Below are 144,179 nucleotides of genomic sequence, written 5' to 3' on the forward strand. Positions count from 1 at the left end.
CTGCCACGGTTGTAGGCAGCATATTCTCATATTTTTAATCAAACACTAAAAGGACACATGTACTACATCTACAAGCACTACTGAAATAAACCTGAATGTCTTTCCAAAGTTGTCTACAGACAGAATATTTCATCGCAGTCAGTTTGGTGGATATCTTGGAGAAAACTCAAAGGGCAACAGCAAGGTATTATCAATCGTCCTGCTATTGGAGCTGACATTGGCAAGGTATTTTCAAAGTAATGAGGTGGATACGTCACATTCATTCAGAATCCACTGTGGTAGCCTAATGGAATATAATATGTTTTTTTTTTTTTTGCAGATTGTAGAAGCATGTCCAGGTATGACACAGTAAAAAGAGTAACTACAGTATGTGCAGCTGATCTAAGCCTCTTTATATTGATAAATGATATAGTGATTGTTCTTAGCCAAAGTTTCAATCTTAACTTTGAATTTAGTATTTAAATAAATATAATAAATGTAAAATAGATTAGGGAAACTTTCTAACTAATGAAACGGTACCTGGTGGGTAAACTTAGGAAGAGGAAAGTTCCCACCCACACCTCGACAAGATGACTGTTCCACCAAGCAGACAGAGGCTGAAACCTTGAGCAATAAGCCAGCAGAGTAGGTGAACAGCTACAGTGTGTGATTGCAGTGAAAAGCGGTGGAGCCCGAGGGTCTGCTCACAGACCAGGACCCAGACTTTCATAAAAAGTCTCAGTAAAATTGGTATAATTGAAAGTATGTCACTATTGCTGTGCTGATATTAAAGGTCAGCCTATGTAAGGCGCAACTCACTGAACCTTGGCTTTAAAATCCATACAGACCAATCGAATGCCACATTTCATGGGTATGTTCTCATTTTGAAGATAAATTAGTGCATGGACAATGTAACATATGTATAAACACACACATTTAACTCTGCTTTCTTGTTTGTTCACTAAATTTCCATCCGCATAAAGACTGGAGGTTCAGCAGAACACACTTGATTTCGCCTGTTAACAGTGATGGTGGCAACACATCAACTGATGCTTCACAAGATAATAGAATATTAGAAATTCAAATAGAAATGCTTATTTGCTTTTGTAGCAAATCATCACATTTCATATCTTTCATTTCAGCAGCTGGTGGTGGCTCCGGTGTCATCGCATGACCTCTGTGAAATAGGAGACTGAAGTAGTAGTTGTTGAAGTAGAAGCGGTGTCCAGTGTGCAACTTGAACATTATGCACCAGCATTAATATTTAGCATGTTTATAAATCATTGTACAGTAAAGATGCTGGAATGTCAAAAAACCTTTTACGGGTCCTGAACGTGAAATTCTCTTTAAGTAAACTTCTCACTTGCTTAAACGCCTCTGTAAAGACATTTTGGAACTATTTTGCAAAGCAAGGTCATGAAATTGTATGGGGGACATTTGATTAAACACGACAGAGCAAAGCGCAGCTGTAAGTTGAGGCTAATTCAAATTAGATTAGTCAGATGTTTGCTGTTACTGCTGTTACTGAACATATCCCTTTGGCAGGTAAAGCTTCCTGCCAACAAGAGCAATTTTGACTCCCGATGAAGTGAAATTCAGACATCAGTTCATGACTCTTGGCTCATAAATATGGGTGGGAGTTTAGAAATACGAAGGATGAAGGCGCTCGTCGTGTTGCTGATAGTGCTGGTGAGCCAACGGCAAAGTTCTTTGTTGTGAAGTTGGTGACAACAAACGCAGAAAATGATGAAATGCTGTATAACATCCTCCTTACTTAAACATACCGGGAATGTTGCCTGTTGATGTAGAAAGTCAGCATCCAATCTGAGGTAACTAACCACTCTGCTCTTTGTACACTTGTTGACTCAGGAGTGAGCCAATATCTCAGGGCTGAACGCTGCATCTCAAAGGGTAGATAAAATGCTCAATCCACATCACACACACACACACACACACACGCAAACGGTCTTAATGTGCTAGATGTGCATGGCATTAACTAACACGTAAATCTTACAGGCACAATCCATAACCGAAGTGAAATAGATTCTATATGATCTTCGACATTGGATCGGGTGTTGCAGGCTGGCAACAGCATGTCCTTGTTTACCGGCTCTCATGCAGCGATAAAGACATTTTCTTCAAAGTCGATCAGCTCCTTTACCAGCAGTGTCCTGCTGGCTGTGTGACTTTGAAGCCTCCTATGACTTGTTGCTGCCATAGAGCATAACTTGACATCACCACCATAATAAAATGGAACTGTGAAGACCCTCATAGCCTCTCCTCGTTTATATTCATGGATAGTTGTTTTTTTTCTATATTTCATTTGATTTAGCTCTACTCCATCATCTTGCTAGATGACGTGGCTCACAACCAACCTTTAGCTTCTCTATGGGATCCAGATCGCTCTATGCCCTCAACACTTTACATCTATACCAGGACCCCTTCATCCAGTCAGAGTGCTCTGACTAAGGTGAGTTCTAAGTGGTCGCTGTTATTTTTGCCTTTTTTCTTTTTTACATCCGTGATAATGCAAGATACTGGCCGACAAATTTCCACTAACCACTGTGGAGTGCATGCACTTACCTCTCACCACCATAAACAGGAAACATTTATCACCATGGATACTGTTCTTACTTTATGTACATTCACCCTTGTTAATGCATGATGTCCTCAAAACAGTTCCTCTGTGCTGGAAAATACAGGATTATTGATGCTTGCATCAAAAGAAGCATGCATATGGGTGTACGAAATCAACTTTAGATTTATAGCCTTTCATTTTTAATTTACTGGACGTATTCACATACTCACCCTTAACAAGTATGTAGGGGCCAAAGTGACATTAAGCCTCTCTGTGCCTCACCATTTGCTGGAAGCAGAAGTCAGTGTCCTGTATGAAGACTCTAGCAGACTATCATACAGGACATGTCATACAGGAGGAAGCAAGTTATGCTTCCTCTTAACCTACCCAGAGTTTGGGAAATCTCCTATCCCAGTGTTCAGGCAACCCCCCGAGGAACTGGAACTCATGCACTATGAGGGGGTAGAAAGAATTTATCTTTCAGTGTTTCTCAGCTGCCCTCTCTGCTTCAGTGTAAGTGCGCGGTCAACTCGCCTGGGATTTTTTTTTTTTTTTCAATCCCTCATACAGACAGACAAAAAAAAAGAGAAGAAAAATCCACAATCTGCTCCAAAATAACTGTCTGACTTTATTTTTGACTTTTCATTCAGTAAAATATTAAAAAAAAACATTTTAAATAATACAAGCTCTGAATTGGGCTTCTACGCCTGACAGCAGATAGTTTGGCCCATTCTTCTTGAGCAGCTTCTCCAGCTGTCTCAGGTTTGAAGAGTGCATTATAAAGACACACAAGATCAGATTTTCTTTTGTGTTGTTATTTTAGGCACATTATATTTGTTAATACTCTTGACCTAGATGAAGATCAGATCACATTTTATGACAAATTAATGCAGAAAACCATAAATTTCCAAGTGATTCACATACTTTTTCTTGCCACTGTATAATCGAGTCACTTTCACTTTTCATGGACGATCACATCAGCACTTATGGAGAGCCACTTCAGAATAGTCTAATGTTTAGTTCTTTGTTGCCATTGTTCGGTGCTTTTGTCTGTGTGTTTTGGGTTATTATCTTGTTGGGAGAGTAGTTAGTTCCAGATTTCTTCATAGTCTTGAGATTTCACTCTGCGCTACACAAATACAGCAAAGCAGCGCTAAAACATAACACAGTCACCTCTATACTTACATATTTCGCTGTAGGTGTGGTGATCTTTTCTTTGAAAGCCTAATTTTTCCTTTTGTGTGTGACGTGAAGCGACTTTTCAAAAAGCCCCAGTTTTGTCACATCTGTCCAAAGCACATCCTCCCAGAAGCATTGTGACTTGTCAGTGAGCATTTTTATTTTTCTCCGTTTTTTCTTTTAACACTTGAGTTGTCCATTCAGCCCTCTGTTGCTCAAAAAGTGACTGATGGTGCGATTAGGCAGTGATTTACACCTTGAACTCTGACTTTGGCTTGTATCTCTGTGGAACTGTTTTCTTTGTCTTACATTTGCACTATCCTCCTGTTCAGTCTTGTGTTGATTTTCCTCTTGCGTCCACGTCCAGTGAGGTTGGCTACGGCCTCATAGACCTTGAACCTCTCAATAATTGCAGTTGTGGTCACGGGGGCATGAGGCTGCTTTGGCATACTCCACAAGTCTTCACCTTTAACGTCTATAATTTTCTTCCTGATTTCTTCAGATAACTTTTACCTTTGTTTTCTTTGGTCCATGTTTAGTTTAGTGCACAGAATTATACCAAACAGCAGAGTACATTTAAATTGGCTCAATGACCGATTTAAAAGCTTGAGGACATATGTGATGCTAATTACAGGGGACACTTAGTTTGAAATATGACAGTAATGCATATATGGATATTCTTTTTAAGTGGTGCCATCAGGTTTGCATTGACTATACAGCAAAATAAATAATACAGAGTAGTCTTTACCTTCAAAGTCAGGGTGAGGCAGTAATAAATCTGTGTTCAGGTGTAATTAACCACCCAGAATTAGAATGATTAAATACATGAGCAGTTGTATTAAATTAAGTCTCAAAATCATACTGATTAAAGTTATACTCTCCTCTCCGCAACACTGAGACTATGTTCGTTGATGCCGCTGCAGGGCAATACTTTCACTCACACATGGACTCGCCTTTTCTGTCGAACTGTGACATTTATCCTTTGAATGCCAAAGACTCATGGGAAACGCTGTTCTTTAAAGACTGCAGTAAAACTAAATAGTGTATAAACAGCAATATTAGATACATAGAAACCTACTTAACATAGTTGTAGCTATAAAATCTCAGTTAACAGATGAACTTAAACAGTCTTCCCATGTTTTCTTCAAAACAAAGTCAAGTATTTTATATGAAGTCCACAAAACCACAGTTACATATCCAAGATCAGTGTGTGAGGAATCTCTTTAGTTTTCAAGCTGAGTGATTTGTGAAATAAATACATTTTAAGAACATGAGCTTTTTTTTTTTTCCTTTCCTGCAATCCTTGCTAAAACCTTTCTCAGCAGTTGAACACAAATAGAAGGGGTTGCAGTCGCTTTTGTTGGTGTTTACTATACTTACGGGATTTACTTGAATGTGGATAATTAGGCACATTTTTCATTGTTTGCCGAGACGCAGTCAAGGTCAGAGGTCCCTGCATGTGGAAAAACCTGCGCTCTCACAATGAGTACAGTTAAGACTTTCTCATCGGTCTATCCTGTTCCCTTGTTGTTTTATTTCCATGCCTCTATACCTCGGTCTCTCTTCTCCCTACCACTCTTGCAATATTACCAGCATTAAAATCTCAAGTGTTGCTTGTGTGTATGTCCAATATTTACACACAATGTTGACAAATTTATTTATTATTATCCCTCATATGTGTAGTCTAAACTTAGTGAGTCTATGTGTTGCACATTAAATAAATGAACCATAGTTTAAAAAGACAAACACCTGTGTATACTGTATACAGTAACATCTCACACAAAAACCAGCCAACCTGTAGCATAGAACAGGACAAGAGTATAAAATGACATTTCTAAAGTTGTAAAAGGGAAAACACTTTGGAACAATCAGGAGTCTTCCTGCAGTTGACCAGTCACGAATAGTTTTAGTCAGTAAGAACGTAACTGTAACTCCAGAGCTTCAGAAGTCCTCTACAGAAATAGGGGAAGCTGTGGAAAGAATGACCATCACAGATGCAATCCTGTGTGATTTTAAGGCATATGATGGCCCACTTAGACTTCACTTCAAAGGTCTAAAGGCATATGAAGAACTCTGAGACCACAAGAAGATTTCCTGGTCTGACGAGGGGAAAGAACTGCACTATCTCCAAAGTGAAGCATGCTAATGTTTCACACTAGAGATCTAAACCGTCTTCAGAGTGCACACGACCTGGGGCCATGGTTCACCTTTCAGCAAGACATCTGCGAAGGGGCCAAACGATAGCAGTTTACAGATGCTTACCTCCCATAACAATGGGACAAAATCACCAGATTCAAGTGTGCAAAGCTCAGAGACTTGTCCAAGAACATCCAAAGCTGTAATTGCAGCCAAATTAAAATAATTAAAATAATAGCAAGTGTGTCAGACCATGCTAGGACCACAATGTGATGATGCTCATGCCAACTGTGTTATGTTTAACAGTAATGCCAGACACTGTCTAGCACTTGGTCTGGCCCTTGAGTGAGTGTTGAGATTTAATGCAACACCAGTGGAAGATAAAGGTTCCTAGTACATAGCAGACCTCCATACTCTTCAGTTAACTCTTCATCTTTTATTTAAAGGTCCAGTTGTATGCAATACCGCATTTCATTTCTCTTTAACTCTCCCTTTTTTTTATTGTCTGTTTCCTCCAGTGAGGAAAGGGGGGTGACCAGTGATGCCAGGCCAGGGTTGTTTCTGTGGTAATGAGCTGTCAAGGAGATAAAGAAGGCTGTTCTTTTTTCTTTGCATATCTCTTCTGTCCAAATAGGGACTGTAGATGGGAGTGCTAGTCTGGCAGCAGCATCTGTGGAGAGCACGCCCTGGGGATTCTAGTGTCACAGATGCAGTTTAAGAACCATGTGAATGGAGTGGCTTTCCCTGACTGCAGGCTGTGGGACTGGCATGATTAGACCTTTAGATGTTGTCTGTTGAATGATAACTGGGTTCTCAGGTGCTCCGAAGGACCGGTCTAAAGGACTGATTTAATTTGCCAGCCTCTAATGACAAAAATAAATCCTCCAATCATTCTCTGCTCTTTTGGGTTTGCTGATATGTTTCCCTCTGATTGTGTAAGTACTAATTGTCTCTTTCATCATGCATTTCAGCTTGCCTCAAAGCAGCACACTTGCTCACCAGTAAATTGCACAGTTATTAAGGCTAGCTGAAGATGAAAATGAATTAGTTTATTCATGTCACGCTGCACCAGTGTCACACATGCACACTGCTTTTTACCGTTCCATTACAATGTTTCGAAGCCACAAATCTTACATTAAAATTTGAAAGTAAAGTAAAGTAAAATCATAAGAAACATTATATTACCTGCTTTATATCTGTACAGTAGAAAAAAAAAACAGACATGATGTTCTCAAAACTTTTGAGATAAGGCTTAACTGTATAATGTACAGTATAACAACATATGCCTGTGCTACTGGTTCCAGATAAACAGGTTAATCACAGTACACTTCATATAAATTTAACAATATGAAACAACAATATGTGGTTGAATTTCACAATTTTTAACAAGTTGTCCCTGGTAGGTCAGTACAGCTGTGTGACATTGTGTCTATGAATGAGTGAGTGAGAAGCAGTATAAAATTGTTTGGATCTCGTTCTAAATAACATGCACAATCTTTTTCACTGCACTTTTTACTGTTGCAGCTGCAGATTTAGGCAGATTGTGTGAAGTAACCTCTTAGTGGCATCATTAAATTAATCAGTCCTTATGCATTCACTACTTCAAACCGACATGTACACAAACAGGCAGAGAGTGAAATACTGATCTTATTTTGCTATTAATGTTGTTGTGCTGACTATATTCAGTATGGTGCACGTCATGCATAAGTCAGTGGATTCACGGGTTTATTTATACTTATCAGTGTTAAACACAAACAGACTTTCCATTTGGTTAGATTTTAAATTGTCATGGTGGGGCTGCAGTGTATGTTGTGACATTCAGGTTGTACTATTTACTTTTTACCAGTAGTTTATAGCTACAGGCATACTTGGTGTAGCCATGCATATGGATCATATGTTGGTAAATCAACCATTGCTATATGCATTTGTTGCTATGTGGAGGTGTTTTGCAGTTGCTGTGTTTTCTACTAGTTGATGTTTTGTAGCCTGCACTATTTAATAAATGAATATTCTTATTCTCCTGGCATCTGGGCATGAAGATAGTATCTTCACATATACCCGAGGCACTATCCAGGGCCTAAAATAAAAATGAGCTAACACTACATTGAATAAAACAGGGGGAAAAATATTTAACATCTGGGACTGTGATGATCAGTACTGACAGAAAATACAGAAGCGTGCCTGCTGCTCAGCTTGCAGTGTCATGGTGTAATGGAAACCAAATTAATTTCCCACCCGAGATTGCCATATCACTAGCCAGACAAGAATGATGTATTGCACTTGATATTCATTTTCCATCATCTTTGGCAATCTTTGCACTTTTTGGCAGACTAATAGAAGTCTTTTAAGAATAGGGACATCCATCTCGAATTCAAGATAACCACTTGTATTACATAATGATGTGACTGCAGGAATGTGTTTCCTTTTAGAAATAAATAAAGAAATAAATAAACTCAGAGTAGGTGTATGTGGATAAAATAATTTATATTTTATAGGTGCAACATAATAAGTCCTAAATTAATGAATTCAAACACACAGATTTGTGTTATGTTGGTTTGTCTGACTGAGGAACCTGAGCTTCCTATATAGCCATGTTTGGAATCCCCACTTCTGTTGTACAGCACATGATAAGGCACTCTGTGTATGTACAGTCAAGGATTAGGAGCATAACACAAAAAAAGATTCACATATAATAAGAAAAGAATGAAAAAAGGTGCATAATTATTCCTGTAAAATAGCATTAAAATGGCAAATTCTGTATCTAGAAGTAATTTTACACATTTTCAGATGATATATAAGATATTGTAAGTAGAGGTGATGTAAGGACAAAATAAACAGATGGTCTCCAAATGGCTATAACCTCAAGAGAGGCAGTGACAGACAGATCCCCACCAACAAGAGCACACAGCCTTACACTGTGCAAATACACAGAATGCATGCCCCAGTATGATACTCCCACTGGGGAGATATGTAAAGCCGTGCTCATAACAGCATTAAGCTTGATTGACAAACGCACATCATTCATTAACATTCTTTCTTCACTGTGCTCTATGATGCTGCTTGGTTCAGTATTTGTAAGAAGTTACGTAACAAAGGGAAATAAAGAGAGAGGATCGGCTTGAAGCTGAAATGTGTATGCAAAATTATAATGTACAGTACATTGGAAAGATAAATGTTCCTAATCATAATCTTGTATTTTGTGTTGTAAACTATATCATTAATTGTGTGATAGGCATGGAGAACAAGAAATTAACCCTGACATAGTTTAAGATGATGGTTCAGTGGAAAGGATGGCTCGTTTCTGTGAAAAGGTTTTTCTTTAGTTAGTTTTTACTGGGATCTTTACTTTGCATCTGCCACTTGATGAGACCAAGATGAAAAGAAAAGGCTGCAATGAGGAAACAAGAATGCAGTTAAGTCAATTGAGACATACCCATAATCAGCTTGAAAGGCCAATTGGCCTTAAAGCCTGATCCTCTATCAAAGTGTGGCCACACAAAACAGTCAGTGTGTGGCCTTGGTGAGAATTAAGCGTGTTGCGTTTGTGTGCGCTTGAAGTGGCGCTTCAAGTGATGGTTTGAGGGGTGTATTCTCTTCCTGGCAGTCTGGTGAGCCAGTCACCAGACTGCAGCTGTACTTAGCAACTGGCAGGTGTGAATGTGACTCTGTGTAAGTGTGAAACAGGACAGTTTTGGAAAACTGCATGCATATTCAGTTGGCATTACTGAAACGACACTTTCACCGGGTTATGACGCCTCTATGTGCTTCACCTGGTGCTGCTTGAGTAGCAAAGTTTCTGTAAATTTGGTGATTTTTGTATAACAGAGAGCATCTTTCTTTGTCCTCCTCCTCCTCCTCCTGCTCTCCAGAGACCTCAGAAGGGACGTGTGAGCGTGACCTACTTCTTCTGTCATTGTGCTTGTTCAAACCCAGAACCTGAAATACAGCAATCGCCAAATTGTCAAATGTTGTTTTCAAACAATCTGGGTTGTAACAGGCAATCTAGATTTAGCATCCACATTTTTATTGGGTGTCAGTAAAGTTCAAAAATCATATTCTTAGGATTTCAAGATTCAAAATTTACAAATCTATGGTAAATTATAGCATTATACAGGGTGGCTGTGGAAAGCTAATTCTGTGTTTTGATGGCAGGGCTCATCACTTTAAACAGAAATCTTGCATAGGCCTTTAGTTTGCCTAGAATCTGGTCATTGCAAAGACATAATCATGAAACTTCCCAGTGACTCTTGGTGCATCTGATGTTTTGTTTTGCCACTAATAGATGATTCAGGTTTTCCTTCAATTTATCACCCATCTGTATGTTTTGAGCCATGCATTTGCAGCAGTGTATGCTGGGCTTCATGGGTAAGCATGGTGACTTGCTGAACCATCCTCAATTTATCAGCTACAGGGACTTAATAATGTGGTTATAAGTCTATATGAGAATGGAAAGTGACTAAAGGTCGATTGCATCACTCCAGACAGCTCTTAGTGACTGTGTATTAACGTTTGCTTTATGGCTGGGAACCACAGAGAGCACAAACAGATTCTGCTTATCTGATCTGATTGTTTGCTGTTGTGTGTATGAATTGTTCCACAGCACTGACACAAATTACTTACAGGCTTGTTAGCTGGCACCGCAGCTGTTACGCTCACCTCCCCTCCAAACATAGTGGGATGCTTATAGCTTCAACAGAAATGCAGGCTATTATCTGCTGTTATGTTATCAGACATCCACTGCCATGCTTGTAGGGCTAACACCTCGAAGCGCATCGGTGCTGTTGGCTGAATAGTGAGTTTAACTGGAAGTGATAAGGAAACTGTTGTACGTAGAGTTATATTTATATGTGTGTGTATGTGTCCAAGAAATGGCTCACACATTGTTTTTGTGTAGAAGCAAAGAAGCAAAAAAGGCCAAATATTATCTAGGGTCGTGGACAAAACGTGGACAAGATGAGGCCGCAAGAGGACAGTCAATGACAAATTGAAGAGACAGAAAATAAGAATGGTAACCAAAGATCCCAGGACATCTTCCAAATAGATTAGAGTTGAAATCAAAGGTCAAGGTACATCAGTATCAGATCACACTATCAGTCACTGTTTGAGCCAAAGTGGACTTAATGGAAAACAACCGAGGAGAAAAAATCGAGTAAAATCCATATTGAGAAACTCCAAAGCTTCTGGGAGAATGTCCTTTGGACAGATGAGACGAAACAGGAAATTCTTCAGCTCTATATTCACAGAACACAGAGAAAAGTACACTGTACTGTACCTACTGTGGGACATGGAGGAGGCTCCGTTATGTTCTGGGGCTGCTCTGCTGGCACAGGGTGTCTTAAATCTGTGCAGGGTACAATGACATGTCAAGACTATCAAGGCATTTTTGAGCAAAACTTGCTGCCCAGTGTCAGAACATTGGTCTTTGTCACAGGTCATGGTCTTCCAACAGGATAATGACCCAAAGTAGTAGTAAAGGTTTATTTATTGTTACCTTTGTATTTCAGTGCCCAATGTGTGAAATAACATGCACATATGGAGCAATAAGGGGCTTGCAGTGACTTCTTGCTTATTACTGGTTATTCAGCCCACTCACTAACTGCCTGCCAGCAGCTCCCACTGACAAACTGTAACTTTGCTTCTTTCATTTTGCTAAACATTTGTATTATTTGGCCAATTCCAACTCATAATTTGATTGACTTGCTATTCTCTAAGTTGCATAGTGTTTTTGCATGCATCCACTTCCATGAACAAACTGTTCTGATCCACTGAGAATTGGCAGAAGCGCTGCATTCTCCTGCTGATAGACTAGAACTACATGGGGGTGCTGAATTGCGTTTTGAAAGTGAGGTTTTGAAATGTGACTTATAAAAGATGTTTGTAAACACTAAGCTGAATACTGTTACATACACATACATATTTACAGCTTTGCAGTTTAATATGCGTGCTCTATTCATTGCTTGTTCCCCTGCTGTTGTTACAGTAACAAATTAAAGCCTCACAGAAAAATGTGACAAGGCAGTGTCAGAGACGTAATGTTTCTGTAACAATATGCATTCTGTTTCGTCCTAAAAAATAATTGACAAGTTTACTTTTCTGATTGTTAATTTATACTAAGACTGTTATTTGATAAATGTGACTACTGGAAACTATTACTTAAGGTTGTCTTTTAAACTAGAAATCAGATTAAATTGCTTCATTACCATCTGGTGTGTGGATTAAACGCATGTGTTGTAATTAGTTTATCAGCAGAGACAGCCAATAAGGAGGTATCACACACAGCCTTCTAACTCATTCATCAACTAGCAAATGATACACTTTCCGAACTGTATTTTTATTGACGTGTTTTTTGTACAGACATCTGAAACTTGCAAAGATAATTTCCCCAAATTAAACATAAATGTAAACATATCAAGGGAGAGTGATAGTCGTTCATGGAAATGTGTTCTTAACACCATTTTAAGGACTAAGAGCAAGCAGATAATTCCATAAACATGTCATCTGGGCAGAAATTTTACTCCAGATATGGGGTTAAAATTAACCCATTTATTTAGACATTTTCATTTAAGTTACAGTTTTCTACACACTTTCCTTATGTGTGCAGCTGAAGCAAGCTGATGCAGTCAGTTTCTGTTAAGTGTTTTATCTAGTACCGTGCCTGTTGACATAGCTGTTAGTACGTGTGAGGGGAAAGTGTAAAAAAATAAATAAATAAATAAATAAGAGCCACTTCCCTGTTAGGAGTTAAAAACAAAAATCTTAGAATTTTAGGTAGATGCAAAAAAGAAATTTAAAATTATTGACTTAAACAGGAGAATTAGTAGACATGTACCCCCATTTGTTATATTATCACAGACTAAAGACATAGGGATAAAATGTATGTAACCTAGGTTGAAAGTAATTACAACTGTTAATCAAATTCCACCTGTTTAAACTGTGTGTGTTTATTGAACAGCTATGGATATGGTTAACGGCAGTGAACACATTTGCTTCCTTTTTCCCTAAGCCTCCTCAATACAGTTGATAAATGCATGCAAAAGAAAATCACTGTTTTGGTAATAATATAAATGAACACTTTAAATAATCTACTAAGCCTCTCTAACTGCCCATGTGCTGTCTAGCCAGGCTTGAATAAGAAGCAGTTTAGTGAAAGGAAGTGAATTTTTAGGCATTTCACAGTGAATATTTTAATTAAATAAAACTACCTGAAAGGAAATATCATTTTAACATTTTAATTTATTGAGTTAAAACATGTTAGAGTAATAAAAACAGACAAACAAACACAAATAAACACCAACCAACTTCAACTTTTGAATGGGAACAAAATGAGCTGGTATTTGAGTTGAACTCTGTTCTTAATTCCAGCTCTGTTTAACTCAACACTCAACACACATTCATGTGGCCCAAAACTAATAAAACAAAAGGGATTAAAGACTGATTAGTCGAGCTGCTGGTCAAGAGCTCACACAAGGGACGACTTCCATGTTGATTTTCCTGTTGATTATGCGTGTGTGCTTGTCAGATTAGTGACATGCATACCAGATTATCAGTTCCCTTCTGATATGATTAATCTATCCAGTCCATCAACAGAACAAAAACTGAAGGGTGCACAAATAGCATTCCTGAAATAAAAAGGTCACTGTTCTTGAACCCTAAGAACAAGAGGTTACGTGGATACCTGTTGCGTCTTTGGAAAGATAAAGCACTAACAAATCTTCAGTTATTATAAGTGATATTGAACTAAACACAGAGGCACAAAGTTGGTTAAAAAGAAAAGCTTAGACCCATAGACAATATTATTCAATCTCTATAGTCGATGTTGTATTGACCCTCCTTTGACATTTATGACATCCAATAAACATTTCTGCCTCATAAGATTCTGACAGCTCTCGCTTTTTGTTTTTTTTAGACCATTCCTCATGTGCAACATGCAGCGTATTTGTTTCCTGCGCTGCCTCTGTTTTCTTTAAACACCAAAGACTTTCAATTGAATTCAAATCTGGATGCTGAGATGGCCACTCAAAGACATCAAGGACATTCCAGGAACTTGTACCAAGTTTTGGTTTACTGAGATCTGTGTCTGGGATCACTGTCAAAGCCCAGTGATAACCACGCTTTAGTTTGCACGTCAAGGGGCATCACATTATTCTTTGAAATGGCCCTGAATTTCAAAGGATTCATGTTACCAGCTAAGTTTACCAGTTCCTGGAGCAACATCCATACTAGATTTTGTGATGCCATTATTCTTGTCATGGTCCTTGCCCTTCTTATGGCAGACATGGGTCCAAACTGTTCCTATTATATCTAATGACACCATAAAACAGATTCCCAAAACTCAGCAGACCTATCCAAATGTCTACTACAAAGAGGACTATGAGCACGAAGTCCTTGCTTGTACTGTGTTTATAGTTTGTCCTGCACGTCTTTGGCAATAATACAAAGGGTATTCTTTTTTATTTTTTATTCCTTTTTTTTGTTTGTTTCCTATGTCTAATTCCCTTGGGAGAAATGTAGCTTTTATTTTCAGACCAGGAAGATTTGCTACTGTACCATGAGCTTTTACTCATAACCACTCTCTGCCAACGGTGTGTCTTTTCCTTGTGTGCAGTGTATTGGAAGTATTTTTCTAGCCATTCTCTTTTTGGGGTAGTGATATAATGCCTTTTCTTAGTTTTCGACCCAGCTCCTATGTCTTTTCCATGCTTTATGATCAACTTGGACATCTGCTTAAAGTGCATTTATATCTTTTTCTTTTCTTTTTCCTTTTTCTTTTGTTTTGTTTTTGGCTACTTAACACAACACTTACATTAACGCCTTTTTAAATTGATATGGTGAATGCTCTAACCTATTAACACATTCAGCAGACATTAGCATCCATTTGAAGTCTTTTCGTGTTCCACTGGGAGGTACCCAGGATTGACTCTCTTTATGCCTAGTTTGATCTTTACCAACTGCTGAAAAAAATGTTTTGCTATTTAGCCTCTAGATGTTCCACTTTAGCATACAATGTGTTGACATGTGTTGCGGTGACATCCTGCTGTGTCAGGAAATGACTTGAACCAAAACAGTAAAAAAGTTTCCCATTAAACCAAAACAATGATCTGAAAACATTAAAACATCTTTGTAGAGCTGAGCGGGACACCAGAGTGGGTAATGATTCTCTGTGGATTTGTCACTTAAAATGAGCCCTTTCAAATTATATATGTGGTTGTAATTTCATCCATTGTTCCAAACTGAATCTTGCATAGAGGAAAAAGCAATGCTGCACTCACATTTATAGTCTGCAAGATTAAATTCTCTAGTGCTTTGGACCACAACCATTATTACCCATCTGTATTCTTCCTTTCCACTTTGTGATTTTTCAGGTGGTTAAACTAAAGCTGATATATACAATTTTACCTCACAGTGGTTTCATTTTCCTTTTTCCACAAAACACGAAATAGAAAATCATAAGGTCAGTTAACTCCATTAGCCCTGTGCTGTTAATGTTTTCAATATGTTTAAGTTTAATAAGAAACAATAAGAAAAATACAATACAGTTTTGCTATCAGAACACGAGAACCTACATTATACATTTAAGTAGCAAAAACAGGTAAGTTAGTAGAGAATGTTAGGATGCACGCTGCACAACTCATGGTATATGGAAAACTTTGCTTCTTTGACCAAAGATGTTTAGATCCCGTAGTAACTCATCAATGTGTGCTTGTCTACATCATATAATAAATTGCTTTGCTGTCACTGAAAACTTTTGACATGAAAACAACATAAAGTTCCTCACAAATATTATGAATCCAGCTGAGATTTCCAAGTTGTCTGTGTCTCTGTCTGTTTGTTTTCATTACTATGTTTTTTAGCCCCCAAAAAGCTTATCACGAGTCTAGATCACTACAGGTAACTAGTGCATGAAAGTAAGTGAAGCTGATTTGAACCTGTGGACATTTAGGACAAATCATGTGTAATCTATGTGCTGTATAATCTATATGTTTGAGTTGCAAGTGAATTTCTTTCGCAGATTGGAGCAGGCTGTAGCATTTCTTCTCGGGTTATCTTCAAAGCTGCACATTGCACAGTCCAGTTTTGGCAGTTTGCGTCCTCCACATGCAAACTCTGCCTGAGAGGAGAGGAAAATCAATTGGATTTAACCTTGAAGTGTCACCCTATTACGCCCCAGATTTTACAGTAAATAACGTCAGACTCGGCACTCCTTCAGCTGTTTCTGTCAGCCTACTACAGACGGTCCGTAAGGCATGATCTTGTCAGCAAGGTGTGCATGTGTCCAGTTTAAATCTGTTTTAAAATGTGTTGTTAAGCACCATCTCATAATCTTAACTGCTCCGAATCTGATGAATAAGCTGCTGCTGATATTAGTTCATGTTTTTGCATCGCTAGTTTTAAGGCAGACTTCGCCTATTGTGGCATCGGGCAGTTCTGAGACAGGCTGAGTGATTGCCTAACAGCCAGTACAACCATTAGATTGTTATTGCTTACAGTGGCTATGTTAAGGGCATACGGTTATAAAGTTGGCAATAAAGAAGGGATGTAAGGAGTTGAGAAGATGGCAAAAGGAAGCACAGGATTAGGAGCATAGTAATGAACACAAAGAGAGCTGGAGGGCAGGAATAAATGAGAGGAGCGGAGAAACAAAAGGATAGGGCTGAGGAGAGACTTACAGGAGAAGAAGGCAGAGAAAAGATACGAGCTGAAGAATAAAACAGGAGGAAACAAAAGAGCGAAGCACGGAGGAATAAAAAAAGGGCAAATAAGCAGAATATTACAATGAGAGGAGAAAAATGGAGACAAAGTGTGGGTATAAAGAAGCAAAGCGTAAAAAAAGCTTTAAGCTTCTGGAGAAGGAGGGGGAAATGAATTATCAGTAGAAATGAATATCTTTAAGCATTTAAGATAGGGGATTATTCAGATTTATGAGTTTATTAGCTGAAATCTGTTGATCAAGTATTGCAGAATATACATTTTTCTCTTTGAAACGATGTTAGAAGATAAAAATGTCAGCTTGCGTCTTTTGTAGAAACCGGTGTTCATTTTATTTTTTAAATGTATGTCTTATATAGGCAACTGAAATATTGCTATTATTATTCTTCTGCATTTCTTCTCATACTGTGTGACCTCACATAACAGTGTTCTCTCACACCTTTGTCTTACTAACTGAATTTATCATGTAATTAAAAAACAAACTAATCCAAACCTGTGCAACTTTCTTGCTGCTCTTCCAGTAGGATTTCTTGGAGTTTCTAGAATTAGTGTCTAAAACAGGGTGGTGATGTATAAGCAATCCCACTCTTTAAAAGGCCGAAACATACTTTCTCAGTGTGTGAAATGTGTGAATCATGTGCTCTGTCTGAGTATATTTAGGGTCTGTAAGCACCCGTGAGGAACACTTGAGCCTGCAACAGTTGGACTGTTTTCATTCTCTTTTTCTGAACAAAAAAAAAAAAAGTGTCAAAAGCATTTGGACCAGTCCTGTGAGCTCAGCCATTTCCTTTTTCACTTTTCTGACAGTTGGTTTGGTTTGAAGCACGCAGCTGAAAATAGCTGACACAAGGAGGTGATTGAGTGCGACACAGCTCCTTCTGCAGACTAGAGGAACTAGCTTTGTCTTGAAGCGTCCTCAGATCATTTCAGGTTCAGCATTGGAAGTTGTAGGTGTGTTTATTACTGCGCATGCTGAAGTTGATTGAGATGTCACTTTGCATCAGTATCCATCACTGTTCATCAAATATCAAATTGTAAGTCATTTCTTCTTGTTGCTAATGTGAGTAGACTTAGATATTCACAGTGCGAACATCCTGCAAATAGAAAGCATCATTTTACCCATGATATCAGGTTTTATGAGCAGCTGGAACGCTAAAGTTCGCAGGCTACTCCAGTTTAACTCTGCTGGTCGGACGTTCTTAATTACGGATTGCTGAGGTCGCTGAAAGGAAGAAAAAATCACCCACTATTGTGTCTTCTCTAAAGCTGTAGGCATGTCTTTTGGTTGAATTAATGATTGGGCTCATGCATGAAACCGAATCAGGCTCACCCAAAGGGTGCACTGACCTGTCAGCTGGAATAATGATTGGAGTGTAGCACATCACTAATGAGAACTGTAAACAGTCAGTTGTTCCATACTATGGCCAGAAGACAGAACAAGATCCTACGGCCTGTTTAGACTGTAATACACTCTTACTGTGGTGAGAAACATCAGGTTAAGACGATTGCAAAAAAGCAATTTACAGTGAACTGCATGCAGCAGACAATTAACGGTGTTGTTTAGAAAATTTGAAAAACTCTACCACTATAATTTGTAATAGCTAATAACTATGCAAGAAAACAGTATTTGTGAAATTAATAAAGCGGGGAACTAAACAACAGGTACTGACACTGACACAATGACAACAAACACAAAGGGAAATATTGAAATGGCTTGAAGGATTAATCAAATAACAAAGATTGCTGGTTGGGAAATCATGTAATTAGAGCAGCGGGTAACCTCATTTTTTGAAACTGAACGTAAAAGTGGTTAGAATGGTCAATATGACCACCTCTAGAGAGTAGCAGAGACAGACTAACACAAGTTAAGAAAAAAGGAATAGGCACTGTTTGCAGTTTCCTAGTTTTCTGCATAAATTGGTCATAACACTTTTTCCTGGTCTTCAGCAAATTCATATATTACAAAACACAATATATCTAAGCTAATAAAACATGTGATCTTTCATATCTTTATTCACTTTAAAATGTTTTTTTATAATTAAAAAAAAAAATACTGTATTTTCAACAGCAATTTGATGATGGTGCTATATGCACTACACTGCTGTCCAGTTATATACATTTACTGTCATTTAACTGCAGTAATGCTGTTAAATGACAGATTTGCTGTTGAGACCTGCAATTATTTGGCAATGGTGCAAAAATTGATCAATATGCAAAAAAGAGACCAATCAGCAACCAAAGAAAATGTTAAAGATTGTCATTGTGTGATGTAACAACACTGTTGTATGTCATTTTAATAAAGTACGGTACTTGTGTTTTTTCAACAACAGTTCAGTGTGTGTTCTTATTTTGGAATACAGTTTGTACAGTAAATCTGACAGTAATAGCACTGTACAGCATCTGTAGATCTACTGTAAATGAAATCAAATTTACTGTACGATGATTTACAGATAGTTGCTGGCTAATGATGCCAGCATCGTGCTGTTGTTTTAACAAAAAATTTCTACCAGTGCTAGACACACTCATTAAACATGTAGAGTGATGGTGGAAACTGTAATGACTTTGTATTTGGCATTCAAGAAGCATAGAACCCAAGCAAACAAATTTCATGTCTTAACTCGTCCAAACTTCAGCATTTATCTCTGGGCCATAACTGAATTAGCTTTTTATGATCTCAAACACATAGCAGGAAGTCTCATGTCCAAAGCTCTTTGAACGGAGACTGTTTAAATTAGGCTACATGTTTAAGGAAAGAGACCTCACATGTCTGGTACACAACAGAGTGTAAAGGAAAGTATTTTCTGCTCTGATTTGAAATAATAGCTGAAGAGAAGACGAGGCAGATCTCGTGAGACCTGACACATGCATTCATTCTGCGCTAGGAATGCTTCATCTTAGATGGCAGAGTTTTGGTAAAACCTTTAAACTCATTTGACCGATCTATTGCTGTAACAGAGGAAACAAATTATGGCCTACTTAATGAGCGCTGGCTGCTTCAGTCACGTTGCGCCAGGCTGCAGCTGCTCGGAAACATTGAAAGTCAGGAAAAATAAGCAGGAGCCACCTGTGGGGAGCACAAAAGTAGAGGTGTGTGAAAAACAATTTGTTGCGTTGTTGCTCTCTTTGTCTTATGTTGTTGTGCTGAGCAGAAGAGTTCTGGTAAAGTCTTACGACTTGTCTTGTGAACCTGACTGGAGTCTCTCCTTGCATCTGTGCACCTGCGCTGCTGTACTTTATTTACACCTGCTTTCCCCCTGACGTAAGATGTCAGACACAATTTTCTCTGGTGCAGTACTCAGTCTGTGTCAATATATCAAGCGCAGCACGAATGAATTTCCGCCCTCCTCCTATATTGTGCCTTTTTAGAGAAATGACTTTAAAGTACATATTGTACGAGTCCAAACATGCAATTTTCTGTGTTGCCACCTTTCACTTCACTGAGCCTTTAGGACGTATAATACCACACACTCAAGTTGACTGTTCAGTCTCCAAATATGGGCAAGAAATCCTTTTCCGAGGGTATTATCAGCAATGATTAAACATTTGTTCTGTAAGGCGTGTGTTCTCTCTAACTATGAATATTTATAATTTATTAGAATATGAGTTCATTATAAAATGTTTAGGGGGTTTCCTTTCAGTTTGTTTTGCTAACTAGATAACACTTTTTGTTTTCCTGTATCTATTTTTACATTATTGTATGAATATATTGGCATTATTAAAGAGTCAGTATTGAAATAAAAGCAAGACTTTATCATAATAAAAGGGCCTATTTTAAATGGATTTTACTAGTAAACGGACAGGTCTTACAAAATTATATAGTAAATCCAGTTCGAGGGACATTCTGGGTTGTGTTAAATAGGTACACAGAGTGTGCGAGACTCTTAAAGAAAGGTTCTCATTTTATCAGACCTTATGAGACTGGTCCTGTTAGGCAAACCTTGCTGCTCTTTCATGCCTTGCTCATATCACCATAGCAACACACCAGCCCCTGCAGGCGTCTGCCAAATTGACAGTGTAAAACAGAGCGCACACATCCAGCCATTCATCCAACCCCCTCTCTTTCTTTAGCACAGATACATCAGTTATATAGTTAATTAGTTTATGCACACCTACCATACTTATAATTTATCAGCTTGTATGAAATGTCATATGCTAGCTACAAAATCAATGATTGCTTTGTTCTTTTTTTTTTCAAGGGTTAATTTGTTGGAATTCAAGAGAAGTAAATTGCAATAGGTGTTACTGACAAAAAGCCTTACAGGTTGAGATAGAATCGGGCGTAGGAGCAGGATCACAGTGTAGGAGGATTTAATAGACCCTTACCTGCAGGGTATAGAGGCATTTTCAACAATTGAGCTGTGATGTTGGTAAGCTGCTAGAAAGCTGGAGATGACACACATTGTGACAGTTCACCACTGTCTCTCCAGCCATGTACTTTGAGCACACAGCATGCATCAATAGATAAGCTTTTTAGCATTACAAATCTATTATTTTTGACATTTTGCATTTAGACGAAAGAGCAGAACCCAATGTGGCTAATTGACATGACTAACGTAGAAAATTGCATGCAAAAATACAGAATACATATCTGAAAATGTACTTTTGGATGGGATTCAATGAACACTAAATGATCAGCACAAGCTTGTTTGAAGGTATTTTTTTTCTCCCAGATCTCTAAACTGTGAACTGATAGCTTACAGTCTGCAAGTTCTTTTTAATAGACAATCCCAAAGGATATAAAGATTGCAGCAGATGCTCTGAGGCTATGTGTGATGTACTTGTCAGTCTCGGCTTGCTTTCGGTGCAGGAAATTTAAATCTTTACAATTAAAATATATTAGATTACAAATGATTTTACATCAGGGATACAATTGTAAATTAATTATATGGGATAAGTTAAAAACTGTTTTCTCAATCATTAATCTTCATGAAACAGTTAGCTAGTAAAAAAAACGGCTTAGGCTGGGCTTAGACTTCATGTTTATGCACTTTGTCACTCAACATTTTCAGTTTTGAGTGAACTAGGAGTAATCAGTAATCTATATGTTCAGGTCAATGATAGCAGAAGCCCAAATTTCAAGTTTCAAGCAAAGAAACAATTAAACTATAGTAAATGGTGTATACTACGTACATGTGTAAAAGAAATGGTCATAAGCAGTTGGTGGAGGTCCTGCTGTGGTAAAGATTGAAATGATTTATGCTCATTAACAGTCTCTAGCGCAGCCTAATTAGCATGTAATAGGACACCAAAGCTAGCACAGGAGGCTTGTTATTTAAGGATAAAGCTCATCTCTCATTTGAATGCATTTTTCATAAGCTGCTCTAATTAAGTTTCATTAGCATTATTAATTAAACATGAAAAGCTTCTCATTTCCTTTGTATCATGGCATCTACTTCAAAACAGCTCAGAGTGACAGTTCTCACGGCAGTGGCAATTTTTTTTTCTATTATATCTTATAACTCAAAATACGATGCTGTCCAAATATTGAATGCTTGAGAAGGAAAACCCCCTATAAAATGTCTTTCTAAGATGTCAGTGGCTGAATCTTTAAATCACATTTTCCAAAATGCGGCATAATATCTAAAATGACTACCTGTTCGAACCTCTTTCTCATTGTGACCCTGCGGAACAGGCTGACGCTTTAATACATCCTGGTACAAAGTATCACAATGGGTGGTTGAGGACTCCAGCAATGGATTACAAAAGCCTGCTGCTCACAGAACTGCTGATCTCTATCCCCTAGGTCCAAGAAGGATAGCTCTGAAAGTCACAATTAGTCATTCTCACTCAAAAGCTGAAGTACCATCATCCTTACCCTTTCAAAGGAAAGCCTCTCGAAACCATCTTAATTCTTTTTCTCTGTCGCTCGCAAATCATGTAGAGTTACAATTGTAGAGCCCATCTGGCAGACTGGTAAAAGCTGGCCTTGGTTTCAGCGAGCACACTTTCTTCTTTGCCACATTAACTATGACTCATTTCCACATGCAATTTATATGCAAACAAGTATTTTCAATTTGACCACCAATTTGTCAAAATCACATTAACAAATTATCACTAGTTGACTGTGAGCTGAAGGAAATCCTCTCTGGAAAGCCTATATTATAGCTTATCAATGGCACTGTTGTTATGATGTGATATGCAAATTGATTTGACAAGCATGTTAATATGCACAAAAAGAATTAATAAGTGACTCACTGCTGTATTGCTTTTCCTAATTATGGTCCAAAGTACTTAGGATAATTAAAAAAAAAACAATATTGCTGAAAGTGGAACTGAACTATCTCTGTGCAGTGCTTTCATTTATCCTGATCTTGGTCCTCTGTGTACTTGTATGCAAATTACTAATTAGTTGCTTTAGAACTACTATCAAACCTAACTCACTAATAATCTTGGAACTTTAGAAATGTATATTTTCTTTTCCTGAAAAAACTGATTCAAAATAGGTGAGGCCTCCATGATCAGACTTGTTTATCCAGCACACCTCACAAATGCTTAATCAAAATTTGGAAATTTGGAGTTCAAGGCAAAACTGTGAACTCTTGCTCAGACTCTTCCTGACCAATGTTTGCTCCTGCAGTGTGCATTATCCTACACAAAGATCCAGTGCTATAGGGGAGTGCTGCAGCCATGAAATGGTATACTTGGTCTGAAGCCATGTGGTACGTGTCGAGGTAACATCCACATGAATGCCAGGACCCAAGGTTTCCCAGCAGAACATTGCCTAAAGCATCACACTGCCTTTGTCTGCCTACTATCTTTTCGTACTGCATCTCATAGACACACCCAGCCATCCACATTCTGTAAAAGAAATTGTCATCCATCACACCAGGGCACTTTCATTGCTCCGTGGTCCAGTTTTGATGATTGCTTGCCCATCCTAGGCACTTTTAGTGGTGGACAGGGATCAGCACTCTGAATGGCTTCATGGTCTCATAGCTGTATGTGCTACATATTCTGATAGCTGATTGACAGAATACCCTACCTATGTCCCTGTCGCCATTTGACCGATAATCCTTCCTTGGACCACTTTTTACAGGTACTGACTGGGAAAACCCACAAGACCTGTCCTCTTAGTGATGCTTTGACCCAATCAAAGTTTCTCATATCCTTATGCGTTCCCTTTTTTCCTGCTTTCAACACATCAACATCAGGAATTCACTGTACCTTTGCTGCCTAATGCATCCCACCCCCTTCCATCAATGTTACTCACTTCACCTCACCTTCACCTTTGAATGTAATAGTCATTCTCTTTGTAGCTTGATTTTGGTCTTTACCAAATGTTGAGAGTGATAAGAATTCTCTTAGTTTGTAACTGACCGTTTTAACAATACAAGTAACCTGTAACATTAACGTTATACCAACATGACAGCAAAGTAAAGCTGCAATCTTCTAGTGAAGCACGACAGGTTGTCTCACTGAAAACGATGCAGACTAGGTGTTGTAACGGGATTAGAAAGATGACTTGTTTGTTGTTGTGTTGACAGCAATGCCACAAACACATGTAGCCTTTGCACAGCATTTGCATTGAGTCTGTGGAGGAAAATAATGAACAAGCAAGAACACAGCTAAAAACAAGGACGAATGAGCAAGAAAATAATTTCTTTTTTGGCTATGAACTTTTTTTATGCTGTTGAAATTACACAAACACCCAGAATATCAATTTTATGGCTCAGTATAATTCAGGAATTCATCAGAAGGAATGAATATTATTTTTATTAAATGTAAGCTGACAGGAACAATTAATGATGTGTGAAAACAAGTTCATCAGTCATTGTTCTAGTGCAATATCAGCTTGCAGAAAAGGCATTTATAATGATCACATGAAGATATTTTGTTCATTTTGGAAGTTGTTAAAATGCTGCTAGGTCATTCTGCATCTCTACTGTACTGTACTTCTTTCTTATCTTTATACATGCTTCCAGATTTTGGCTAAAGATTTTGACTTAGATTGTCTGAACTGAGTCTCTGTTGGAGTTAGTGATGTTGGGTTACTGATTACTCGTAACTGTTTAGCTATCTGACCTTTTAATGTGAGCAAGTATGTATCATGACAACCCCTGGACCCCCCTGGCCATTCTGTAGTCTAGAATAAAGACCAAAGGCAGTCCAGTCTTTTTTTCTTTCAGGCCCTCCGGCTTTGAGAACATTCAACCTGTTTAAATTGGTGGAGTCAGCTCGCCTTCGTTTCTTCATGGTACATGTATGAGAACTTTTTAATTCATCATCATTTATTCCTTCAGTAATTATGTTTTTGTTTAGTTTTCATTTTCTTTTTTTTTTGTGTTTATGTGTGTATGATACACATATGTAGTCCCTTTGCTATACAAAATCAACAATTACCAAATTACTCCTCACTTTAATTATAGCATTTACCGAATAACGTGGCTAAGGGTTTTTGTAAGGCTCAAACAAAGACATGCACTATTGTAATTAACTGGGAGAACAAATATTTAACAAACTCACCATTTAGGAAATAGTTATGACTTTGTAAAACTTATAATTAATTTGAAAGATGAAGTCCAACATGTGTACAGTTTATATATATATATATATATATATATATATATATATATATATATATATATATATATATATAACCCTTACTTAATAGTAGGCTGAGTAAGATCACTGGGTTCTTTGGAGAGAGACATCTATTATCTCAGTAGAACATTTACAAACACATAATTTCAACCATAATACATTTAATAAAAAAATAAAGTAAGGAGAACTATGTGACTGTAAAAGGAAGATAAAAAACAGACCTAAAGTCAAGCTGAAATGTGAACTCCACTGTGTTTAGAAACTTAAATCATACTGCAGCTGTTGCTTTTTGTCTAGTTTTCAGGGGCAATAAGTGTACGCATTTTAATTTGCACATGTTTGTGGAGACAGTGTAAGCACAGGCTTCTGGGAGGGCATTTCCCATGGTAGCAGTTGACTGACATCTGAGAGCCTACGTTGCTAAGAGACACACAGTGGAGCACCGCTGACTGGAGCACATCATATCGCAGTATGGACTGTGAACATTGATACAAGAAATTTTTCCCCTTTCTCTCACAAAACCAGCATTGCATCGGTTGTGTAACCATTCGAGATGTTTGTTTACAACATTCGACAACTGGGAGGACCCGCTGTGCTGTTCGGTTTGTATTACAGTCAGAAAATGGAAATGGTGTTAACTGTGTCTCTGTCTTTTATGGGCACTCTTTGTTTTGATGACGACAGATGATCATTCTGTCAAAAAGTCAACTCAAAAACAATAACCTCAGTTCTCTGTGCCTCGAGACTCAAATCACAGATTTGGACCAGCACAGGACTTAAATCACAGATGGAACAACATTTACAGTAGCAGCATTGACTCCCAAGCTGATTTCCTGCCTGTGTGGCTTTTGGAAATAAAGTAATATTTCAAAATATATTTACCACCAGCCCATATATTACACACTTTAATTTATAAGTACCAACAGCGTCACTCTGATTCTAAACAATTACACAGTACAGAACACAGTATGCTGTCCCTGCAGACAAGTTAATAAAGCTCCACTTATTTATATATTTTACAGTAATAACAATTTGACTTCATACAAGTAAAACAAACACCAAGGACGCATACTGATTTCTCATATCATTTACTTTTAATTTCACTTTGACATTAAAAAGATCAGTGCATTAAAGCGCTTTTGACGCGTTCATGATTCACTGTCCTTACCAGTGCTTTCAACAAGCTTGTGTAACCACTTAAGTCTTTTCATAGGCTACAGCACAGATTAGATGGGATTTTAAGTAGGTTTTACTGAAGCTTAGGTCAGCAAAAAAAAAAAAAACTCGTAGGACATTCCACAGAGCTGCACGCTGTAGTCTAAATAATGGTAAGCCTTTCCAAGTACTGTTCTAGTATGTAAGTATGCCTTTGTTGGGGTCATGCAAGGGCAAGGCTGACTAGTCTTAAAATGTGATGTAGAAAGGGGCAAAGAAATTATGGAGTGATATTAGTGCTTCAAACTTTGAAGCCACTGAAATCAGAGAAGTGTGTGTGATACAAACCCGCTCCGCGTTACTTCCCTTTAACATGAGCACATTATCTGCTTCAGTGCCAGCTCCACATCGGTATGTAAAACCTCAAATCAAAAAAAGCAAACTGACAAATTGACTTTGCTTGTTTACAGTATAACTTCAGTGCTGCAAATCATCTCTTAGTCTGAGGTTTTGGCTCTGGATGAAAATTCAGCTATTGTAGCATGTTGAGACCTTTAGAATTGCTGCTCAAGACTCTTCTTGCCATTCAAACGCAAGTATAAATGAGTGAATTCCTATGGTATTGTAGTTTTAATGAATAGTTAATATTTTATTTTTTTCTCCCGCATCATGTTGTCAAGTATTCCTGAAGGAAAAGCAGTACCCCAGTATGTAAAATCAAAGAAGTCCCAATGGTAAGTCTAATTAAAATTTGGAGGCCAGATGTTTTGCCTTCTCTCTTCTCCCTAAAGTATTCTATTGGCAGCCTCCTGCTTCTGTCTTTTGCAAGAAGCTATTTGGATGCACAATAAAGCAAGAAAAATGTCTTTCATTTCCAACCAGTGGATTTTCCTATATACTGTAGATATCATTTGCTCAGTGTTTTTTGATTCACAATGCCCTAAAAGATCACGAGGGTATACGCTGCCGAAGGGTTGATCTCATTTTCTTTTGTTTTATTAAGAGCGTTGGTCAACACAAGCGGAAACGCTGCATTTATGTCTTTTCTTTTGGATATCTGCCATATAGCCTCCTTTCGAAGAGAGGAAAACAATCATTTCATTCGATGTTATGACTATTAGTGACACAACGTAGCACACCAAGGCTTTTGTTCTTCAAGCTGAGGAATAGCTGCAGCTATTATGAGTCAACTTTTTGCAGTCATGAAGATTTTTATACCGCTCATCCCATTAGCGGTGAGGGAAAACACAGCAATACTACCTACTTATCAGCCTCCTATCAGTCTCCACGGTTCTCAGAGCTGCACACAAAATAGCTCCTTCTTCATACTGAACATTATCACAGTTATAGTTGTTTTCCATTAAAACTGGCCAGTCTAAAATTCTAATGATCTTTTCTACCACCTTTTTCTCCCATAGCCCTCTATCCTAGAAGTTGCATTCGTACACTAATGAATTGCTTTTCTTAATTATATTGGATACATGGTCACTGGCTGAATTATATTTCAAAGCCACATTTTTTTTTCTCATTTTTTTGAGTAAATTAATGAAGCACTGCATTTGTTAACAACACAGTCCCCAGAATGCCCTGGTGACAGTGGTTGGAGTGGGTGGCAATCAGACAAAGGACACATCTGAAGGCACTGTTAACTTCCTTCTATAATATTACAGATCACATTTTCTTAACCTTCCCCAAGTGCTGTGAAAATCATGAAAATCAGTAGTGTTATAAGACGATATTGCACTGCTAGATTGAATACTTTGGTACAAAACTAATACATTAGTGTGAACATTTTGCTGCTACATTCAGTATCAACATATATGCAACTTCAGAAGACACGATGTGGCACATAATTACTGTATGTTTTGTTGGTCTTTAGTAGTTCATAATTACAAATGCTAGTGAAGATGATTTCACTTCACTTTGTGGACTACTATTAATAAAGACTGTGGATTTGATGATAAATAACAACAAAGAACAGTGCAAACATATCTCTAAGAGTCTTAATAGGTCAAGATCGCTCGAAAATGTGAAATAAATGGGAATAAAAAACATAATGTTGCTTTTACCTGGCTACAGTGCCTTTAAATACATAAAGTATGTGTGGGTGAGCTTCAGCAATCATCAGATAATTTATTCTCATTCCTGCCAGTATCTGCGGTTAGCAAAGACGATTAGTGGTAGTTGCACTTATAAAGCTGTTTAAACAGTGAATGGGTCAACTTCTTTCATTGGTGGGTTGGTAGGCGAATTCTAAAGGCTGCTGTCCTTAAAGAAACACTTCATCTATTACTCTTTTGTGCATTGCTGCACGGTTCGTGTGACAGGCTGACAGACGGTGACTCACACACAGTCGCTGGCATGTTGTTATTATGCATCCAAATGAGAAAACATATTCTTTTTGTATTATTATTATCTAATGCGTTCATGACGTTGACTTCAATAATTTAAAAATGATAAAAACAGTGATTTCCTGTAGCTCTTGCTCAAATTTCTTTAGAGGCTTGAATCTGATGTTGAGTATTATTAAAGTCATGGAAATGACATCCCATTTTACCAGCAACTAATAATGAAAATAGCAGCACATTTAATTTGGAGGCATTTTATCTGGTCATTGGAGTGTTTCTCCTGGCAACCTGTATATTTCCTAGAATTAAGAAAGTTTCATATGGAATAATATATCAGCCTGCGTGAAAGTTTTACCCATGATTCAATTTTCACTTTTATATTAGATATGGTGCTGGGTCATGTCAAAATCTTGAATATTAAAATCATATCATTCATACCAGTGAGTCTAAAATGAAATGATTTTGCATCTGAAAATGAAGGAGGGTTGACTTTTAGACCCAGTTTTTTTCCTCTTATAGTTTTTTTAGTCATTTCATACATGTTGAATTTGAGTCCAACAACTAAACTATCAGACGTGAACAAAAACAAAATAATATGTGAAGTTAAGGGTAGAAAATAGCAAGCAGGCTTAATTATCTACTTTGTACTTCAATTTCTAATAAACACAAACACTGGTGAATCATGTCTTATAGCATTAGTCTTTGTTATGATGTAAGTAGCTACATTAATACTATTCTTAATCTAATTAGTCCATAAAGTACCACAGAATCAATACAGATGTGGCGTCTGCTGTCACAATATGTTGTATTATTACTGGTCTATTATTTTTATTTGTCTTTGAATCAAATCATCTTTTGTAGCCTCTGCAGATGTCACCCGGTGAGAATTTAGCCAAGCGGATGATGCTGGTACCTACATTAAAGGTCATACAGCAGCTAAGAGCTTAGAACTCTTTTATTTTCCTGCCATCAACTACAGAGTGAAGATCTTGAAACCTGCCCACTAGCAGCAGAGTGAGTCTGTAATCAGCTGAATGGTTTGGCACAGTACACAGTAAATTAAAAAAAATAATAATACAAGTTTGGAAAAATGAGAAAATAACTTGAGCCACAATTCAATTAGTCGAGCCTCTGATTCAGACTGCAGAACTAGATAAATGCCACCATTTGCTGAGCCATTTAAATCTATAGAATTTATTTATGACTTTGTACATAATTTAATCTTTTTAAAAAGCAAGACCAAAATGCTAAGTAGCTTAATTCGCTTTCTCTCTCTTTCTTTCACACACACACACACACACACACACACACACACACACACTCTGTCTTCTCCCCGTTTCTTTAGATGGTGGAGGGTTAGCAGCTGTGCTGTGCAGCAAATAACTGCAGGAGTGTTTAAAGCCCACTGTTTCACCATCAGAAATGTTATTGTTGCTGCTATTGCATGCCTAACTGTCGGGATCATGTGGATTTAATCCAAACCCAGTGGCAAACAAACAATGAGCAAAGGAAAAGCGAATGCAAACTATAGTAGCTCCTGGCATGGTTAAACACAATGCAACCTTCCCATCCCTACGGTATAAGAAGAAATACTGATGCAAAGCACTGTTGCACAGACCCTGGAATAAAGGCACTGAACAGGATAAGTAAGCATGAGTATAACACAGAGAGACATGTTTATGTGACAGTAACAGGATTACTCACCCCTACAGTGCAGTATACTCATCGCGCACACTAATATTAATTTGAAAAAAATGTGTTCCCGTTGCACGGTTAAAGTCCAGCTCTGTGAAGATGAGGCAACGCTTCCTGAAGCACCTGGTATCCCCATATTCAGACTTTTCATTTTGTACAGTAATGCAGATCCTCCCACCTCTTAATACTGTGTGCTTGGTAGGGAGCCCATTCTGTTAATTAACCAGACCACATGGGGCCAAACGGAAGTCCAAATGCTCTTGTTTTGATTTAAGTTTGCTGTATACGGTATTCTCCCAGAGCACGAGAGCTAGAAGCAGCAGCCGTATGTGAAATTCAGAGGAATCGCACCTATATGTTACATGAAATGTATAATGGAGAGTTGGGAGTCAGACCTCACACAGAATGAACAAGTGCTGGTGTTCGTATGGCCTTAACAGATGACCTTAGCGCCCCCTTGTCTCTCTAATCACAATGGCTCTCGTTCTCCTTTTTCCAGTCATCACAGCCTGCTGTACGGCTGTCAGGAGTCATGTAGATGATGTTGTACATGAGCCGCTGACAGCTTTATAAACACACTTCTTTTTTGATCAGATGCGAGCACGCCATTAGGAAATCAGTTATCTATTTCAGTCATTAGCTGGTCTCAGCCTTCAGAGAATGATGGATCTTCTTTTTTTTTCTTTTGCTTTATTTTTTTTTATTTTCTGTCAGGCACTCAATCACAGTTGTTTTAATTGAGAGTGAAAATATCTCAATCACCAGGTGGAGTTTTGAGGAGATGCTGTATTTACTGATAATACATGTTTAGTTTTTAATTGAAGTGTATCTTACACATGCAAACAAATGAAATGCAAGCGCACAAGAGTGACTGTTTCTTCAGAAGTGATGCCACCTTTAAAGAGAACTCCACTTTGTTTTGTATGGTTGTAAGGGTGTGACTTGTAGACATCTATCGTTTTAATCGGTTTACAAAGCGAACCTTGTTTTGCACTAATTACACTATTTAATAATTCTTACTTCCCACTCTCCTCACCCAGTGTGCTTTAAAGGTGTGTAATGAATCAGTGACCACATTTAAAACATATTATACAGTAATTTCATTAAAGCATTTGCTCAGATGAGGAAAAAAAAAAAAGATGTTTGGATTGGGCCATGCACAATTACATAATTAGGAAGCTGCATCCAAAGTGCACCAGAAGCAAAGAAGAAATTAATTGTGCAAGAAATGTACTGAAATTAGCTAAGGTACAGGAGAGGGTTTTTACGACTGAGCTGTCGTTTCCTCTGATGAAATCTCAATAAGTGCTTAGAAATGTTTGTGGCAGGTTCATTTAGGATTTAAAATCTGAAGGAATGAAGATGTGCGCTGCTTTGAATTCAACACTTATTCCCTTCATTTCTACATGATGCTTAATTAGATTTCATCCTTTTAACGTTGTAAAAATGCATTTGTAATTATTTATTTATCACCTTAGCCAATTACTTCAATGTTTTCAGTTAAACCAATAGAACATGTATCTAATATTTCTGGTTCAGCTATACATCTATTATGCTTAGCTCACTATGTTAAACACTTGCGTTCTTGTATTGACCTAAAACACCATATTTTTAGGATTTATTTAGCACACTCTCATCCAGAACATGCAGTGTTAAAGAAAGAGTTGAAACTTTTTGAAGCCGCTCTTAATGCAACGTCGAGGTGCTTATATGCATATGCTTGGTCGCTACGACTGCCTGTTATCAGCAGCCTCCTAGGCCACAGTTTAACAGCTCGGCAAGGAATTACTGTCAGGAGAGCAGAAAAAGGGAAGTCTGTCTAAAATACGTGGTAATTTTGAAAGGCATGAACTTGATTTAGTCTCTGTCTGTGCCATATAGAGCAGGCTGCAATGGAACTGTGTGTTCTTACACCTGTCAATCATAGCCAGCAGCTTTTTAAAGTAATTTATGCTATCCCAGTGAGTTTTGGGTACCCGAGATTCACCTGTTGATTGGTTGTCCTCCTTTGGACCGCTTTTGGTAGCCACTGTACTGACCAGTAGACGTTAGTGTTGACAGATACAGCTGTTTAGGATGCCGTGCTCTGATTCATAACAGTACTGAAGTTTTAGAATTAGATTTAATTTGTACAGATTGACGATTGACTGAAGGGCTCGCTTTGTATGTAATGAGCAGTGTTTGTACATCAGATTCCTATCAGTACACTGAAGTTTGTTCCTGAGCTGATGACTGTATTCCTGGGCTGTATCGCTGGGCTTTGACTCAGCGCTGAACAGTTCAGGAATCATCAGATTTCCTTTTTCGCATCACTGCTCTTTCTATCCCCCGGGTGACCCATCTGTAACTGCTCCCGCTCCACAAGTGGATGTGCTACAAATTTGAATGCAACATATTATTCAACTCCGTTTCTGCCCAAGAAGAGAAAAGAACGTGAGGAAGTCGGAGGATGGTTCTTTCCACAGCTGAGAATGAACTATCCCACATCCATTTTTTTTTTTTTTTTTTTTTTGTGGTCACATGAAAAGAATAAATCCAAACCAAATAATAATAATAATGACACACCTTATTGATCCTGTTGTAGCATAAGGCAGAAAACTGCAGTTGCACTGACGCATAAAATGTTGTTGCATGTAAGACCACTCCCTGTGATGTCACAGTAGCTATCAGTGGCAAAACAGCTGTTGTGACATCACTAACTGGGATATGACCAGTATCTACAGCATCCTTGAATGTGGGCCAATAGAGAGAGCAGTGAAGCACCAGCTTTCTGCCCATTCACTTTTCTTTTGGAGTCTCTAGATATAGTTTTTTTTTTTTTTTTTTTGCAGATTTGTTACGTGTACTCGAGAGCACTTATCTGTCTGTTTCATTCCCTGTCTTAGTATTGCTCTGTGTTTACCTCATGTGAAGGGCGCGTTTGCTGGGAGGAGGAAAGGTGCTCCAGGTGTGGCATGTGATAAGAGGATAAATGTAAATGTACACGGATCACATTCGCACGCTGTGCTGCTGTGCGGTGTACTAGCAAACGAGCCACGAGCTTAGAATTCGTTTTCAGGCATCATTCCACGTTAATTGATGCTTGTTTAATGTGTTTATATGACTAAGTTCGTTATGTGTGTATGTATGTTAGTTGCACTGGCCACATAAATTGTGCAACATGGTGGTGTAATACATGTTGGACATACTCTTTTGCAGAATTAGGGAGAGTTTGATGATATTCTGTCTTTGCTCTAATGCACTACCATTGCCTTGTCCTTGTTTTACCTCTTTCATATTCAAATGGCCCCCAGGAAAAGGTGAGTGGGAATCAAACAGACTTGTGCTCTTTAAACTCCCTTATAAAGCTGTATTTCACCCCACTCTCAGTCATACCTGCAAATGAGGAAGCCTCTGTTCTATCACTGCTTGCTGTTGCTGTTATTTAATTTTACTTTAAGTAAAGGACTCAATAATTTGACGGTGCACAAAGTGAACGCAAGCATAATTATCACGACACAGTCTTAAATTGTTTTTTTTTCCAGTTATGTGATTAGTTCCAAAAAAAAAAAAAAAAAAACATGCAACTGAAGAGCTAGAGAGAAAATATTCATCAAGACATCATCAAACTTAATTTCTGACAAGCATGAATCTTAATTGTTTGCAATCACATCATATGAGATGTAATTGTTTGACTCTGGTAGCTGGTCACTAACCACTGATGCACTCTCTCATTTTCTTAATTATATGATTTGGTCTTTTATCAGCATGCGTGTTGTATAACTCTTAACTTCTGTTCCTCTTGCATTCAGTCCCTTTATTTCTACCTGCTCTCTCCTCCAACGACTTCTGGGCTACCTGTGAAGACAGTTAAACGTTATTAGTATGGCTGGTGAAGTGCAGCATAGCCATGGCAGTGTGTGGGCGGGAGCTCTAATATGATTGGTTCAGGGACACTGTAAGCCTGAGTGGCAGCCCTTAATGGGAGCCCTGGAGAGGCAACCCAACAGCTGTGTGTTTGCAGCTAATGAGAGATGGGGGAGGAGTAAAGGATCACAGGCTGGAAACACTCTGATAAACTCCTGCTTCAGAATGGCTGGGGAAGATAGGGAATCAAGTTTCCTCCTGAGGACATTGCTTAAGGCTTTCCTTTGTGACAAAAACCAGCGTTTGACTCATTGCTCTTGGTCCGTTGCTTATGCTTAAGCAGTTATGATCACTGGCATCAGTGTTGGGGAAGAAAAGGAGGAGAGCAACTGTGGTGTGGGATGAATTTCACTCCCCGCTGAGCCATGCTGATTTATAGCCCTGAGCAAAAGCGTTGTTTTTTTAATTACTCTGTTGCAGTTTTAATAGATGTCAGACATAACTAGTTTAGCCCAGTGTGCACCTACAGCATTGTTTTTCTTCTTTTTTTGCAATTTGCACTCACTGTCTTCACAGGCGAGGAGCCAACATAACAAGGTGCATCACTGCATCCAACATCATGCAATGTTAACATTCAATTCCCCTAATTTCCTCAGCTGATGGAGAGGACTATATTACTTCTCTCCCTTATTATAGCCGCCTGAGGGTGGCGCCAAAGGAATAAACAGAGGCCAAGCAGCTTCCATTTTAAGGCCACTCATTTTGCTACATGGATTGCATATCAACAAGTAAACTGTCAGTGCGGGCTACCTGTTACATCAAATGTTAGACAAGTTGCACAATAAGTGCATTGTTACACCAGTGGAAGCACTGATCTCTTTGCAGCAGTGACAGGAGGTCAGCGCTGGAGGTGCGCGCACTGATTGCATGACGCGATTATTTAATAAGGCGCGATCCCCCTTATTTGTGCGGGTGACCCACTTTGATGAGAAGCTTCTCGGAGTGTAGGAACCACACAGTTTCCTGGTGGGCAGCCGTGGCCTAATGTGATGTTGAGTGTGAAGTTGCTGTGCGCTGCGGTGGATGGCAGCCCCACCTCCTCCCACGCTCTGATGAGAAGAGAGAAAAGGAGAGAGGGAGAGGGAGAGAGAGGGAGAGAGCAGCAACCACACTATCTCACCACTTGCTCTCTGGAAATGCTTCAGATGAGCCTCTTGTTTAGGGACCGGTTTGCTTTCCCGTTGCACGCTGCAAAAATGCCATCTCTGTTGCTGTCGTTCAGACACCCAGCGCGTCCTTAGAGCGCACTCCGGGCTACTTCCATCAGGGGGGAGAGCGCTGGGAGAAACTTGGACCAAAGGGATGCGCCAGCGAGTGCGTAATTTGGCAGGGATCAGTTCTTGAGGATTGCAAATGGCACACGGTGGGCTTTTCCCTGTGGAATGAGACTCTTCGTTCTCCAGCTCTGTTCAGCCTAAAAATCACCAAACACACAACTATATCGCTTCCTAACTTGCAGCATCCACGCTGACACAAAGACGCATCTGTTCTCCAAATAAAGCTGCGGACGGACGGACGGACGGACGCGGGGGATCTTGTATTTGAAGGAGGAAAGTTGCTGACGCTATGACTGGATTTTGAGGGGCTGCTGAAGTTCTTGTGACGGAGGTCTGAGGGGTGCCTCCAGGAGCACCGGTGGACATATCAGCTGCGGAGGAACTGGCTACGCGACAAGCGCATAAAGAGAAGTCTCTGGCTCAGGTAGTGAACCCGCTGCGGAATGAAATAAGAAAGTTGCCTCGTTGTTGATGTGTGTTGAGATGCGAGTGAAGTTTCTTTTAAAGCATTTTTTCCCACTTTGTGTGGAGTGCTTTGTGGTTTGTGATAAGGCAGGCCCTATAGCCCACAATAGACCGCTCATACAAGTTGTCCGCGGTGCACTCGGTGCCACAGACGAGCCGACACACACACACACACACACACACACACAGAGCGGCTCCTCGGTGTTACAGGTTGATGGGAATCTGCGATTGAAAGGAAACAATCTGGATGTGTCGCCCGCAATAAAAGATGCGCTGCGGTGACGGATAAGACGGCGAAATTAAAAAAAAAAAAACACACACACACACACCCGAGCAGACCTGAGGTCTCGCCTGTGTGAGTAGTGGGGTTTTCAAGTCATTAAGTCTGCATATCATTTCACTTGAGCTGCAGTGTGAGTGCACGCACTTCAGTCCGATCTGTTCCCTGCGATCGCCTAATTGCATTTTATTATAGGACCATAACGATTCTCTGGAGCACAAAACGCGATCCATCCACTCTCTCGCCGTTTCTTCTACACCGGCTGCAGACATCGTACTAATTGCCTTTATTTGAGGACGATTATTTGGAGCTGTTTACTCACGAGGAACGATTTATTTTGCGCAAATGATTATGACGTATAGGCTGCCATGTTAATAAGTCATCGGCAGTTTTCCCTACTGAGACACTGTGCATGTAATTGGAGAAAAAAAAAAGATGCACACATCCAGGCAGGTAATGTCCTCTGCTCCACAGTGTGAGTCCAGGGTGTTGTTTCCAGCAGGCACATTTTAGTAGTCTGCTCCTCATAGTCACGTCGGAAGTTCTCATACATACTGTAGGCTGCAAGGCCATCAACACAGACCAGGTGAGAACAGACTGATAACCCATAAGTCAAATGACTATAATAACACATTATGATCTATCTAAACATTGGAATATGATGCACTTGGGACGATAATAGGTCATTTCTCCTGGTCTCTTGCTGTACTGAAACATACCATGTGTCATGTGATGGAGTTGCTGAAGGAACATTAACATGTGTGCCATTTGGTAAACATATCACATCATAGAGAAGAGGGTGCAAATGGGTTGTTTTTTGGTTTCTGATGGGACTGCTCAGTCCCAGCTACTCCAGCTCCCGGAGAGAGTGAACAGTAAAATAGTCTGGAAAGGAAATCTAACTAAACTCTTGATTTCAGTCACATACTCAGACCGACAAAGAATATAAAGCACATGCCCTGTCAGCGTGTTCATATTTCCCTTTAACCACAGACCATGTCTGAGTGCAGCCTCTGTGATCTTAGCGTATTTATTTAATGTGTTTTTTTTTGTAGTAGTAATAGGAGTGATCAGTGTGGATAAATGAACTAAATCAAATGTCCATGCCAGTGTTTCCAACCAAAGGCCATTGGTTTCTCCTTACCGATGGCCACGGTTTACAGTCACTAAAAGTGTGTAGAGTATCAGTTTGCAGTAAATTCTATTGGTAGATCAGCTGTAAGGAGACCCACAGCTGTGATACTACCCATCATAAATCATGCTGGTGGGAGGGTAATGGATTTTACCTGTTATACCAGCTAAAGGCACAGAGTCAGCCAATATATCAAACCCCATCAGTTGAGAAAATCATTAAATCATCTGCTATCTTCCTATAACTCTAGCCGCGTGGAAAGGTAAGCAAAGCAGGAAAGAGCACATCCTGCTGTAGGAATTCATGAGCTCGATTTGTAGCAGGTAACAGGAGGAATTTCAGAGTCTGCAAAGGAACAGGAGGACTGAGTGCATCTGTTGCTGCACACCGGGCAATTAGTATAAAGTCATTATCCTGATATAGGAAATAATTTCTCCAGACAAAACCATAACCCTCTGACATATTTGTAAATTTACAAATATGCCTCAGTTAATTCTACGCTTGAGTCATTCCGGCTGGACCTGTAGAGCAGCCAACTTAAAAGAGCAAATGTCACCCAGTCACTCACTGAGTTGACTCAGTCAGTAGATAGTCTGTCTCTATGGTAACGGGGACAGGCGCACATGCTCGGCAACACAATTATACTGTATTGCTAATTTTTTAAATGCTATTTGTTCATGTAGTATAACAGTATATGGCATTATGTAAATACTGGATCAGCACTGCTCTATTATTTTTATTTAAATCCAGCTATACTGAGACAATTCTTTGCTGATCACCCAGCTACGATATTAAGTTATATGTCTATATCTATATCTATATGTATTCACCAACCATCAACATTCCTGTGCACAGTTTGACAACCGCCTGTGGTGCAACAGGTTTATGTCAAAACACAAGTGGCAGCAGCTTTAGCAATGAATGAACAGGATCCTGCTGTAGCAGCCAAGGTGATACAGATATTTCTTTGTTGGGTTCGGCACCCCTGGTCTCATTAAGGCAGCGAATTATAGCCCTCTTGGGAGTGAGACCAGCTGTGCACAATTTGAAGGGATGTTGATTGCAAACACGTAGAAGTTGAAACATTCTCCTCAACAGCTCAGTCAGCTTGTGCGGTGCACCGTGTGGGGGCTCCAGGTGAGACTCAATCAGACCTTGCAGTTTGACTGATGTTCGGCTGCCAGTGAAGCCTTTCACCTTCTCGTCTGTGAGGAGCAGAGCAGCAGCACTTGTGCAGGGCGCCTGAGCCTTCAGGGAGATTGAGGATTGTAGGCAGTTGCTAGGGGGAATTTGGGGCGTTCGCTGTCATTCAAAATGGCATTGGAGGAAATTGGTAGATCCATGGAGTGGGGGAGAGATCAGAAGGAACAGAAAGGGGGCCACAATTCAATGAGACACCTCCTTATCTTGTATCCACTGTTGAGATTCAAGTCTTACTCTGTTCCTTTTGAAGTTGTTCCAGTATTCTGATAGTGAATGCAACAACTTTGCACTTTTGCATATTTTGTCTTCCAACAAACTAACTAACTTTTCTTTACTTATTAAAATGTTATTTTATCACACAAACATATCCCCGTATCCCTACATTTTGTTTTACAGATCTTTGTTTATTTTAGGAGAACAAGACAGTGGGTTTGATTATTTTCCTAACTAATATTATGATGCCTCTATTTGCATATTAAAAATATATTTTATGCCTTTTGATGTTGTTTCATGAAAATACAGATGTGGAGGTAATCATTGACACCCTTCCCTTAAAGAAATAAAACCCCACAAAGGTCACTGAAATAACTTAAAACTGATAAAAGTAAATCAAAATTACTAAGAATTAACTTATTAAAATCAGACGTTGCTTTGGAGTTGTGGTTCAACAGAAGTTTTTTTTTTTTAAAACAAACTAATGAAGCTGGCCTGGACAAAAATGATGGTACAACTAGAAAAGATGTAATATACTGACCATACTGACCATAGGGACATGTTAAACTAAAGTGTGTCCTGAAATTAGCTTCACAGGTGTCTTCAAATCAGTCAGTCTGCATATTTAAAGGGTGAAAAGTGCTCACTATGATGTTTGATATCATGATGTGTACCACACTGAACATGGACCACAGAAAACTAAAGACAGAGTTGTCTCAGAAGATTAGATAGAAAATTATAGACAAACATGTTCAAGGTAAAAGCTGTAAGACCATCTCCATTCAGCCTGGTGTTGCTGTGACTACAGTTGCACATATTACTTTAAATAGTAGTTTAAGGTCCACAGGAGTGTAGCCAACCTCCCTGGATGTGGCCATAAGAGGAAAATTGATGACAAATTGAAGAGACAGATAATATGAATGGTAACCAGAAAGAGTCCAGAAGAACTTCCAAAGACATTAGAGGTGAAATCCAAGATCAAGGTACATCAGCGTCAGATCACACCATCAGTCACTGTTTAAGCCAAAGTGGAGTTAATGGAAGGTGACCGAGGAGGACTCCACTGTTGAAAACAAATCGTAAAAAAAAATGAGATAATGCATATTGACAATCCACAAAGCTTCTGGGAGAATGTCCTTTGGATGGATGAGCCAAAACTGGAACTTTTTGGTAAGTCACAACAGGTCTATGTTCACAGATGCAAAAATGAAACATACAAAAAGAAAAACACATATTGTACCTAATGAAACATGGAAAGGCATGTTTAACATGTACACTCAAACAGGATAATAACAGGATAATAACCCAAAACTGAGCTAAAACACCTAAGAATGGCTAAGAACAAATCATTGTACTGTTATGAAGTGGCTAAAGTTTAAGGGAAGGGTGCCAATAATCCTGTCCATGTTTATATTTCCATAAAACAATCAAAAGACATAAAATGTATTTATAATATGCTAAAACAACCTGTTTCTAAACATTCTGATAGTCTTTAGTAGAATATTCAGATTACACAGTGAGCAGGAGTGAGAATCACTTCCAGTCGCTTTTAGTTCCACACTTATTTATAGAGGTCAGTCACAGGTGAAGGGGTATGCCTTAGCGAGCTTCTCCTGCAGCTTAGAGTGATGACCATGCTGAGCATGAGTCAAGAAACACAGACTCTCCAGTTCAGTCTTGTACTTTAACTTGGCACTCCTTAAAGTCTTAATAAGCTGGGCTTTGGCCAAGCAGACTTCTTGCCATGTTGCAAGCCTACACTATGATGTTCCTCAGTATCTTAAAATACATCGCTGAACAGTTGTTCATTGACTACACTCTTTGTTGCAAAGTTAAACATCTTCACAGGAGATGCAAGAAACAGTAGACCCATTGGGAATTTTGAGACTGTCTTTGAAGGTCTACCTCCATACTGTGATACAGGCTGCATTCAGTTTTCTCTGTGTTGGAACCATCTGGACCATTGCATGAGCACAGCATGGGCCTATGTGTTGAACGCTGCTTCTCTGCTAGAGTTAAAGTTTTCTCCTCAGTCAGATAGTAAATGCTTTGATTGCATTTGGAATGATATTCCTTTTAGTCTCAGGTGCAGTTTTTTGTCTGTTTTTTATTTTTATTTTAGTGGGATGCATTTCTGAAGCAAACAGTGCTTGACTCCTTAAGGCTATGCAGAGTCTTAATAGCTCCTTCGGAAGGAAATACAGTATGTCTTTCACTCATTCAATCCAAGTTTCCCTATGCTGTGGCTATTACAAAGTAACTCTGGGATTTTCTAGTTGTAAAGGGCAAAAAGAAAGTTTCTGCAGAGTTAAACACCACTATGGTGCCTCAGTGCTTGGATGTTTATAGGGTAAGTTCTAATAGCCAAAAGATTTTAATTGTCTTGGCCTCATGTTTCTCAAAGAGTTTCACATCCTCATCCAACACTCATCCAATTTGTTGGCATTCTTATTTTAGAATTGTGATTTTAGACTCATTCACTCAAAGCTTCGGTTCAGAAAGTAGTTAGTAGTCAGTAAATGTCCAGAGTTTTGGTCTGGGGGGATGATGGGGTAGAGTAAACGTGTTCAACATACACACACACTTCCAAGGCCAACTAGGCGTGACATTCAGTGTGCTGAGAGCAATGTCAGGACCCCAAGCAGAGATAGAGGTTATGTATTTCGACATTTTAATAATGCAAAAAAATACCGATATTGTACATTTGATTTGGAAAAAATGCAAAAGATGAATGAATATCAGGATTGAAAATCGAATACCTATGCCATTAACGAATGTCCGCATATGTCGGTCCAGCCCTAGGCACTTTCATGACACAGTAAACTCACTGGGAAGCTAACCTCTACTTCCTCCTTTTGACTTTATGCTGAGTTGTGTTTCCCGATCTGCCTGAATCAGCTTGTAGCCTTGTGGGTCTACCACACCATCTGGGATGGCAGATGATAACCAAGTTTTTCAGAGAAAAAGCGCTGAGATGCAGAAAATGTCACTTCTAGTTGTATTCAGCAGTTCTAATTTATCCATTTTGCTGCCCAGGTAGTGAACTTTGCGGTAGTCCAGGAAGTCTTACATCTTCTCGAAGTGAAAAATCTCAGCACAGGTTCCTACCTTCAAGTGCTCTGAGGGATAAATTTGATGCTGTCAACTTTTTTGATAAAATGTAAGACAGTTTAGAAATATGAGTCGAAACCCAAAGTCACGGTCTCAACGATATTCAGCTGATAAGTGATAACTCCCTGAGTGATGGTGAAACACATATTTCTCCAACACCATGAATTTTAATATAAATGTAAACAAAGAAGAATGAACACCAATTCAGTGTGGCTGCCAGGCACAGTGCCATCTGGAAGAGAGGCATGAGGCCAACTGGAAGACATTAAGTCATGAGTGTCATCAACCATAACAATCATGTCACTATCAAAACATGCCTGTTCGTTCCAGAAGTAGCTGTAAAGGCAAGAAAAAATGTTGAGTTTAAAGAAATGGCCATTTTATTTTAAAAAGTTTTAATTATACACTGAATATTGAATAATAATAATAACATTAATAATGCTGTAGTTGTTAAGTAAGTTGTAAGCCGAAGTACCTAACACTTCTTTCGTGGGTTTGACTGTAAGAGATTGTTTTCTAAGATAGGGTTCCTCGTGTAGTAAATTGTGTGATTAAACAATTAATCTCTTACAATATGAAACATTTGCAATTCCACTAGATGTAGAATAACCTTTTACGCATAACTTACAACTTACTACATTACAAATTGTGTTGGGATGTTAAGTGTCACTTGTAGATACAACAAATGAATTATTTTCTGTATCGCCAGATTATGTTTATACTGTGACCCGCTTTTCTTCTGCACACATGAACCGATAAAGCACGCGCTCACTGTTCATGCCACATTGACTAAAGACTCCCCCTGCAAATGTAAAAAGGGGGACATCGATATCCGAGCAATTAGTGCATCAATAACGTGCACTTCCAATTTAAATGTATTCAGGAAGAACTGGATTTCTCATTCAATTTGTGTTTTGCCATCGAGCCTAATACACGTCTGCCGTGCTCCTCAGTGGAACATTGTTTTATGTGAGGAGATGCAGGACTTGAACACATAATAACGCTTGCTCACTCTCATGTGCTATATTTCTCTTTCACACCCACACAAACTAAGGTTGCACTGATCCCACTTGTTTTTGTCTCCAGTCCCTAAACTCAAGGTATTGGCCAATTCTAGATACACTACCTGCACTCTCTTTATTTTTCAATTTACTAAGTAAGTGATTGGAACCGTTCTGTGTGTAATGAAACATAATGCACCATTACTTTTTAAATAAAAGTGGATTGTTCTTTAAAGGCTTGTGCAAATTTAGTTGTACAGGAAAGTTGCACTGTTCCAATTTAATTAAGTCACAGAATAAGAAACACTATGTAATATGGACTCTTCTTCTTGATAATACCCGATCCAACTATCAGAACCAATTTCAATCATTATATTAAATTGGTGCATTACTAACTCAATCATCACTGCACAATAGACCTTGCACACAACAGACTGTAGTCAGTCAAAGTCTACTATAATGTTAGTCAATCTCTTTTCAAAACAAAGTTGCAATTGCAAAGTGCTTTATATGGTTCAAAACATGATTGCAGCAAGAAGTAAGAGTAAAATTCAGTAAAATACTTCAGACACACACACACAATGTGATAAAATCCTGCCACCACAAAGTTTTCCAGAACCTAGGACCTTGATACTTAACCTTAATGTCTGCTCCCATTTCAATTACCAATAGAGCATTGCATACACACATGTGCGCGCACACTCACACACACACAGAGGAAATAATTATAGTCTAAAATTGTTGCAGCATGAAAAAAGACTGAATTCTTTAGCTGGAGGGAATGCAGATCAAAGAAGACACTAAAATAATGGGTCGTAATTACAGAGTTGAAAGGTTCAAAATCAAACATAATGATTACAGTGTTTGCACTAGCCAGCAGCAATGGAGTGTTGATGGAAATTTCTGCATTGCGCATTGTTGCAAGCGGCATGATGATAATAGCCAATTGCATAATCTGCATAAGAATAAATAGCCTCAATGACCCTTAGTGTGCAAGTCCTTGTTGTTAGAGACCTCTCCGGTAATGAAATAGATCAAACAGTTTAGCTCTGTCAATAGACAACATCTTGGCAGGTTTGTAAGGATTTATTTTCGGGGTTATGTTTATACTGTAGGTTATTTTTGAGCTGCATTGCTTCACCACTCAATGTCTAGTAGTGTAATACTGAAATAATGAGTCTCTTAGGCTGTGTTGAATCTCTGAGATTTTGTATTTCATTTTTATTTGATTACACAGCTGAAACAATCCACACTGGCCCTCAAGTTTGTTTTGTGTCTAAGCTCACAAGATATAATTTCTCATTCCTACATTAATTTCTACATGAAATTTGTAAAACTGAGACATTCACTCAAGCAATTGAAGCCCTGGGACAAAAAGGAAACCATGCTGGGATATAGTTATGATTACATTTTGAAAATGCTTCTTTTTCTTTTGTTCTTTTTGTTGTTCTCTAATTATTTTATTGTGCTTTCAGGTCTGTGGTTTTGGTACAGCTTATTGACAAAATAACAGAATGAAAAACGGAGAACAATGCATTTTCCCTCTCCTACTTGCTGACTACATGGCTTGGTCTGGTCTTTATGATTTGTTGTTTTCTGTATTTCTGTGCTGTTCCTTTAAAATAAAGATGTAAAGTAAAGTAATTATGGAACTTGTTACGGTTAGTAGATATGTTCTAGTGAAAACATGATTTCTGATGGGTACATTTTGACAGAGATTCTCTTTGTCGTTTGCAGGCAGTTCTTCCCGATGACCTAATGGAACTGAACTTACGAGTAGTGCTGTTTTGGGTCTTGGTGCTGCACTGTGGCTCTGCTGAAGGCAGCATCCTGTACCGGGTTCAGGAGGAGCAGCCTCCCAACACACTCATTGGTAGTCTGGCAGCAGACCAAGGACTGCCAGACTCAGGCCACCTCTACAAGCTGGAGGTTGGTGCCCCTTACCTCCGTGTTGATGGAAAGACAGGGGACATTTTCACCACAGAGATTCCCATAGATAGAGAGACCTTGAGGGACTGTCGTTCACTGGCTAAGGGTAAGCTCTGCTACCTGGAATTTGAGGTATCAGTGACAGACCTGATCCAAAATCAAAGCCCAAGACTCATCGAAGGACGCATTGAGGTACAGGACATCAATGACAACACCCCACAGTTTCCTTCTTCTGTGCTCACCATATCTGTCCCTGAGAATACAATCATGGGAGCACTATTCTCTATACCTTTGGCTACAGACAGGGATTCAGACAGGAATGGAGTGGCTGACTATGCGCTGACTGCAGGGCCAGACGCATCAACCCTGTTTGGTTTACAAGTGGCTGATGACAGGGGAGGGAAGCTCCCACAGCTTATTGTCCTGGGCAACCTAGATCGTGAGTTAAAGGATTCCTATGACCTTACCATTAAGGCAGTGGATGGAGGGAATCCTCAGCGATACAGCAGTGCTTTGCTGAGAGTGGTAGTCACCGATGCCAATGATAATTCTCCCAAGTTTGAAAAGTCCATGTATGAAGCAGAAGTGTTGGAAAATAGTCCGGTGGGACACTCTGTGCTACAGGTAAGACTATGACGTGTTAAAAATGTTTAATACCTTATTTAAATAGTTTAGCTTGGTAATATTTTAAATTTGGAAACTGGCTCATAAGAAATACTGCAATCAATTGAGATATTTTTTGAGAATTATTCAATTAAAATCAGACACAGTTATAATATTAAAATATATATTTGTTCATAGTTGTGTCTAATTTTATTATCTGTATTATTCTATTAATATTTATCTTTAAATGTTTTAAATGTAACCTATAAGGCAGATTTATTTGGAAACAAATGCCACACTTAGTTCTTGTTGAATCATGTACACTGTCTTCTTAAATGTAAGTTTTATTTACTCCGTTGGCTGTTTATGTTCACTTTTGGTAATACTAGAAGTACTGGCATTAACACATTAGGCTTATTCAGACAATTAAGGTATTTACTGCTTTTGTTATGCTATTATACTTGCAGAAATAGAGTTAGAGACACACAATGTCAGAGTGTAGGAGTATGTTGCTTTGTGTAGGATTTTCTCTGCATACTGCTGTGAAATTGCACTGACTGTCATGAAAGAAATAGCAGTAATATTTTCCCTAGCCTCCTACTGGAATAAAAGTAAGGGGAACAGAGAAAAAAGGCGAGTGACATAACCACTAAAAGCAGAGAGGCAATAATGAAATATGCCGAACTAAAGCTTTTCATGTTTTTTTATTATCAGATTCCCATTAATTACTTTATTCATTCATTCATTTGTTGAACAATGAATAGTAGAGAAACTCCTACACTTGCTTCCTTTAATTCTAAACTCAAATTGTTGTACACAATTTATTTAACCACAGAATTCCTTTTATTGTAGGTCAAAGCAAATGATTCTGACATGGGACCTAATGGAGAAATTGAGTACACCCTTCATCAAGCAGTAGACCCAGTGCCGAAACTCTTACGAATTGATCGCTCCACAGGTGTTATCTATGTCAAAGGACCACTGGACAGAGAGGAAATTAGCAGTCTGTCCTTTTATGTGGTGGCGAGGGATAAGGGTCCTCAACCTAAAAGCTCCAAGACATTTGTAACCATAGAGGTGACTGATCAAAATGACAATGCTCCAGCTGTAGAGATCCGTGGGATTGGACTTGTGACACACAGCGAAGGAGTGGCTAACATTTCAGAGGACATGCCAGTGGGAACAGCTGTTGCTTTGGTGCAAGTGTCCGACAAAGATGAGGGAGAGAATGCCGTGGTCACTTGTGTAGTTGCAGGAGATGTGCCATTTCAGCTCCGCCCTGCCAGCGACTCCTCCAGTGACAATAAGAGGAAGTACTTCTTACAGACCACCACTCCTCTTGACTATGAAAGAGTTAGAGATTACAGAGTCGAAATTGTGGCTGTGGATTCTGGAAATCCAGCACTCTCTAGTACAAACTCTTTAAAGGTGCAGGTGACTGATGTGAATGATAACTCTCCAATATTTTCCCCAACCTTGTTTGAAGTAGATTTTGCAGAAGAAAACCAACCAGGGGAAAAGGTTTTGGATGTTACAGCTTTGGATGCTGACAGTGGCACAAATGCGGAACTCATCTATAATATTGTGGGAGACTCCTCAATCAAAGGTCTGTTTGAGATTGACCCAAATACGGGTGAAGTAAGAGCCCGAAGTCCACTTGATCGTGAGCACAAAGAACGATATGAATTCCGGGTCACTGCAGCAGATAAAGGTTCACCTGTTCATAAAGGAACAGCAACTGTTGTAATAAAGGTTCTTGACCGCAATGACAACGATCCCAAGTTCATGCTTAATGGCTACAGTTTTTCAGTTTTGGAGAACATGCCTCCCCTCAGTCCAGTTGGTATGGTGACAGTTCTGGATGTGGACAAAGGTGAGAATGCTCGCGTTCACCTCTCTGTAGAGCCTGATGGAGGAAAGTTCGTTGTTCAAAATGGAACGGGTACCATTCTCTCAAGCATCTCCTTTGACAGGGAGAAAGAAAGCAGTTACACCTTCCGTCTAAAAGCAGTGGATGGAGGAGAGCCGCCCAGGTCTTCATATGTGGGTGTTACAATAAATGTACTGGATGAAAACGACAATGACCCTGTGGTCACTAAGCCCTCCAATTCTTCGTTTAGGCGTTTGTCACCTCTAGCTTCCACAGACAGCCATGTTGAGTTAGTGGAAGCTGAAGACTTGGATAGTGGCCCTAATGCAGAGCTAGTCTTCAGTATTGCTGGTGGAAACCCTTATCAGTTATTTCGTATTTCCCCTTCCACTGGAGAGATCACTCTAGCAAAGGAACTGACCCGAAAACATGGTGGACTACATCGCCTAGTGGTACGCGTGAGTGACAGAGGAAAGCCTGCACGTCATGCCACTGCCTTGGTTCACATCTATGTCAATGAAACAATTTCAAATGTCAGCTTAGTGGAAGCCCTAGTTGGACACAGTCTTTACACTCCACTGGACAGGGACATTGCTGGTGATCCTGACAACGGTTTTGCTGCACATCGTAGTAACATTTTGTTTGGAAGCCTTGCTGGTGTGGCAGGTGTTGTCATGTTGATCTTGGTGGTGGTATTTATTCGAAACCGCATTCAGAGAGAAACTAAGAGTGGATACCAGGCTGGCAAAAAGGAAACCAAGGACTTATATGCACCTAAACAGGCACCAAAGAATGCTAAAGGCAAACGAGGAAGGAAAGGCAAACCCCAGAAGTCCCCAAAACCACTGGGGGAGGATGAGGAGGTCAGTCTTCAAAAGAGCCTAAAGTTCAACCTTGATGGAGTCAATGATAGCCCTAGGATACATCTGCCTTTAACATATTCGCCTGGAAGCCCCGATATAGGCAGACACTACCGCTCCAACTCCCCTTTACCCTCCATCCAGCTGCAGGCCCAATCCCCATCAGCATCACAGAAGCATCAGGCAGTCCAAGACTTGCCCGCTGCCAACACCTTTGTAGGAACAGGAGGAGATGACAACTCTACCGGCTCAGACCAGTACTCAGATTACAGCTACAAGACCAGCCAACCGAAGTACAACAACAAACAGGTAAAGTCATGTCTTATAAAATTATCTCACTACAGCTGAAGTGGATGGTTTGTGTTTTTGTTGTTTGTTGGTATCAAAGAGGGACAGTTCAGTTTCAGAAATTATAGTGTATATATTATTCTTATTGTGTGCAGCACTTTTAAAACATAAAAGGAACACTTTCTGTTTTTAAAAACTTTACTTTACCGTCATGCCCATAATGTATGACTGTGTTGTCAGCTACATTAATATGTGATGATCTACTTTAAAGACATTAACATAACACCACATAACTGGAATGTATTTCTTATTCTTTTACTATCAGTCCAGATTGGGAAAAAAAAATGAAATGATTCTTTAAAATCCATTACGTTTGTTTCTGTCACCTCTCCTGTAGTCACTGTCTCATAGTCTGCAGAACTGCATTAATTGACAGATTAAGAAGAGACCAACTGTTTGCTCCCATTTAAAAGCATGTAACTTGTTAAACATAATTAAAATTGCATCCCAATATTTTTCAGTTGCCACTTTCAACATTAATGTCAACATTAATGTGCTTTGGGAGTAATGTAATTATAATGTTTACATTTGTTTGGTCTCTAATTATAGATATAATACATTTCTTATAATTTTATTGCAAAGACATGCTGTCTTACTGTTTATTTTTTCCCCATGTAACATCTCTGGTGGGCAACATTTAATACTTAGAAAATGTTACTGTAAAACCTATTAACTTCACATATATGTTCAAGTTTTTCACTAATAAGAAACTTAGATAGCCCTACATATTTATTTAGTTTTTTGTTTGATTGCTTGTTTAGTTTAGTTTTCATCAGTTGAAGGTAGGTCCAATTCTGAACGACTTACTTCTGCTCTTCTGCCTGACCTTTAGTGCTCCCATCTCTACAGGTCACTTGGTCTTATCTACCTGCTCCTTATGCCTTTATCTCCTCTTATCTGTACAACATTTGGCAAGGTTCAAATTGCCATGGAAACCAAAATATTATTAGACTCACAAGGGATTACGACTAGAAAAAGTGTAGAGTCTTGGGATAGAAAGCTAGTGTGTCTCTAGGTTTCTGTGTCATCTGCAAGTGTGTGACTGTGCATCTTGGACAAGTGCAAGTGTGTATGTGTGTGCATTTGTGTGTATTTGTGTGCAAGAGGGATGAGGCAGACTACCATAATTCTTGAATATAGCAACATAGTGTATATTGTACAGCAAAATACCCAGATATCTTGAACCCATCTGTTAGTATGTTAGTTGTACGGTGGCTATTGAAATGCACCAATTACTGTACTGAACAATTACTATACTGAATTCTCCTTCAGCATGAGGATGAGAGAATGAGATTTTAGTTTAGTGTCAACAGGAGGTAAAAACAGTACTACTTAAAAACACTATCACACAATATACAGAACCCCCAGAATCAAAGGCTGCCCACTGTCATGTAAAATGACCAGACTCTAACAATGAACTGTTCACATTTCTACTGTGTTATTCAAAAGCGTGGCCACCATTTGGTACTAACAAGATTGTACATTAATTAATATAATTTATTTTCAGTCAAAATGACTTGACATGGACTTGCAAGAGGCTTCCACACATTACATCGGGGTGTCATACATACAAAACAGTTTGACATTTTCCAAGCCTTTGCAGATAAAGTTTGCCACATGCAAATGAGCAAAAATAGAAGTGGAAAATATGCCACTGAGTTCTGAACAACATGTGTAGGTGACACATTTTCTGTGGAGATATCTTCAGAGCCACTCTCACAGTTGTCTGGTTGGTAGTTTCAGCAGATGCTAGATGACAGCTTAGGTGATCACAAGCCTTTGTGGGTGGAGTCAGTTTAGAGAACAGTCACCACTGTCTCCTTGATGGACAACATAAGGGACAAAAATGACTACAAGCCACGGGGTGTGTCTGGGTATTTGTCTGTAGTGCCAATCTCTGTGTTTGTGTGTAGATTTGCTGCTTAGTAAGAGTATTAATTGTAACTGTGGCACAGATGTGAGCTCTCAGCACTCGACAGTGTTTGTAGTTTCTCAATATGATAACATAACTGCGAATGAGACATGAGACATGAGATGATTGACAAGCTGTGTAAAAACACGGACAGATGTTGAAGCTCATGTGACATACCTCAGCAGATGTTGTCTCATGTATGACATCCCCTCTCACATCAGGAAGAACAGATTGACCAAAATATATAATTAAAGGAACTGCCAAGTGATATGACAGATGTAGAGTGGTGCCCCTGCTTTAATTAACTGTGCTACTCTCTCAACAATGGCTTTTCATTGGGAGTGTGGTCATGTGTCTGGGTTTGTACTAAGCCTAATGATGCTAAAAGTTACAGCTTACTGTGTGTAAATGGATTATATGAAATGCAAAACGCTTTTTAAAGACAAAATACTTCTTAGATTTGAAGAAAGATACAAAAAAACAATTTAAATCTGTAACATTATAGTTATTTTTCTCCCACTTCCTCAAGCTTTATTTAAAGGCAGTTCACTTATGAGCACTGCATTGTTAAGGGATTATCATTTGTCATGTTTGCAAATATACAAAAAATGCAGAAAATATAGATTTGCTTAATCAGATGTGTGTCTATAAACGCTGGCCTTGAAAGCAGCCAGGGGCTGCAGAGCAGAATGTGTAAGTGCTGTATACTCCAGAGTGGCTTGTTGAGTATTCCAAAATGCTGTTTTAGATGTCCTAATTAGATCACAGATAGAGTTTTAGGCATGTGCCAGCTATATGTGCGAAGACATATTTATTTTGCTGTTCGCACCAGGAGATAGTGCTGCTGTCAATTCAGAAACAATTTCATCTTCCCCCAAGACGCTGAAGAGAAATTTTCAACCATCTAATTGCTTTAGATTAACCTACTTTGGCACAGAATTCCTGAAATGCAGTTTTTGAGGGTAATAGTATAATACAACAGGCACGGCAACAACACAGTTGAAAGCAGTTGGGGAAAAAAAAAATATCCATTGCCCAACAGAAAACTCCAAAAAATGCCAGGAATAGATTCAGACAAACCCTTAACCGCATTTGTAAGAGACGGTTGCCATGTGCTTTCTGTGTCTAGAACTAATGAAATTCTGAACCATGGTAGGGCTCTTTGCTGTCAACTGTTCCGAGGCGTGTGTGTGCAGATGCAGTAGTGTTGCACCACAAGTGCAGAGTAAGATGATAGGCCCATGTGAGCCTGATATAGATGGACTCCTGTCCTCTGAGGTTCTTTGTCAGCACTCTTTAGTATTACAGCAAACCCTAATTAAATGTTTGAACTGCTAAATTAAAAAAAGAGCCATCTATTGTTGGGAAGTGGTAGAAGCCTTTAAATAAAACTAAATAAAAAAAAGAACCTCATGACAGACAAGCAAAAACAAGTTTAAATGTGCCATCATACCAACCCAAACTGTTAACGGTGGCAGTACATTTAGACAACTGGGTACGCTTTCTGCATGAAATGGTGCTGTAGCTTCCCCGTGCTGAATAGAGGTCTTTACAGCTGCTTTCATATAGCGCGCACCTGTCTGGGTAATATTATAATTAAAGCAGGGACATTGGGAATTTTCCTCAGGGTCTTGGCAGTGACACAGATATTTCAAAGGAATAATTATCGGTGTGACAATATCATGTACAGTGCTGTTAAAATGGATGATGAAACAAACTTAATACTCAAGTAAAAGTGCTAGTTCTTTATTCAAGCTGAAGTACTGAGTACACAAAAATATTCCTTCAAATACAATAGTGCAAGGACCTCTAAGAAGACAATTGTTTTTTCTTCTTTGAATGGAATTGTTTTTATTGTTGTCATCCTTGAAGACTGATGTCACAAAAAGCTGTGGGTTTATGTACACATACACCGGCTGTCTTTGAGGTCTTAGTTGCCCCCTTGTCGCCTTTGAATGTGTGATATTGCGTGATGGTTGCTGGAGAAACCAGTACCTCGCATTAGCCATTAGAACTGATAATTAGCCCTGTTGGGTCCAAGAGCTGGCACCTTTTTTCACACTTCACTTAATGACAGTCCTGCATTTGAGCAAAACACAGTGTGAGTGGTATGAACACTGAGAATCCTACGTACACAGCAGTCATGATTGCTTGAAAAGCTGTAAATGAATCCTTTATAGACATTTGTACCATTAAAATGCTTTATTTATCCAGAATGGATGAGTGTTACTCCCCCGTGGGCTTCTCGTTCATCTCCTTTCCTGTTTGCAGTTACCTAAAGCCAATTCGGTGGATTCTTAGAACAGCAAAGGGGAAAGAGTGAGTCAGTGTGAGTCTTAATTAACCTGCTTCTTTGTTAAGCAGGGCCCACTCTTTGTGAACTTTAGGCATCCCTTTGAGCTGGGATTAGCCCAATTTGGCCCGATACTGCTGTTTGAACTCGGCAGAGGTGTTTTACTGACAGGGCTGGAGGCAAAATTTGCACTTGTTCTACAAGACTGTGACATATTATTCTCTCTTACTTGTACTCAAGACCAGTGAAACCTAGAAATCAGTGAAGATATATCATCTGCATGTCGGTGAATATTTGGGAAAGCACGGAGTGCAGCTGTGTTGTTTTCCATATCTTTTCCTATCTTGGTTTCCAATCTGCCTTCCAGTATTTTTCAAACAGGCACAGCACACAGAGACGTACACGCATGCACACACACACACACACACACACACACAGACACCCACACACAGCTCTTTGCGCACCACATATTTGCCCTGGCTGATTACCCAGACAAAGAAGGCTTGAAGGAAAGTGAGGTAAAAAGCATTGTAGATGCGGGAATAATTTACCCTGCCTCTACTGCATGCATTTTGCTTACTGTTTTATAACATAAAACATAATTCAATACATTGCGTTGGCACTGCATTGTACTAAAAATACTGTATGTTGTTTAGTCACCAATACTGCTGCCATTTCACATCTTACAGTAACAACACCACTGGCTTGCCGTACCTGCAGTGACCTTATTTCATATTATGGTACACCCAGACTCTATGTATTTTCATAATTACAGCATATCACCTGTGAGAGATGCTGCAATTACATAACTGAACTTACTAGACAACACCTACTATTTCCCAGTATATTGATCTGCAACTGTCTCTGGATTAAATGCCATGCACTATTATTAATTTCTTGAATTTTATTTAGCGCGCATTTATAAATAAACACATTTAAAATGTGTAAAGTTACAGTAACCTACTAAATTTTTAAGCAACCGATGTGAAAGCACGTTTGAAGATAAGGTGACGTTTCTGACATGAAATGAACTGAAAGCCTGTTTTACGAGCAGGAGCCACTAATGAATGTATAGTACTTTGATCCGTTCAGTCGTGAGGACGACAGGAGCACATCCTCAGAGAGAGGCTTTCATAGGTTTGACTACATTTAAATTGGAAATCTTGCACTATGCGAAAAGCAGCACATAAAAGGAGGATATTAAACAAAGTGCACTGGACTTGTTTGTTGGGGCAGGTGCAGGTATAGACAAACATGTTGCAACAAGAATGGCTGGAACACTAAAGCACAAAGGTAACATGACTTGGCAGTGAGCAACAGCCAGGAAATACTGGAAGTAATTGCTAGTGGAGAGTAGCGGGGTGCACAGGTGATTAGGTCATATGATCCATAGTACAGGCGAACAGTGGGTAGAGAAGAAGTGACAGGACCAGGGAGATTCTTGAAGGACAACAGAGAGACTCGGGCTGTATCTGTATGTGTCTGTTTAGAGGTGAAGAGGAAAGAGGTGGATGATGCAGGAGGCAGCATGACTACTGTTAGATGTGATGTCACATGTGTAGCTGAGCTGCTGCAGCAGGCAGCATTCAAAATAACATACAATCAAGACAGGTCGTGCTGAGCAAGACGAAACTGGATCAAATCAGAAACATGTCACACTATGTGTGTATGTTCGGTTGCAGTGCAAGTCATAGACTAGAGGACAAAGTAGGATGTGATGCACTTGAAGTTGTTGGTACAACGATAACGGATTGCAGAGAGCCATCCACAAGTTGTCCATCATGGAACTGAAAATGAGAAATGCCATGTTACACCGTTACTCAGGTCGTCTGGACTGTAAAGCGTTCGATCCCCCATCCCCCACCCCCACACTTACTTTCTTCTTCTTTAAAAAAGAAAAGCCAAGGACTCTAAAGCCTTTTGATTATTTCCTGCTGATGCATTGCCTTTAAATACTGTGTGCTTCTAATTTCATTTTGTTTAGGATGGCTGAACACGACGACTGAACTGACAACCTCCCCTTGGGACAATAATTAAATTAAAGCATAATGAAATATTCTTAGCAAATCCTGAAACGGTTCGGGCTATTGTACACATTGCAGGTTCAATAAAAAATAAACAAAACAGTTGTTTGAATAGTTGTGCAGTATATCAAAATATGAAAATGTTGAAGTTCTTTTCCCTAACTAGGTACCTTTGCTTGGTGTTGTTCATCCTGGCAACAAGCACTTCTAGACCTGTTTAAAATGACCACATGCTGGCAGTTGATGGCAATTGAAGTATTGGCAAAGCTTTTTAAAATTAGTAATCGCTTCTTTATTCAGATATCTGGAGGATATTAGAGAAAAAGAAGAATATCTGTTGACATGAACCTTAGCTGGATACGTGTTTTGAAAGGTTGTTAATCTGTCAATATCAGTTAATCCACCACAGTGGTTAAAAACAGGAAGTAACCCTGAAAATATTATCTTTTTTTTTCTTTGTTAGTCATAAAACATGGATATTTCAGATGTCTTTTTTTAATTAAGTAGTCTTTGGGAATTAGTTCTATAAAAGTCCTTGAGTCCCACTTTGCTCATTAGTTCTCTTGGTAAGCCATACTCAGCAACACACGGTAATCTACGGCACACTAACTTGTGCAGGTTGTTAAAGACTCGTCTGTTCATTTTCTGTTTAATACGTTTTTTTAGCTCTACCTTTGAATCAAAGTGTCGGTTCTTCACCTGCCTGTTGCTACTGCTGCCATAGCCCTGGCAACCAACCGCACATGTGCAGCTGCTCACCGACAGACTGGAATCCTAATAGACATTAGGCTCAGTGACAATAACAGCCAGAGCAAAATAAAACCAAGAGGGTTAAAAGGGAAAACTTTGGTTAAATGGTTGGTATGTTTGAGGTGTAGATAGACTAGATTGGTCCAACAAACGTTGGTTCTGTCTATATAGACACAGCAACACTACTGTGTAAGAAGGAACCATATGGCTGAGCCATTGGCCAAAAGTGAAACTAATAAAATGAATGAAACCATGACAAACTGATCTGCTCCGACTGTTACTTTATTTGCACTGGCCTAGTGTGTAAGTGCTTTAAATCTTTACACTCCACCTCTTCAAATCTTTTTTGGTGTGCCCTCTCATTGCTATTAAAAACCGCGCTAGGCAGGTGGAGACAGAGGCCAAAAATATTCATGTAACACCCCTAGTCATCCATTGAAGTAGAGGGTAGGGTAGAGAGTGTGAGTGTTACCTTGAGATACAGTAGACGCAGATGGATGTCAACTATGTGATCTGGCTCTGCACAGAATAAAAGATGGCACAGCTCAATAATCAAGGCTTATGCGGAAACGCTGGATGCACAGACCGGCTGCTATACTCAGCACATTTACAGTTTCCTGGCACCCTCTGTGTACCCCTCTGATGCTGTCTTGTTTCATGTTCACTTAAAGACGGGAGTGACTAAATATCAGGATACATCTTAATTATTCAGGGGAAAGTCATCTGTCGAAACTTGGAGGGACACACTCTCTTTCTGTTCTTTACAAGTCAAATCCTATTTGATGCATATGATGCTCATTAGTATGCGGATTTCTGGCTTTGCACCAGGAGACTAATGGAAGTGCCAGATTTATTGGCGAGTTCCAGGTAGTTCCAGGAGAAGGGATTATAAATGAACTTATCTGACGTTAAGAATTCATGGCTCACAATGTAAAGCTGGACAGGCCTTCAAGTGCACGTGTATGCTGCTTATCATGGAGCTTAAGTAAAAAGTGTAAATCAGGCCTGTACTCGTAATGTATCTAATTAATACGCATATTACAAATGGCTTCATTACAGTGGGAATAACATTTTAACACTGCACCTCTGTAGACTAGTACTAAGAGCAGTCTTAAACCATGAGCAGTGGCTATGTATTTGCTCAAAATACACTTAATCTTCCATTAATTTCCATTTTTCTTCCATTCATCCATTTTTTGTTTTTTGCTCTTGTTGTGTTTTTCCTCTAATTAGACTTTGTTGTTGTTTTCTTAAAGAAAATAACATTTAATTAATTGCACTTCATTTGGGCTGAACAGATCATTTTCCTCGTTAGACTAGAGACTGGAGAAGGTTGATGATTCCCTGATCAAAAAGGCTTTAACTAGAGCTATGATCAACGTGGTGAGTGGAACACAGAGAGCACGAAGGCAAAGGAACTTCAATTAGCGGACTTGTGTTAATAAAAAAAAACATTCTTTGTTCTTGGAGGCAAGGACTGATGTCATGGAGTTGGAAGTGTAGATTGATAGACCTATTGGAACTTATTTGTGGCTACAGGGTCATTTTCGCGTTATTACCTGCTCAAATCTATAATTGTTCTATGCGGAGGCATATGCTTATTTTCTTCCTTAACATAGCGAGGGTGTGTGATATCACTGGGTTTACTGTATTCAGTTTATTTTGGAGCATGAAAATAACAACGGAGTGTGAAACTTGTTACTTCCAGTTTACCTGTTGTTTTAACCTGTTTTACTGGCAGCGTACGACGTGACAGGTGCGACATGGCAACTTAACAAACATTTCGACAGTAGTAGTGCAAGTCTCCACCACAAAATAGCTAATAGCGCTTTTCATGAATAGTATTTTACACACCAGCTTTATTGTGATATTTATGCATTAATTATGTAACGTTGAATGAGTGGCGACTGAGTAGAAGTGAACTTTCTGTGCAGCCAGCCCTGACTACCAAACATGAGCCCTTTAGATGTCATTGAAACACCCGGCAATGCTGAGTTGCTCTTTGATGTAGAGGCAAAAATAATTAAAGTGTTGTTAGTAATCTATATATGTATTAAAAAGTGACGGTCTCTCCTGATGAATGGAATTGATCAGTCCAGATGAAGGGTCTGATGAAAAGCCAGTGGTTCACAATGATACTTTCTTATTTTGATTTCCTGCAGCTTATGCTGTATGCACGCTTTCTGGGAGTGGCCCACAGTCAGATCCCATCTTCTGAGTTAAAAAAATAAAATAAAATAAAATGAGTAAGTCCTTTAGGTAAAGCTGTGTGGAGGCTCAGCTCCCTGATGGCATTCCCTTTAGCTGAGATATTATATCACCACACATCCCAGCCTCCTTACCTTCTGCCAGGCAGATTAGTGCTTTTATCAATAAGCAGCTTAGCACCAAAGTGTCCCTCAATAATATGCCATGGTATTTTTTTTTATTCCTCCCGTTGCTTTAGCTGCTGGGCTTCTCTTCTCGTGTCTTTTGCTCTATACTTTTGCTACACATACTCATAAGTTCACGTTTGCCAGTTTTAACCCCCCTAAATTTCTCATTTTTTTTCTTTAACTCTGGGTGTTAACCTCCGACTTAGAGAATCAGGGATATATTGTGCATTCTACTCTTCAGGTCACGTTAGGAACAGAGACAGGGCCCAGGAGGGCCAGAGAGCAGCATCCCCATCAGACATACTACCCCATTAGAAGCCTGCATTGCACCATAAAACCCATTAAGGTCCATTAGGGAAGTGCTCTGGCCCACAGACACCTTTAAGACCGGTCAGCCACAAAGGTGCACAGTTACAGATGGTGTAAAACTTATTTGATTTGTCATTGAATTGCCATGTTTTCCTTAGGATATTTAGTCAGAGTCACGTGTCCTATCAGATTACACAAAAGACATTAGCTGATGTGTCAAGTGTTTTTGCTGCATGGTTACGATATAGTTTCTGAAATGTGATTATGGTAATCATACCAGTAACTCTTTCCTGAATTCCCAGATTTTAGTGATCTTACTGTGGTCTTAATCATACAGTTCAACTAGATTTTTCTAGTTAGCAGGCCAGTACATAATTCACACTATCGCTATAAATTATCATGAGAATTATTGAGCTAAAACAAATCCCAGCTGAGAATCCACACAGCCTGAACATGCTTTTCAGCAAGTGGCAGCTCTTCCCCCCCCCCCCCCCCCCCCTCCTTCGATAGGAGCAGTTGCATACAGCTGTGCGACTTCAGCATACTGCCTCTCATGTGATTAGAGCGCTGCTTATTGCGTTTGATGAGCCTGACCCAAATCTTCCACACGCAGACACTTATTAAATAGCAAGTTTGAAATTTCCAAATCCAAGATCAAGTCAAAGGTGAATCCTTGATTTGGCCATAAATTGCTATTTGTGCTTCGTTTCTGTGGGAAAGTGTATCATTTTGACCTTATGGGAGATTTAGTAGTTTAGGGAGTTTAGTAAACATCATAAAAACAGCAACAAATGTGCATACTGACTTTTAAAGCAGTGTGTGTCACATCTACTCATGTACGACTCAAGTTGGCCACTCACACATTTGGAGTAATGCCTAATGAATGGTGTTAAATTAGTTTGGGGGAAAACATGTCATTTGTGACAAACATTTTTTTCTTACTTAGTTAACAGCAGCAAATTAGGATTCCTTCTTCAGCCTCACTCATCAGCACGTATGTCATTATTTATTTAAAAATATGATGAATTACACAAATACACACAAATAAAAAGCATGTCTTTACTATATTGCTGCACTTTCATACAGTAAAGACAAAACAACTATTTTTAAACATAGTAAATACGATGCAGTTCTAATGCTTCACTTTTCCATCGGTTGCTTCTCTGAATATATTGTATAGTTAAATATTCAGAAATCATGGTACAAAAATTCATTCATAACCATGTTACAGACATTACACGTAGGACACATTTACATTAAATGAACATATACATTATTTCTGTTATAGAGAAATTGAGATTCACTATAGAAGTAGGAAAACCCCCTTGAAACCCATTTGCACACCCAAGGTGCAAAGTCCTCTTTTCACATTGCAAGTGGTTATGTTCCCTTCTTTCCTGTGGTGTTTTACATTGTTTTTCACTGACTTCACTTAATGTCTCTAAGGTATTGTTTGCAGACACATATTATAACTCAAGATCCTCTAATTGCACAAACATTACGCTTAGAGGAAATTATGTAAATTCAAATTATTATGTATCTGCAACATTGCATTGCTAGCATTCACAAAGGCCTTTTTATGTATCTTGGCACTGTAATACATATTTGGCCAAGAGCTTACTGATGGCAATTAAAGTATGAAGTTAGAAGAATAGAATAAACTAAAGAATGGTTTTATACAAAAGGAATGATGGCAGGTTTTACTTTCTACCAACATCTAATCCAAAAAGATGAGTATTTAGTGTTATCAGTGAGACGTTGAAGCGCATTGTGAGTGAAGACCAAATGAATGGGAATGTGACCGTGCCACTTAGACTTCTGAGACCTCGCTGCTTTTTTAACTGAGACGGGTAAAGACGAGAGGGAAGAAAAGAATTGTCAAAAAGAAATAATCTCATTAACTTTGATGTGTTGAGCATTTTAAAAGTATTACAATACATCACAATGCTTCTGTGAGAATTTCACAAAGTTTCGTTTTAGTGAAACAGCCCAGATTTTCATTAACATCTGTAACATTTTAAAACAATTACAATTATGTCAAATTTTCCTTTTACTGGAAAATGTTTTGGCACATTGTAACAGCTATTAAGTGATTAGACGCTCTTCATTTTACATTCCACTCTCCTTGAGTAAATTGTTACTACTGGTTAAATAATAAGAACTGTCAGAGCAGCACCTGTGAACATGCTAACAGGCGACTGTTAGGACAGCTATGACTTCTTCTTTGTAAAAAAAAAACATTAAGGGAGATGCAGATATTGCAGCACCAAAGCTTTCTCTTGTCTTGTTATTGGACTTTATGAGAAATTAATACACTATTTAGTGCCCTTACGATTCAGACAATGGAAAATGTCTTGCACACAACTGCCCACTTAAAATACCCACTCCACACTGTCCTTGTTTATCCAAATACTTGAAAAGAGACAGTCCTAACCTTTAATCAGTCAGAGGACGAACCGTCTTTCATGCCCCTCTGCAGGTTCCTGATTTTTGTCTCCTCACATTTAGCTCCCACAACTTGTCTCCAAAGCAGGCTGAGAGCAACGGAAACAAAGGTAGAGCCTGAACCAAGTGGCTACGGTTAAGTTGTGTTTAAGTTTCTGCAGCTAAAAAGTGCTCTGAGTGTCTATTGTTTAACATAAGTTTGAGTGAATGAGTGTTTTTAGAAACATGTCAGGATCTATCATAACACCATCTCTGCACTAATCACACAGATACTTTACATCATATTCATTGTATTACCCAATTATCTTTAACCCAGCAAATGTGTCCTGACGCTGAATGAATTCATTGAATATAAAAAAAAACACTCATACAAAGATGGACCTGGTACATACACATCGAGCTACATCTAGCTGCAGTAATCGCAATAGTCATTTGGTCTTTTTAAGAGTTAGAGAATATAGACAGAAAATTAAAGATAAGGAGAGACGAATAAATCGCCCATATTAGATGTTAGTGGAAGTATGTGGGAGAATGATGAAAAGCAATCAAATCCTTTAACAAATAAAGGAAATGGGCAAATAATATGTAGGGGGTTGGGGCAGGAAACCAGATTCAGTAAAAGAAACGAAAGACTCCAAAGAAATGGTCTCTTTATGGCAACAACAGTTCTCATTCGGAAAGTGAATTGCTTGTCAGATAACTACAGGAGCAGCAAAAACATCTCACAGTTAGGTGCAGTAATTGCAGACTTACCTATACACCACAGAGAATTCAGGTTAATTACACCTGGTAAAGGATGCGTAGACACATTACCCACCGGGGGAATGAACATGCAATATGATTGCCAACTACACCACACTTCCTGAGCCAAAGAAAGTATTTTTCTTTTCCTTTTTTTAACCTCAAACTGAGTGATTTTTAGTGAGGAGGCACCACTGCAATACTCATTACAGGGCCCAGGTTGGGGTAGACACTCAGCCAATAAAAGTTAGTTGAATTCTGTCTGTGATGCATCCAGGAGTGCTATATCAGCAGGCTGCCTCTGCTTTAGTGCAAGAGGTACATAGAGAAGAAAAAAGGGCCATGGTCAGACCGGGCTGTAAGCAGCTCTACTGTATTTGTATGATATTGGATCTAAATCAAACATGCAAGCTTTGTAAAAGTCTACAACTGCAGGGACATGCCTCATTACTTATTAATTTAGCTTCTGAAATGCTAATATCATTCAGCCATGCCTTTGGATAGATTATTTTACTCCAGGCTATAGGTTGCTACTGTTATTGGGACATACATTTGATGAAGCTCAGTGAGCATGTCCACGCAGGCAGACAGAATTGTGTGTGTGTGTGTGTGCAGAGCGCGCTGTAGCATGGGGTGTATCCTCATCTCCAGCGATAGGAGAGGGGGCAGGTGCTGGCAGAGGTTGGAGGATAGATGGTGATGGGTGGTTGGCTTAAGAATGGGGAGGATCGGGGGCCGGGTTGCGGGCCAGATCTCGTCCTTGCAGTTATGAAGGAGAAACAAACTGATCTGACAGTGACAAATGAACCATCTCCTCTCCCCCAACTGCCAGTTTTATGCCTCTCCAACTCCCCTCTCACTATCAGTCTCTTCCCGTTTCCCCCACCATTTTCTTCATGAGCACTCTCAACTCCTCTCCTCTTCACGTTCACCTACCAAGCTTTTTTTTTTTCTCAGCCTTTCCCTATTCCTACACTTTTTTTTACTTTTTTTTCTTTTGCTCTCCCCATGATGCCATTTCTCTTCTCTGCCTCCCACAATTACCTTATTCTATTCTCATTTTTGCTCGGTCGCTGTAGAGACATTGTAGATTTTTATATTTGAGGTCCTGCTGCATTCTGTTATTGCTTATTTAGTCCATCATTAAATCAGTTTAACAGATAGACTGACTGTAGCATGAATACTCTGTGTCATGTCACTTACTCGACTAAAATAGCATTTAAATACTGTAAATTGCTTTTCTTGTATCAAAATTGTATTGCTTTTGAGTGGAATTGTCATACCCAGGTACCATTAAGCAGGAGACACTGAAGTAGCATGAAGAATGAAGGCATAGCTCAGCAGTGATTATTGTTGAGGTCTAATGACTGTCTTGCTCCTGTAATAGACCTTCTGGGGTGCTGAAATGAGATTCCAAACAGAGAAGACAATTAATTGCTTTGCTTCTTTCTGTCCCCGCCCCATCCCCTTGTGTACTGGACTGAAACCCGATAAGATAAAGGCTTAGGGCCACCCTAATACCTTAAGACACTCATCTGACTATATTGCATTCATTTGGAGTGTTGGAGTTAGGTTGCCTTTTGTTGGTATTTGACAAGCGTACGTTTTATTGACAAAAAGCAGAAAAATGCAAAATGAACCAGCACTCAGTGGATAGCGAATTTATACTTCCATGTAGAGATGTAATTTACACAGTGCCGATTTCTGGAAATATTTTTATTGAGTTACAGTACCTCTTGGTGTTTTTTAGATAGACTGACTGAGAGAGAGACTCAATAAATGAAAGAACTGTGATGTAGATAGCAGGATATTGTGTTTCTTTAGTTTTTTTTATTTTTTTATTTTTCCACAATGCTATAACAATTCAATTATAATGACTGGTTGGTATATGCTCTTTGCTTCTTTTCTCTTCAGTGTCCAATATAAATTCTGCTCTGAATGTTAATGTAGGACCCGGTACCAAATTGATAGAAGGATAAATACATCATGCATGCGCTGTCCTTCCTGTCCAATCTTTAGAACTAGACTTCAGCGGCAGGGTATTAATATGTTGAAAATCAAATAACAAGCAGAGCACCCTCTTTTAGCCAATCGGTCTACATCTAGCAGTGTTACGTACACAATCCTCCTTAACATTCAGTGATGTTGTGTGTGATGTTGAATGATTGAACACTGCTGTTCCCCCTTTGAGCTATTCACCATAATTAAGGAAAATACTAAAATGCAGTGGTGACATGTGATATTCTCTTTAGTTTTGTCAAAAGTTGACAAGTATCAAAACATCAGGTCTTCTGCACTATGATAAGAGCCACGCTGCTAATTAGAAGTTTCTCTCAAAGGCAAGCTTGCAGGACATCCATGTTACAATTGGTCCACAGCTTCAGCCGTAGAGAGACTAGCTCACACTGTGAGGCATCTGAAATTCTACTGAAATGTCTGTTTTTTTTTTTTTGTGTCTCTCCTAAAACACGTCTTCACTGCAATTAGTCTAATACAAAAGCAATAGCGCTTCCAGTTTTTGCAGATGTCACAACCATATACACAGTTAAATAGTAGCATAAAAATGGTCTCTGAAAAAGAAAGAAAAAGAAGAGAAGCCACAGCACACACTCTTGTTTATGAGCATTAAAAATGCATTGGTGTTCTAAATCATTATAATGCAAATTCTGAGTCTGTTAAGCAGCAGTACACTGCACACATTAGAAGAGTGCAAATCCATCAGGCAATGCTAAAAAATACTGTGTACTGAATGTAATTGGAATAACAAATAGTAGGCTTTATTATTCAGCATATGGTCAATACCATACAGATTGGAATCCGAGTTAAAAATAAAAAAATAAAAAAAGCAAAACGCGCATGTTTGTCACACCATTTTCTTTTGGGCAGGCACAATGTGCGGTGCCATTAAGAGAACAGCTCGCCACGGGTAATGGAAAGTGTGATGAATAACACAACCTCAAATAAATACTGTCAATCGGTTAGAGGTAAAGATTAATAGCAAACAAGGCAGCACTTAATGCCTTCATACTATTTCAGCGGTTTGTTTACATATTTATATAACATTTGCATGTTTTAGTTAAGAAAATCCTGTGAACGGCATTGATTTAAAAATCTAATATCTGTCTCTATCTTTTCCTTTTTCTTTTCTTTTTTTTTTTTTTTTTTTGCTTTTTGGTAAGTGTCAGTACAAACAAAGCACTTAGAGTGAAGACTAAAGCATTGCAGTGTGGAATTTCAGCTCTCAACATAATGACTCTCAGAGGCTGTAGCAGCTCATACGGGGAAGGATTGTTTCTGGTTTGCAGTCATATGAAATGTCATCTGGAATTTGACAAGATATGAAGAAGCAATCCCCTTTGAGAGCTCCACTGAACCGCACATTTTCTTATATTGTTCTCTTGTTATAATCAAGCCCTTACGGGTGACCCATGTCATTGTGTGATAAAACTAATTATTTGCCACAAGAATTATTGTGGGCTCTGCTGTCTCGAGGTCAGAATAACTGGCAGCCTTCTTATACTATTAAACTGATTATTCTGTGTCACTGGCCAAGACTTTGCAGACAGAGGATGATATCACGTAGCAAAAGCAGATGCCATGCTCGTTTTTTTATCGGTTCTACATTATCGTGATAAGATACTAACAACCACCTGAATGTGTATTTGTGTAGTTCTCCTCTGGTGTAATTAATAATATGCGCTGCCAAAAAGGATTTAACAAGATTATTGTAAGATGTTTCCAAAAATTCCATCAAATAAACTCCTTTTTAAACGTTATTTTAAACTGTGAAATGCTGCAAAATTAAAAAAAAGCCTTGACTACAGCATTTTTGCTACCACTTTGGTTTGCCAGCACCGTTTAAACAGAAAAATATCAATAATTCTCACTTGTCTATTTTTATTTCTGGTTTTATTGTGTTCTTCTTCTTTTGTTACTGCAGGTTATCTATAGTACTTCCATCTAATTAGAGCCAACAACCTGAATAGTGAAAGACTTCTTCTATTGAAGTCTTGCACTTTGCATTTTAACGTGAGCACGTCCTGATCAAAGTGCCCTGATCAGATCATAGCACTGCCTGCCTGTTTCTCTGATGAATTCATCTGCAGCACTCCCAGTTCATAGACCACAAGATCACTACTTGTCAGTTTTCAAACCTTTACAAGAAATGTTATTGTGTTTATTATAATTTATAATTGATGCATTCACAAATAATCCTTGGCCAACCCTAAAAACTCCACTTACCACTTATGCAGAAGCAGATTTGCCTGGCAAGGCTCAAGCGTTGGGTTCCAGCTGTTGAGAGGTTCGGTGGCACAGCTGGAGTGGGCTTTGCATGTGCACTAGGACTTCTTTTGCTCAGCACATTGATATTTCATGGCTGCACAATTTGAGCTCCAGGGCATCCTGCAGTAAGGACGATTGTCCAGCTTCTGCGTCTGTTCAAACAATATGCCTTCACTGCAGCTGCAGCCACTGTTGCGTAGTGAAAGATACGTCTGCGAGTCGTTCCGGAGCAATAATGGAAATGTGCATCTCATAACACCATATTGCGATTCACCTCGCATACACAGCCATTTTGTTTACCGCGCGTGTCTCTGTCAAGTCTTCAACGCACATGAGCACACTGCAAATGTTTTTAACTTCAGAACTTCAGCGAAATGTATTCAGGGTCACAAGGCAGTCTACATTCCCCAAAATTCGAGCTCAATGCAGACTTGCCAGGAGAAAGAAATTCTCCCGCTGAACAGGTTGGTACAGCAGCAGTTCTCTGCTTCTTTCCTAATGTGCTGCAATAAAGTTGCTTTGAGCCCACACCATTCATGAGGTGAAGTGAACCGAAATGCCTACCACACTTCCAGAAGTTTGAAACTTCTATGCAGACTCACTATGGAAAACGAATTACTACAATCTAAGATACCTTGCTTTTGTTAATTAGCTTAACTTTGTGACAGTGCCTCTGCCACATCGCATTCAGTCTCGCCCAGTGTGAAATTACGTGTGACAGCACAGAGATCACATGCTATTATTAAAAGGTTTACCTTTCTTTCTCATTTACTGCAGTGCACTTACAGATCTGTCTCACCATGAACCCAGCCTCTCAAGAAGCATTTATTTTCTACAGCATTTTGCATACCACAAGATTACACAGAGTGTGCACTGCTTCAGAGCACCATTAAGATTTTAAAGACAGAATAGGTATTTGGTGATATGAAAAAAGAAACACTGGTACTAAACACACACATTCTCTATTGTCTAATATGCCATAATTGGTTTATTAATCAAAAAAGTACTGTTGTTCCAGTTCCAGCATTTACATTTTGGTATTTTTGTTGTTTGGTGTATGCGGTGGTCCTGGGTACATATATAAAGAAGCTTAGCATAAGAGAGAATCAATTTTCATACATAATAGGTGTGCGAGTAAAGGTTGTTGAGGGATTGTAACAGCTGTGGTCAATCACACTGACTCTGTTATTCAGCATATTAACACTTCTGACTGGTTGGTAGTTCTTTGGAGAGGCTGAATCACTTTTTCTTTAAATGTACAAAGTCACTGGTCCACAAGCAGAAATAACCAAAGCAAGTGTGAAAAAGCAACTCAACTCCGTTTAACACTCACTGTTTTGTGATAATTCAAGTCGGATACACTCAAAATGCTTGAAGGTATCTCCAGTCATCACGAGGTGTTAGGCTACAATAGTGCACCAGGGGCAGTTTCTGCACTTTGATGTTTACGTGAAGGTACAGGAAGGTTCCACCACCTCTAGGAGAACACCCCGAGTGGGTACTGCAGTTCTCCCCATGCGTCTCGTTGAACCTAAACTTTGAAGTAGTCTTGAAGTAATTGAAGTAATCTGCTTGTGTGCTAATCCATGATTACTTGATTTGCACAAAACTCAATGTCAAGAATACACACTCAGCGCATTATATCGGTTATCTGACAGAAAGTTCTCATATCATCTCTAAGTCGTGTCGTTCCTTTGACTTTTTCCATCGTGTCAACCTACTAACAGTCTGCAGAGACAGATAAGAATAAATACAATATATCAGACACCTGAACTTTGTAGGGCCTGTTTGTAAAAAAAATCCCAACCCCAAAAGAATATGTGGAAAGCCTCTGTGCATTTAATAGTGTTTGTGTATGTACTTGATAAGCATAGAGTATGTTTTACATTAATGTGCTGCAAGTGTGTGATAAGCGTTTAGTTTGACTATAGCCCTTCATAAAGCACCAGATCTCGAGGTTGCTGTGCATTTAACAGTTTTGATCCTAACTCCGTGGGAATTTCTTTAAGCTTATTGATTATCATATGTATGAGAGCACTTAGTGTCTCCTTTCATGACTTATACTACAGTTCTCCTCAGCAGGGGCTTGGCTGCATTTGGGCAGTGCTGTTGTGCTTTTAACTGTGCGAGAGAATGCACCTCCGCTGTGGCACAGCTCTTTATCTGACCAAAAATTATAAATGCAAAGTCATATTTCTTTTTAGGCAGGGAAACACTGCACCTGTATTTAGCCGCACGGCACCCGCGATGCCTCAGTGATGAGCCATCTTTCAATAGAAAGGAAGTTTTTTAAGTTGAGCTCAACATTGTGGGCTGTGTATTTTATTCCCTCGAGGGCAAAGCCAGGGTAACAATATTAACTTTGCTATTTCATTCTTCATGTATTTATATCTGGTTAAGCCAAAATGTCAACTCGCTGCACAGGTGAACAAGATGTCTGCTTGTGATAATGTTGTCTGGATTATTTCATTTGGTTTATAGTTCTGATAAAAATCTGTGATAAAAGCAGAGAGATAGCAGGAGCCCAGCATGTTTTTAACACTGTGAGGGTATGTATTTGATTATAGCCATTTGCAGTTTGCTTGATTCTGTGAATTTGTGCATGTATCTCTCCAGCTGGGAGCTTGTTTGTATCTTTCAGCTTGTCTGCCTCACTGTCGGAAACAGTCATTGACTCAGAAACAATTACCCTTATGACTTGAATATAATTCAATTAATTTCCTTCATTTCACAAGTAATAACGCATAACAGAGTTCGTTTTCTTCAGACATAAGGTTTTCACAAGAGAATACCATCGCTGCCGGCTTTTATTTTTCTGCTTTCTTGGAGACACAGTTCCATAAAAGTCCTTAGTCTCCTTCACTCATTTGGGATGATTTATGAATTTGCAGTGAGACCTTACTTTGTTTATCAAAATGTCTAGTGGACAGCAGGATGACAAAGTAAGCACGCATTAAATCTCGGCATGTGTTCATCTTTTTTCCCAGCTCCTTCGCCTTTAAAGTGTTTTTCTCCTGCCATTCACAATAGTGATGATTGAATAGGCTGGGAAAGAGAATAAGCCTCGCACATTTAGTCGAAATTTGACATGTATTTAATAATATGCCACAACCTCATTGCAGATAGCTTGACATCTCTAATCTACATCTTGATGACATTTGCTGTGATGTCAAGAATCTCATACCAACGGAATATTTTCAAAGAGTCTATAAAAATGATGTGACTCAGGATTTTGTGACAGTGTGATGAAATGCAAAAAAATAAAAAATCAAAATTAATCGGCACTGTCTTTCAGCTCCATGAAATCTTATTAAAGGTCCTATGGTACAGTATGTTAGTGTACGATCAGAGGTTAGTGTGATGCTCCCCAGTTTCTACGGTTTCAGTACCAGAATTTCTGTGCTGTAAAGAATCCAGCACATATTTTTGGTCTTAACTGTCCCCTACCTTGAGGATTTCTGGACCGACTCCTATATTTCCTTGGCCTTGGCATTTTCACTGATAATTAAGGGTTCCTGTAATGTTTTCAGATGTTGGGTCAAAGCATATATACAGTCCTTTAGGAGATGTGGGTGTCTCACAGAAACAAAGGATCAAGAAAGAATCTCCTTAAAGATTAACTCTTTTTTAAATCTTGGCTGTAGGGCTATGACAAATTTAACGCGTGCTACATTAAATAACAAAATCTGTTTTGAATGAAAGGGAATACTACTGGGATAACACTTTTTATTCAATATGAGCCAACGCTGATCTGTTCATCCTGAGTCTTGATTCTTTATTCCCCAAACTTAAGCTTTTCCATCACTTTGGTAAAGGTTTATATTTGTCTCACCAGTCCATTAAACACCTGATGTCACTAACAGTTGTTTTAGAGTCTGTCTTTACAGCTCTCACAATGTAATATCGGTTACACCTCTTCACTATAAATGCAGTCTTAACAGGCAAAACCCAAATCTGAAACTATTTATTGTTCAAATAATCAATGTAATAGGACACATCAGGGCAACAAAACACACCTGTCAGTCACATGTTCCAATACTATTGCTCACATGAAAATGGGTGGATTCAAACAAAAGGTGCTATCTTCTTAAGTTGTCTATCAGATCCTGACATTAAAGCTAAAATGTTGATCTTTTGTCTCATATTTGTCTTACAAATGTTTTCAGTCTACATCATTTTGTTATCAGATTTAAGGACAGTGTGGACATCGCTTCTGCAGTATAATAGAAAGGAATGTATTTTTAAAACAGCGCTGTCACAAAGTGGGGGTTCACCTACAGTAGGTGGAACTAGTTGACTGGTAGCAAAGAGGCCACCCGCACTGCATTTGAGAAATGTACCCAACATAATCCAGAATTTATACAGTTTGTTATTCATGGCTCTTAAAAAAAAGCCACAACATTAAGGTTAAGGGAGGTATGAGGAAAAAGATCTGATTCTCTTGAAGAGAACACATAATTTGTTGACTTAATCTGGCATCAAGAAAATTAGAGGCAATGATCATTACTCATTTAAGAGAAAACTACCAAGCGTTAGCATTTTTTAATAACAAGTCACTGTGCAGAATCAGTAGTTTACCACTCAAAAACATGTGTATATTGCAAAGCTTTGCAAATCTGACCGCTCTCAGACGTTTTCATGTAAAACCATTTTCAGGTGTCGCAGCACTTGTGGATAAATGCTAGAGATGTCAAATATGAATGTGAAATCCGAGGCCCGTACGGTGAAATGAAACAAATGTGGCTCTCTGACTCTCTCTGAAGATGTTAAGTCTGACACAGCAGAACACTCTGCAATGTGTCAAAAGGAGAAATCACTACACACAACCTTATCAGTTCTGTGTATGCATAATTTAAAGGGGAGATGTTCAGTAATTGGCAAGGTTTAAATATCTTGCGCTATGGTAATTGAATAGTCTCCCCACTAATGGAAATGTGTCAGACATGCTCTTACACCAAGCAGACCGCAGACAGTGAGTGACGGAGCACCAGGGCAAGAGAGTGAGACATGGATAAAAGACGAAAGGAAATTCTGTCGTATTATTTACTTGACTGTAGAGAAGAAGATGTCATGATGAGAAAGAGTGATTGGGTCATGTTGTTCTGCCGCCATCGAGCTGCTTGGAATTATTTCATCTCTTTCTTCTAATATTTATCTTATGATAAACCCACTGTTAGCTCCAGGGCTATTTGAGTCCTGTTGGTTTTGTTCTCATCATAACCCTCCTGGCTATTTAGTTAGGTCTGGCTGCAGACTGGGGAAAGCTGTGTATCCAGTGGGAGTTATGTTTCTAAAATGAAAAATCATTTTTAGAGATACTTGGCTAATCTGACATTCATTTTAGTGGAGCTGCAGCAGTTACATGTCAATTCTTATCTGAAGCTGGGCTCTAAAAATATTGTAGATAGCACAGTTGTAATAGTAAAACAAAGTCAAAAGTTTGACTTGACATCCTCCATCCTCAACATACTATTCAATTTATAGCTTGTGTTCAGGGCTGCAGTGTTGCAAAAAATGGCCCAGCCATTGCATGCTGCCCTACGGTGCCAATGCCGCGGTAATCATATGTAATCAAACAAAGATTTTTGAAGTGATAAAGCATTTTGGCACTCATTCATCTGTTTGGCCTAGTATATGTATTTATCTAGTCCAGACACGGCTTGTTTTTTCTCTGTTTCCTCAGTGAAAATTAAAGCCGTACTGTCAAATCTTTATATAATAAAGAACTAATCACAGGTCGAGTGGACACACTGCTATTGTCGACATGTATTTCTGCTGTTTGAAAAACTGCCACCCCAGAAAAAAATGTCATGAAAATTGCGACAAGCAGTAGGCCTTTTTAAATGCCATTGTCGCCCATGATAAGACAAGAAAGAGACACATATTAATATGTTGTTTCGGAGGACTGTTAGCTCCATCTTCCTGTAAGCCGCAAGCTTATCTTGTAATATTAGCGGCGCCGGAGAGGTGTATCAGCAAGCTTCAACACTTCATTTCATAAATGAGTTTCAAATCCTAGCGTTGTGAAATAATTTATTTTGACATTGTTGAAATGTCAGAAATGATAATGCGAAGCCGAGGTGAGCAACCTTGATCTGCAGAAATATGAGATCAACTCCAGATATGTCATGCTCTTGAGTCAAAATAGCAACATTTGACAACGACTGCTTAACTATGAGAAAACTATGAGAGAACGGCTTATACCACAAAATGGGATTAGGACGCAAAGGATGTTTACAGATCTGCATCTGTTTTCTCACAGATGAAAGCTTTATTGTGGCACAAAGTGGGTTTTTTTTTATTGTGGGTGTGAATAGAGGTTCTCTCCATCAGTTTTACACAACCCTTAGGAATTGCTGTGTTCGATACATCTCGTTCCTTATAAATCAAAGTGAAGTTGTTTGTCTAAAAACGACAATTTTTTGCTTTTAAAAAGCATATTCATCAATCTCATGATGAAAAAAATGTCTCTATACTATATAGTAATTAATGCAAATATGTTTTTGGATATTTAGTTTTCTTATTTCTGATTGTTTGAATGCAGAATAATCCACTGGACAACAGAAAGAAAGTGCAACAGAATCTTACAGAAGCACTGCTTGTCATTTTTGTTCCTGAATGTCATAATTTGACTAAGTATGAGCCGATGATAAAGGGATTCTTGCTAGAGGTCTTTGTTGAACAATTTGTCTTTGGTGAGGTGAAATGCAAACTGTCAGCAGCCTCTCCTGTCAGACAGCTGGAGCTGCTTCAGAATCAATGTCGTGAGGACGGTTCAAACTATTTCTGTTGTGATTGACTGGCATGTCAGCAGCTAAGCAACCATCAACAGCTGCAGAAATAACCCCACATGGGGTTACCACTGTTTGTTTTATGGTTTGATTTTTGTGGGTCAGGATGCAGAAGGAACGTTACTTAGAAAGGAATATTTAACAATCTGCCAAAGACTAAATATCTAGGGACCCATACTGTTGAAACCAGGACATATTCATCTATTTCAAAGATTCCTCTGGACACCTACTGTGTCACTGAAGCTGGAGACATGGGCTACATTTCAAGTTAGCTGACTACCAGTTCCAACTGCGACAGGATGTGGCATGATTTTCGTCATTTAAGCCATTCAAATGAGTGGGCATTCCCCATTTGATCACCGGGACAGGACAATGAGGTTCAGCCAGTGAGCATGAAAAAGCCCAGAGCCTGCTATAACCAGTACATAATTGAGCATAGTTGCATTAGCAATGCCACATACGCAGTCTCATTCACTCTTTGAACCTTTGATTGCATCACCCTGCAGAATAATAAACCTACTGTTCTGTCTGCCTGGGTCCACTATGCAAGTAATGAAACCCTGCTCGTGGTTAGAAATAAGCTAGAATTTGACTGGCGGTGTGTAAATCATTACCACCACCAACAACAACATAATATATACTACAGTATATCAGAGAGTTGCTCTATCGTAATATTTAGACCATTTGTCAAGCAGTGGACGAATGATTGTGCTTCACGCTATTAAACTAAGAAATGGGAAAGTCGTTGTAGATAGAGAGCAAGAGAGAGATGGATTTGATGGGGGTTGGGAATAACAGTCTGACACGAAAGAAATTAATCCTCAATATCCACTGCTCCCAACGCACCATCACAATTGCAGGCTCAGGCTGTCTAGTCCATTCATGAATCAGTGGGCCTAGGAGACACACAGGAGAAAACCAGCAGCCCTCATAAATAAAGCAGGACTCTACTACTGTAGTGCCAATGAGTCATCCAGGTCTGCTCTCATTCAGTTTAGGAAAGGAGTGATGCATTGGAAACCACTATCAACACTGGTGAAAACCTGCCATTACTGTATTTATTCTAAAAAGTTAACCTCGCTGCCGCTAGTTCCATCAAGCCCAGGAGCCACTGTTGCAATGTGAAAACACACTTCAGTTATGAGAGAAACGCTACTAAGATTAGATAAAGAACACACATTTAATTTCCTCTTATTGATTCAGGGTGGTCATCTGGATTTTTGGCTCCAGCGATCGATTCGAGATATATGATACAAGGTGGTTATCGGGCACCGAAGATTTTTTTATTTGAACATATATACTAGATTTCTGCCCAATTCACCAGAGATGCTTCACATCAAAATGTCACTAAAATGCCACCAGGGAAATAGAGCTTTTTTTTTTTTTTTTTCCTCCTCTAATGTCTGAAGAACGAAAACACAGCTGAATTCCTCGAGTGGTTGTTCATTATCTCCATGAAGTAACACGGCTTTCAACCCAGGCCTATCTGATGATCCGCAGTGTTTGAATTTCAATTGCACCAACTCAGTTCAGATTTAAACTAAGGAACATTTTTAGTGTGGCTGACGGTCTCTGTAACTAGCACAAGTGTTGTAACATTATGATTTTTGAAAACGTGTACTTAGCATCAAGACAACTTTGCTTTTTTTATGAAAAAAAAAAAAAAAAAACAGTTCCTGCCAGATTGACAGGGCATACAGTATATTACACCTCTTAATTAAGACAGATCATATAAATAGTAAGCAAGATTGCAGGAGTAACCTTAGGACTCACAGAGAAATCATTTTAATAAAGTAATTATATGCATTCAATGATTTGTTTTTAGCATTCATTCTGGCGTGGACGTTGATTGTTGATTGTTCATTGTTTTAAGCACCTTTTACAATAATCAAGCCTCTTAGACCTTCTAATCAGTAGTCAGCAGATCTCGTACTTTAAAGCTCCTATGATGGAAAGCCTGTACGATCTGATTAATCCCATGTTGTCGACGCATTAAGCACGACAACTTCACCGGCTTTGCGATGTTAAACTTTATGTAGCTCTAAATGTTTATGCTGCTGCTCCACGTGCTCAGTGATTTGGTGAAAACCTATCAGGGGGTTCTGGCTTTGTTACTCGGGGAATTTTCTTTATTCGGGGGATCAATATATGGAACGCTTTGCTACACACAGATCTCAGAAAGGCTCATGCGGGGACCATTTTGAAGCTAATTGGAGACTTGACTTGAGCGACTTTCTTCAGGGTGTTGTGTACTTTTCTTGTTACTGTCATGGTCATTTGTATTTTCTGTTTATAGATTTTGATTTATATAGTTAAATACTGTATGTATTTCACCGCAGAGTTGCAAAGTGTAGCTTGTAAGAGCCACAGTGACATTACAGAGAATGTTCTATGCTGTGTTATGTGTTACTTAAAAATAAATAAACATGAGCTGTCAGCTCATGTATGATGTTTTCCCATCCAGTTTAATTATTTAGTCCCCCCCCCGACAAGCTGATGTGGATGTCTGTGATATGAACTTTAAGGAGTTGTCTCCACATACACTTTGTTGTTTGGGTAGTCACTGGAAGTATGTCCTGAATTCAGGCCAGACCTTTTTATCCCCTTTTCTCTTGTAGTTTTTTAATTTTCTTTTCAAAATCAGATCAATTATTGAACTATTGTGTATGATGAAGGGGTTATTCTCCTCTCCATTACATTGTGGGCCAATAAATTATTTCCAATCAATGCAACCTCAGGGCTTATAAAACACAAGGCAGATCAGACGGCTTCCTCTCTTAAAGAAAACACAACTACGAATTCAGAATCTTCTGCCAAGTATTATTAAACAGCAGTGATTTTTTTTTCTGTGGAAAGACACAGATAATCTCCACCGTCGGAGTTGTGTTTGTGATATTAACTAAAAACTCCTTTATGATACATTGGCTAAATAAAGGTCACCGGTTTAACTCTAGCGTATTTGTTTCAGCAATAAAAGTATGCCCTTGGCCAGAAGAGCAATATTCATGCTCTTGGATCCATGCTCTGCACCTGGATTCCTGCAATGCTGTAAGTAAATTTCTTTCAGGTAGTATTGAAAATGTCTAGCAGATGGTGATCAGTATTGACATTTAAGGTTGTTGCTGAATGTTATGACAGAGCAAATATTGCACGCAGGCTCTCAGGAAGCCTATCAATCTGGTCGACGCAGAACAGATTTCACGACGAGCTCTGCAAGACCAGATTTTCCATTTAAAAGATCAAATAAAAGGTCAAATAACTGAACAAAATTCTGCAAAATTCAGGAGTCATAGTTGACTGGCTCCCAGTTGTTCCCTAGGTCTCACCAACTGGCGCTATTATTTAGAGTCACTGAAGTGGAACCCTGTATCTTTTAGTGACAAAAGCTGGTTTGTGACTCTATAGTGTCACAAGCTTTATAGTGCGCTGATGGACAGGGTCAAATACCATGATCTGTATTTATCAGCGGGATGCTGCTCCTGTGCTGTAAATGTGATTTTAAAGCCTCTTTATCCTCTTTTTGAGGATTTGCAGTATAGCAGATCACATGTGAGTCTCCCTGCACTTAAGCTACACTATCAGCAGCCCAGTAGGCTATGCATAAGACACACAGCCTCTTTTTCACTTTGTTTTTATATTTGTCGAGGAGCTACACTCGCTGGATTCAAAATGGTGAAGCAATCTGCTAAATGTCTTAATGTTACCACCTTAAGCCAATGACAATATTGTGGAAGAAATATCAGAGCTGCATCTGTGTTTGCACAAGCTCATTCTTGAATTACATGTTAGATAACCAAAGATGCCACAGCAGTGTAAAGATAGCTGCACGGTGTAGTTTGTACTGAAATATGATAAATATTGAGCTTTAATTCCCTCTTTTTATTTTGTTTTTTATTTTTTTCCCAGACATTTTCGAGCCACTGTGGTGTTAGTGATAGTACACAGTGGAATGAAAACAGATGGCGACCAAAGGGAGCAGCATGTTTATTCATTTGATGTTGAAAGAATCACAAAAACTGACAGTTTGTCAATGGTATTAGTGGAGATATACTGCCACTAATACTTCCTTTGTGGTTGAGTTTCTTTGCAGGAAAGTCGGAGGGTGTCATTTACTAATTTATGGAAAGAGTACAGGTCTGATCTCTAAAATCAAGTTCAAATCAATATCCTGCTGAAAGCACTGTAAAATGAAATGGAGATCATGAGCAGGGTTGCATTGTAGGGACACAGGCCTTTTTATGATAATTGCAAAGCACTTTATGCTAAAGATATACTAATGAATGTCCATTTTATTAGACCATGATTCAATAAAGCACCTGCTCTCTTCATTCACTAAGGATTCATTGATGTTAGAGTATGACAAGGCTAAAACATAACAAAAATATGTTCAAAAAAGAACATTTGAATTGCAAAGGTTAGATTTGAATGCACTTAATGACCTTGTAGCTTTAGCTCTGATCAGAGACAACATGAGTCCTGCATATTTGAGGTTCGAAATGCCCCCCCGATGTCAGAAGAATATGGAAATCTTAAATAAAATAAAGAGTTTGTGGATCAGGACTTGCAGTTATTGTTACATCTTCCGAGCCTCTAAAGCTGCTCAGCAGTGTCATCTTATTGTGGAGATGGCTTTCTAACATGACATTATACAAGCTTACAAAAAGCAAAGGTAATATGTAAGTGAATCTATTTTGGCAGCATGTTCTGTAACCACCCAAACAGACTTCATAGGGAATAAAGAAAGTGGGGAAGCTGGAGGGGAAGGCAGCCAGCTAGGAATCATGGGCTGTCAGAACCGTGTCTGTCTAAGCTTCAGGAATCCAGGAAGCTAATGCTGTTTGATGTATTAACCATGATGGAGGGGGCAGTGTCTCTGTGTTCATGCGCAGCCCTATAAGGATTTGGGTACATTGTGTCTGTGTGCGCGCGCGATGTGGGTGTGGGTGTGTGCGAGAGTGTGCCGCACGCCGCCGCCGCGCGGGCGTGCGTGTGTGTATGTCTTTACTCATTGACAAGTGGAAGAGGAAGGAGAATTGATGTTGTTTGATGTATTAATCATGCATATGCGGGATTGAGAGGCACTGTGATGGGTTGCTTGGGCACTGATTCTATCTACAATTGAGGCTCATTTGAGTCCCTTTGTGTAAATGCTTAACATTGTTTAGCACAAAATAAGCAGTCTGTGTATATGTGTGTGTGTGTGTGTGTGTGTGTGTGTGTGTGTGTGTGTGTGTGTGTGTGTGTGTGTGTGTGTGGCATTTCAGACTGAAAGGAGGGGAGCTGGCATGGAGAGGATGGGGGTGGTGGGGTGAGGGGGGTGGCAACAAGACTGTTTTTTTTTATATTCTTCATCATGTTCTTGCATAAAGCATATTAGCTGCATTGTTTTCCAAGACCCCGTTTTTGATATTCATCAAGAGGCTTTTAGTGGCCAGTCCTAACAGGAAACATGTTTCCAAACAGCCGCTCTGCATATGAGTTAATCAATAATTCAGAGGAAGAATGTATGACACTGATCTATATGCTATCATGATTTACCAGCTCCGTGTCCATCCTCGTGACGTTTTATAGATTGCAGCTGGTGACAGATGAATAACTGCATCCATTAAGACAGCGCATTTCAAAACTACACAGTTAATTAGTTGTGCTTATTTTGTGCTCATTCATCCATCCACATTCAGGTGCGAGTCTGTATTCTGAAAGTTATTAAGGCACAGAAAATGATTTGCTTTTTTCCAATTCACTTTGCCCACCTTAGCTATTGAAATCTTGTCCAAGAGGCACTCCTACTGTCTAAAATTTAATCCATGTTGCCTTTGGATTACAAATGTATTTCGTTTGACACTTTAATTCACTGCAGAGCTCTACTTCTGTTGCCAGGCAACTCTGTTAAGGTGCACACAAAAGATCATTATAGATTTCTTGGGTGTAACTTTTAACTTTCGCTGATTTCAAAAGGCATTGTAGCATTTTGTATACAGATAGTGCTCATATTTGCTGTATCTTACCATGCTTCCAGTATCGCTTTCCTTAATTCACTCCACTCAGTGTAAAGCATTAGTTGAATTTTTTATTCCACTAAACAGTCATCCTTGGAAAATTATTTCTGTCAGTAAATTCACCAACTCTGGGCTCAAGCTTCTCTGCAGCACTAGGAAGGAATCAAGTTGAGTGGCTCTTTTTATGTATCTATCAGACATATGTTACTAACAGGAGATGACAGCATGGCCCACAGTATTTAAATGGTTCATGGTGCTTGTACTCTGATGGCTACGATATGACATGATGAGCCATAAATATGTCAGATATGACTCAAATGAGCTCTGAAAGGATATGGCAATAGAATATTCATACTAGATATTGTACTTTGGGGCTCTGTCTAAAGCCTGTTGTGGAGCACTCCACCAAAATTTCATCAGTGGATTAATCAAATCTGTCATCAATATCAAACCATATCTGTATCAACCATGTCTCGTGTATTCCCCACAGTTTCACCAAATACTACACAGAGACTGTGACAAACACAAATGCTGCGGTTACATAGATGGTGTATTTGGATGATTTATGAACAGCCATGTATTTCCCTTTTGTCTGGAAATGTCAGATCAGTACAGTGTGTGCTGGCCTCATCAGCATGGACTCTTTCCTTTTTCTTTCTTTTTGTTTTGTTTTTTTTTTTTCGGTTGTAAGTTGTAAGTCATCTTTTGTTTGAACCCTGCAGGAAGATCATTGCTCAGTTGCAGACTGCACTTGCATGAAGAGGAGAGCACGGGAGTGGGATTCTAAGGGAGAAGCACTTGTAGGTGGTATCTGGATATGTGCAATGCAATAGGATTACTTGTGCGTGTTTGGCAAAATGGGCACTGAGACAGGGGCCAGGACTTGATACTTGTGTGCGAGTTTGTTTGCGCTGTGATTGAGATGCAGTAGGTGGATTACTGGGCTCTTCTCTCAAAAACACACTAACTCCTGAAGGCCTCAAAACACAGAGCAGCTCACTCAAACAGAGTAATCTCTTCATCTGATGATTTTTGATATGTTGTTTTCTGCTTCGTTTCACTGCGCTGGGCTCTTCTCAATCCCCAAGTCTGCAGAAAGATCAATGTTGAGAACACATCCTGCTTTGGCAGCGACTGGGCGTTTGTAGCTAGAGATGAAAAAGGTCACTATGAATCTAATTAAGCATGATTTTTTACTTCCTCGGTAAGATGGAGGAGCATGAGAGCTCCCTATCCAGTTGCATCGAAAAGATTAGCTTGGGTGCAAGAATGAGATGCAGACGCACTTCCGAAGTGGTCCAGCTCACGGGACGCGCAATCGGCACATCTCAGATGCAGGGTAACAAATCAAGACAAGCGAGACCATAAGAGGAGTTACTATTAATAGAAATGCATGCATGTGCATTTACACGCACGCTGAAAAACAGAACGCCATGCTCCTTTGCACACATTAGAGGACGCCCCCCCCCCCACTCCCAAAAAAAAAAAAAAAAGTTTTAAGTATGGTTGAAGGCTTCTTCATCCCTCTACCCAATCCAATTATGTTCCAGTTCAAACAAATGGAAGTATACACATGCATCTCAGCCAGATGCTGCAGCAATAGAGATATTAACTCTGAAGTTTGAGAGGCAATAAGGTACCCAGCAGGGAGTGGATATTGAGGATTAATTTCTCTTATGTCTGATTCTTTACTTCCCCCATCAGACCATCTTTTCCTCTCTCTATCTTTCCCTACCGGTGTTATTAACTCCTGGTACGTCTTTCAGAGAGGCAGTTTCGAAGGGGCTTTACTTTACAGTATGTTATAAAAATTGAGGAAAGGAGACATGAAAGAAACAAATTGACAATCAGCATTGACTCAAGACGTTGCTGAACATATAAGTGGGTATTTGACATAAACCTCGCACAGGAGAGCTTACCGTTCTTTGCTGACACGGGTGCATTGAGAGCGTGTATAGTGTCCCACAGTTGGCTATTACGGTGTGGTGATTGTGCAACTTCTGCTCTGGGCTTTAAAACAGTAAATATTGATTGGTTTTCACAGAACCTGAAGTAACTGCTTGCAAGCTAAAACAACTACAGATGTATTGTTAACTGCAAATATTAATCATAATCCATGTCAGGCACGGCCCTAGCATGATGTAAAAACAATATGTGTTTCAGTAGTGTACATCGCTAGACTCCAGAGCGTGTTGCTGTGACCTCCCTCTCCTTGTTGTCAGCACCGTGGGTAGTCAGTCCATTGACTTTTCATGTCTTTCTGTTAAAGTATTGCCTCTGAATTCTGCTTGCATTTAACTCAGTTTTGTTTAGCACCACAGCTCTTGGAGATTGAATTTGAAACTTGCCCTTGGGACACTATTTAGATAACAAATAAACCTCCAATTGACCATTAGAGGACTCACAGGCCAAACACACGCGGATATCACAATTTGCAAAGCTGCCAAAACGTCTGTTCAGCAACATTATAAAGCACGGAAATGTGATCTGACAAACTTTGGGGCCAGGTCCAGAAATTTATGTAAAATTAGATTTTTGCTTTTGCTTTTCAGACTCTACTTTAAGCTTCAAGCACAGATGCTGGCTCGAGTTAGGGTGCTGGATCATTTGGTTTGAGCAAAACAATTTTTATTACCTGCAGTACACTAATACAGACTTGATTGAGATAAATTACATATAGTTGTAGGGATGGCTGGCTTCTGTCATACCCGGCGAAAGCAGCTTCTCCTTTTTAAAGCTTAGTCCTTTCCACCAGTACCGACTGCCTCTCAGCAGAGGAGTTTCACTAAAGCAGGGAAGTCACGCGGTGCGAATATATGCCATCTGAAATATCGTGCTGAGGTCAGACGAGTGAGTTTTTTAAACTAAAGCCAAATTTCCAAATTAAACTCACTGTCGCCGCTTTTTCGTGTGCGGTGATGTGAAGCCACAGTTATAGTGAGAGACAATGGACCTCACTCAAGAGCATTTTCGTGTTCTTGTCCTAAATTTCTCATTCCATTTCTATGGGGCTACATCAAACTCTCCTAACTGCACAAGCTTGTCATATATTCCTTGTTTCAGACTGATGAATACCACCTGTATTTCCAGAAAAAAAAAACAGCTCAGATTGGAGAAAATGTCATAGAACAGTAAAGTAATTAAACAAAAACATAACAAATAAAGTCAGTAGTGGCATTAGAGAACCTGGAAATGAAAATGGTAATAGTACATCTGCCTGTACAATTACAAAGCAGTGACAAAAATATAAAGAGAAGGACATTTCTAACACAAAGCTCTCCATGACTAAGGAGGTCAAAGGGATGATCCATGAGATATTAGAAAGAATATTACAACCAAAAGTAGGTGATGTTACACTGTCGGCTGCAACAGAGAAGGATACTGGAGAGAGGCCTGAAGAAAGACCCTGAGGCGGTGAGGGAGGCAGAGATTTTTCTGTAACTACTGAAATGTATAAGATGTTGTGATGAAATACAGTGGCAAGAAAAATTATGTGAACCTTTTGGAATTTCATAGTTTTCTGTATTGATTTGTCAAAAAATGTGATCTGATCTTTATCTGAGTATTTACAAATATGTGTGCCTAAAATAATAATACGAAAAAAGATTCTGATGTTTCATGTCGTTATTGAGGACAACCATAAAAACCTCTACTGATAGTGGGAAAAGTATGTGAACCCTTTGAATGATGGGTAATAATAAAGCTAATTAGAGTCAGGTGTTAGCATAAGTTAAGAAAATTAGTTTCGAGGTGTGAAATAGAGCTACTAATCTCTACATAGAGACTCTTTGGGACTGCGGCTACTCTACCAAGAAGTGGGCGGCCAGTCAAAAGGACACCAAGAGCACAAGGAACACTCATTAATGAGGTAAAGAAACAACCCTGAATGACAGCCAAAGACTTGAAGGCATCATTGGAACTGGCTACAGTAGGTAAAACATTGAACTAGCAGGGTGTCTGCGGCAGGACACCACAAAAAAAAAAAAGATGCTGCTCACTAAAAAGAACATTGCTGCACGTCTGAAGTTTGCCAAAGAGCTCATTGGAACGATGAAAGTATATTGAACTATTTATAACACACAGCAAGACATCTGGTGTAAAAAGGGCACTGCTTATCATCATGAAAACAACCACTAATTAAGGGTTCACATACCTTTTCCACTATCCCTATGAGGTTTTTATGTTGTTAGTTAAAGAAATAAAATATCCGAATCTTTTCGGCACATTATATTTGTTAATTTTCTTGACTCAGATAAAGATCACATCACATTTTATGACAAATTAATGCAGGAAACCAGTAAGATGATGCTGATTTGGTGAACAGAATATTAATTCAGCTATTAGTTTGCTATATAATGCGTCTAATTAATTTCTGTGTTACTTACAATGCATGTTCAGATGAGGCCACTTTAACTCAAGTCAAAAGAGTGTATTTTCCCATCCACACACACACACACACACACACACACACAGTATGTGTTCATGACACGCACGACAAGTCTGGGCCACTTGTGAATTAATTAAAGAACACGGGAACTGACTCTTATAATGTTCTATACAGAACTACAGTGAAGCCCTCGCTGTAATGTATAGTAAACAAAGATTAGCCTTCCTACAGTAAATAGTACCCGGTCTATAATCATCTTGTCTGCTGCTTAGATGCTTTCCTGCCTCTCACTTACCCTGCACTCTGCTGGTCTGGCTACAAGGTACGCTGCACAGTAGTTCTCACATCAATGCAGCTGTTCTTGCTCTTTGGATGCAGACAAACTTCAGCATCCAAGATGGTGGAAATGTCACCGCCAAAGGAATCATACTATATCATCAGCTGAGTTACTGAAATATGGCACATCCTGACACATTCATAAATCAGCTAATTATGCAAAAATGCATCAAATGAAATAATATCTCAATAAATTGCAATGAGATATTTTGTTCAAAGCTGTATAGGGAATGGATGCTTGATGAACAACTGTGCACTGATACAATAAAACTTTTTGTTATGCATCATTGAAACAAGGTCTGACTCTTGAAACTAGGTAAATCAATAGTTCTAACAGGCTGGTGCAAAAAGCTTATCTTAAAGAAAATAAACTAAAAGAATAATATAAATGAGGCTTCACTTGCGTCATATTTATCTTTTTTTTTTCTCTATTCATTGTTTGAGTTATTTATCTTCATAAACCCTCGATTCTTTGATAAAGTCTAGTCTAACGTCAGATCACCATCTCCTCTGCAAACAACCTTGGTAAGCTGTCCTCTCTTTGTCTTTTTCTTTGTGGCACAGAATAGCTTCTACAGTTCTCTTATTTCTTCTGTTTCCCCATATTGTGTCCTCCATTTTTTTTTTCTTTCTTACCTCTTGTTCCCTCGGTTCAGGCCACCGATTCTCTTCCAGGGTGTCAAGCAGCAAATTGCTTGCACTCCCCTAACTCTGAAAATCACGTTCATCCTATAAGATTTCCTTTTGGCCCTGTGAGCTCATATTAGCATATTTAGTCCCCACAGTTTAAGACAATGAGAGTGTCGGTAGAGAGACATCGCCATCTAAACCCTGAACCAATCAAAATTTTAATCCTGTGCCCTTCCCAATTAAGTTTTACCACTGATCCTAAAGCTTCTCTCTTGACACCAAAGAATATTACATTTGTGTTTCCCCATCCCTTCATCTTATTTCATTATGTCAGAAAAATACCAATTAACCAATATTAAGCAGCTCTGACTTTCTATGTGTATTAAGTTCACACCCACACAAACTCAAGGAACTCTAAGAAGACGCTCCTTTTTTTTTACATTGATGAATAACTTGTAATTCAACTGAATGAATATTTGATTATTAGACTGTGACTAAACACTGTGTTAATCAAACACACGTCTTCACTGCCGTCACTATACATTGCATCGCAGGCATGCACATCACTTTATTTTACATCTAACTTTGGAAACTGGAAAACACATGCTCATGTGCATGTGTGCCTTCGCCAACTGATGCCATTAAATAGCACAAAACATCGGCACATGATGTCCGCGTAGGCGTAAATGTAATTTCTGATAAGAATTCGGCAATTTGTGCTGCATAGACGCAACTCTCTGCTGCCTATGTCAGAACAAATGAAGTCATGGCTTGCCCCCGAAATTGCCAAATGGGCGCAGGCAGGGGGAACACTTACGTTCACACAAGTACACATCTTTTTGCGAGAGGAGTTGTGCCGAGTGAAGAAGATTACTTTTTGGACTTTGATTTATTTTTGACACTGTGTGTTAGAAGCATTTTACACTCTCTAAATGAGCCTAATTTAGTTGAGTGAAGGTGGGAGGCTTGTGTGTGTGATGGCTGTGGCACTGGGACACGATCATTGCTGGATGATGCCCCGCAGCTGACGGCAGCGAACCAACCAGAATCAGTTTCATACCCTCATTTGAAATGTGCTTTATAGTGAGAAGTGTTCTTGTAATGGGAAAAAAAAAAAGAGACATCCATAGCTCATTGTTGGACAGAGGGGCTGACGGAGAGCTTTTTGTCGAAGGGTGATGCATTCACACCAGCACTCCCACATCCTGTCATATGGAATGGCATGAAGGCTCAGATTTGTCATTAGATGTGGCAGCTATATTCACACATGGTGGGTCCTGCTGCAGTAATACTTGGTTTTACTGTGACAACATTATGGTATTTCAGGGCCAGTGCTCCCATTGAAATGAAATTTTCTGTGTAGGAGAAGAAAAAAAAAAGAAAAGAAAAAGAACCTCCACAATGGGGCAGCCGCACAGACAGTGAAGAATGTGAATTCAGTCTTGCCTATCAACACCATTAATGTCTGTGTGATTGTTTTTTAATGCATTCACTCCAGCCATTTTTTTCCCTCCATTTACAGTACACGAACAAAGGGACTCCTGGTCTTTATCCACCCCTCGCCCCCGCCCCTCCCCTGTCTGATCACTTCATCCTCCACCCAAACCCATGCTGACTCCTCTGCACTGTTTCCCCCTCCCCGCCTCTCGCTTATGTTCTTCCCTCCCCCTCTGCAGCGTGTCCCCTAGTTTTCTGGTAGCTGTGTCTCTTTGATAATCCAAGACTCTTTGAAGACTCCAATTCCACGCTGCTTGCCTTGGAGCTATTGCACCTACAAAAACAACTGTGTGTGTGTGTGTGTGTGTGTGTGTGTGTTTGTGTGGAGAGAGAGAGAGAAAAGAGAGAGCAGTAGATAGGATGAGAATGGAGGACATAATGGTGGAATGGAAAATAAAAACAGTTCCATATGCATTTCCTTTGCAACTGCTCCAGTCTTTATGGTTTTATGCTTGCTGCATACACTGAGTGGTGCACTTCTTCATTGTCATATTTGTTGGTGCAGCTCATTTTTTCTGTGCCTTCAGAGGCAGCAGCTCATTGATTCCTGCGTGCCCGCCCCAAAATGCCAGAGCCAGGATGTACTCTGCAACTAGATGGAAATTCTAGGTCCCACACTCGGGGGAACTTTCACAGGCTATCAAAGAGGCACATTTCGTAACTAATTCTGCACTTAAGAATAACAGGCAACGTGTGTGCTATAGGTTATCTTAACACCTGTGTACTAGATTGAACACTGATAATTTGAAATATGTCTTGTTAGAACTCAACAGAAATGATTGCCTCTGGTTCTGCCTGGTGCCGCAGAAAGGTAATTAGAGAAAATCTGTTGGCCATACTTAAAATGCCAAAGTGATCACAATTAATCATTACTAAAATATTTTCCTCTCCACTTTTTCTCACCGCGACTTCCTCTTACCTTTCAGTAAGTCTGGCTGCTCTCCGTGACTCTGTCTCTATTTCTCCATTGTTTCAGTCTCAATATTTAGTCCATCTTAGTCTCCAGCCCTCTCTTTTTGTCTCTGTCATTCCTCTCTTTGGCAGAGGAGCTTGCCATCGAGATTTAGAAGAAATTGAATTGAATTATGAAGGAATTTCTCTGCAGTACGATTGGCATCATTTCCTCCACACAATAGAACATCATTCTCATATCTCTCAGTGTGGGGGAATGAAAATAGGCCGTGCACCATTCTTTTCTCTCATCCTTTTAAATTGAATTTTTCATATCACAGGGGCACTGAGACATCAGCCGTTTCCTTTAACATGGGCAGAAAACTCATTTCATAATATCTGAGAGACACATCACTGTGATTCAATAGGAAAAGTCTGGCTTCCAGCACCAGTACACATACGATATACCGCAACTCAGGCTTGATAAACACGGCCACATAAGTTTTCTGCAGCTTTAAAAGTTGAGGGCATTGCAGTAGAGTGTCGTGGAGCCGTGTAGCTCTACACCTAGTTAAAAACACTCCATTGTAAGCTCAAGAAATTCAGCTCATGTTTATATCCTTAGATTCCCCAGATTCCTCTCTCGCGCGCTCTCTCTTCTGTCCCTGTGTGAAACGTACGGACTACATTCTTTACCTATAGCCTCCCATTTTATCAGTTTACTTTTATTAGAAGGGAAATAAAGCTCCTACTGTCTTAGAAGCTTTATTGCCCACTTTGAAATTGCAGCCCAGATGATATACAACATAGCAATGATTGTGTTTAGCTGTTTAGCTGATTACTCTGCCCATTCGTGTGTCTTTTTTTAGAGTTATGAAACTCACTTCTCACAACAGAAATTGTGAATATTCAGCATGTTTCACTGGCCAGTGAGTCAGCTTAAACAATACCACTGTGTAATAAAACATTTAGATAAAAAAACATTTGGCAACAGACTAACTGTCGCACATTCATTATTACCCAGTGGAAATAAAAAATAAAAAAAAAAGATAAGTAATTTTACTTGAACAGTGTTGGTGGGCTGGACTTTCTTGATAATTATTTCAGGTTATGAAAAAACAACATTTTCTCTACATCACAATAAAATGTAACTAGTAAAATGTTTGATTACTTAACAAGTTGCACATTCATTGTAGTTACTATTGTACTCCAGCTGAGCACAGGTTGTTATTTGTCACTGGTAGAAGTTGGATAACTGATTGATGATGGACTGATTCAATCAGATTATGTTTATTAAATACAGTATTTGGCATTCATCCAGACATGATTTAGCCAACAATGCCTTGTTTTGAGTGATATTTACAACATGCACTTTGTTATTCTGTTAATTCTGACAGTTACTGTATTACCCACATACTCAACATTATACTGTATGGAGTGTATTCGTCCAATCAGATGTACAATCAGTAGCTAAGCTGCTGTTTGCTGCAAAATACAGGACTCCAGGGAATTGTTTCTGCTGCATAGTCGGAGTACAGACAATGCATGTGGCAACTTAATTATCAAATTTTATGATATATGTGCAATGGTTAGCTAATGTTCATGTGCATGTTGGTGATAAGAATAAATAGCTTGCATAGGAATAATATCACATATATAAGATGGGTTTCTGCATGTTTGGATGTATTTCTAAAAATGAGCTTGAGTACAGTTAGATTTGACTTACTATGATCACATTTGTTTTTGCAAATTGCTATTGCTATTAACATAATGGGAATTTCTTACATTTTGTGGCCACAAAATGATTATGAAAAACACATAATAAAATACTGAGTTCTCAGGATTTATGTCCACCAGACACCAGTGTAAATACAGTATGTCTGTGGATATTTCAACGGCATTCTGCTTCACTCCTACTCGATGCTGTGCTCTGTTTTCCATGAAGTTTGTTTCTGACTGGTTTCAGACTATTTAAAGTAAAGATAAATGCAGTTTGGTTTTCCATTCATTTGTAGTGGCTAGCTAAATTTAGCAGTTCCTCAAAATATTTAGCCTCAAAATATTTAGCTGACAGGCCAGCACACTGAAGTAGAAAACAAGATATAGGTTTATTTATGTGTTGAGATACAAACATTGATTATAACTCACCCATGACTCTGTTGGAGGTCTGCTCTAAAAGTGTCAGAGAAGATGGAAAAGCTCTCCCATCTGCATAAGTACCTGCAGCCCTGTGCACTGGCAATCAGGGAGGCTTGGCTGGATGACAGGGCACCTGATGGCAGAGTGGTGTCAGGTAGCTTCAGGGCATTCACAATGGACAGAGAAGTCGGTGCTGTGGGAGAGCATAACAACAGTGGGGTCTGCTGTCCCATCAGGAATCAGCCGTGCAAATCAGCAGTGGCAATGGAGATGCTCCACAGTCCCCAAAATGCTTTCCTTGTTGCTCAGGCACAGCTCTTTGCCCCAGGATTTACTTTTTATCCCTCCGTTCAAGCTGCAGGCAAATACATTATTTTTATTTCGAATTCAATCTTTAGACCAGACTGTTCACACTGTTATTTGGAATTGATCAGATAAAACTGTTAACGATAACCAATCTGCATCAGTTGCTGTGGAAACGACGCACACAGACACAGTAAAAAAAAAAAAAAAAAAAACACACACAAGACAGAGCCTTGAATAATGGAGATATATCCTCTCCCTCTTCACACTATAGCAATATCTAGTCTCAGTGCAGGAGTTCTCCATCACTGCGGACAACGTTAATGACTGAGGTGGTTGATATATGTTTTTTTTTTTTTTTTCTTTAAGCCGGAGCCAGAGCTGCAACAGAGCTAACACATCTCTTGACATGACGTCACTATTATGTGTCAGATTTCGAGTGATGTGAAATTAGGTTTGATGAATGAAATAATCATTCCTATTCTTCGGCGTGCCATAAATCTAATATAGGCTGCCAGCCAACACAATCTAAGATACACGGCTAAGTTGAAGCCAGCAGTCTTCTTTTTTCCTAAGCCTCAAACTCACATTATATCATACATAGATAATCACTTATTTTCGCTATCCTCAAACTCATTCATTCCTCTGAAACTTAACCATAACTAGGCGTTGTTATAATGCCTAGTTATGGTTATAAAAACATTAAGAAATGAGCTGGACTTATCTAAAGGTTATAGTGCGCAAACCATTCAGAATCCACTGATGATTCATAATAAGAAGCTCATTTCTTCGCTCAAAGTTCAGACACTGACACAGGTTTTTAGAACTACTGCTATTATGTACGTGCAAGGTTGCAGACAGAAAGTAGCGGCACTGGTTATTATTCTGTCTCGGGGGTACGGTCCTTGTGATCAAGGCAGTACAGCAACGCAGTCTCAGTTTTAAGTGAAAAGGAGTGTTGGGACATTGATAAGTGGAAGCAGCCACTTTATTAACCGAGGTAGCTGATTTTCCATTGTATAAAGGGGAATATGACCAAATTTATAACTTGATTGCCTTTTATGTTATACTTGACCATGAGGCACCTTGTTTTACAATGCGTACAGTACTGAAAAGGAGGGATAACTGCATTATTAGCTAACTGGCTGCTTCTGTTACTGGTTTTAAGCATATTATATGAGTGGAATTATTTAGCTGTAGCCATATGTGGTTTGAAATTGTTCCGACGCTATACATTGTATGTATTATTGCTGGCAGTCGAAAGAGAAAAGGGCTAAAGGAGCTCTAGGTAGGCAGTGGATGGTTTTTGTTTATTAGTGCATTAAAATATGTCTCACCCCCCTTGTAAAGACAGAATCTTGCTGCATCTTGCATCTGCTTTCAGATTATTAAGCTTATAAACGGGGCCATTTTAGCCCAGTCTAAATGGGGTTATGAATTCAGATGTCATCATAAATTCTCCGCCACATAGCTTCTCACTCCTACCACAATGCCCAAACAATCCCACTCTGCCGCCTCCAGTCTCCCAGAATCTAATCCTTCTGCTTGTCCCCTCCAGCCAAAGCGTCGTCCGTGTCTGCCTGACCAACTCCCCACTCCTGCTCAGCTTCCCCTTTCCATCCTTCCATCTTGCCGCATCCCTGGAGCCCCCAAGGCCTGGCAAAGGATTTGTGCTCAGACTAAAAGGAGAATCTATTTCCCATCTCTGCAGCCCCAGCTAGTTATCATACCCAGGAAACATGCTGACTCTTTGGAGTGAGGCCTTGGGGAGAAGTTTAAGCAAGAATCCATATTTAAACAACTAAATGCCCTCTCACATTTAAATAGTCATGGAGAGTCTGAGACCTGCACTCTTATTTGAAGAATGTACCATTGAAATGTTTAATTCCAGCTACATGAGTCAACAGCAGGTTTATTAAACTATCCCAGGAGCAATAACTAATTATCGTCTGGCATGATGGACGACTTTTGTATTGAGTCTCTGTTCTGGTTTATTTTTACACTTAGAGTACCTTCAGAACATTAAGATTCTCTGTACAACATAAGCTAGTGCTGATATTAGACTCAAAATCAACCCACTCTGCTTCGTCCAGTCGTCACCGCCATTGCTCTGCTATGCTCCATCAGGCTTTGCCTAGTGCTTCAAGCTGTTGTCATCACGAAAATACTGACAAACCTCCTAAATTACGACAAATAACTTTCCAATCAGGTGGAAATACGTCAAAGTCTCTGATTGGTTAGAAGGGTGAATCTCTTAGTAGTGCTCTTCAATGAGTATTTGAAAAAAAAAGAAGAATATTTGAAGAAAGCTACATACTGTATCTTTAATTAAAATCAATCAATGTATAATTTAAATCCTTCTTGAGTAACGAGAATGAGTACGTTCTGTATTTTCAACTCAACACACAGCTGCTGAGCACATTTTTACAGTTGAAATGTTACTGTGTGTATATATGCTCTAATCAAAGAGCATTCTTAATAAAAAAAGGAAAACAAACGTCATATTTTATTCAAAACCTCCCATTGCCCTCATTTCTTTCATTTTAACAGGGGGATTTAAAAAAAAAAAAATCACAAGATGTTAAAAGCCATTGTTTTGATGTTTCAAGAATCTTTCATTTGACTGAGGAAATGTAATGTCGATGTGGCTCAAGTGTCATTAAATGTTCCGGGACAGGTCAAGAGAGCTGTCTCACGGTGCGGTGATATAGAAGCATAACATGTGGTGAACTTTAGAACTCATCTAGTTATTTACATGAAAGAGCAAGAGGTGCAAAAAAGAAATGGCTGAGATGACGGAGAGATTTTTTCGAAACATTTTTGACGCCAACTAACCATATTAAGAGCACAATGTTGATAGCACTCACCTAAGCACTAAAAGCAGCCCTCAGTAGCTGGTGTATATCTAGCGAGAGGCTGATGGTTCAAATGATTTCCAGCATGGATTTGTTTGCCAGAAAAGTGGTCAAATGGTAGAAAGCACAGACCCGTGGTATTGATCTGGGGCTGACTCGTGCAGCAAGAGCGGGCCTGTTGTGCTGTATCAGTGCTTTCCTGACTTTTACGAGAGGTGCTCGTGCGTGGGGGGGTGGTGGGCGGGCGGGGTGGGGGAGAGTGTGATTGCATGTGCACTGGAAGGAGTCATCTTTCTGTTGTGGATCGGCGGTAAGTAGCCATTAGTAAACTGATCTTTGGAGAAGGAAATTTAATGGTCTCCTAACTGTATTTACAAGCCATTCAATTTGATATAGGGTGCGATCTTGAATGATTTATTAGAATGCCACCCTGCTTCTCTCTTCAAGCTATCAGATTCAAGATTTCATTAGTATTCTCATACATTCATTTACACCTTCATCAAATATCCTCAGAATATAACATGCAGATCAAATTCTAATAGTTTCCATTGCTGTTTGTTCTTTTTGTTTAGCCTTACTTGGGTCTTCTTGGCATTCCTTTTTTAGTTGAATTGCAGAAATATTGTTTAGTTTTCCGCTCGGTTAAACATCAAAAGCTGTGGAAAAGGGAAATATTAAAATATGGAGATAGAATGTTGCTCACTGGGGCTACTGATTAGTCTACCAATCGTTGTCATCAGCATTCATTTGGCAGTGGCAGATTTAGAAAATGAAACTTTTGTCTGATTAATAATGATAATAACAATAGAATAAGTGTTTTCTTTTTCACATTTTCCATCTCTGTGACACCCTATAGTGTCTGCCTTCACGTCTGTACAATTGCAGACATTGTCTCCATGCATAGGAATTTCTTTGTTTGCGCTACTTGTATACAGAGTCGGTTTCTATGCAAGTAAATGTTCTGTGTATAATTGTTAAAATGACTTGCATGCATGTGGCGCTTGTACATTGTTATTTTTCAATACATATTGTGGACCATTTCCATCTGGAGCTCTTGATAAGATGGGAAATGAGCAACACAGTAAATGCACATTCTGTTCCATGGATCTATACCTGTTATGTTATTATTTTATCTTATTTTATTATTATCTTATCTTGAATAACAAGCACTGATGTTATATACAATATTAATGTGGTAAATGCTAAAGGTTTTAGTGTAAAACATAATGTATGTAGCATTTATATCATGCTAAGACAAGCTCCTAATCCTCTTATTCGTTGTACATTACAGATGTGAATCATGCAGGATCGTATCGCACAAACATCTGTTGTACATCCACGTTGAGATATTTCAACCTTTTTGGGCATAGTTTAGAGATATTTTAATATTAATAGTATTTTGGCCTCAATTTATTCAATTTCTGCTGCAGCTACAGTAATTTGCACACTCATTTTATTGGACTTCGTGACCTCACTGCATTCCTATATTTTCACCTTATATAATCTTCAGAATAATAATAGTTCAAAAGACTATTTAATATTTAAGAGTGTTTAATATTTAAAGCTATTTTCTGACTTTTGAAGATTGAACTTTATAAGGCCAGCAAAATTCCGACAGTAGTCTGAAATGGTGGACTATTGAGATATAACTGTGTCCATATAATCACAGTGGACACTTGAAAGAGAAACTTTTAAGGTTTTGTTTTTTTGAAGAAATTCATTTGTTGTCTCTTTGTTTTGCAGCATCCCCATCGGCGAGTGACCTTCTCCACCACTAACCCTGTGCAGGACCTGCAGGATGCCTCTCAGCACAGTTACTATGACAGCGGCTTGGAGGAATCTGAGACTCCCAGCAGCAAGTCATCGTCTGGTCCTCGCATTGGACCCCTGACCCTGCCGGAGGACCACTATGAGAGAACCACTCCAGATGGCAGCATTGGAGAGAACGAACACCCGGAAAATGGTACAATAACAATCCCTTCCATTCTGTCATTTGCTCTATGAATATGTATTTAAATGTAAATGGATTTAATAGGCTGTTTTTGTGTGTGTCCTGTCGCTGGCGGTGGAGACATTTGGGAGAGATTTGTTTGTGCTCTGTGGCCATTTTGGAGTGGAAATGTTGTGGCAACCATGCTATTTTCTTGCTGTGTCGATGACTGTGAAATGTTATTGGTTTATAAGCAGATCTGTGCTTGCGTTGGTGTTTGTGTGGGCATGTGCGTGCGTGGTACGAGGGCCAGTGTTAGCAGTGTCTCCATCCTCCCCATCAGCAGGTCCTCTGTCAGACATCCTTAATGACCCTCTCACTAGTGTGCTAATTAAAAAGCCCAACTAATGGAGCATTTGCCCTCTAAATAAATCTGAACCATGACATCTGTGCAGACAAACACTGTGTTTACTGTAAGCATTTCCTTGCCTCCAGGTGGACCTAAGTTACACTGCAGCTTAGGTGAGCAGAAACCATAATTGGTAGGCACAGTAATCAGTCCACAGACTGTAGACTGATGGTCTTAGCACAGGTCCATTTAGAAAAAAAAAGCTCCTCTCTGAATCTATAACTGGCATTCTGTTAACCGTGTATCATAATAACAATTTTTCTGCCCTAAGCTGGCAAACATAATCCATTACCTATCTTGTAACACACTCTGTTAACTAATTCACATGGTGCATTTCCTGTTATTATATTATTTTGTATTGCTGCGGATTAGGCACGTTTACATGTTGATATTTTGCAGCTCATCTAGCACATCTCACCTGCGTCCTTGCGTTTCTATGTCATTACTTTGTACTGTAACCCCCTACTTATAGTTCTTGTGTATAGGGTGTGGATTTTTAACAGAAAGTAATACGTCTTTTAAGGCACTGTTCAAAACCTACTGTATGAGCAAGGACCTGATAGAGCTGTTGATCAACATTGACAGCTACTTTGTCACGGAGTGCATGAAAAAGACACGCATGTATCATTTGTCAACGGGACTATACACCCCCAAGCGTAGAGAGAGAGAGAGAGAGAGCTCTGGCATTTTCAAGTCGTGAGAAAATGAAGCTTATTTCGATCTCAAGCACTCCCAGTTGCAAAATGTTGCAGGATCAAAGGCTAAAATGTGTCACCCTCATGTCAGAACAGCAGATGACAAGAGTTCTTTTCTTAGTATAGCATCTTGCATTGTGATTCATTGCCTCTTTACTAGACAACTGTGTTGGATCTCATTAGCTAGCATATTCATCTCTATTGAAAATGTTTGTTTATGTCAGTCAGTGACACCATACTTCAAGCATAACTGGGGGTGGTGAGTGTGTAGGAGAGGATAGCCAATTTCCCTGTTCCCTCTGGTCCTATAGAGGTCAGAGAATGCTTAACATCCCATTTAATAAATATATTTAGTCTCCCTATATGCAGGCTAACTGTGCATAACCCAAGAAAGAAGAGTTGACTATTTGCATTTGCTCTCTGCACTTAGTATATGTAACATAAGCATTTTCTTTTTCTTTTGTCTGTTGTTGTAACTGTTATTGTGTTTTTTTTTTTTTGTTTTTTTTTGTTTTTTTCTTCCCATCTGCACAACACAGGTCTTTGTCAGATAGGGCGCTCTTTGTTGTCAGCAGCAGGAGAACAAGATCGTGTGTGGAGATGGAGCAGTTAAAGAATGAAAAGATGGCACAAGATGGGGGAGATGTTAGATTGTGGCACGGAGAGGGGACTAAGACTCTCTGACAAGGAAGCAAAGCCCATAGGATGAGCACACAGGACCAGAAGATGCGGAGATGAACTTCTAACCGAGGGTAGACCTAATTAAAATGTGATTCCCACTTCAGGGAGATAACAGAGAGCCCACATAAAATGAAAGATTAGACAGAAAAAAAATCAAACGAAACAGAGGACTTCCTCCCCAGCTCCACCTGAATAGTGATGTGAAATTCTTTTTTTTAAGTATTTGAGTGACAGAGTGACAGGTTGTACTGGTGCGGAGCTTTATTCATTGCAGTAGAGATGACTGACAGGCAAAAAATGGGGAGGTGAGCATGATGTGTCATTCCATTTAAGTTGGATAAAATGCAATATATGAACCCCAGACTGTCAGCCTTTGCATCACTGGGCCCCAGAAATATCGACATGGATGTGTGTTTTGTTATACAAGTTGAACCGTGACAGTGGCTGATCTACATTTTGAGTGCGCGTGGCCCACAGTGAAGAGTTGCTTAGTTCAAAGTTCGTTTTAGTTTGGTTTGTTTGCAATTATGGTATCGACCTAATCTTTAGTTCCTTCCTTATATTAGACCAGTATTAGGTCAATAATCATCCCGCTAGAGTTTGTGTGTCTCTGAATTAGACATCAGCATATTCCCAAATGGTGCTTGGCTTTGGAATTAAGAGTCCATTCAAACTACAGTTATAACATTTCTGATATGTGACATGTATTCTGCCTGATCTGCAGCAATTAATTTCTGGAGTTGCTTTTTTCGTATGCCTGAGCAGCTGCTCCCTCCTCCTGCTTTTTTTTTTTTTTTTTTTTTGTCTAATTCTTGTCTTCAGGCTGTGTTAGAGTGCTCTCCATTTCAGTTTCCCCATGTGTATTTTTCACTCTAACATTCACGCCTGTAACATGCACATCGCTCGACTGTTGGTTAATCTCATCAGAAATGTTTATCCGTCAAATGCACATGCATGTGAGCGCGTGCTTGTGTGTGTGTGTGTGCATCTGCATGCATGTGTTCCTTCACATTGCTGGGTGATGCATCACACCCCAAATCTCTAAATCATTTTGATTACAGCACTATTTTACTTTAATAGACTCTCATCATAATCACTGAGCTCTATAATTCTCTTTAAATTGATTGCTTCAAACAGCATGAAAACTGCTTATCTTGTATATCTGGTTGTTGTCAAGATGCATGATTTGTCCTCCACAGTGTAATCAGAGAGAAGTTAAGGGCTGGCCTGGTGCATCTCGCCATCTACAGTATCTAAGATACTTCTCTCCTAAGACTTTGAATAGCGGTCAGAGCAACTTGATTCACTGTATTTTTTACTCTCTTTACAGGGAGAATGCACCAGGGTTGTTTATTTATAATCATGTTTAATGGGGTGGTTTCAGAGTTGTGTGAGGAGGTGGTGGGAAGAAGCACGTCAAGAAATTATTTAACCCAGAGAACACAAAACCTCACAAAACCAATAAGCAAGATACACTGGAGCTGATTACTGGGCTTTCCAAATGAAATGTAGTCCAATAAGATAGATTAGCAATGCATGTAAAATGTGATATTATTAATACAATAACCACTTAAAAGTTTTTGTCAGTAGAAACCTGATACTTTATGATAGATTAATAAATATTTGATTAGCTTTTTACTCCAAAGCGCACTTATCTTTGCGGCATTAAATTTGACTGAAATTGAAAAGGGCATGTTGTTGAGAGTATACTTACTGAAAATACTGACTATAAATAATAGCAGACTTTTTTTTTTCTGGAAAAAAAACACAGCCATTTTTACAGCCAGGAGCAGCTCTTCCTCTCAGGCTACGGGTATAATTCAACCAATCAGAGGGCAGGGTAGTAGATGTGCTGCCTGAGGGATGACATTTGAACTTAGTTTCCTAAGTAATTCCGTCAATTATATTATATAATAATTAAAATAATAAAAAGATGAAAGCATTTTTTTTTTTTCTGCTGCTCCTTGGCGTGAGTCATCCACAACCAGTGATCCTCTCTGTTCTCGGAACACAAGTTTAACCAGCAACAGCATCGCCACCAGTCCAACCCAAGCAATAATCATCACTCTTCTGGGGATCAGTAGTTAGGCTTTGTGGCTGCGATGTGAGAGCTTGCACCGACAGGACACGGGTGGATTGAAGACAGCTTACCAGTGTGCGCACTCACACACAAAGTCAGTTGACCACAGATGGGTGAATTTTTATGTGGCCGGTTGCCCAGTGTGAGGTCTCCCTGTGTCTTCCTCTGTGCAGTCTCGTTGCCATATGGACTATTGAGAAGGGTGAGATAAAATGAAAAAAATGACATTTGCATGATAATGAGGTTCTTTAGTAATGCTGTCTGATTTTCCTGCCTTAGATCTCTCAGATGATGCATCTAGCATAGTGTATTTGTTCTTATTGAACTCCTGTCAGTGGGATTTGACTCTGTTTTCAAAGCTCACCATATCAGTATCATACAGGGGGGGGGCATCATTTTACAGCTTTAACATCACAGGTTCCCTGTGTATATCTTGTTTGAGCAGACTGATGATAAACGTTTTAAACAAAGAAAGATGTGGAGGAAGATGTTTGTGCAGACTGGAAGACAGAACACCAGCCTAATGGGGCTTGTTTGTCCTGTGTGTGCCAGCTTGGGTCCCTGCCTGGGTGCCAATACAGCGTGCTGATGCAGTGGTGTGGGTTTCCTCAAGCAGATGTCATTGTGCCTTGTCAGAGTCCCTGCCTGTTAGTTCTATTGAGCGGAGTGGACCACGCCAACCTATATCAGCACAGTGGCCTATGCCAGCCACTGCTGAAACCGCCGCCACCCGAGCAGGGACAGGTCATGGGACTGGCAGCTTTGTGGAGTCTTCTGTGGAAAAAAAATTAAAAAATAAATAAAAGTCCTTACAAGTTGTCCCCTGAGGCAAGTTGTCATGAGTAATACAGCTATAATCCTGAGCTCATTCTAGCACACGCATTATGCTCTGCTCACACATCAGCTGCTGCTGTTTGTTACCGCCCCACTCCAGTTGTTTGTAATTTTATTTCGGAGCAAATAGGTCACTAGAAAAGCCTAACTGGAGCAGAATTAAACTATCTACCCTGGATAAGGCTTTGACACCACGGACAATGGTTTGCTATAGCGGTGTCTTCATGGAACAATGCAGCCGACTTCAAAATGGGACTGATGATGTGTCAGCTGGCCACAGTTTTGAATGTGTCTAGATTTCTCTTTGGCCAATTTGAATCCGAAAATGTGCTTTCACTTGTGTGATCACTAACAATGCGACCTACGCTCTCATACCAAACTATGGGTTCGCTCATTACAGCGTTTGTCAAATTACTTCAGACAGGCCAGACCTTTGAACAGGGCTATGTTAGAGAAAATACATGGTATTGCAGCTCAGACCATTAACTGCAGCAAAGGATGAAATTGGCTTATTGTCTTTGAGTGCGCTGACTTAGTATTGTGTGACACAGGCTGTAGCCACATGTAAAATGTAGATGGAACCAGAATAGAAGTCCCATTATCTCAATAAATCTACCGGTATCATCTTTTACACATAAAAGCGATTTCTCTGTAGTTTCATCATTGCGTCCAGTTGACTAGAAAACTGTGGTAACGTCCATGATAATAGCATGTTTTTGTCAGAAACTGAAATGTGTTAGGGTTTCAGCACTCACAGTCTGAGTTTATAGCTGCATTGTGGCACTAATATAATATAACAATAAGTTATACTATAGTAGTAGTATTTATTTTTATGTATTTATTTTTATCACTGTTCATTATTTTGCTTTGTTTGATCATTTTGAATTTGGACGTTGGCTAGTGTGTAGAAAGAAATACAATGAAATATGCAACAGTTAAGAAAATGTTTCTATATACATAATTAACATGAGGAAAACCAAAATCATAAGAGATTTAGTAGAAGATTTCTGGAATATTGTCCCGGGACAATTTTCCCCGGCCCCTTCATTTTAATTGAGGTCTACACAAGCTACTCAGCTCTTATCCACATGTATATAACATGGATGAAATCTCAGATGAGTGTCGTGAATTATGTGCAGAAAGAAAAGTGCATGCATATAAGCACACATTAGGTTCCATAAATAGTGCTTTTAACACCGTGTCGCCACTGAAAATGTCTGGTTTTAGCACTAAGCTTGTAAAATGAATGAGTGAGCCAGTGTGCCTAAGCCAGAATCCCTAAGCTTTAGATGTGCTCATGTATTACTCTTACAAAAGTGGATGGTTCTCTATACTTAGGCAAAAATTGGATAGCATGCTGCATGCGCTTGCCACGCCACTGAGTTTGGGCAACAGCATGCTGAAGCAGCAGGTTTGGAGGTGGTAATATGCGTTGAAATGTGGGCTTGAAAGTACGAGTTTATAAAGACACATAGAGAAAGATCTCCTAATTAGTCTGGTGTTGCTCGTGGCTGTAAGAGATGCTCCTTTTAGCTGAGTGTCCACTGGCAGGTCCGTGGGATTCTCAGTTGAAACTTTAAGGATAATTGTGGAGGCAGAAATAGAAAGTGGCGGTAGAGCTCTGTTGCTCTCAGCGGGTCTTACCCAGCTTCACCCCAAATGTGATTCGTAGAGCAGGTAGAGCGCAGTGCATCGGGGAGGGGGACGCTGGCTAGGGGCCAGATCCACTTCAACCTCAGTTGGTCAGGCAGCTCAAGCCGGCATCAGAGAAAGACCCTGGGGGTCATCTCTCCATCATAGTGTGATGGGGACCGAGAGCCGCTGAACCTCCCTCCAACTAGTGTTCTGCCCTTCAATGATGGATGGCACTTGAGGGACTGGAATTGTACTGTATGGGTCTGACATGCATTTCCTTATTTCCAGTGAGTCACAGAGGAATGGAGCCGCTCTAGCTTTAAGGCTTTCTCACAGTCAGTTGAGGATATCTTAGAATTTGCTGCAGTTAAAGGACCTTACAAAAGGGTTACACTCTGTGAAACTAAGAATGTCGTCTCTGCACTAGATGGAAATCAGCAGTAGGTTTTTTTTCTTGTTGTTATTTCTTGGTTGGCTTTCAGATGAACAATATTTCCTCTTGTTGAAAGAATCAATTATTAATTGGCTGTTTTGTGTTAGGATGTTATATTGTGCTGTCAATGTCCAACGTGCTTAAAGCTAAATAGAAATAACTTGAATTTGTCTTGCTTAACCTTGTGGCCAAGCTTGATACAGTGATGTGCATTTAAGGTGGATATAACAATTTATTTAGCTATTATACAAATCAATCAGAATAGATTTACAGGATTTTGCTATAGTACTTTTGATCAATGCCACATCTGAGTGATGACTTCACCAGTTCTGGCTTTCAAAACTCACTTTTTTTTTAAACTTTCTGGTGTGAGAAATCCCCCAACAGCCCTTGTTCTCAAGCCAAAACTGGAGTAATACTAACAGAATATTGCATGACGACGTAGCTTGTTTCCACCATGCATTTCTGCTGGATCTCCGCACTAATTAGACACAGTACTTGACTTCACTGTAAAATTGAAAGTGTTTTTTGTCAGCGTCTATCTACAGATCCCCGCGCTAATCGTCATGCAATTCCTCTGTCGACAGAGGTCGATTTCGCACTCGCTTTCTCTTTTTGTAACTCCCTCCTGGATGGTCATGTAGCATGGCCCCAACAGTTGTCACTCATCTTGATGAGCTGTCTACTTTGAAACAGTATCTTGCCTGGAGATGAGGTACCCATCAAACATGCAGCCACCACAGGCGCAGAAAAAACAGATGGCGAGAGCAGCCACTTTAATAAAAAAAAAAAAAAAAGAAGAAGTGACAGCGATGTTTACTGTTGTTGTGCATTTGCTGTATGTTTTCCATCTCTTACAGCTTTCCTGCTTTGTTGTTGTCATTGCTGTGGCTCCCTTGCACTTGGCCACAATTTACCTCGGCAATAGCTCACATCCACATGGCACAACACCACAGTAAATATTTCTAATATTATTATTGTTGTTAAGAAATCTCACTGAAAAAACAAATCTTGCATCGACAAACATCAAGGTTCACAGACAGACCCATGCTGCTCTACTGTGTACATGACCTCATTTACCCGCCAGTTCATTAAATTTTCATTTTATTATATCATAATGCAGTGCATGTGCAGTCCATCTATGTTATTCTAATGTGATAAAACATTTATATTGCAGTTTTAATGTCCCTTTTATATACAAGACAGCGCTAAAGTGCAGGTGTGGTCTTCATTCAATTAGCCAAAGTAAGTGTCCCCGCCTGTCCCCCCACGTTTACTACAACATCTAAGCAAAGATTAGGTCAAAGGTGTTACTGTGCAAGATGACTATTTCTGTTAGAGAGCTTCAACAACATCAAATAACATAAATGTTGACCCTTCTTCGCCATGCCAGAGCTTATAAAAGTCAATCAAACAGAAGCAGCTGAAAGCAAGGGATCAGTAAGGAACAACGGGAGGGGGGTGGACTCACGCTGGTCTCAGAAGTCAACACGACGACCCCCTGCTGCTTCCTACGTTCTACATTTCTCTTTAAGTTCATATTTAAAGGCTGAAATGTGCAGTTTCCCCTAATAATTATATATTCAGTCATGTTCTCGATTCCATGTGATATGTTCTCTTCTTCTCTTAATCAAAGCCTTGTCAGAAAAGCTTTCGCCTGGCAGAGGTTGTAGACGGGCAGACCTGCAATGGGAGACTGCTGCAGTTCCTTTCCTGTTGCCTCACTGCTACACAAAAGGCAATTTTCATATTTCATCATGTTATAAATTTGAATTGTCCTGCTCCAAAGGCATAGCTGCATTGTTCGGGAGCATTGTGGGAACAGAGCTTTTCATTTGGCTGCCTTAGAATGCTGACTTTCATAGCGAGCTGTCAGTCATGCAGCAACTCTCTATCCACAGTAAATGGTCAAATAAAGCTCTGCCTCTCTAGGGTCGTCATTTAGCCGCTGCACGGACTGCTTACACGATTCTAAAGATCAGATTTTGTGAGATTACGCTCATGTTTGGCCATACTTGGCATGAAAATGATGTACCTCTTGTGACTGTATCAGTTAAATCTGTGTGTATTAACTTTTATCTCTTGATATCACAGTTGATATCACTCGATATCACTTGCGCTGATATATTCCTCTTTTTCTGGAACGCATCCAGATTATATAGCACAATGACCTTACCACTTAGTTTCTGGTTTGAAGATACGATGTGTGATGAAATGATCGAAATTGCCTCGGAACAGTATGTCATTACAGAGTAGAAAAACTCTCTGAAACTGTGTTCATCCTTTCTATTTTCTGTTCAGACTTCTGTGCAGGTGTAGGATAATTAGCAGCTAGCGTTAGATCTTCTAAGTTAACCGTGTCTCACACCGCAGACAGTGGAGATCAAAGGCAGAATTAGCAAAGAGATAGCATTTTGATCGAAAGGGGAAGAAGAACAACAGACATTAATTCTACATGTCAATAAGATCAATGAGTGAAAGATAGTGAGCATGAGAGTGGTGCATTGGAATTAACTCCAGGAGCAAATTATGAGAGCAAAATATTTATTGTTTGATAATTAGACCTGTAGTTCGCACATAAAGGAGACTTTAATTTCTTATTGATGCAAATGAAATTTGAGTTCTGCCTACATTATTTGGTGTTATTTGAATATACAGTATAACACTTCATATTGAATCCATTTACTGGGTGCACTTTACATTTGTCACCCCCATCCTGGTGTAAATACAAAACAAAAAGCATTTTGGATTTAAATCAAGAGAAATTCTGCAATAGATTAAATGGAGATATTTTAGGATGTTGGAGAAAAAACAGATAAAAGCAGTAACAAATTGTGACCTCAGCAGAAAAAAGCGGATTTAGGAAATATACAAGCTAAACCCAATGGACATATAGCAAACAGTGAGGCTGACTGTTAACAGAACAAACATCTTCTACCTGCTAGTCTGAGGGCATTTAGCGTTGCCGCTGTAGTATAAAAAAAGGTCCATAGAGCACAAATGTGAGCCTAAAAGCCTAAAGCAGGAAGAAATCTTCAAAGGCAGGGACCAAGAAAGAGACATTCAGACAAGAGAAGAAAGAAGGTTCGGGTGTGAGACAGGAATAGACAAGTGACTCTTCAAGTAAATGTCATCAGAGAAGAGTTGGGTGATAAAATGGCCGGTCTAATTATCGTGGCAGTATTTCACATTAAATCAGTCATAAACTTGACAAAAAAGTATTTTTGGTGTTCATTTTTCTCAGCTTCGTTTTCACTTCCATCTTCGAGCTGTCCCTAGTTATTAAGCCAAATAAAGTATTGCACATTTTATTATTAGCTAATCTGCACCAGAAACAGACTTCTGCTGCCTGTCGACATACGTGGCCTCTCACTGCAGAACTAAACACTCAGTTGTTCAGTTAGACGGTAACATTTTCTAACCCTAGCTGTCTTCCTTCTTTGTGCAGAATTTGTAATGGACTTAGACTGTGGCCAAAAAAAAAAAAAGAAAAAGAAATCATCAGGCTATTGAATGTCCAGTCACAACCCCCCCCACACTACTGGGATTTAGTCTACATTTCTTTGAGCTTTTCTAATTAAATTACACACAAAACTGAATAGGAAATGTGTGGTTTCCTGTTTCAAGAGTGAGAGAAACTGGGAGGAGAAGGAGCAGAGTGAGCCTAAATGTAATTATGCAACCAGGTTATCACATAGGTACCATAAAAATAAGATTACAAAAAACATTTCCCAGTAAACCCATTTTCTTGGCATGTTTTAGTGCAGCTTAACAAATGATTATTCCATCCTCATGGTCCTTGACCAATGTTTAAAATTGCTCATGTGCTGCAAACTCTTTTCTATTTACATCATGTACTACATACAGTATAAAAAGAGGTGGGTTTTTGTTGTAATGATTTATTTTTATCCAAATCAGCACCCATATATTTAGTATTTCACTATCATCCTACATCAACTGTGGCATGACCTACAGTAAAGATTTAAATGTCTGAATTGGCCCAAAGAACATATGCAAATATCTAAATTTAGGCACTGATGTCTAACTAAAGCTTTACAAACCGAACATCCGCATTCTAATCTGAGACCCTGAAGGCCTCTGTGCATGAATATGAGATTGCACACTGTATACAGAGTATTACTGACTGCTCTAATTGAAGATTGAGGCAAACTGTGTGGGCACTTTTTCTTCTTAAGGCAAAGTTAACTTCAACAATAGTTCTGGTGGTCAAGACATACTGTGCTGGACAATGTGTAATGTTTTAATGCAGGAAGGGGTAGGAACACTGTCTGGGGACCCACGTTGTATTTACTGTATTTGTTACCTTGCAGTTGTGTTTACTGGCATTGTTTGAAGTAGTTTAGGGGACAGTCTTGAAACTGGGAGCTGTATTTATGCTATAATCATAAACCCAAGCCTCCTATCGCATGTTCATCATAAATAATTTGTTTGTTTTCTTTCTTTCTTCTGTTTGTTTTATTTATTTATTTTTTTTTTTTTTTGTTTTTTTTGCATCGGCAGCCGCGTCAGATCAATATTCTGTTGTCAAGGTTCAGAATGCAATTTCCAGTCAGTAATTGGCCAGCAAGCCAAACATATTGTAGTAGGCAGAGGCACGAAGCAGTTCTAAACACAAGCATTTCACCTCGTAACACCTCTGTGCACCAACACAGAAACAATTACATTACTTACAAAAGCAACTATATTATCCTTTAGCACTTTTTCCTTACAGTTTTCCACAAATGTTTTGAATCTAATTTATCTGAGGATGCCTTGTGCGTGTCACAGTTTGACAAAGCCTTAGTATCGGCTGACATATCACACCGCATATCAACTTCTCAATTGGAGGAGCTGGTGCATGGCGTGATCTGTCAGCAGGTGCTAAGGCTTTGTCAAATGCAGTGATACAAAAGGCAGTGTTCAAATAAAGGAATTCCAAGACAAAATGGTGGATGGTGAGAGAACTGACAGGAGGTGTGCCATCACCCACTGAACCATCTACAGCGGCTCTTTCCTGACGTGCCTCTGGCCGACATGTCCACTCAGCCTTTGTCAGCGAGCGGCTCGCCAGCTCAGGAAGCCGAGAATTCAGAACTTACTGAGTCTGCGAAGGGGAGTTTGACACATGTGCCTAATGCTTAGCTTTGCCATCTTCTTCTGTAGAGAGTTTGACTGGGAACTGATGAACCTGTTTCCACCAAATCTGGTAAGACACCCAACACAGACAGACTTATCTCCATGTGAGAGGAAGCCAGCTCATTCATGGGTCTACTTTTTCTGTTGTGATCAGAGAACAGGCATGAAAATATCCACTAGCAGTGCAATGATAACAGCTTTCAAAGTGGAAGCATCCATCAAGGAAGGCATGATGCTGTGTGCAAAGCATGCTTTGGGAAAAAAACACATGGCAATTACTCTACTCTATTGCGATTAAATGGTTAATTGCACCTGTATCTCACACGCCACTTTCTGTAAAGGTAAGGTGACAAAGCAAGGCGACGTCTTCTAATTCCGCTAGCGAGATGTGAAAGTGCAAGTCTAGGCTACCAGAGTTTGTGCTTTTGTGTTCCATTAGAGTGAGCAGGGAAAATCTGCATGTCAACACCGTGTTTGTGTGCTTGTAGCAAGTTTTTCCGCTCTTAAAAATTCACCCCTCTGGAGAAAAAAGAAAAAAAAAAAAAGACTGTAGGCTTCTGCTTACTGTGAGAAAGTGTTCTGAGCACTTGAATAACAAGACTTGACATGTCATAGCTAAAAAAAAAAATACAAAACCCTGGTTTCTTGTTTTTTTTCACAGAGGATGACAACCACAGAATGCATTCACACCCAGTTATTATACTGATAGCCGGCACCAGACACTAATGTCTGCTCAGATTCCTCCTTTTCCCTTTTGTTTCTTGAAACTTTTTTGTCATTTGCCACACCAAGTGTTTGCGGGGGCCACAAATATACCGTTAATATCACTCATACGCTCCCAAACGATAGGATGCTGTTTTTTTTTCCCCCCTCCGTTATCCCTTCATGAGCTGTGGGTCTCTCATATTTGTTCACCATCGATCATAGCAGCGTGGCACACACACTGGAAAGCAGCCGGTGGGGAGAGGCAGCATTTGCAATCAAACAGAGAGAAGCAGTGTGAAATCTCAGGAAGAGGCAGCTTCCCCCATGCCCGTGGGCAGGGGATCAGACGATGAGGAAGCCTGCCTCAGACACTCAACACCTCCCACTGGCACCCTGATGCAAGCAGCATGCAAACCCACCCCTCACATGTATCTGTCAGCCGGGGGGGTGGGGGTTAAGCTCTGTCTGTACCCCCACTCTGTAACTGCACTATGGAGTGCATGTTATGCTTCTGCATTGGAGGTGCATTTAGAAGCGGTGCTAAGGTTCAGTGTGACTCAGTGATGTGTTACCGAAGGTGATAGAAGGTGTAAATTAGTTTTTTCTTTTTTTTATCCTGATATTGCTCTAAGCAAGCAGATGGGACTGACCCATTATGAAAGGAGAAAGCTGCAGGTGCAATCTATGTCCAGGTCTAGAGGAAAAAGAGTTCTGCTGTGCAGAGTGGAAGAAATGTCATTGAGTCACTGCTCTTCAAAACCAAATCACAAGCTCTCTAAATCCAGTCAGCCTGTTCCAGCCACTGGCATAATAGTGCTGTGGTTTGCCCATCTGTTCTCCATTGTCCACCTTGGCTCTCCATCCATGATATACAAGACTATAAACTCCAAGGGTTTGTCCCAGACTGTGAGCAGATTTATTTCATGTATAGGTACAGCTGAAAACAGGTTTGAGTGGATTAGAAAAGAGCAATTTTCCCACTGTGCCTTTGGCTGCTCCTTCACCCAGTGGTTGACTTGTTTGCATCATCACGTCCACCAAATATTCAGTGGCGAGTGTTGTGATGTGCAGAGCAGACTGTACAGTATATCCTGCCACACTGTAAGCGGGTACTACAGCTACAGACGGCTAATGGACACGGCAAAAAGCAGACACAAAAATGTAATTATCAGTATTGATTTTTTTTTTTTTGTGTGTGTGTGTGTTAGTAGAGATGGATTTGAGTGCGACAGAAAGGTCATTGCAAGCAAATAGAAAAACTTGTGCTTCCACAAATGATACCCTATCATAGCACGCTGTCATAACTACACGATAACCAATTTATTATTATTATATGTTGAAAAACTGTCGTGAGCTGACATGTGTGACTAGAAATTATATGCCCTATAGAATGCTAATGGCAGCATGTAGCAATAATTACTCCAACATGACAGGACGCAGTTGAATATAGACCTCGTGTTTGTTGAATTGTCTCGGAAGAACAGACAGAATGTCAAAGCTACTTTATAAATAAAACCACATAAAATGCAGATGAAACAGCAACAGACAAGGTAATGACCTACTAAAATAACTGGCATTAGAGCATCTGTGTTCTCTCTTGATGACGTACAATATGTGCTTTGGCAACGTTGGAGGAAAATGGCAGACTTTGGCAGGCTACACTGTGTATTTAGCTGTCATTGCTAATTTTCTGGCCCTTGATGATGATGAGCATGGTTCAGAATGTGCTTTAATTCCTGTCACCAGTGCACGGTATCATTTTGCATTGCATGTTTTCTTTTAGTTGGCATTTCATTAAATAAGTCCAAATGATATTTTCTAAAAACAGTTGACCTGAAGTCAATTAGCCAACCTCACTGTCACTGGAGATGCTGCAAACAGTGTTAACCTTTATGTCTTTTGTGCAACTAAATGAGCGAAATTCACAAATTACACATTAAGAAGGCAAATATGGACATTTGTGCATTTATGTGGCAGACGTTGAGCTCTCCATACGTGTATTTGTCCTAAGCGTATCACATGCTCACACACAATCTTTAATTCATAAGGAAAGAAAAAGTGTTGTTGTGAATTGTTGTAGAAAACCTGAGTAAATGCATTTTTTTTTATGGAGCTGTGCCAAACTTTACACGAGGCTGCCTGGTGTGCCGTAAACCTCCTGGAAGCTGTGGAGAGGTTTTAATCAAGTGTGAAATCCTTTTGGAGTAGATGCCTACACGACTGTGCTTGTGCTGAGAAGCGTACTTCTCAACCCTCTCCCCAACTCTCTTCCCATGAACATCTTTTGTAGCAAGAGTCCATTTCGCTGCAGCGATGCATACAGACAACACCCGTAGCGGAACTGAGAAAATGAAACTGCAATCATCATGCATTGTGTTGTGCACAGACACACACACACATACACACTCGCCTTTGTTGGCTTTTTGTAAAGCTCCAAATTCAGGCTTCTGCTCCTGTGATGCCCCCCAGATAATTTTCATAGGGGTGGCCAGATGGGGCCAGAGAAAATCTGAGGGTGGCACATGAAATTATGTCTAGTGACTACAGTACAAGCCTGTAGGGGCAGTGCTATGATCTGGGGTTGCTGCAGTTGGCCAGGTCTAGGTTTAGCAACCTTATGTGCCCAAAGAATGAGGTCAGCTGAATATACTGCATGACCATCAATGGATTTTTTTTCTCGACTGATGTCACAGGCATGTTCCAAGACATGGCAATGTCAGGATGCATCGGGTTCGGGTTGTGAAAGAGTGGTTCAGGGAGCATGACACATCATTTTCACACATGGAGTGGCCACCACAGAGTCCAGATCTTAACCCTATTGAGAATCTTTGGGATGAGCTGGAAAAGACTTTGTGACTTTGTTCGACTCTCAAATCATCAATACAAGATCTAAAATATGTATGCACTGAAGCAACGTGAAAATACACATATATGTTTTATTTCAGCATTTGAAGATTATTTTATTCAGTTCACCTAAAATACGACATTATATTAGTGTTACAACATAGAAAAGATATGTGTTTAGATTAAACAATCCAACTATCACGTATTATAAATATATTTCTGACATTTGTAACAAACCAAACTGCAAATCTGTAACTGTAAAATCAGGAACAGGGCTATATATTTATTTTACTCATGATTTATTTGTTTACTCATGCTTTTGTTATTTATTTATTAAGTTTTGCATTCATTCATTGATTGGAGATTACTGTATGGTTTGTATGAAATGAATATTTCATGCAGCACATTGCTCAACTGTGAAGTAAATGTAATAAATAGCTGAAACATCTAGCTATTTAGGATTATAGGAACAATGAGATTAACTGCAACAGTAGATAAAGCTTTGCATTTGTCTTGTGTAATTACTGTTATTTTAATCAACAATGGGACAGTTGTCTATGGATTATCAATGAGAAATGAATATTTTGGACGTAAATAAGAAAAAAACTGATGAGGACAAATATCTTCCATTATTTTTTTCTGAAGCAGTTTAACATCTTAAGTCAAAGCTAGCCAACACACAAGTTGTCTCACTTTGGTTTTTGACTGATTGAAGCCTTAAAGCCAGATGCAGTTTTTTTTCCAGCCTCTGAGGTCTGACATTTTGTGGGATAATTATCTTGCCACTGGTCATGAGTACAATACTGATGGTATGTCTCATAGCCTCACTGTCAAGCTGGCATTTTCTCGATTAGCTGTGAACTCTCACCACCGCCTCTAATACGTCATGTCTTGCGGTTGCATCATTCACATCCAGCAACATCTTTGTGCTGCTTCTGTGCAGCTTCCTCGACGAATACATTTACTCTCTCTCAGACACTTTCCGCTAGCCACAAAACAAGACAAAGTATCTGTCACGGACATGCTCTTTCATGGCGTGAACGGCATTGTGGCATCGCAGTAACGTATTTATCACAGCAATCAAAACTTTACATGTAGGTGACGTCGGGGACGCTCATTTGAGTCGTCTGCTCTTCTCTTCACAGACATTGATTTGGCTCTGCTAGTCTGAGTCTTAGGGGATAATAAAGATAAATGGAGTGGTATTTCCATTTAATCTGAGCTGTATGTTTAGCTTGTCAACAGGTGGGCTGCTTAACAAGTCTATTGTCTGGCAGCTGCATATTCCTGGTAAACAAATACATGGGTTCCTCAGTGCACTTTTAGGATTCTCATGAATGTAGCTGAAGCAAACTTATTTTGGAGCTTTCACAGTGTGTTTATTAAAATGAGGTCACTAGGTCATAGACCCATTTATTTAATTAGGAACAGCTGAATAAAAAATGGGTGATAATCAAGGTCAGGGAACTCATTTCAGCACTGTCAATCAATAACTCATTCAACAGTAGTTTCGCCCAAAGGGATCCAGTCCATTCCATTTGTAGTCAGACAGTTTATGGCTACAGTACAGAATGTGTAGTATTTTGTCATAGAGTCATTATTTCATCTTGACAAACATTTGAAGCACCATATACAACTTACATGTCACATATAATAGAAATCATTACGTATGTATTAACAATACAGTGATGTATGACAAACGCACTAGGCAAACTGCTTTTGGATTCTTTTAAATGACATAGACGCAGCATGCCGTCTCCTGAATGTATCACATCAGCCAGTGGACTACACACACAGCAGCACTCATTACACAGTGCATAGCAACAGCTACATAGCAACTGCTGCAGACTGCTTAGCAACAGCTGCAAAGATCTCAAGGAGGGGAGTGGGTTTCATGGGGCGTTTCAGATGACACCATTTCTGTTCACAAATGCCTTATAATGACTTTTATGAATGTTTTTCTGATGCTTCTCAACATGAAGCTCTCTCTGATGGTGCCGTCTTCTCTCTCCTGCCCACAGATATCCGCTCCCTCCCCGACGTGGCAATGACCGGAAACTGTACAACCGAGTGCAGCGAGTTGGGCCACTCAGACGCCTGTTGGATGCCCGGGCATCCCTCCCCTGTACGCAAGACCAGGAATCCCCCAAAACTCTCCACCTTCGTGCCTTACCAGGAGAGAGGGAGCCTGGGACGCCTGGCAAACGGGAGTGCCAGGCTGGGTGGCGAGGAGCACCGGTCGCGCCTTCCGCCCTCCCGCAGTGCCTATTCCAACAGTGGTCATGACGCCAGTCAGGACTGCCCCCTAGAGGAGATGCCCCTGAGCGTAGCCTCTGAGTTCCCACCCACCTCCCCTTCTGCCCACACTCCAAAACGAGAAATTTACCTGTGAGAATTATCATCATCTGCACAAATGAGGAAAAGATACACCCACTTTAGACAGGCCGTCCACACACTAAAGCTAATGCCCGTTTTGTAGGAAAAAATAGGCCGTGACTCATCCAATCACTGGCATGAACACTTGTTTTTGTCATTTCCTCATTAAATTATTAATTTATTAGCATATTTATTGAGAATTCCACAAAGTCAATTGATGCACTCACTCATTTATTTATACAAATTACCGAAGGTGAAAAATCTAAAGGAATCAAAAGGATACCTGCAAATGGCATTTGCTACTATAGTATTAAGTAATTATTGTTGTAGTTAGCCAAGTCCCACTCTGTGAAGTGATCTCTTGAATTTGAAAGTTGTGATCAGTGCCATTATTAGGTATAATTTAATAAACAGCCAGTAAGGACCTATCAGAAGGCAACACCTTTGACTAACAATTGGATGGAATGGTCTATCTTAATGTACAGTGCTGTAAATACATTGAATGGCGTGTTCTACATATATTTTTGTCTGGCATAAGCTGAAAAAATTTTAGCATATTTAAGCTTTTCTTTGCTGCTGCTGTTTAAACTTGATTGAAACCATCTCCACAAGTGGAGCTCGATATTGTGGAAGGCATTTATCCCGTTCCAGGCAATCACACACACACCTTTGACCCCTAATCATACTAGAATTGCCTTTACCTCTGCTCCCTGTAGAGCGCTGCCACTGGTGGAGAAAGCTGTGTGGTAACATTTAAACTGACATTATGTTCCACTGACTCTCAGCACTGTGACCTGTCGTTCATCATGAAAACGCTTGACTTGGCCACAGTACCCCGGAGTCACAATGACCAAACGCGGAGTGCTCACTAGACACATTCTGATTGGCTTTTCCTATAAAACCTTGTGACTCACTCTGTTGGTGAACCGGTTTAAAACGCTCCTCTCTGTTGTGACAATCAGACGGGCTCTACCTGTAACTCTTGATCCTTTCCTCTACAGCTCCCAGTCCTTTCCCCTCGCGATCCATAAGAACTTCTGTAGATCTAATGAATGCAGGAGGAGTTATTTACATGAAAGGGCACTTGGGTGTTGAGAGCCACTGGGGAGATGGAGTACTTTTGGAAGTTAATATCACACTGACATAAACTAGATGAGTGCTCTACATTCAGAGTACTTTCTTTGTTTTTTCCGGAGGATCGGTTCTCACTAGACACATGCTTCTTCAGAGGTGAATTCAATACACAGTGCGCCCACGGAAATGATTGAACTGACAAAGTGGACCTTGAAGTCTAATAAATAGGTGGTTTGGAAGAAATCTTAGAGCTGTTGTCGATACCATTAGAGTTTCAAAATAAATATTTGTTCCAGTGTCAGTAATTAATATGTGCAAATGTAGAAAATTGTTCTGCCTAAACATAGGTTTAGATAGTAGAAGTCAGGCTCAATTTACTGCAACTCATGTTAATTATGTGTTTCCTTGTATTGAGGACAACATTCTTAATAAGTTATTAGGTATTTTTCTGCCTCTGGCTATTGAACAGAGAATAAGAAATAGGGCAAGCTCATGGGTTTCATTTATCTTTTTTTTTTTTCTAAAGATTCTCCAAGTGAATCTGAAGGATATGTCTGAAGGACACTAAGTATTAGTCAGTAATTGGATGTTAATGATGGCCACACTAGCCTGCCTTACAACATCGTAGAGCTGTCCAGTGTCTTTGATTTAAACATTGATTTGATTAGATACCTTTCACCTCTGCGGAGTATTTCCATAGCGAGATTGTGTCTCTGAGTAAGAGTGGAAGAGCCTAAAATGGACATTTCCTAATTAGGGTGAGTAATGAGTCCTGAGCTAGGGCATGTGTGAGCACACCCCCAGGACAAGGCACCCACCAGATAATGCAAATCCACCTGCAGAGCTACAATCAGTTAAAAGGGGTATTTTTATCAGCACTTACCTCATCATGCTGCCATTAAAAGCTGCGTTCTAAATAATTAAACTGAAAACATATGGAAATTACTGGACGTGGCCATGATTAAATAAGGTGGGTGATTATCTTGCCTTGAGGGGGACAAAGCACATTATGCTGTTTTCAAAGCCATTTAGCGACTGAAATAAAATTCAAACAACAGCCATGTTACACTGTGATTAAACCCCCACGACTCCCCGGAGCGCACCTCTCAGACTTGTGGATAGCCGCTTCACGAACTGATAGCAGTGGGTAAGATCGCTGACCTGGAATTAATAACAAGTGAGAAAGATAGCAATGAGCGATAAAACCAATGTCACATAGCCTCAATCACAAGTTTATCTATTTAAACGCTCACTTTTGATTCAAAGCTGCATGGCATTCAGATCTTAACCTGATTCCAGCCTGAGCACCCGTGCTGCTGTAGAGAGTCTGGACTGTATCTTCAGATTTGTGTCTTTGATCACCAACACACGAAATATACGGAGCGACAGAAGTTTGAGTTAAGTCCTCTTTACAAACATGAAACAAGCCTGGGCCTATTTAACCCCTCTCCTGATAAACCGGACTCTTTCACTCGATAATGACCTCCTACCACTCACAGCTGGAACAATATATCACCAGGTTTGACCTTTCTTTTGAACTCATGCTGAATGAACTGTGTTGACTTCTCTCTCGAACACGGAGCCGCTCTTCTCGATCAAACAAAGAGGACATTATGAAGCACCTAAATACACTCAAACAACATGTTGAATACTGTTTAATTTGTACTTAACATTGATTTAATGTTGGATTCACTTGAGTATCTTTTGCCTCTCTGTACTGTGTATTGTATGGTGATCATTTCTGTGGACAGATGGACAAATTACTGTACTGCAATTGGCAAGGGAACCTTTTTTTTTTGTTTTTTTCCCTACTCATCGAAGACTCTTAGCAAACAGGTTGTGTGAAAATATAAAGAAATCCGTTGGTGGTTTAGTGTACATAGATCTCCACAACCCTGCGTCTACTGTCAAGCAGGAAGCGATTTTAGCATGAATTCCAAAGATAATTGGTAGAAACTGTTTACTCTTTTTTTTTTTTTTTTTCTTTTACTTCTGAAATGTCAGTGACGGTACATATTCAAAAGGCCCTCTCCCAAACGAACTGAAATTAACTGAACATTTCCTTACCTTATTATTTCTTTTTTTTTTTTCCACAGTTCATCTAGAACAAAGACAATTGCCTTGAAAATATGTCTTTGCAAGAGAGAATCTAGTTGTTATCCTAATTGTTGGTATATTTATATAGGATAAAATGCTTGTGATGCCATGTTTTTGTACAGTTTTATGTACATACCAGTGAAGCTTTCTAAAAGTTCTGAGAAAAGCCAATGGCATATAAAAATTGTAACGTGTTTTTTCTTGAGATGTGCACATCTTGCCTTGGTTGGATTGACCTTTGCTGAGTCAGTGTGAATGTGGCCGTTCTATGCCTGCACTGTAGTCATTCACCGGCTCCCACCTCCTGAGGACTTAATAAGTTTTTATGTTTATTGTGAACAGTGGATCGTCTTATCTTACCAGTTTGTTAAACTCCTGTGTTCTGCTTCGTTCTGTTTCTCGCATGTTGACAAATTCTCTTGTAATACTGTAAGTCCTCATGAACTTTGTAATAAAATCACTTCAGGGAAAAAAAAAAAAAAAAAAAAAAACGAAGGCTGTCGGTGTTTTCTGTTATTATTCATCGTTAAACAAGGGTTTTGTTGTTACATTTTTCTAAGAGGCTTTGCAGCCTTGGAGCTACATTGTGCAGAACAAAAAAAAAAACTCACTCTAGGACCCAGGCTCATTAAGAAGAACTAGCATTCTTGTCATGTGGGGGCCAGTGCCTCATTTCTAAGTCAGGAAGCACCAGAATGTTGAGAGGGAAGCTTTCCAGGGCTTGAAGTAGGAGAGTCCCAGGACCTATGTTCACTACTTCAGCTAAAAAAACAATTTGCCAGAAGTACTATCCCCACCATGCACTTAGCTCAAAGCTGTGATGAGCGTCCCAATGCCAGACATTTAGATCTCAGCTTACAATTCTGTTGTCTTGTCATGGAGTTCCTTTGTTTTTTTGTTTTTTTTTATCTGGATAAAATCTCTTTTAGATTCTAAACCTCATTTCAAATGAGACCTGGCCACAGTGGCAGCGTCAACATGGCTACAAGACGGTATAAAAACACATTAACCTTAATTCAGTGACATCGAGCAGATTCATTATGTTTCACTAAAAAGGGCAATGTAATAATTGCACATAACATAATGATTCAAGATTCAGTTTCTCTGGAAGTTAACAGCTCTTTAAATTTAATTTCTCCTTCGATTTCAAGTCCTTCTGCAGCAGGAGCAGCAGACTTAAACACAGGGTTTTTGTTTTTTTTTTTTCCAAATTCAGCTCGAGTCTTTGGGAACCATGAATAAGAACGAGCTCTGAGATCTCAGATCATATCACGGAGCACAGCCAGGATTCATAAAAAACCCACATGTACGGGAGCAGCAACTTTAAGATGGCCTTGTATACAGAGGCTGGTCAGCGAGTTGACCTGTGCACAGCCAGAGATAGCCATCCGCAGAAAGAATATAACTTGTGGCGATGAGTTCAAAAACAACACCCAGTGATAAATCTTAAGGCTCTGTGATAAACTGTGTCAAGGGATTTTAGACACTCAGCCGAGGCCCTCGTGTGCACAGCGAGACGTCTATGTGCCTTAGCTTAACGTCAGCGTGGATTTTTTTCATTCTTCTAATAGACAATGAGCTTTGGTTGAATGTTCACTGTCTGCGCGCTTGTGTTTGAGCGTTAACACGTAATCTGCAATCTTAATTGACTTCATCACTGTTGCGCAGTTTTATTTAATCATGTGTGAAATACAGTTATCTAACACGAGTGATGAATTTTCGACCTGTTTCAGCAACAGCATCAGTCATTAGCAGTGTAGTGCCGCGGCATATGCTCTCCCACATAATGACAGGGTACATAAGAGCACGCTTTAGTTTTGGGATGAAATCTTAAGACAGCGCTCATTTTAATTCACTCCGGGTGTAAAAATGACAAGAAAGACCTTGTCCTCTATTCACATGGAGTGAGTGGGCATGATGCAAGCTTTGTCCTTTGTGAAAGTTCATTTCTCCTACACCTACCGTACTACCGTACCTACATGTATATTCTGTTTACTTCACCCTCACTCAACACTGGCAAACAAAACTAGAAGTATTAACTCTTCTGGACGCAGATAAGGGCGACAGTCTCTCTTGTATAAGCCTGTTAATCAACACTAATTAGGCACATCGTCTTCAGTCATAGCTGCCAGTGAGCATTATGGCTTAGGCTTCAGTGAGTCTATGGCTTTGTTATATAAAGATATTTGTGTGGGCAACGACTGAATGCTCGATTTTGACCCATTATCTCGGGGAACAGTTGCGAAAGCTGACTTTGTGCATATAATGCTTACAAATAATGTCCCATCACTTAACTGACTCCTGCAGGTGTTAAGCATCACTATCCTTCATGTTGACTTTAGATGCAGTTGTGTATAAGCAGGGGCTGCCATCACCTCTCCTCTGTGCGGTGTTTGAGTGCAAGATTAGTCACTACTTGTCAGGATGGAAATGTGACAGGTGTCAAACTGTGAATTATAAACTGATGGAATATTTAAAACCATGCTCCCCCTATAAAAATAGGAAACAGATGATTGCACACTGAAGTTCCAGCATACAACTGGCCTTCATCAAGACACATGCTCAAACAGTGCATTGCAAACTTACCTGCATACATCACATGACTGGTTCTCTTGAAAAGCTACATAGGTCCTTGCATGATATACAGATATTGTGTGTGGCCTCTTGTTCCCTGCTGGTCTTACAAGCAGTGCTTAGTACAGGCTGAGGCAAAGGGATGGGCACTGATGAGCACAATGAGCCCAGTTTTAGTGCACCTGTTCATTGCACATGTTCTTGGCGCATGGCTTAACTGTAATATATATATATATATATATATATATATATATATATATATATATATATATATATATATATATATATATATATATATATATATTTTTTTTTTTTTTTTTTTTTTTTTTTTTTTTTCTCCGAACAAGATGAAGGATGATAGGCTTCTAAACAGACCATGCTGGACCTGAGACAACTCCCTATGGTTGTTTGTATGAAGAATGGTTCCTGCCTCAGTATGGCACACCTCCAGTCCCATCTAATGAATTTGTAACTTGGAAGAACCAGGAGGGTAAAGGACTTTCACCTCCTTAACTGATCTTAGCACAGTCTGCTGCTTTGTCCTCATAGATTACAGCTTGAGAGGGAGCCCGTTTATGGATTTTGAAGATTGCTGCTGTGTGAGTGGCATAATGACTGTTGCAGGAACATGCTCATTTAGGACTGTTCTCTATCCCACAGAGAATATTTAGACATATGTGATTGTCACTGCAGGACTATTAATATATTAATATAATTAAGTAGTCAGTTATGAGCGGCTTTGTATAGGTCCACTAACCACATCCTACACATTTTCAGTTCGAAACGCAACACGATGGCAAGAGCTTGAAGTAACAATTAAATGCCTTAACTTTCTCTTCTAGTACTCTCCTTGCATGGGTAACTTTTCTGACTTTACCTGCTCTGATGCCATGCTTAACTCGCTGCTAATTTTAGCTCACCCCACTTCCTAGGGAGTGAGAAGGAGCCAATATCATCAATAGCAGGAGACCTTAAAGCTAGACCGGGGCCAGCTAGGTTGCTGCGCATAGAACATCATTAAGGTCATAGATAGAAAGAGAAAACAAGTTAAGCTTTCTATACTTTATGATATACGCCATGGCATAAACTGTTCCGCAAACCTGTGTGCGCAATGTTAAAAAGAGGAAAAGACAATATAGTGTAGGACTACTTACTCAAATGAGCAACTGTTACATTAACAGAGTTTTTAAGGCCTTTGGCTTAGGAGAGTTTCTTTTTAAAACTATTCAGGGACTTTTTTTTTTTGTGATCTCCGTAATACTGTAGTGGTTAAATTGTTACCGAGGCATTACAGCATTTCTGCTCTCCACTGAATTTTAACTCAGGGTAAGGGTCTCCATTTTGTAATTTATTAGTCTATTAGATTTGCTCAGCATTTCACTTCACTGTTGTAGTGAAAGATGACATAAGTGGCACCTTCAAGACCTATTTGCTGCTGGAAATTTCTCCTGTGGCAAGGCACTGGGCTTCTCAGAAATGCCGTGTAGTGCTGGCTTTCTAGCGATCAATTATTAATGTGTCTATGTTCTGCTGGATACCCTCTTACTTGAGGGATGTGCTGTCTCAGTATTATGGTTATTATCTGCTTTTTGACTCATGGAAGTGTTTTGCTATTCACGGGAGTCACCTAGAATTGGGCAAGAGAGACCCGAGAGCATGTGGTAATTGACAGTGCAATAAAGATGAGGCCAGGGAGATGATAAATTGAACATGTTAAATTGAGTCAATAACTCCATACATATCTCATGAGCAGTCTGACATATAATTTGGTTTTACACATTATATTATTTTTATATTATAGGCAGGCTGGTATTAACTGTGGTAGCTTGTTTTAATGTTAAAAATGAGAGAACAAGGTATAAAGACATTTCATCAAATCTAACCCTAAGCCCTCCCAAATAACGAGAAAAGACAAAAACTGGTTTGTACGTACCCATGTGGCTGAGTTGTACAATCAAACAAACCAAACTTCCAAACCAAAACCAAACTGTAGAGTCACTACAGTATATCCTGTAACACCGTCTGTGTGCCAGAACTTAATCAAGCTGTTTTAGTGCCTCGACGTGACTGCACTGTCAAGGTTTCATAATTGTTACCTCCACTTTATATTGTTTTCTGTTATGAGAAAAGGACGCCGGAGCTGGCGCCATCGTGCCATTTCAAAAGACACCTGGTGTCACAGGGCAGAAGTGGTTGTGTGAGAGGGCAGGGGGCAAAGAGCCTCTCCGTTTCTCTGTGCTCATGCTTATACAGCATTACCTGACTTTAAGAAGCTGATTTATTTAGTAATTTAACAATTCATTTACTACACAAGTACACAAAATCGATGGATCAATGGAAAACACACACTCTGGCAGTAGCAGAAGTCTCACATTTTCACAGTTTATTTTGGAATGCACCAACACACTACCAATTTGGAGCTTGGTTTGAGAGCTTGCTTGTCAATATCGAGCTCAATATTGCATTTTTCCAATACTTGCTAGAACTCGGCTTATTTAAACTCTCAACATTTTTCTCAGCTGAACTTGACAGTTCTATTTACTCGCATAATCTTGGATCATACCAGATCATAATGTTCCTACACTGAATAACCTTTTCCTGAATCTTTGAGATCTTCAGATTCTCCCTTTAGCAAAGTTTCTTTATGACATCCATTACCGAGTGTTAGGCTGTTAAGTATTTGCCTGCAGGGCATAGTGTGCCTTACTTACTACGCAACACACACGGATGCAGACCTTGAGTGTAAACATGAAGCAATTTCTTTATTAATTATATTTGAAAGTAACCAAATCTGAAAATGACCTGAGGCTGAAATGCACCAAAACAACAACAACAACAACAGAAAAAGAAAAGCAGACCTGAGAGCTGATGCTCTGTGGGGGGACTATCAGGTTGCAGGTCATTTTGCAGGGATAATGATGATCCATTGTGGGGATGTGTGGTTGAAACGGTGCAAATGGACACCTTCTGGATTCCAAAGAAACCGCACTGATACGCATATGTGTAACATAAGCAGGGGGGAAATGACAAGCAGGTTTCTTTGTTCAAATCTGAAGATAGAAACCTTTCACTGCTGTCTCCCTGCAGAGTTACTTTTAAGCTGATGCACCACTGTACGACAGAAGTGACCTACAGTCTGCTGCTGAAGTTTATCCTCTGCTGGGTTGCGCCATCCCTGCTCTACAGGTTTGAATGCCTTTTCTTTCTGCCCTGCAACATTTCTATGAACATATCTATTATCATATAGATATTCATTATAGAGCTGCAGGAAACACTGCAGGGAAACACTGTTCTCCTGTAGCCTTTTCCTCAAGATGAAAACACTACTCAGCTACCACTGCTGTTGCCTTGGAAACCTGGTCACTCTCACTCTTTTACCCACACTCTTCACCACTCGCTTCATTAAGTGCGTTGCTGCTGGCAATTAGAATAAAACAAGCGGCAAGGCTGGCTGTCTTGAAATGTAGTGTCCAATTAAATACTTTCAAATAGCAATGTTTCTTCAAGCTACATGCGCTCTCTATATAATAAACCATGCACCTGGGAGCTATTCTTCTAAAAAGCCTGCACTATGGCTGCTATACCGATGAATAACTTCTGAAAGCCATGTCTTTTAGAACCGTGAATACAAATGTAACATGGATCAGACAGTTACTTCATGCTCTTTTCAAGCCTGTGCTCAAATAAGCAAAACAATGTTCCAGGCAATGTCACGGTTTGTTCACAGGAGAAGAAAAATGCCTGAGTGATCACTTCAAATCTGCGCTCTTGTGTGTGCAACCACCATTTCAATACTTGAGATAGACTCACGGAGCAGTTTCTGTGTTCATCCATTCAAGGCCGGTTCTATATAAATGATTGATAAGAGATATATAGGTGGAACAAATTACAGTTACACGTTTTTAAGTTAGATCCCACTCAGCAATTTATATCACTGCCCAGCATTTTTACTTTGATTAACTGTGGATGTTATTACTGCATTAAAATTGATGAAGTAAATCTAAGTGAATCATCATGACAGGACATTTCCCTCTAAGTGAATGAGTACTCTTGAAAAGTGCACTGTTTCATGTACATTCTCATCATTTTAATTTAACCTTGCTCGTCGGTCCCTCACACACACACACACACACACATGCACACACACCAAGAGCAGAGAACTAAACATACTGCATGTGCATCGGCTGGGAAATGAGAAGAGTTTGGTGCAACCTCTCCCTACTTAGCCGAGTCTGTGAAGCTATGCATCACTCATTTAACACTCTGTTACCTCCCACCTGAGCACACTCTCAGTCATTACTGAATTACCTACAAGCTATCCATTTGCATCAACAGACCTGTTGTAATTTAGCGGCAGACTCGGAGCAAACACAAGTGCTGATTTCAGGCCTATTTGATGTGCATGCACTCTTGACCATAAAACATCCACTGAAAAAAAGAAAAAAAAAACTATTTATTCAACCCAACGTGTGTTTATTTTTGTCATTTGAGGGCTTTGACAAGCTGTAGCTAAACTTAATCAATAAAACTGGAGGCAGATTTACTTCCTGTCGAATCTACTCGGCAAAAGTAAACAGATCACAGAATCGTCAAATGTAGCTGTCACTCTCAGTTCCCCCGTGAAAATATCAGAAAATAATAAAATCCAGAGTTAATACAGTATCTTCACTTCAATAAATTTCTATCTAAATAGAACCACTGTCTCAGAGTGTTTCAAAATTAATTGAAACGATGAGGCGCACTGCCACCGAGATCAAGGACTTGTTATGATGCCACAACACTGAGCGAGATTGAATTTTAGTTTGGCGCAATGATTTGTTTTAAAGGCAAAGACGAGTAGGCTGAGAGGTTAAGGGAGAGAGGGTTTACTTTAATCATGAATGTCAATATATTTAAAAAAAAAAAATCCCTTCAATAGAGTGGCTACATTTAATTGTGTGAAAAAAATAACTGCTCAGAAATCCCTTTGTGCAATTACTTAATTGTGAACGTCTTATTTTCTTCCAAGGTGTGTTGCTTCTCGAGGAATCCCAGCGGGATCTGATCTCTGAATTTGGCTTCGTGTTACTTGATGGCGCTAGGTAACAAGGGAGAAGGCTCTGTTCAGTTTTAATATTTCCCTCCTAAAAAGATAATCCCATTAACGCTTAAGGCTCTAAAAGAAACTAACATGACATCTTCCCACGAAACCAGTGTTTTCTGATAATATAAAACCACCACCTTCTTAGTTGAAAACCAAATGTGCAAATGTATGAAAGCTGTGGAATTAATTAGTTTTTACAGGATCAGCTCAGTTGTTGCACATCAAAAATCTCAATTTTTAATTAAGTACTCTCAATGAAACATTGAAAGCCTTTTTTTTTTCCTTACCAATACAATTTAATCATATTTGTTACAATGACGGGACAAAACTTGTCACATCAATTCAAGGTAACATCTGCTATATTAATGGAAAGTGTATCATGTTGCAATTATTACTATTACTATTATCATTGCACAATAAGCTGACATTTTCTAGTAAATGTTTGGTGAATAGTTTAACATGCACTTCTCCACAGTCTTTTCCTACATCATTCTTTAAAGCTGGAATGAGAACCATGACTCCATTGTTGTAGCCACTGAACAGTTGGTAACGTTCTCATTTGCTCCCATCTCTGCAGAAACAGAACAAAGCCTACACTACAGTGAATTAATAAAACAACTTTTCACCCCTTTGATATGAGCCAAACCTCATCCAGCGAGCCCCTGCGCCTCTCCCTCGTGCACCTGCTGGCTTTCAGGGTCGGGGCAGACGAGTTAATGCGGCTCAGGTGTTGTAATTGAAGATTGCCACCAGCTGGTTGTGGTGTAGCTTGGCAGGCCGGCACGGAGCAGAGTTGACTGTTGGGCTGAACAGGTGAGCGGTGCTTCAGCGCTGCTGGCCTCGGTTCACAACAAGCCCCTTGTTCTTGGAGAGGCACTTGTGTCTCCAGGCACCGCATGCGCATAATGGCCCTAACAGTAAAATAAATAGAAAAGAACAAGCGCTCCATTGAATATTAATTTGAATCTGAAGATACTCTAAAATTAAAATCAACTAACCTCATTAGCATCATTTTGTTGAACATCTGAAGTAGAAACACAATGGAGCCAAAATATCAAACAGTATTTCAATGTCCAAATACTTTCAGGGCTGACTGTAGTGCCAAATATTTGCTTAGTTTAATGTAAACCACCCACACACTCAAAGGCTTATGGGCCAGTATCTGTATTGAATTAAATCAGCCACAAATTCTGTTCCAACCTCTGCAAGAGCTCTCTGTTAGCCAAGGAGAGCTCACTCACTACCTCTTTGTAGCCCTAAAGGATGCATTTAATGCTTCCCATTTACATCTCTAAACTTGATAAACATGACATTTGAACAGTAATCTAATAAGCGACCACTGTGGGTCCAAATGGAATCAAACAGTTTGCATTCACCTAAGATGTATTCAGCATTTACATAGATGTCTTCACGTGTCTAAATTGCATTAGCAGTTTCTCCCTCGTCTTGTTTCCATTCGCGACTCAAGTTGTGAATTTACAGTATGCGCTACTCTCTCCAAAAACTAATAAAGGCTCTCAACATCAGAGGTCATGGTGGGATGTTGATTTTTTTTACTCAAGTGCCCACTTTTATATAACTGTTCGAACTCCAGCCAAATCTATTAAAGACATGCATATGTGGTTGTGATATTCAAATTATTTTATGAAGACCTGAATCTTTTTTTAATGCAAATAAGTGAAAACTATCCAAAAACAATAATAAGCATATTAATCACACGCCTTATGCAACTGGACTAATCTGGAGCAGGCAGGCTCTATACAAGCTTATAATAAAAACATGAAGAAAGTGCCCATTTTCTTTCTTTATATTGGGCTATTTAGCTGGAGGGATGTGGAATATGTGAGCAAAGACAGAGCAAATGGTGGTGAAAAGCTGCAGGGAGAGGAGTTTAAATTCCACAGCTATGGGACAGTTTGTGTAACCACCGGCATTCCCTGCAGCTCTCAAGAAATTTGAAATCAATCATTGCATTTCCACACTGTGGCACCTGGGTGGGAATGGGTGCAAGTCGACGCCTTATGCCGCACCAACAACTACAGTGGCAGTGCTCCGTGAGAAGTCGTACCACTCTGTATGGAGACAAGTCAATAAACAGTTACTTGGGCCAGCGGGTTGTTTGTCAAGTGCAATTACAGGAAAAAACATTTTTGAGACTGATGTTACCCTGTTCAATCCAGGCAGAGATTGCAATGGAAAGTAAACTCAAATGATCCAAGTATGGATTGGGAGAGGTAAGCGTGACACTTAATATTCTGACTATTGCAAGAGAAAACAGGGAGGAAGTGAAACTGGACCAAATACGCATGTTTGTCCTGAGGTAGAAGATGTGTAAAAGACTCAAAACACTGTAGGTATTATCCAAATAGGAAGTTAAAGATTTACAAGTAGGTGAAATAGCATGATACCAAAAAAGAACATTAAAAATAGATTTCAAATTAAAGGCACGGTACAGTACTGTAGGTGTTGTCACTTTCATTGGAAGGTATTCTGTTCACCGCCTACTATATCGTTGCGTCTGGTGCGCTGACTGCAAATGCGAAAGAGTTTCCAGGTAGTTCACAGTGAAAGGTGGTTCAACATCCGAAGTTTTTCATTACGTTTCCTTGAAAAAAAGTGAGAGAAAGCTTGTTAAGGAGTTTTTTTTTTTTTTTTAGAGGTATATTAGCTTTCCTTCCATTAGTCCTTGTATTAGTTCTTTAAGTGCAGAGTTCACAGCCCAATCATCTGACACTTAAAACTAATCACCTACCACATACAATCCTTCAACCTTTTACAGAGGCCTCTAGGTGATAGAATAATTGGTTGTGGTTCACTTTGTTCTAGCAGGGAGATGCTGCAGTTCCTTTCAGGTTTAGGCGACGGAGGGATCTTATGCAAAAATAGAAGCACCCGGTGACATTTTGCAAGCAGCAGGTTAACTTTGCTGAGCCGTGAGAGCCAACTGTCACTTTAGCAGATCCAAATAATTTATTGCCTTATTATCAGAACGCCATATTTTCCCAGCGTGAGGCTTTGCGTTGTTTCGTTGCAGCGACTTATTATTTCACCGGGGGGCGTATTGGCGAATTAATTTGCCAGCACTTACCAATCTCATAACTAACCCGCTGCAGTGTTTAAACACCGATGGTTTTGTTCATAATCGAATAAGTTTGAAAGTGCCTGTTAAAAGTCACATTTTGAACATTGAACAGCATGTTTTTTTTTTTGTTTGTTTTGTTTTGATTTGTTTTTATATAAGATATGCTGTTAAAGACACTCTGGGTTTTACAGAGCCTCAACATTTTAACAGCCACAATCAATTTATCAACTGGCACTATCTGTGCTCGGATACTTTCAGTAAGGCTCAGTATTAGAGAGGAGCAAATGTATATTGCTGTATCAGTTATCCGGAACCTTTTCAGATGCCATTTGCTTACCTACTGCAGTTTTATCCTATAGAAACATATTGACGTTGTGTCCACTCTGTGTAGAAAATCATTATGCGTATTGCAGTGTAACAATTAATTTTAAGTATTCCCACTTTGCAGAGCTCCTCGTCTGAACCTTTTTATTAGTCTATCCTTCCCCCACCACACACATACCTTCTGTACAGTAATCACTAGCTGATTGTGATCCTCATGAACAGCTGACCCTCTTCCCCAGAGTGACACAACCTTTAGGAGGAACTGACCCGTCTCCTCGGGGACAGTCGGTGTAGACAGCAAATTCACAGCGACCAAGTCTTTTAAGAAGCAGCCGAAAGGGCACTGGCTTGTTGAAGTGGGGGAGGTGAGGGTTGGGGAGGGGGGGGGGACTCACACAGCTCACGGATGTCAAACCCTTGGAGCTTTGCCTGTTCACTGCTTGATAATTGGTCATCTATCTACTCTCCTGTGATCACCAGTTTAGTTCCAGCTCTGTGGGTCGGTCATTTATTTCTGGTCTCATTACTCCCTGTTTGTTTCCAGTTGTGTAGTCAGCTGTTTACTTCTGGTCCTATGACCAGAAATTTATTTCTGGTGCTACAGTCAGTTGTTTACGACTGGTCTCAAGGACAATGCAGCGGATGTGTGGTGCTATAACCATTTTCTGCCTAATTTTATTAATTGCCTTTGGACTTATTTAATGCAATGGAAACATTGTGTTTTGGTCATAAACACTAAGGGTAGATAGAGAGAAAGAAAGTCAGTGTGTGTGCAATATATTTTGGTAATATTCTAGTGTGTGACCATCTGCGTGTCATTTCATGCCAGTAAATGTGCATGTCTGTGCCCTTCCTTAAAAGTACGAGGCTCTTTAAGCAGCTCAGCAGTTGAGACTGAAATGCAAATAGAAAAGTTTGTGGAGAAGTTTTGTCGGAGCGAGTGAGTTGTGGTTGTGAAATGAGGTTGAGTGGGACAACCTCATGCACATTATTGACTGAGAGCCATGGGAGGAGAGTGGGTTCCTCACTGCATGAGTCAGCTCTGTAAATGCAGAAAGAGATGAGCGATGTCTCTGGTGAAAAAGATATGAGATCTACAGTATGTGACGGCAGTACCTTGAGACCCCTGCAGAAGCTCTGTGAAGAATACAAACTGCTGGTTAATCAGTGATGTTGTGGAGGTATGGTCAAATGTGCAAATTCAAAATGCATTTGGGGTGAATGTTGCTGCAGCATAAGAAAAAAGTTATTGATCAGACGGTGCTCTGTTTTAGTTAACAAGCTTATTTAAAAAAAGTACTTTGGGGAAATATGTCAGTATTTTGTTTACAACCAATGACTAGTCCAATTTACAAGATGTGTGTTGTGAATCTTAAAATCTTAGATTTGCCCTCTGTAGGATGTAAAGTGAATGTAGCCAAAGTGCTACCTTCATGAGACACCACAGGTCAGAATGCCTAATTACATTAGCTTAAAGTTGTTATGATCAATACTCTATATCAGGGTCAACCAGCTTCTGACTAACTGAACACACTTAATCAAAGTAATCAGCAGTGGGTAGGGCAGGGGTAATTGGAAAACAAGCAGGGCAGTGGAGTTGGTGGACCAGGTTTAGGAATCCTTGCTCTATGTAATAACAGATGAAGCTGCTGTGAAAGTAGCACACTTTTTAGCTTCTTTTAGCTCATTGTTTCCATTTTCTAGTCAACAACTTTAAAGTTTTTGTTCTCTCTCAATGGGCAGCTGTTTCAGTGAAAAAAAACTGCACATGAAAGACAAAGGCAAACTAATCAATATGTGGGTCAACACTGGCCATTTAGCAGCGAAACAGCAAGATTATTCCTTTAGGATTTGGTGGAGACCATAAACAGAGCTTAAACAGAGGTTGAATATTGGACTTACTGGATTACCAGGTGGCTGGAAAACAGCTCACAATAAAAGCTGATGTTGCACTGCTGCTGGAAATAGGCAACAAAATCACCAAATCAACATTCCTGTTTCCCACAGAGAGTCCAAAAAATGTGCATGGCATTAGCTTTAAGTGGCCTTGGGAGTCTTTCTTCTTAGCAGGTAAATAAACATATATTTTTGATTGTACCGATTGTAGAAACCTTTAACATTTTTGTTTATTTATCTGTGTTTATAATTGTACTCTGTGTAATTAACTGTAATCATTGGTATTTCATGTCAAATTCTCAATTACAGTGTGTACCAACAACAATCTTAACTAATAATTTAATCATTAACAATTAAACAAACAAAAACATTCAATACACTTCTTTAATTTGTTTAATTTGAAATGTATTCACAGGAATGGTGTGTATATTAATAATATCCATAGGCACAGTACAAAACGCATATTTCTAATCATGGAGGCAATGTGTTTGACGGAAAGGAGCTGTAGTTTCATAGTTCAAGTTGAAAAGTTAAATCGTATTAGAGAGAATATGCAGTAATAGATAAGGTGTTGATTTACACACATCTGTGTTGTGTTATCCTGAGGCACAGCTAAAGAAACAGCACCAAACGGCAGTCACTGTGCCAAGAACGCTGCTGATTTGCACTGACATTTTACTCTCCAGCGTGCACCGTCCTCACATTTTGTTGCCTCTGATGTCATGAAGAGCCACAGGATTACCAGGAGGGGCCGGGAAAATACCTGCCTGTGTCCGATATGACTGTCACTTTACAAGGTCAGCGACTTTGATCTGTTCCGGGTTCAAAACCGGACCCCCTGGTTTCCTGAAAAAAATTAAACTGCCAGGATATCCACTCATTAATGAAACAGACATGAAAACGAATCCATTATTAACGCAAATGTCACCAGTAATGATTTAAAAATACATCATCTATCTCTCACATTCTCTCATTCACTTGACTGATGTCACGTTCAAAACCATTTTTTCCCCAAACCTTGCTAATTAGACTTCACAACCTCTCACTGTCTATCTTGTCTAATTAAAGGTCTCCTATTCTTCCCTTCACCTAGTACTCGTCAAATAAAGGTCTCACTCTCTGCTTTTTCTTTCTGCTCCCTACTACATAAACCCACTTCTTTTTCTGCTCCCCCCCCCCCCACCCCCCGCGCACTGCATTCACGCCTTTCAGTAAATTAGAAAACCTGTAATTGAAAATCACTCTCTTGTTAGGCTTTCAGCGTTCTATCTGCTCCACCAACACACCTCTCACCCCACTTAAGGGTTTTCTTGCTTGTTTGCTTCCTTCCTGCGGCTCTTTTTGGAACGCAGCCTATATTCTTTCAGATGTTTAAGATCTCAGCATCTCGTCTGCTTCCTGCATCGCTGCAGAAGGTTCTGGTTGCCTCTCGTGAGGCCTGTCTTTTGTTGGACTAGACATATGGGACATAAATCTGTTCAGTGAGGGAAGCTAGAGCATCTCATCTTATCTCCTCCATAGCTTCTCCCTTTTGTACAGCCTGCACAACAACAGAGTGAATGTTCAATTCATTTTTTTTTTCTATATTACATAACCTGAAGTTCTGTACTTGTACTACTTGTGTGTTTTGATGGCTTACAGTAGCATTGGGCTAAATTATAGCCATTCATGGAAAAAAAATGGTGTTTTAGTAACAACTGCTTTAGATTTAAATTTACATGCATACAATTGTTCCATATATTTATATGCTACATTGTTCATGTATTATGTATTTGCATTCAAATGCATTTAAACATGATGCACTTTAAATATTTTTATTATTTTTTGATGGAATACTATCAAATGGATAGTAATTAAAATGAATTGTGTCAAAAATTTCTAAAGAAATTGAATACTAGTTTCATATGTCACAAATGCATTGATTAGATTTTGCTTCCCACTCCTCCATCTTTTGCAAAAGAAAGATTATTTGCATTAAATATGTCACATTTGAAGTGGTGCTGCAAACGCAAGCACTCAGCCAACAAATCCACTATAAATCTGTCACCCAGGCTTTTGCTTTCAGTTGTTTATTTGGGAGATGACATCCATCCCTTCAGATTTGTGCCTCATGCTGTGCAGGTGTAGGGGGCATGGTAGGGGGTGGCTGTGGCTGTGGGAGTCAGGATGTAATGTTAGGCTGCAGCACCTGCTCACGTCCAGCCTGGCTCTTTGCCTCCCACTGTGCGGAAAGCGATGTAGTGTGTCTGAATGCCAAGTACAAAATTCAACTTTACGTTTCCTGCAAAAGTGTTTTTAAAGAGCGAAGACAGCTTGACTTCGTGCCGCTTAATGAGCCTCCTGCTTAACTTCCTGCTTATTTATTTGTGCTGTGTATTTCACTAAGGAGCACTTGTTATGATGGAACTTTCTTAAAGATGTGGATTTTTATAGTGTGTCTGAAAACAAGTCGAGAAAAGGAAGAAAGAATTAGAAGAAAGGAAGAGAGAAAGAAACGCGAAGCACAGAAAGTTGAACAGTTGGGAACACTGCTTGCCAGATACTCAATAGCAGCAGCTAATCAGTTTTGGGAAAATGAGGACTTTCTATCTGTGGAAATACAGACCAGAATTTTGAAGCTGCGTGTGCTTGGCTACAGTACAATCCAATGATGATAAGTCATTACACAGTATTTAAGGACATCTTAAAACTGTAATGAAATGTGAGTTTAGATTTCAACACAATACCTGCTTTTGTTTACGGGGATTATACTGTGCCCAGCTTGTTGTTTGGATTGACTTGTCTCCTTATGCACGTCGAAAGTTTTCGAAGTGAGCAAAATGTCTTTAAATGGAAACACATGCTCTGCAAAGAGAAGAGACGGTGGAGAGGCACTCTCACAGAAAACGTAGAAGAGAACAGACCTTTTAAATGACGACACAGGAGTTCTGGTTGATATGTAGACAATAATAGTTGAGTTTTATTAGTTTTATGTTAATAGATGTTGTTGTGTACGAATTATGTTTAACTGACTTTTGATTTGAATGTGTCTTTCTCACGTGTCTCTCAATTGGCAGCAATTCCAGTATTTCTGGATCTGTTTCAGCTCATGTATATAATACCAAACATGCCAAGACTCATTACCCCCGATTTAGGTTGAGCCCTGATCTTTTTTACATGTCATTCAAATTAAGAAATTCCACTAATGCTTCTGTGTTTTTATTTATTTATTATTTTTATAGGTGCAGTGCACCTATAAGGGATAATTTCCCAGTGTTGCTTTCCATCGTAGGGGATTTCCATGCTTGTGTATAGCTTCTTCTTATTTCCCTACCCTACCGCAGACAGAGCTCATGCAGATTTGTTAGTATAATTTCAAACCGATGATTTACACTGATTCTACAGTTGTCACACCATAAATCTGATCTTGTTACATGCACACCACATACATGCACACCACATTTTCTCAGCATTTCTTTTTTTTTTGTCTAATGCAAATTTTGTCAGTTTTCTTTGTGATGTAAAACATCACCTCTTATGTGACATGAGATTTGAACAATAGCAGGTGTTGGAACTGCCAGAGTTGCACATGTTAAATCCTTCATTACCTGAAAGATTGTTGCATTTCATTATCTGTCCTGGAAAGTTGGGAAACGAGGGCGCAGATGTGCATTCTGATGTCTTTTTAGTTAGCATAGCTAATGATTTAAAAAGTTCACAGGTGCCTAATAATGCAGAGAACGGAAAAAAAATTGAATTTCAAAAATGTCAGTTTAGTAGCTGCAGCTTACATAGTGAAAGGCATTCTTTCACGCTTCACTAAACCTGCATTTCGCCCCTTACTCTATCAAGATGGAGGCCATTTTTTGCCCTCTTTGGCCATCGCAGTAACAGTCAAGAAGATTTGACAAGCATGGCAGGTTTCTCCTTCTCAGCCCCGAAATCAAAGACAAGAAAGTTGCAACTTCTGAAGCCAATTACTTAAGTTTTGCCTGTTTTCTTTCATTCTTCTTTCACTAGGAAGGATTGAATGAAAACTTTCCACAGCCCTCTTATCATATGGTAATAATGTACCATGGCCTGCACGTTTCTTTATGCACCGAGTCATCTTCACATTATTTATTCTCTTTATTTTGCAGTGCATTTTAATCTCCCTTTTTAAAAATGGTACTTAGCAGATCCGTTTCACAGAATAGCTGGTATTCTATTCTGCTGAAGTGTGCCAACAGGGAACGTTTACTCAGAGATTCTTTGCAGTGTTTAGATAAGACTTTGGATGCTGGTGACAAATCAAATGCATGTCTGTGGGAGTGTGAGAGGACAGCAATACAGCCAATCATGCAAAGCTGTGCTGCGTCTCTGCCAAAATGAGATTCATATCGGGAGTGAATGGCTGTTTTCTGAAGAAGCAGGACTGAATAGTGCAAAAAAAATAGATCCACTAAAATGTAAAAGAACATATACTAGTGCCAAATAACTGTGATCACAGTAGAATTGAGAAAGAAGAGATAAGAAAAACACGTCCCATGTATCTGGGAAAAGTGTGATGTAGTCTTTCAGCATCAACTGCATCACTTAAGACAAATACTCAAAAGATTTTTGGACCAAATAACTTGTGCTTTTACATAATACTCTGCAGAGAAAAATGTTATAATTGTGGATTCATCTGCAGAGTGTATTTATTTATTAAAATACTGAAAAAAAAAAGCAGGAAAAAAATGCTGCTTTATAATGAAGTGTTCTACCTTAAGGTAAGTGACTCTGTCAGAGGGCTAAAGTTAAAATGGTGCGTTTCCCATTCTGATGTGTTGGTGTGTTGTTTGAGTAGCCAGAGGGGATGCAGTGAAAGAACGGAGGAGGCAGAGCAGGTTGCATATCATCTGTCTGTGTCTTCCAACATTGTAACAAACAGTCTCTCATGGTTCTCTGAGAGTAGTTAAGAAAATTATAGCTGTGCCTCAAACAAATTACTTACGTCAAAATGCTCCCAGGATAAAACTGTATTCAGAAATCGTGTTTCGAACAGCACAGAGTACATAATGATTATAGGAAGAATAACACCTTAAAAGCATTAAGTAGTATGTTGAGTGCATGAATGGCAAAAAAATAAATAAAGAAAATTAGGCTTTTTTAGCTGATATATTTTAAAATGCGGATATTTTGATACTACTGTACTTTGAATACGACAGCTAACATTATTCAGTTTATTTGATTTCTTTTTAAGGAGGTCTGACTTCAAACATAGCCGGTTATTGGCACACATTTGGAAATCATAGGAAATAAGACAGAAGCTTTGATCTTGTTTCACTTTTTCTTTCCTTCAACTTTATACATACAGTATCTTTCCAGTATCGTTCTACTGGAGGAGGTGGTAACAGGTCTCTGTGGAACTGACCTTAGTGGAAAAAAAAGATAAAAAATAAATAAATAAAAAAAACACACATGCTTTAAGAGAGAACAAAAATCAATACCACATAGTACCAGGGAAAATAAACTACATGTCAAGTGTGTTGCCATATTTTCTGCAGTTATTATATCACTTAGATCCTTCTCTTTATGATTTCTTTTTGTTGGTCTTTCATTTTTGCTTTTGTCTCTCATTGTCTACAGTTACAGAGTGACTTCACATCAGAATGTCTAAGTATAAGCACTGGGTGGGCTCTTTATATCCTATGACAAGTGACCTGACATCCATCAGCCATAATAGCCCACAGGACATACTCTTTGTTGGTCTGTAACACTTACACTTGACAAGCCCTTGATGGCCAACTACACGTGTGAGAATTTCCATTTGGACCTGCAATTATACCGTCTGCCAGTTTGATTCCTTCTTTATATTTTATATTCCTGGCGGTTTCTGCTTTAAGCTCACCAAATTTGGTGCATAATAACTGTAATACATACACAAATGTAGGCGTCATATAAGCCAGGAACATAAAGTGTTTGGCTTCTCTTAACAAATGGATGTGCAAAAGACATGCAAATAACCGAATTCCCACAGGATGAGGACGAGAACAGAAACAATAGTTTAGGAGACATATGGCGGCCGCACATTTACAGGCTTGATGCAACGTGATGGTGAAAAATATACCCACTGCGTTTGTTTAATACCCCACAGGGCCAGACCATGCAAAACTCAGGCGTTGCACTGCAGGTCAGTGGTGTAGTGTTTCACAGGCTGCATTTAAAGCCCTAATTTAGTCATCACACTGTACATTTAGTCATATTCACTAAATGGCAGAAACACAAACTTTAAAATAGATAGGTGCTATATAGAGACAGTGCTACAAAGTGCTTTTTATTAATTTATTTATCATATATATATATATATTATGTATCTTGAAAAATATAAGAATAAGAAAGTGTTCCTTATCAAAACTGAGAGACATGCTGTAAAAATGCTGCTCCGTTTTGTTCCATACCATATTCTGACTACATCTGGTTTAGATGATACAAACACTTCCAAGCCTTAATTAGGCCCCTGCTGCTCCTGAATTAATTGAAACTTTTTTTTTTTTTTAATGTTTAAATCAGCCGGCTGATGTCATGTAGTGTGTGTCATATGTTAAGATTTGATTACTTACGATCAGCTCAATTTCCCCCCACTTATCCGCCAGCACGGTTCCCTTTATTAGCTAACAGACAAAATACTGTAATGAGACAGATGCATGTGTTCTGCAGATGAGGAAGTCCAGCTGCATATAGTCTGATGTGTCTAATGTGTCTGATGAGTCATCAAACGAAGACCGCGATGTCGCTTCTCTCGTAAAGACATCTGTAAAACTTTGCTCAAATTGATTGACGGGTGGCGCTAATAAAGTTCCAGTCTGTTCTCTGTTCGATCGCACTGTCACGCAACTTGTCACTTTAATTTTTTGATTCTCCCCAGCCGGCCTGTCAAAGTTCTGACGCTGTAGCCGAGGCCTACAGTGGGATTTGGCTCAGCAGGTAAGCTCTTTGCCTCATTAGATCATAACTGTGCAGTTAAAAGCACAGTAATCCTGCTCCAAACTCAATGTATATCTTACCCTTCTGATAATAAGCTGTAATTAGCGTGTTTCTTCATTAAGATCATATTTTAGGTTATGGAGTAAATGAGCTGAATTATAGCATATTCTGCATGCTCCTGCTGTTTTTCTCTTTGCAACTCCAAAATAATGGTTTATGAAACTGTTGCTAAAGTCACTTATCAAGTCAACTGACACTTTTTCCCAGACTGGTTTTCTGACTCATACACAGGCTTTGTTCACCTGCTGTCTGTATAGAAATGTATTGGGTTTTATTTGTTCTGTGTTTCAAAAGTGCTCGGTCCTTTTAATTATCTTCTTGCGGCTGTGCTTGTTTCCTTCCTGTCTTTTTTGGAGTTCTGACAGATACTGTTTCTAAATGAGCATTCTTTTTGTTTTGTTTTTTTTTTTCTGTCATCCCAGGCCACAAAGTCCTATAAGGCCGCTGCACATTGAGCATATATGTAATATCAGTCAAAGAAAAGAAAATGTTGCATTGTGCACGTTTTCAGTCTCAGTGAGTAATAGAGCCTCTTTGTGACATTTCTAAATGGACCTTTTATTTGGTTATAGACTGACAGCCAGTAAATACCCTGACACAGCCACTAACCTTTTGTCAAACATGTAGACCCAAATCATGTTTTTGACCTTTCCTTCATTTTGCACATTCTGACAGTCGGAGCCTCGTGCTGTCAATATTTTGTTCCATTTGAATGGCTGTGTGTCTCTTTTTGCAAATTACAACACAATAAAGCATCATTCCCTGCATTGTATGATCTGTATTAATTCAATAAAACTGTTTTACTACTATTTTTTTTGTGTTTGATACACTCATTGTGTATCTGATGCCCTTCTAGTTTGATTACACTTGACTGTGATCACTGATTTGAAAACAAAAGCAGGGAAAATGTGAAAGCTGTTACTGAAATAATACGTTGCCGTCAGACAACAGACACCTTTGAAAACATAGATACCTTTCCTTGTCTGTCAGGCGGACCTGTGAGATGATTGTTGAACCTCATCACGGAGAACATTTGTTTACACAAATAAATGCTTCCAAACATACTCGGCGCGCAGGCAGCCTCAAGGCGGAGTTGTGGCATAGTGTCTGAGATGAAAGGGGCAAACTCTTTTGCCTCCAGAGATTCAAACTTGGCCCTCGGTGGGCTGTTCCACTGTAATTAATTCAGCTCTATGTCTCAGTATGTTGGGAAACTCTCTGCAGCAACTGCAAATGGATTTGCAAAACTTTGAAAACTCTATTTATGTGCATCAAGGTTCATAAACCATTCCTAAATTTGCACTTTTCCTGTTGCATTTTGGCTCTCCGAGTGAATGCAGTTGTTTCTTTTTTTTTTTATTGCCTTTTACTGCAGCATGCATATTCATGAATGCTTGGTTTGTGTCCTTCCTGTTTCACATTCAAAGGACCAGGACACTGAAATACTCTGTTACATCACACAGAAGAGACAGGTCACATTGTTTTTCATTTGACTTGTTGACCATCATAACAAATACGACTTCTTCATGCACTTTCCAATTATAAATCCTGAGCAACAACCATCATTTATTTTTACTTTGTTTAGGTGTATACCAAAGACAGTGTAGGACACATAATACCCCATCTGATTTCATTCTTTTACAGATGTACGGAAACTCACATTAAAATGTTTTAACACAAAATGTCATGAATGATAATTGTAAGTACTACATCCATAAATTAATGGTTATGGAGGGTTACATGCAATGTCCAGGGGTCTGGGAATGCACAGGTTCATAGTGAGAGACACAGGGTGTACAAATAGAAAATACTTCAAATTCGTTTTCCTTTGTACACAGCACTTGAACAGTAATGAACCTTCACAGAGGTCGTCTTTGCTAAATTAGTCAAAGAACATGACAACAGCTCATCCAGGAAGTCACAAAGGTCCAAGGCAAACATCCAAAGAACTGCAGACATCTCTCACCTCACTAAATGTCAGTTATCAGGACTCCACTTTCCGATAGACACTGGGTAGAAATGGCATCCGTGGGAGAGTGGTGAGGTGAAAACCACAGCTGACCCTGAAGAATTTTAAGGCTCGTCTGAATTCTGCCACAGATGATCCTCTAACCTTTTGGGAGAATGCTCTTTGGACCAGTGAGTAAAATGTTGAACTGTTTGGAAGACAGGCGTCCCGTTGCAACCATCAGAGTGATTTGCCTGTATTTGGAGCAACATGATTTCCACTCTCTACCAGCGTATCCTGAAGGAGAACGTTAGGTCATCAGTCTGTGAGTTGAAACTCACAGGCAACTGGGTTTATGCAGCAAGACGGAGATCCAAGTATACTTTCACCTCTCAATGGCTCAAAAGGAAATAAAATAGCAGTTTTGCAGGGGCCTGGTCAAAGGAGATTACTTTTTCACTCTGGTGATTTAGGTATTGGATAGTCTTGTTACTTTAAAAACACAATTATCATCTAAAACTTCGTGTATGCTCAAGTTGCCTTTGTGTTACGTTAGATTTCGTTTGAAGACGTGAAACCGTTTAGTGCGAGATCCACAAAAAGAGCAGAAATCAGGAGGGGGTTGAATATATTCCTTCACCGCACTGTGGCTGCTGTATATTTGTTCTCCACATCAAGGCTTTAAAGGTGTCTTTGAGGGAACAGGTGGCACAGAGGCAAAACACTTGCCACCACTGCAGAAGCCCAGGCTCAGTCCCCACTCTTGCTACTCCTTTGTTGTGTGAATCCAACAAACACAGGTGGCGGTGCTCACTGAAGGGAAACCAATGAGGGATTTTGTGTTTGCCGTTTGGAAACCGGCTCCTTCTCACTGGTCAGTTGGTGCAATCTTGGGGTGGGATCATTTTAACTTTAATGCATGTTACAGCTGCTCACTGGAAGGTGCAAAGAGCAACACTGTGTATAACAGAATACATTTGACTGTTTACACGCTTCACCCGCCATTGGAGTTAGCAGAGACAAGCACTGCTGGGAACTGGCCATACAAAACTGGAAAGCAGAAACATGGGGGAGGGCGGGGGGTAGGGGAAATTAATAAACTGTGTTGGACAGTATGACAGCCCTGTCTGTTATGTGCACCCGCTGCAGTCATGTTCTACAGTATGTGTGGCAGGTATCCCAACAAGAAGGGTGAGAATGAAGTGACAACACAGATACATGCTCTGTGCATGCCAAATCTAAATTTGTGATGCACTGTACTCCACCTGTGCCTCCAGCGCAGTACAACACACTCACACACTGAAAACCGGGCAGTCGAGGTTGACTGCGTTGATAATTATGCTACCATATAACCCCCCCCCAAAAAAAAAACTCAATTTGAATGCAAATACAACAGCTTAGACATCTAGTTAGCATGCGTCCCATAGTATAAAATTTTATGAATTGTATTACTGCTGACATTAAGCTGCCACTATGTTGATGCTCTAGTTTGATGTGAGGTGATGTGGAAATATAGTGCAAACGTGTATGTCTTGTTGGCAGGCCTCCTCCGACAGTCCTGCAGTGTTGATTTTGGCACAGCAGCAGTACAAACATGTTGCCGCGGAAGAGGCTACTTCCACTGTAATGTATTTACTGTCTAATTTGTGTCTCAGTGAGAGACCATATATCCTGTTTAGGGAGTGACACCTCTCCTCCTCCACTTTATGGAGCGGTGCAGGCATTTGATGGGGACTTGAACATGCTGTGCTGATGGATGAGGTTGTCAAGACAGCCCCATGATGGTCTGCTCCCGCAGAACACACAAGAGTTGGAGAAACTCAATCATAGGGAAAGAAATGACTCGAAACACAGCTAATAACTCATTCACAGCACCTGAAAATAATCTTCTTAACGGTGTATGCGTCACTTGTGAGAATCACGGTACATTTTATAGTGGGTTAAGGTGTCAGCTGTTACAGTTAACGTGACATTTCTGCGAAATATGCTTATTAGCTGTTCCGTGACAACTTACTCTTTTTTGGCTGATAAACATGGCTGTGCATGTGTCAACAGGCACTTTTTTTTTTTATTTTTTTTTTATTATTATTTTATTTTAAACCACGCTGTTTGTTGCTCACGCTTTCCTGCCTTCACTAGTCTGCCTCAGCTGCCAGTGTACAATGTTGAACGCCGCGCCTCTAACGTCAGGAATCCTGCTCGAGACTCGAGAGTTGGAGTCCCTGAGGCAGAAGTTCTGAATTGCTGACAGGTGTTTCAAAGCGCTCAATTTGTGGATGTTCTAAAACAAATTCTTGAAACATTGTGCTTTAATACGTCCCTTTGAGTGACTTTCGACACTATTTTTGTGCCTCTATTTTTGCCTCTCTGTTTCTTTTTCTTTTTTTTTCTTTTTCATGTGAACAATTCCAATCAGGAGCATTTTGTTGTAGAGCCCAGAGCTATCCTATGTGCTTGAATAACTGACAACAAGCAGGATTTCACATTATGATAATTATAGCTACAAATTGCTCCAGCGCTCATGTACAACTCGTATTGGCACTGGATCTATTTGAATACATGTTACTGTAGGGGTTGCAAGGCATCATGCTGCAGTATAACTGAGTGCTGATGTAAATGTTACCTGCATGAGCAATCAACCTGAGGCGAGCTAGCAACAGAGGCAGCACACACTGGCCTGTAACTCCTCCCAGTTGACTGCAGTAGCTGAAGCAATAAGCTTTTTCATTTACCACGACTTAGACTCGTATAATGTTGTTGGAAATATAGAATGCAGATGGATGATATAATAACCCTGGAACTGAAGTTTAAAAAAATACAAACTCCTTGGGGGCTGCACTAGACGTAGTCTGGTCTATTGTTTCCCCTTATTTTCTAATGTTGCTGGACAGCAGATATAATTGTTGAGATTTCAATACTTTGTACATGAGATAAAAGCCAACAAATGCCTGGATGGATTTAAGTGCATCAAGATAAATTTAAGTACAAATTGTCTCTATGCAACCTTCCTTATTAGCTACTGTTGATTAAGTTGCTATTTTACAACTACAGTTTGCCCTGTAAACACATGCTGTTAATGTTACTACCAGTATGTTTCTCCTTGCTTTCTGCTGAGGTGTTTATGTGTGTGTGTGTGTGTGTGTGTTTATGTGCGAGCACACATACAGAATATGTAGTTGCTGCTTTATTGTCACTAAAGCCTATTGCATATTTACATTTTGCCATAAATAGAAGACAGCACACAGCCTAATGGTCTGGATCTGGACAATGGTCTGACACTGGATATGTCTCATAATACTGCCGTTTAAAAGCCTTAGTGGCGTTTACACACAGCTCTTATACAATGTAATTCAAGCCATGACAGGCGGTTGATCAATGACACACATTAAAAATTCTTAATACATTATTCTCGCATTAACAGCGCAGTTTATGTGACAGTACATCGAAACCTATATCACAATTGTTTGAACATGCTTGTAGAAAGATATCGTAACACAAAAACATAAAATAGTGAACCCGCGACATAAAAAAGTCAACAGGTTATAGTAAGCCTATAATAAGCCTGCAAAAAAAAAAAGAAAGTCAGCCATTTTCTGTGTAAAAAGTGGCACATGCATGCATAAAGACAGCCTGTAATGTCTGCTACAGCTTTGACAGCTGACAGGTAAATTGTCAAATATTTCATGATTCTGTCAAACAGCTTACCACCTCCTCTCTTCGCTGTAGTTTCCTCAGTAAACACAAAATGCTCTTTAAGACAGGCAACAGAGGCGACACGTGTGATATTTGCTTTTTGTATTAAGAAACTAAGGATTGGTGAGTAATTACATACAACACTGACTGCAGTCAGGCTCCAGTTTTATTTATTTTATTTTACATCCCCATTGTGGATATATTACAGTAGTAAACTAAATTGGTGGCAGATTTATCAAAATTACTAAAAACGTGGCAACTATTGTACCTAGTGTGTACACTCACTGGCCGCCTCCAATGTAACAACTGTGCAATGGATTCTGCTTTTACAAGGGTATAATCGAGCATTTTAAGTAGAAACTATCTGAAAGGTGATAATTCAGTGATAAAAAGCATCACTCAGCTTTTTGAAAAGCTAGGATTACTTTCAGTACAAGCGTAGTCCATGGTAATAATAGACATCTGAAAAAAAGCATTTAGATCGAACGACAAATACACGTCTCGCATCCATCAAATCCAGAGTAGCAATGATTTCCCACCTCTTGCATGAGTTCTCCCAAACAATACAGACACTGTATGTCTGTGGCGGTGTGACCCTGAAGTATGTCTGGGAGATTTTATGACACTCACACAAAGATTTGCCAGTTTTGCTGACTGCATGTCTTACACTGTCAGTGGTGCATAACGGATTCCCCCTTTCAAAACTGCTAATATATACTGTGTCTACACACACTGCTCTTCACACCGCGCTGTAAGGAAAACAAACTCAGGAAACAAGAGTTAGCAAGTGTAGCAGAAATGATGCACACACACCCACACACACACACACACACACACACACACACAAACATGCTCGTGTTGAATCAGGTTAGGCATCATCCAAGGAAAACATAAACTTTCTGACTGATTTATGTCTTGTGACATTGTGTCCTTCACTGTGCTGCCATTGCTGTTCAGGTGACTAAATAATAAAGGGTACAGTTGTGAAACAAGCACACTCTTTGCAGAAACTGTCTAACCTTTTTGTACGTGTGCTCAAATACGCTCCTGGTTGCTTTTAGCACTAGCCACATAATTGTTTATCCATTGACCAGTGCTTTTAAATATACATTTATTGACTAATAACAACAGCAATAACACTTATGCAATATGCAAAATCTGTTTTGGTCAGTTGTATGGCTGCACAGTGCTTACATAAGCACAGTAATTAGGGAAGCAAGATGAACACAGTCTTTCTGAAAGACAAAATAATTATGATTTTACAAGTGTAGTTAAACTAATAAAGCAGTGGAACTGAAGTTTTGTATCTCACTCAGGCAATACTCAAGTATGCACATTATTTTGTCAAACCTAATGTTTAAATCAATCCATTAATGGTAATTAAATCAAGCATATGTTTAACAATTCAGTTGCATCTTCATTAGCTCTGGTTTTATCCCGCACTTTATGCTCTCACCGCTTGACTTTGAAATATGCTATCGCATCCGCAGTCAGTTTCACTTGTCAGTGCATGATGTTTTTAAAGTGGTGAGTGCAGCTGTAAAGCAGAGTTCACTCCCCCGTCAAAGGAGCTCCTCGTCTCCTTAAAAAGCGAACTGTGCATGAACTTCACAGGACCGAATGCACTGCAAAAAGAAGTAACAAGTATATTTAGATGCAGTATGTCCAGAAAAGAGAACTGCGTCTATCTACATCAAACTCTGACATGTAAGAAATGGCACATGCTCTTCTTTCCTTTCCTGAACTGATGCCAGTCACCAGTGATTCATCTAAAAGATTAAAATGAATCAGAAAAAAAGTGAGTCCTGGACAAAATAAATCAAAATCAGTGAGGTATGAACTCATTCATTTGACAGAACATGTGAGCGTGTTTTTGTATCCAAGCAGCACTTTAAGGTCCTCAAAATGTGAAAGCCCCCAGGTGATGGCTAACATCTGTTCCACATCCAACTGATAATAAGTCAGGTCAATCAGCAAATTGAAGAAATCAGGTTCCATATTTGAAGCAATATTTTGATGTCATGAATTGCAACTCTCCAGCCAATGCTGATGCTGAAGAAAAAAAAAAAAAGAGTAATTCAGGTAAACTTTCCACGCTGTGGCATTTGTATGCTTGGATGGAGATGTCAGGATGACAAAATGTTGAGCATCAGTTGAAATATCTGACCACTCTGAAAGTACATCACTCAAGTCAAATGACAGGCTGGCAAGGATAACCTTCAGGTCGTGAATCTAATACAAAAACAGAACTGCAATGATTTAGGGGTGTTCTTTCAGCTGAAGATAAGGATAGCGTAAAAGGAATTCTTTGCATCTGAGATTAGGAATATGTATGTGACCATTACAAAAACATTTGGCGACAAAAAGTAAGGAGCTGTTTACATGCACACTGGAAAAACTGAACCATGCAAAGCATCTAGGGAATTAGCAAAGATTTGACTTACTATAAAGAATGCAAGATAAAAAAGAAGCAAAAAAAACAAAAAAACAAACAAACATCATGATCACCATAAAAGTGTTTATAAGAGAAGATCAAATTATAAGATATAAATATAGAATAAGATAAAATAAGTATTTTGTTTCATACTGTAATGTTGGAAAAATCTCTAATCAGCCAGTTTGTAATAAAATATCACATCAAGTGTCTATTAGCAAATGACATTGTTAAATAAGTATCAACAAATTCAGGCATCCAAGCCTAGAAAAACTAAGCAATATATGAATTAAAATAAACAGCAATTAAATGTGATACTGTAAAAATATCAAAGAAACAACTCATGTAGTAAAAGAGGTATGAGGGTATAAGGGTTTAGTTTCTCCAAGGGGATCAATGAAGTGTGTCATTAATATTTATCATTATCATAAATTAAGCACAGAAAAGCAGAAAAAGACTCTCTCTGACAAACTGTGTTTCCCCCAGCATCAGTCGAGAAGCCCCCGGCTGTTAAAATGCTTGAATTTTTGTAAATGGGAAATGACAATCCACGCACCCCAAACCTCTACATTACCAAATTTAGACATTCCTCCTCAACAACGATTCCTCCAAAATCCCCATTTATTACTTAAAAAAGCTCAGTGAGCTTTTTGACTGCCACTGGGAACGAGAACAATATAAGTAAGTAGTACATTTTTACTGGCAGCAGCAGATGGGGGTGATCAGTAAAATGTAGCTTTTACCATACGTCAACCCACCGTATGTCCTTGTCGAGAAAAACCTACTGAAATGTCTGAGTGTACACAAAGTATGTTTCTAAAGAAGGGAAATGGGATTTAATAGACAGTTTATATAGATCTTTTAGTAGCTCCGTCAATACAGTGGGTTTTTAAAATAAACGTTGTCTCTATTAGTTTTTACTAGCATTGGGCTGGAGCCTATTCCAGCATGTAATGGGCAAAGAGCAGTGAAATCATCATGATATGCATTGTTGATATGACTGCTTTCAGTTCTAAAATACATATACATGCTAAAACTAAGTTGTCCTAATATGTATTTAAATTAAAACAATCTGTCTGGTATTTTTTTTAGATTGAAAATGTTATATCTGCTGAATTAGTATCAATTACTGATAATTAGAACATTTTCATGAAGCAGCCTTTAGTAAAACATATTCATTTTCGACTGCTTAACAAACAACAATTAGGACAGCATGACTTTTTATGTAATTTCAACTCCAAAAATATTTGGACTGTATGTGTTTTTCTAGAGCAGTAAGCAGTAATCACCCGCACTCACTCTTTCTGTCGCTCAGAGCACGTTTCGCTGTTCACTGTGCACACAGGAGCGGCTGCGTTAGATGATGGAGGTAGAGCTAAAGCTTCTCTCCTCTACAGGAACTGGCAACATGTCACTGTTATCATTCTTTCTGCAGCATCACATTCGTCAGCATGTTAAATTTACTTTCAGAAATGACACTTGTATGGATATTATTTAGTTGAGAGCAGACTTTTTAACTTGAACACATAGACACTTGAAAAAGTGGACAAACATATTCACACTTGTTTTTGCACCTTTTTTTTTGCACCAGATCACCTGAGCTGCCTGTTTAACGATAGAGCTGAGGAAATCTAAACCTTTAGGACCATCTTCCTTCGAGGTGACGATGATAACCTCTGCTTAACATAATCAGATATGTCAACATATACAGTGATTAGGCGAGCTGCAAATCCCTAATTAATGTTTTTCATA

The 144,179-nt window shown here is 39.4% G+C and overlaps 1 protein-coding gene across 1 annotated transcript; it reads left to right on the forward strand.

Moving 5' to 3' along the window:
* The first annotated feature begins 35,328 nt into the window (after window positions 1–35,328).
* On the forward strand, window positions 35,329–114,867 carry pcdh1a (protocadherin 1a). Its single transcript, XM_026369894.1, has 5 exons — window positions 35,329–35,925; window positions 44,644–45,459; window positions 46,291–48,477; window positions 93,221–93,440; window positions 110,881–114,867. The coding sequence occupies exons 2-5, from the start codon at window positions 44,665–44,667 to the stop codon at window positions 111,249–111,251; spliced, it is 3,573 nt and encodes a 1,190-aa protein (XP_026225679.1). The 5' UTR covers window positions 35,329–35,925; window positions 44,644–44,664; the 3' UTR covers window positions 111,252–114,867.
* The last annotated feature ends 29,312 nt before the right edge of the window (window positions 114,868–144,179 follow it).

The sequence above is a fragment of the Anabas testudineus genome, chromosome 14 (assembly GCF_900324465.2).
Source record: "Anabas testudineus chromosome 14, fAnaTes1.2, whole genome shotgun sequence".
Lineage (NCBI taxonomy): Eukaryota > Metazoa > Chordata > Actinopteri > Anabantiformes > Anabantidae > Anabas > Anabas testudineus.

What these genes read in the sequence shown, in the direction of transcription:
- pcdh1a (XM_026369894.1), top strand. Translation starts at nt 44,665, where the DNA reads ATGGAACTGAACTTACGAGTAGTGCTGTTTTGGGTCTTGGTGCTGCAC. An exon ending in CGAAGTACAACAACAAACAG is followed by an intron (nt 48,478 to 93,220) that starts GTAAAGTCATGT and finishes TTTGTTTTGCAG; the next exon opens with CATCCCCATCGGCGAGTGAC. An exon ending in GAACGAACACCCGGAAAATG is followed by an intron (nt 93,441 to 110,880) that starts GTACAATAACAA and finishes TCCTGCCCACAG; the next exon opens with ATATCCGCTCCCTCCCCGAC.